Genomic DNA, 140,122 nt, shown 5'->3' on the forward strand with positions numbered 1-140,122 from the left:
CCCTTCCTCTCTCTAAAAATAAATAAATTAAATCTTTTAAAAAATCCTATGTCATCTGTCCCAACAAGTTGACCTTTATGAGTTTATGGTATAGATATACTCTTTCATGTTCACAAAGAAGAATGTTTATCACAGAGTTTTCTTTTTGTTTCTTCTGTAATAATAAAAGACTTGGAACACCTTATATTTATCAATAAAAGCTTTTGTTAAGTAAAAACTATGGGATATGCAACAATAGAAATACTATGCATCTGTTACAAAGAATGAGGCAATTCTACATATATCAATGTAGATCAAACTCCAAGATGTATTGTTAAATGAAAAAAGCACGGTATAAGAACAGCGAGTTGTAAGAGAAGGGGATATATACCCACACATTCCCACACATTACTTGCAGAGCAGCCCCCATGGGGGAGCTCTCCCTGGTGCTGGGCAATCAGAGTGAATAGGCATTATTGCACAGAGCTGATGTTCTATTGCCTGAGGAAAGACAGGCAATAGATTGAGAAACAGATATAAACCATCAAGCCAGGGGCTAGGCTGGCACAATGAAGGAAGACAGAGACTGGAAAAGCAGAGTATGGAACAAAGTGAGGGCAGTCCTAGAATACCTCTCAGAGGAGGTGATGTTTGAGCAGAGACCTGCAAGAAAGAAGAGTATGAGGTGTGAGACTGTTGCAGGCATCCAGGCAGCACAGCAAGTCTAAGATGAGTTACTGCATGTCAGAAGAGGTTGGGGAGGTCAGAGCGCCTACAAGGGGACCAAGTGAGAGTCATGGGAATGAGGTCAGGTCAGTCAGCAGGGCCCAGATCATGTGGGGCCTTATGGCTGTGTCAGGATGTAGAGTGACATCCGGAGTGTGATGGGCAGAGATGTGCTGCAATCTGCTTCACATCTCCAAAGGATCCATCTGGATGTTGGGGAAATGAATACCCAGGAAACTGTTAGCAGTGGTTTGTCTCCATATAGCCTTTTATACTGCTATTTTTTTCTGAGTATGTGCACATATAATCTTTCTAAAAGACATTAAAAGCAAGGAAAAATATTCATAGCTAACAGTTATTGAACATTTATTGTGAGCTATGATGCTCATCACATGAACACCTAGAATTAAGGTTAGATAGTTCATAGGACTGGCAAGCAGTGCAGTCCACACAGCTCAGCCACAACCTTTTCTTCTGTTGGGCAGCACCAGATGGGAGAGTGGATGAACGAAAATAGACAGAAAACAGAAAGAGAGCAGCCATTGGAACAATGAGCCACACTCCGACCCAGACTTAACATTGTCCAGCTGCCGGGTCTTTGCCAGCTGAATGGATATCAGACAATGTCTCTTTGCTGTTTTAATGCAGCAAAGACATTACTAATGGGTTGAGAATCTCTCATTAGAATGCAGGTTTTCTTAGCTCATAATCATCATGAGGGGTCTTAATTGCAGCAACAGAGGCCAACTCTGGCTAATTTAATGGTTGTATGATAAAAATGTTAGAAGACTCAGAGATTGGCCAGGAAGGCTGGTAAACTAGGCTTGGAGAATAAAGGAAACTGTGCAGTCAGGACCACATGAAATTCATACCACTGACCCATTCCAATGAGGACACGGGATCCCCTCCCTCCCAAACACACAAACACTGAACACTGGGCTCTAGAGACACATTTTATTTGCACTACTGTTGCCACCACCTGAATTAATTCTTCACTGCCCTGCCTTCTTGTACATTTTTGTAGCTTCAGATTCAGAATTTGGGCAGGTGCATCTGATTGCCTAAATACAGGAAGGATTCATGAAAAACAAAGTCCTAGTATTATCAGCTTCTCTAGTGGGAGTGGGGCTCTGCTTCCCACCAAAACTCAGAATTCACACTTAGGCAGTTCCCTAAACATGGGAAGGGGTTCGTATGCTAGGCAACCAAAGGATGACCAATGTCCTTAGAGCAGGGCCTCTCAGAGGTCAGGACAGGCTAGACCACTTCTATTTTTTGAGGTTCTCAGTGTTTGAAAAAAAAAGTGATGAAATGCCAAAATGGGATTATAATAGAAGAGCAGCATTCTCAAATAAAATAAGAAATGTAAATGGTCTGTTCCAAAACAGTTTTAGGATTTTATTTGCTTGTTCTTGAAAGAGTTCATTGAAGTATAAAGTCAGAAATGAGCCACAGGTTTAAAGTTGGGTCCTGTCAAGGTTTTTCTGTGACTGTATGTTTAACCCTATCTGGTGATCATGCCTAAAGAGTAATTGTGAGGCGTGGGCAATCCCCTCTGGACCAGCACTGTACCAGACCCTGTTGTGGGCAAATGGTCCAGTGCTGCCATGCTCTGACCCTCTTGGGCAGCAGTCCCTTCTATATCTGGTCATGCAAGAGCCCAAGACCTGCCCTGGATGTTATTGCAATGCTAAAAGCCAAAGAGCCAAATGACTGCCCCCTGAGGCCATCTAGAATAGAATAGAATAGAATAGAATAGAATAGAATAGAATAATGCTATTGAATGAGCTGAACTTGACAAGATTCAAGCAACCCCTAAGTTTATTTTTCTCCTACAGCCCTTCTTTCTGCAGCTTGCTTTGCTCTTTGGGTGTCGTGGCTTCTTCGGACACTCTTAGATGATTAAAAAGTCCAGTCCAGTTTAGTAATCACACAGCTCCTGGCCATTTTTATACCAAAATTCCCCATCCTATTCCAGTGGCACTTGTCCCTTCCAGCTCTGCAATGTCTCAGGCTTGCAGCCCAGAGAAGGCCAGCCACTGGGATTCCTCTTTCTTGGCTCTATCTCATCTCTTCTCCTTTCCCACTCCTTAGCCTTTACTTTGAACCCACCTAGGGCCCTGCCCTATGGGCAGAGAGTAGGCCTAAGGGCTGGTAAATGTCCAGCTGGCCTGGTACAGCATTGATTCTCTAGGCTGACCTTTGGGCAGTATCATTTATAAAATGCCTCTAGACTGGCTCCTCAGCAAAGGGCCCTTATTTGGTCCAAGGAAGCTACACACCTTTGCCCCATTATTGGTGGGCCAGCAGCTCACTCTGCCAGGCCGAGCGAGCCACATTTTGATTTCTCCCAGCAAGCATCTGGCATCAGCCCTGTGTCCTCTAAACTTCAGGGCCATGTCAAGCCCTCCCAGCTGCTATCTTAGAGTCTCACTACTGTGCATCTTTTTTAGAAATCCTCACCCAAGGTTATGTTTATTGATTTTAGAGAAAGAGAGGGAGGGGTTAAGAGAGGGGGGAGAGAGATCAGTTGCCCCCCGTATTCACTCTGACCAAGGTTTGAAGCATAACTTTGGTATGTGCCCTGACTAGGGATCAAACCTGCAATGCTTTGGTGTGTTGGATGATGCTCCAACCAACTGAGCCACCCAGCAGGGATATTGTGCATCTTACCTGTGAGTGGGGAGCTCTCCTCGCCTTCCCACTGGGGTCAGAACACAGGACTCACAAATCTCCAGAATAGTCCTCAATGTCTGCCTCCTCTGCTTCCCAGTTCCTTGTATGTGGCCTAGAGGGTGCCTTGAGTGAGTGCAGACAGAACTAGTTTTCAGAGAGTACATGGATGGTCTAACACCCCTCATTAGGTTGGGCTGTGGTGGTGCTTGGTATCCTTTGACTGTTCATAGCTGAAGCTAAAACAGCAAAGGTTCTCTTTTTATACCCTGTCTTCCTTTCACAGATGTTATCCTCAGTGATGTTATCTGTAAAGAGAGCAGAATGATGCCAACCCCTCACATTTATTTTACAAGTTAAAGAGATCATCTACGGGGGAAATCTTTGCCAAATTGCAAAGTACACCACCAGCTCTGCTACTTGCTTATCTCACAGGCCAGTGCCACAGTCTCCATCTGTGTTACCCACACTGTGCAAAGGAATGACACTCTCATGTGTGAGGCTGGCCTTCAGGGAGACCAGTTTTTAGCAATCCTTAGTGCACCAGTTATAACTTTACCTCTTCTCCCTCACTGAAGAAAACTTATGAGCCAGACTCTTGTTGCCACAGGGACAGTCTTGGCTCTGTACTGTATTTTTTCTAAGTTAACATTTTAAAATTTCTCTTTAGCGGTTATGATAGGAGGCTCCTCCTAAAAGGCTGTGGCACTGTACCTCAAAGGTTATTGTCTTGTGTCTCAGGGTCCACAGGAGCCTGCTACTTTGGGGAAAGTCCTATGTCTGCTCTTGGAGGTGTCTGGGACCAGTCTGGGGAGAGACTGATGGAGCAGTGCCAGAAGTCTGATTATGTTTTAACGTTTTGAACTCATTGCTGATGATTCCTTGTGACTGGCTCACAGGAGACTGATCAGACAGGGCTCTGTCTGGGTGTGATTATTCTGATAGTCACCCTTTAGGGTACGTTTTGATCTTAGTGAGAAAAATGGCATTGTCCAAAAGCATATGCTGGCCCTACACTAATGAGCCCCTCCTACACATCTCCTGGGCATCTGCCCTGTTGGTCATTGCCTGGTGGTGTGTCCTGCTCACATTCCCCCATCTCCCAATGAGGCCACCCTCATTTCTCTTAGAGAAGACACTCTTCCCGTTTCAGTGCCTGAGGTCTGAGGGGTGGGCACTTGGAGGCCTGACTGTGTTGAATGGATTACCCTCATTACCTCAGCTAACCTTACAGCATCCCTCTGATTTTTCAGACAACTTGAATTTCTGTGCCCTGTCTTCTAGCTGGTTGGAATCAAGGTGGTAAATGTTTTTCCAGTATTAGGGCTTTCATTTTTAAAAAAGTGTGTAATAATGTATGAACATATCTCTATTATAATACAACAACCCAGAAGTAAGCTGAGAAATACCACTTTACTTCTCCCTAACACTTCTCCCTTCCCAGGGGCAGTCTCTCTATTGTTTATACCCATATATGCACACTATAAATGCATAGTTTTCAAAAATAAATGGATAGGCTCATACTATATATATATATATATATATATATAGTTTTAAAATTTTATTTTTTACTTAGATGATCTTTCCATATCAGAGAGTACATATCTACTGTATTTTTTCTAATGGTATTTTATTTTAGGACCGTCTTACAATTTATGCAACCATGTAGGGTCCATTTTCATAGTTCCCAGTTCTTTTGCTATAATAAACACTGCTTCAGTGACTATCTCTCTCTGTGTTTGTCTATCTATCTATCTATCTATCTATCCATCCATCCATCTATCTACATATGAGTATTTTAGGTAAATGGATTTTTACATATGTAATTGATATTAATTGCTGGGTCAAAGAAGTGTACTTTAAAATGTTTGATAGATATTTCCATATTACCTTTCTGAAAATGTTCAGTAATTTGCATTTCTACCATGAAAATACCATTTCTGTGCACCTTCTCCAACACTGGATATTTTCAAGTTTTAACACTTTTTCTAATAAGATGGGTAAAATGATGATATCTGGTTTGTAGATTATATTTTGAGGATTCTTTCCTCAAATGATCCAATCAAATGATCCAAGTCCATAGTGTAGAGAAGGATGGACTCTTCAATAAATAATGTTGGGATAGTTGCCTCTTCATTTGAAAAGTTGCAATTGAATGATAAAAGTAAAATCCAGGTATATGAAAGATGAAATATGTTTTTAAAAACAATAGGGGTTGATAAATACCATATGGTTACTTTAAAGTCTCATAAATAAGGCTTTTTTCTAGCATGACATAAATGTAGATGTCATCAAAGAAATGATAATTTTGAGTATATAAAAATATAATGTTATGAAAAAATATTAACAAAGTAAAAGACTACTCTTTTTACATATATAACTGGTAAAGTGTTTATATAGTCAAAGAACTCTAGCAAATCAAATAAGAAAGAGGCAAAGATAGGAAGAAACATAAATGACTGTACATAATATGCAAATATTTTCCACCTCACTTTTTATCTAAAAAAATTAAAGTTAAAATAATACTGAATGCCTGGTTAATTTTATGTGTCAACTTGTTTGAGCCATAGTGTCCAAATATTTGGTCAAATATTACACTAGATGTTTCTGTGAGGATGTTTTTGGATGAGATTTACATTTGAATTAGTAGACTTTGAGTGCAGGTTTCCCTCCATAATGTGGGTGGGTCTCTTCCAATCAGTTAAAACCTGAATAGCAGCACAAAAGGCTGACATCCCTGAGCAAGAGGGAACTCCTCCCCAGCAGACTGTGTTCAGACTTTGTCTGCAACAGTAGCTCTTCTGCCTTCGTCAGTAGACTGCCTTTGAACTTGAACTGCAACACTTTCAAGTCTTGAGCCTGCCTGGCCTCCTTCATCAGATTTTGGACTCATCAAACCCCCACAGTCATGTGAGCCAATTCCCTACACAAGTCTTTCTTCTTCTTTTTTAATCCTCACCTGAGGACATGCTTATTGATTTGAGAGAGAGGGAAAGGGAGGGAGAAAGAGGAGAGAAACATCAACTGGCTGCCTTTTGTACATGGCCCGACCAGGGACAGAAAGTGCAACCCAGGTATGTGCCCTAACCAGGAATCAAATCTGTGACCTTTTGGTGGGATGATGCTCAACCCACTGAGCCACACTAGCCAGGGCATGAGTCTATTTCTATGTATGTATACATCTTTTTAGTTTTGTTTCTCTGGAGGACCCTGACTAATACACTGAGATGCTAAATTTTAAATATAAACATTTTTAAAAATTAAAATGTATTTTCCCCCATTGGCAGGGTTATAGGGTTTCTTACAGGCTGTTAGAGGACAGATGGTTGATTTAGTTGGGGAAAGTAATTTGTCAGTATCTATAAAAAAATCAACTGTATGTACCATTTAATATAGCAGTACCACTTTTAGGACATGTGCAAGTGCCAAGCATTTATATAAAAAGATGCTTCCATAGCATGTTTTGTAATAGTGGAAAATCAAGGATACCTTTTATTATTCAATCATTTGTTTATCAAATGTCAAATGCCTGCTCTGTTTTATGTACTGTTTGAGGCACCTGGGTAGACAGCAATGAATAAAACAGACATGGTAACTGCTGTCAAGAGCTTCCCCGTCTAGAGGGGGGAATCACATATTAAACAAATGAACAAATATGTAAATCAAACAGTCATAGCACAATGTAAGATAATACCTTTAGAGAAATTGTCTCTAAAGAGTGACATTTGAAGAGGTGATCACTCCCTAAGTTATGTAAATGTCTAAGCGCACTATGGCGCACTTCTGAAACTAAAATAGAAAATAAAAATATATGTATTTTAAAGTGACATTGGAGAGAAAAGCTGAAAGAAGTGGGTGAGCCAGCCAGCTAGCATGTAGAGGAAACAGTGCATGCAGAGCATGAGAGCCTGGCCTGCTTGAGGCCAGGCCAGCAGAGTGGTGTCCGTCAGTGAAGGTGGCGTGGCCCCAGAGGATCTCAGAGAGAGAGGCAGGGCCAGATGGCACAGGGCCTGATTGGCCATGAGGAGAGATAGGGATAGGATGCCATAAAAGGTTTTATTCAGGGCAATAACATTATCCAAGTTATGTTCTTCAAAGCTTCCTCTGGTAGTGGGGTGAACTAATGAGGGTGAGGACAAAAAGAAAAGCCAGGTTTTGAGATAGTTCAGGTGAGGGATAATGGTTGCCATGGAGTTGGAGATAAACAAATTTATATAAGATATGCTGGAGATGTAAGAAATAGCACTTGATGGTGAGTTGAATGTGGGCAGTAAGGAGAAGGCATCAGGCATGGCTTCCAGACCATTATACACTTTTCAGAATGGCTAACATAAAATACTAACAGCACCAAGTGCTGGTGACAGTGTGGAGCAATTGAACCTCTTGTACACTGCTGGAAGGAATGCAGAATGGTACATCCACTCCAGCAAACAGAGTGAAGTTATTTTAAAAAGTTAAACATACAATTACCATATGACTCAGCCACCCACCTTCTGGATACTTAACCTAGGGAAATTAAAAGTTATGTCCATACCAAACTTGTACATGAATGTTTAGAGCAGCTCTGTTCATAATTGCCCTAAACTGAAACAACCCAAATGTCCTTCACTGGGCATATAGATAAGCAAATTGTGGTCTAGTCATACAAAGGAACAAACTACTCAGCAATAAAAGGGAACTATGATACAATAACTAGGATGAATCTCAAAGACATTATGCTGAGTGAAAGGAGCCAGTCTCAAAAGGTTATCTGCTCAATCTGCTATCAAAAGGTTAGACTGTATGATTCCATTTACGTGACATTTTTGAAAAGTTTAAACTGTCTTGATAGCAGATCTGTGGTTGTCAGTGGTTAGGGGTGAGGGGCAAATGTAACTATAAAGGCTCTTTATCTTGATTGTGGTGGTGGTTACAGGAATCTTTGTGTGTTAAAATTCACAGAGCTATACACATGAAAAAGTTCCTTTTTATTGTGTGGTCATTTTAAAAATAAAAAATAATTAAATCTTTTTTAAAAAAATGATGCCCAGGTTTCTAGCCTGGACAAATAGGTAAATAGGGTTGCCATTTATAGAGGTGGACTAGGTGGAGAAGTTGGATCAGCTTTGTGGGGGAAAATGAAGAGCATGGTTTGAGTTTGTGAAGACTAGATGATGTCCTGTGTACAGTTGGGTGAACAAGAGTCTGCTGCTGGAGATAGATTCTTAGAAGTCATCGATGATCAAAGCTACTCTAATGGATTGGGACACCTGGGGAGAGGGTGTAGAACAAGAGCAAATGGGGAGAGCCTTCCAGAACAATGCCTCCAGAACATGAGGGCAGAAGGAAGGGCCACAGTACAGATAGAGGGAACAGGTCTTGCTTCAATCACTTATTGGCTATAGGATCTCAGGTAAGAGACTTCACCTCTTTGGACCCATTCCCTCACCTGTAAAATAGAAATATTACCTGCTACATGGTGATTGAGAAGGTTAGAGAAGATAACATGTCAGCTATTATTATTCCTCCAACCCAGATCTCCTCCCAGCATCCAGGTATCTTATTGTTTAGCTCTTTCCCTTCAGAGTCTAGGTGTTTTATCTTTCCATCCACTAATTGCACCTGACCTACATATACCATAAGAAAACAGAATAAGGAAAGACAATGCTTGCTATCAAATTTATTTAGGTAACTTTTGTTCTGTCATTTTTCATAAATGTCTCCAAAAATATGAATCTATTGAACAATGGAAACTTTCTGCAAGTCCACACGAGCGCAGGATGCTCCTTCGTACCTGAAGTCCTGTGTTATGCACTGCCGGCCTGCCATACCAGCAGTTCTGAAGGGTAGATTCTTCTTTCCCGTCCCAAGTCACTGGCAGGTCCCTCAGATTCTGGACACTGCTCTCACCTCCTCTTTAACACTCAGAAAAGTGCAAGAGCTAGCCTGCTGCCACAGGAAGCTCATTTTTCTCCAGGGCCCTCTCTCACCTTGACTAATTCTCAGGGCCTAATCCACAGCTTGTGGGGAAATGGGAAGGGAGGGCAGTGTGGTGAGATCAAGAGCTGGGCTTTGGTGAGCACACCCTTAGGAAGGCTGGGGGCCTGCTCTCCCTGGCTGTGCCAGTCCCCAGACTGCCACTCCCAGGTCCTACTAGACTTGAGCTGGGAACAGCCCTGTGGATGGGATGCCTTTTAGTCCAAGCCACTTGGCCACCCACTCCACGGCCCTCCCAGTTCCACTACCTGTTCTCTACTGTGGGCAGCTCCTGAAGTCGCCCCTCTCCATTCTTCTTCAGTTTCAAGCTGCTCTCCTGCCTAGAAAGGCCCCAGGCCCCAGTCAACCTCCCCAGCAGCCTCTGAAACTCAGCTTGAAACCCAGATGATGAGAAGTAGTAGACCAGGGGGTCAACACAGGAATTCAGGGTGCTGAGGAGCAGCACGTAACTTCTCCACGGTGGGCTTTCACCCTGGAGGTAGCCCACAACATGGGACACATTGTAGGGCCCAAAGCAGATGAGGAAGTTAAGCAGCGTGGCTGCCACGAGCCCCGCTACCCTCTTCTTCCGGTGACGGCTGGCTCCTCTATTGAGTATGCACAGCAGGCGGCTGTAGCAGTAGCTGGTGATGAGCAGGGGCATCCCAAAAAGGACCACAGCCATCTCCAGCCGGACAGGCAGGACGACGGCCAACTGATCCTTCTGGAATTGCAGGTAACAAGTGCCATTGACACCCTGGCTGTGGGAGGAGTTCCCCGATAATTCAGTGACATAGACCACGCTACAGTGCGCACCAGCCAGGAGCCAGCAGGCCCCGCTGACCAGGCCAGCCTGGAGAAGCCTGGGCCGAGTCTTGTACCACAGTGGGTAGGCCACACTCAAGAAGCGCTCGATGCTCACAGCTGCCAGGAAGAGGGAGGTGAGATAGATGGTGGTGAAAAAGAGGAATCTGGATAAAGGGCAGAAGATGAAGGGCAGGGGCCAGCGCATGCCACTGGCTGCCTCCACCATTCGGAAGGGCAGGAAGAGCAGCAGGAGCAGGTCCGACAGGGTCAGGTTCAGCAAGAGAACGTCCACGGCCACTGGGCGGCGCTGCAGCTTGCCTGCGAAGATCACCAGAGCCACCAGGTTGAGGGGGAGCCCCAAGAGGAAGGTGAAGAGGTACACGGAGAAGTACAGCCAGTGATTGCCAGGGAAGAAGGACTGGTCCAGGCTTGTGTCCATGGTGATGGCTACTAGAGAGAGAGAGAGACAGAGACAGAGAGAGATGGCAGTGTGGGTGGAGATCTGGCACCAGCAGCATCTCAACAATCCACAGGGAACATTGCCACCACCCCTACTTCCTCTTGCTCCCTGGTGCTTTCCCCAGTGGGGTCAACCCACCTGTCTCCTATTCCCGCCACCAGTAAAGTAAGTACCAAGCCTTTCTCCATATAATCACTCAGGGCCCAGCACTCACCTGCTTGTTTGAGAACCCAGGTATTCTGTTGCTCAGCACCTTGAGGGCTCCTCCAGAACAAGTGCAGTTAGTTATTAATATGACAGAACTGATAAAGACCTGGCAGTGCTCATGACGTCACCCACTGCTGAGCGAGGGCACAAAAGATGCTTTCAGCTCCGTTAGCAGAGCTGCACGGTATGCAAAATGAAGAGCAAATTCCACACATGTAGGCCTGGCTGCTAGGGCAGCCTCTCACGGAATGCCCTAACCAAGCCCAAGCAGACTTCATCTTTCCCTCACTGATTCTCCATTTGCGTTGTATCTGCTCCTCTAGAGGGCACTCATCCAGTTTGCCTTGTAAGGGCAGGAAGCACAATGCAGTGATGGAGTGATGGAGCCAGGGCCTGGGTTCAATGTCAGCTCTGTCACTTAATAACTCTGATGTGCAGCAAGTGACTTAAACTCTCTGAATCTCTGCTTTCTCCTCTAAAGGACAGATAATCATAGTACCAATCTCATATGTCATGGTGTGAATTAAAGGGTTAATACATGTCAAACGCTTAAAAGGGAGCCTGACACGCTACGATGAGAACTTGACAGATGTTCTCTGCCATCACCCCCTGGTGTGAGCTTGTCTCTGGGGTGATGGTAATAATAATATTAATGATAATGGTGATGGTGGTGATGATGACAGCAGCCACCTTTTAGGGGGCATGTAATCCATGGCAGATACTCTGCTTCTCAGGGTATCACCATTATGTCTCAAACTCCTTGTGCCTTACAGTGTGGAAGTGACTTGCTCTAGGTAACACTACTTGTGAAGTATCATCACCGGAATGCAAACCCAAGTTCTGTCCAGCTTCAGAGGTTATTTATTTATGCATTCAAATATTTATGGGACACAAGGAAATACCATTTCACTCACATGCCACTGAAATGGTTATAAGCAAAAACATCAGATAATACCAAGTATTGGTGAGGATGTGAAGAAACGGGAATCTTCACATATTGCTGGTGAGAATATGAAATGGTGGAGTTACTTTGGAAAGTAGTTTGACAGTTTCTTAAAAAGCTAAACATAAACGTATAATGTGACCCAATTCCCTTATAGGTAATCTACTTAGGAGAAAGGAAAACATGTCCACACAAAGTCTTGCTCATAAATGTTCAAAGAGCATCAGTCATAATAGCCAAAAAATGGAAACATCACTTGGTGGTCCATCAGCTAGCAAGTGGACGAACCAGGTGGCATATCCACACAGTGAAGCACTATCCAGCAATAAAGAGGAAGGAAATACCCAGGTGTACTATAATGTGGGTGAACCTCTAAAACATTATGCTAAGTGAAACAAGCCAGACATAAAAGACCATGTATTGTATATTTTCCTTTATATAAAATGTCCAATATAGACAAATTTATAGAGACAGTGAGTAGATTATTGCTTGCCTGAGGAATGGGGCTGGAAATGGAATGTTCTGTAAATGAGCAAGAGGGATCTTACTAGGGTGATGAAAATATTCTAAATTGGATTATAATGATAGTTGCACACCTTGGTAAATTTCTAAAAATCACTGAATTTTACACTCCAAATGGGTGAATTTTGTAATTTAAAATTTGTATCTCAAGTAAGCTATTAAAAGTACAGCAGTGAACAAATCAAAGTTTTTGCTGTCATGGTGCTTACAGTTGGTAATATGGATTTGGGATGGAGGTTGAGAGGGAGGATACTACAGACACCACTGGAGGGAACATTGCAGGCAGAAGGAATGCTGGGTGCATAGGCTCCACCTGCTGGGGCAACTGGTAGAAGGTTTAGGGCTCAAGAGGCGACAGTCAGGAGAGGATGCCAGGGCGGGTCATGCCAGGAGACCCCATTGGCCCCAAGGAGGAACTGAAATCTCCCCTAAGAGGAGGAGGCACAAGTAGCTGGAAGAAGTGGCCCAGCAGCACATGCTCTGGAGCAGTGGGAGGAGGAGTAGTCCCTGGCATTATTGGGAGGGTCAGTGGGGCCACCTGAGCTTTTATTGAAATTCTCTGGTGTCACCACTGTGGAGGGAACAAACTTGTTTCTGCCTCTCACAGAGCCTCTGGTAAGTTACTTAATGTCTCTGGCCTGTTTCCATATTTATAAAACAAATAATAAAACTTTCTTTGGAGGGCCAGTGTGAGCATTCATTCATTCAACAAACATTTGCTGACAGCCTATGACGTGCTAGGCTTTCTACTAGGTGCTGGAAATATATCAGGAAATAAAACAAAATTCCTTGCCCTTTGTGGACATTTACACATGAAAAGAGACAACTTTTATAAACCAGGTCACACGTGCTGGGCACGCAGCTCCCACTGTTGGTGCTCCCATGTGTTCTCGGCATTATTGTCACTAGAGGAACAATCTTGCTTCCTGCACCTGCCTCATCAGAGCGGATGCCCAGGTGTCTGCCTCCTTTATGGCCACTGTCTGCTTTCTCATGCCACAATTCACCTTTGCAAAATGGACCCCAAGGATAGACATTACCCCAATAGCCCAAGTTTTCTAAATGTCACCTGACCCTTGGGGGTTCTGCCTTGAAGGATCACATCCCACATCTACCCATTCCTTGCTGTAGGGCCTCGGGCAAATTTCTTCACCTTGCAAAATGAAGATGACAATGGCTTCAGATTTGTAGCTAACTCATGCAGCTCCTTTGTGCAAATTAGGAAAAGGTACCCCGCCCCCGAGGTGAGCACAGCCCTGCTCTTTACCAAGGTGTACTGTTTCAGGAGTGGGTAGTGTTTTTGTTCAGATTAGAATAAGATGCTGCTTCTTCTGGATGGAGGCCAGCATGAGCCAGGCACATGGCTTGGTGAGCAAAGTATAGTCTAGAATTTAGTCAGTGTTTGCTCCTCTGGCACCCTCATGCAGTGAATAATCTGCGCATCCATACAGCAACTGCACGGCTAAATCAAAGGATTGTGTGAGGATGACATGAAACTTGTAAAGCATTTGGCATGGTGACTGTCATGTGTTACTAACTCTATATTTGTAATTATTTCTGGTGTTGCTAATATTTTCCCTCATCTGCCTGAAGCATTCCTTCCAACTTCTTGTTCACAGTTCCAGTGCTGCCCCCTTGTGAGTTCCTAATGGTATCACAGTGTCATTACTTTGCCTCCTGCCTCCTCTCATTCAGAAATTTTATTCTTTCCTAGGAGAAGATTTTGGAGTAGCATCTCCCAAAGCGTATCATCAGAGTAGCAGTTCCTCTAGATTAGAAGCAAACTTCTTTCCTCCTTCCCCACTAGTAAAAGACCTCTGCCCACAGCACACTGGCAGACAGGAAAGTAAGGACTAAGGAGAGGAGAAACAGATGTGAGGAGTCACGCTGTTGAGCAAGGAGGTAAACTTACCTCTCTCCTGCGACCCAGCTCCTGGCCTCCATTCTCTCCCAGGGGATGCAGTCTTTCCAGGCTCAGTTCTTCCCATAAGTGGCTCCAGGGGTGCCCCCAGGGAAGGCCACCCTGCAGTTCCTTTGGAGCAGCCTCTACCAGGGGCCTAAAGAAGCAGCTGGGGTCTGCTGCATGTTCCTTCTCCCCGGCAGTGGCTACCGCTTCTGGGCTGTACTCCCTTTCATTCTTGCCACACATGATGTCCCGTGGCCAAACCTGCCTCCCAAGTAGCCTGTCACCAGTGGGTTGAGCACCACACTCCAAGCACCTGTGAGGAGCCCCAATTTCCGCCAGCGGCCTCCCATGTCGGGGTACAGGAAGCCAGCCACATTGGAGGCATTGTAGGGTCCCAAGCAGAGCAGCAGTGTGAGCAGAGCTCCGCCAGCCACCCAGGCTGCTCTTAGTTTTCGTCTGTGGCTCAGGCCTGAGCCAGCCAGTGCCCGAAGGCAGCCCACATAGCAGAAGGCTGTGATAGCCAGTGGCAGAAAGAAGAGCAGGAGAGAGAGGCTGAGGCGAGCAGGGCCCGCTGAGGCTGGGTCCCAGGCCTCCAGACAGACTGGAGAGCCATTGATTGGTGTGTTGATGCCCAGGGAGTTGGTGGTATTGTCCATCCAGCCTCCCGGAGCCTCCAACCCAAAGACCAGCCCCAAGTGACAGAGGACCAGGGCCCATATGGCCACACACACCCCCCAGGAATAGCAGGGCCTCCGGGCAGCTTGGTAGCCCAAGGGGAAGGCGGCTCCTAGGTAGCGGCCAACGCTCAGGGCAGCCAGGAAGCCGCCACCTGCATAGAGTGGAGCGAAGTGGGCCAGGGCAAAGGCTGGACAGAGTGGGGCCGGCAGAGTCCAGGCTCCTGCGGCCAGGGCCTCCACCGCCTTCAGGGGAAGGGAGGCTGCCAGCAGGAGGTCTGAGCAGCCCAGATGGAGGGCATAGACAAGGCTGGGGGTGAGGCGGAGCCGGGCATGGGCCACGGCACCCCTGATGGCCAGGGTGTTGAGCGGGAAGCCCAGCCCAAATGCGGCCACATAGAGGGCAAAGGAGAGCTGTGGGGGCAGGTCCATGGGTCACAGTGGCCTAATGGGCTCCTGTGCTCACTTGCTTCCTGCCCTCAGATCTCAGGCCTGAGGAGGGGTGCTCTTGGAATCACAAACTGGTTTCAGCACTGCTCAGGGTATTAGAAGCCATGTGGAGACGGAGGCCCACAGAGGGAGGTGGCAGCCAGTTAGCAGGGAATCCTGGATCAGAAGTGAGGCTGCTAACCTTCAGTCCGCTGCTTTCTTTCCACTGTATCACCTCTTAAAATGAAGAGTGTGATAGAGGATTAACAGAAGATAGAACAAAAGCGTACTGGTACCAGAAGAGCAAAGGCTGCTTGACTTCAGAGACTCTGGGGAGAGAAGGGGTAGAGAGAATTCAAAACAGAGTTGGGCTCCACAGTATGTGCTTTTCTTAGACATGGAAGTTAGAGTTCTGCTCTCACCCCCTCCCCGCAATTCTCTGGAAAGAGAAGGAGCTGCTCCCCCATAGTGGACTTTTGGTGGAGGGTTGGTGGCAACTCCTAGCCAAGGGAAGAACTAGGGGTTTGGGTAGAGTGGAGGTTGCTGCAAAGGGCAGGCAAAGGCAGTTCTCAGGAGAGAACCCAAGGGAATGACCTTAGCTAACTTCAGAGGCACCATAAGCAGAAGGATCTGGGAGTGTGAGAAATAATTATTGGTATAGAGAAGAGCTACAGAAAGAAAGACTCACCTCTTGGTGCTGCCGGATATCTCTGAGGCTCAGGAGTCCCCCTCTGGGCTGAGGGAGGGTGCCTGGGATGCTCAGTGAGCCAGAAGGGAAAGAAGGGTGGGATGAGAGGGCCATTAGCCCAAGGCACTAGCAGCCTGGGTAAGCAGCTAATGGGGCATTTCCTGCTGGAGCTGAGGCCAGATGGAAGAAGGTAAGGGTCCAGGATGATGTGAACATAGAAAGGGGAGATGGCAGAAATGGGGGCTTTTCCTGGGTAGAGTGCAGAGTGCAGAGCCAGCACCTTGGAGGAGCAGGATTGGTGACATACAACCAGAACACAGCTTTATCCCCCACCCACCTTCAAACCTTGCCTGGGGCAGAGTTTTCTCTAGTCCTGTATGAGTTCTTGGGCTGGCCTCTGGTCACTTCAGTCACCCACACTGTCTCCATTTGGTCATTCATATGTGGGATCATATGTGACCATTCATACTGGAAATAATTATTCTGAAGTACAGCCTGTGCCCTCATCCCCTGACATGCACAGGTGTGGGCATGTGTTTTCAGGAGCACACTCCTCCACTCTCCCTCTCCTTTCCCCTCTGTCTTGATGACACTGGTCCCTGATCCTTCCAGTATAAGCAGAAGGAGGAGGAGGAGAGACAAGGGACAAGCAACGTCTCATTTGGTGGCACTAGACGAACCCGGTTGGTGTCTTCACCCTGCCTCTCTGGGCTGCATGAATGTCCAGGGGGACTCCTCCTGGGTCCTTGTAGAGACATTGGCCGGCACAGTGGGTGCCCCAGCTGTCTTCCTAGCTTTCCTTTCTCAGCCTCTGGGAATTCAGCCACTTACTTCCTGTTGGGATCACCTTGTCCTTCCAGGAAGACCTCCTCAATGAGATTTAAAATGGCCAGAGGCTGCCTCTGTGGTTCTATATCTGTTTCTGACTGTGTGTTGTCTCCCCATCTACCTCTGTCTGCTGCCCTAGACTGACAACACATCCTCTTGACTTCAGTTTTCTTGGGTGTGCGTGAGGATCACTAAGCTACTGTGCCCCTCCCACATCCCAAGTCACCCTAAATAAGTAAATGAGCTTCTTTGAGTGGTTTTCTGAGAGTACTTCTTGCCAGGCTTCAGGTGGGGGCAGCATAGCAACAACTCCCTCCAAAGAAACAATCTAATTTTCTTTTTCTACTTTAGTCACTAAGTTGATTCCTGGTCACCTCCCTTCCAAGTCCCATGGATGTTATTCAGCCCCTCTCTTGAAATGTAGAACTTGCCAGCCGTTGTTTAGGGTTTTCTGTTTGGAAAACACTGAGAGACTGAGAGAACCAAGGGAAAAAATCAAGAGCAGTGCCATTTCACCTCCTGTAACAAGTGTTTGGGAGAGCAAAGCTGGGTGTAAAGTAAGACATCAAATCTTTGAGATCTCTGCTCCGGGCTTGCCCACCTGGTGGTTCAGGTCTCAGGCCAGTGCCACCTTCTCAGAGGGCCTTCCTTGATCCCTCCATCCAAACAGGCTCCTGCCTTGCTCCAGTCTCTCTGTATTCATCTTGTGTTCTGTTTATTCAGAGCACTCACTGCTAGAGACATCGGAGTTCCTAATTCCTCTGCTAGAATGTTGGTCAGTGAGAGCCAAGATTTCTGTCTGCTTTGTCCACTGCTTGTTGCACACCTAGTGGTGACTCGGGGAGCTTAATAGTCATTTGTCCTGGTCCTGGAAGGGTGGTGAGATCTGGGCTGGGGTGGAGGGGTGCCCATTGTCTGGAGTCTCTGAACCTCTGAGCTTCCTGGCCACCTGCTGTGCACACCTCAGCTGTGCCTATGGGTGGCTACATCTCTTGGTCAATTGATCATGAAGTAGATTTACGTCAGCAGCAAGGCTCAGAGACAGGATGGAAAGGTACTCACTGGTTGCCAGGAATCCTGAGCCAAGCCTCATCAGGCTCAGGCCCGACTCCAGCCTCTCCAAGGGGACCCTATCCTAAAACTCTTTGGGCATCCCAGAGATCCCCAAATTAGAGTTATGTCATATCTTTTTTGTTATGAGATTTATTTTTAGAGAGAGGGGAAGGGAGAAAGAGAGGGAGAGAAATATCAATGTGAGAAATATCAACTGGTTGCCTCTCTTAAGTGCCCCAACCAGGGACCAAACCTGCAACCCAGACATGTGTCTGGGATCAAACCAGCGACCTTTCATTTTGCAAAATCGCACCCAACCAACTGAGCCACACCACTCAGAGCTGTCACATCTTTTTTGTGCCCCAATAATTGGCTCTCTGCTGGAGGTGTCATGTGTTCAGGAACTGTCTGCTAAATGAATGGTTGAATGATACTGGACCTCATTTTCAATACGGAACCCCCACTCCCAACCCTATCCTTTTCATTTAAACAGTTCTTGGAGTCTCCTCTTGCTCCAGAAAAACTGGTGGTGCTCACAGGAAATCAAACTGGGACAAAGTGGACTGATAAGAAATCAGTGCCTTGCTTTGCATAAATCCAAGGATGACCAGAACCTCCTCTTCCATTTGAGAGCTTTCAGTATTTAGCAGACGGGGAAAGGGAGCAGGAAGGAAAGGTGGCACTTTCGAAGCACCTGCCATAGACAGGAATTTTACAGTCCTCTTCCTGCTGATTGATTAGCCACCTGTTCCGGACCCAAGGAGAATGGGCTTTGGCCCACTGGCAGAAGCAGGAGAATGGGTGGGGAGAGATCAGCCTGAGAAGTGAAGGGCAGCAGGAAGGACCTAACTGGGAAGTTGGAATTAGTGAACACAATAGGGAGCTGGGGGTGCGGAGTGGTGGCAGTGGGAGGTGGAAAAGCTATGAGGTTTCTCAAGGCAGCTGTGGATTGTAAAAGAACTTGTCAGGGATTCTTTTGAGAACAGCTGAGTAATGAATTGCCTTGCCCTTTTTATATTCTTCAAGAGATGCAAATAAGATGGGAATTTGGTTTGGGGGACTTTTGGTTGTCAGGTAAGGCTTCTTATAACGAGACTCCAGTAATGTAAGGTTATACATCATTTCCTTTCTTGAACTTGCACAACAGACGTCTCCATTTTACAGAGGAAGAAACTGAGGCTCAGATAAACTGGTGAACTTTGCCTACAATTTTGCTCAGCTAGTTAAGTAGAAGAGGCAGGCTCAGACCCAGATCAAGTGCATTCTTTGCAACAAGATAACAGACTCTTCAATCTGAGGACTTGATCATGAAATTACCTTGATTGCTATCCCTTCTCCCCGAGTCTCATTTGTGATGCCTTCCCCATGTCCCTGTCCTGCTCTAATTCTACAGACTGGAAATAGTTTACCGATTCTTTGAAGTAATATCTGAGCCATTTTTATTGTGCAGCTCTGTGCTTATTACATTTTTGTCCACATCGGTGTATGTCTCAGACCACGAGATCCCTGAGGGTAGAGCTGCAGCAGCTCTCCATGGAATGCCTCCCTAACAAACAGAGGAGAAACCAGCACCAGGCAGTGCCTCTTTCTACCTCATTTCCATCCCTTTCCCTAGACTTTGCCCCAGAGGCAGAAATCAGGCATAAGATTAGCAAGCAGGGCTATGAGAGTGGGGCAGGAGTGGAGTGTCAAGGGGATGGGGAGTGAAAGAAGAAAAACTAGGACTAGCTGATCCTAGCCAGAATATAGCCAGCTGAGGGTGGGATTTAGGAGGGGGTGGGTGGTGGCAGATGGCTAGGAATGGGCAGGGGGATTTGTACAGTGCAGGCTAGATGTTTAGATGAGTTCCTGGGAGGGAAGGAGAATGACAAAAATTAAAAGGGGGGCCTGCCCTTTTGAATGGCTGGGGTAACCAATGTGAAAAAAAAAAAAAAAAGACTGCCTCTGGGCCATGCCCAGAATTCTCTGTACTAACTGGGAGTGCACTAATCATGTGTCCGTGTAAGGGAAGGCTGTGTAACTTCTCAGCTGAGCAGTGGGGGCGGCATGGGCCATGACCACCTTGTCCTCTACAGCCTCTAGGCACCTCCACCTCAGCCAGTTTGACCCATTAGTGCTTGAGGGTCACGTATTCCACTCCTTCTTGACTCAGAGGCCGCTCACCAATCCCCAAATGAACCAGCTCCGAATAATGTATCCCTTCGTCTTCTGGAACATCTGGAGTCACATTCTCATAGTCGCCCTGAAAAAGCCACATCATCGTCAGCTTGGCTTCATGGTCCCCATCCTCCCACCTTCTTCTTTGTCTGACACTCTCTCCTTGACTCCACTAAGAGCTCAAGTGCCCAAGCATGGGCACTCTTGTTCAGAAACTGGCAGCCATTGGCATCTCAGATTGGGAGGGGCCTGCCCTGTACCTGAGCAACCTACCTCTTCATTGCCCAGCTTTTGGCACCACTGAGTCCACCCAAGTCTCCCCATCTTGGACTCACAGCTGAGGCCAGCTCCTCTACTCTCCTACTTCTCATAGCCCTGCCCTCTTACCACTTGACGCTTCTGCACCACAGAGTAAGTGACTGTGTTGTCTCTGTTTAAGGGAGTTCTCTGCACCTCTGAGGTTCCTGCTTCTCTGAAAGAGAAGGCAGATAGATGATCACAAATAAAGCATTTCTCATGAATCCTCCTTCTTTTAATTCCCCTAGACCCTAAGAGCACCCCAGCCTCTCAGCCCATTATGTATATGCCTAATGCCCACAGTAGGAGTTAATGTGTTAAATGAGTGGGTGGATGTATGTACCACAATCTTAATTTTGGTGATAGAGACTGATTCTGGACATAGTTTCTGCTGACTTGAAGGAACAGGTCCAATTCCTGAGATAATTACTTACTGAGGGAGCAGGTCATTATGAAATGAGAAAATGGGAATATAGTGGTGCCTGGCATGAGCTTGGCATGGAGATGGCAGGTGGGACATGCGCTTTTCCTCCCACAGCCCTCCCAGGGTGCAGCTGTCACCCTCCTGGGGCCTTCTATACCCAATCCTTGGTGTGTCAGTCTCGGCAAGAGGAAAGCGCAGAGTAGCATAGCTGATGGAATCTTCCATCACTGGGTTGTAGCAGCCTAGGGAGTGGGGGCCTTCAGAGAGCGGGGCTCTTCTAACCTGTGAGGGAGGCAAGTTTTCAGCTCTTACCCCTCCTTTCCCCACCATAGTTCCCTTCCCCTGGCCGCTGACAGCCCAGGCTTCTCCACAGTATTCTTTATTCCCTACCCACCCCCCGCCCGTGCTCCCAACCCCTCTTCACTTTGTTTCTTTGCTTGACTTCAAGGTCTGCCCTGTACTTTATCTTTCTTCCATCCTACCTTTCTATTTCTCACAAAGAAGCTCTGTGCACTGGAGTTTTCCTGAAGCCCTTGTTGGCTCTGAATCCTCTTCCAGCTAAGAAATAAAGACCTGCTCAGTGAGGATCAAGGAAATGGGGACAAGACCCTGTAGAATGGGTAAGCTGGTGTCTACAGGACTGGGTAACTGGAGTTACTCCCCAGAACTGGCTGAGGAAAAGAGGAGGGGAAGGGGGACACGGTAGAAAAGGAGGGGGAGGAGGGCATGTGAGGAGCTCACCTTCGCTGAAGCTTGACTCCCAAGAGTGGCAGGAGGAGGATGGCCAGGAAGAGCCCCATTCCCAGGGCCACTTGCTTGCTGATGGTCTCTGGGCTATCTGATGAAGAAAGGAAGACCATCTGTTGATGACACAGTCTCAGTCAGATACCAGATCACTCTGTCCTGATATTCTGGAGGGCATCCTCGACTTCTCTTTGTAGAGCTTTATCATTTTGTCTGCATGACTTCCACCAGTGGGGACAGGATGCAGACAAAGAGGGAGAAGCCAGTCCCTACCCTTTGGACCTGCCTTTAGGAGGATAGCTCTTTTTCATGAGGAGCTCCTGCTTTGTGACAGGCAGGGGTACACACAGAGCATGTAACCCCCATAAATGCATACGACATCTTCAGAGAGCACTTTGGCCATACTATTAGAACTTCAAACCACTGTCCTTTGACCCAGAAATTTAGTGTAGGAATTTATCTTCCAACTATTCCTGCAGGGGTGCCCCCAAGCAAGAGAGTATACACATCTTGAGGAGGGCACTGGGTAGTGAGCTAAGCAACATCCATACACCAGAATATAGCACAGTCCTTAGGGGGGAAAGGCAGGTTTCCAGGGTGTCTGCAAAGTGGGAGACCCAGGGAACATGTTTTTATACAATATAGTACATTTCAAAGTCACACACTCAAGCTATTTTCCTTTAGTGTCCAACTTTGCAGTCAATGACCCTCTAAATTTAAAACCATGGCACCAATCATTAATCTGAAAAAGTATAACAAATAAATTAATGTCTTCCCTATGCTTCCAGACTCTTTATACACTCTGTATATGCACTCTCCAGGCAGTGTTAATATATGGAAAAAAAAAAGGTGCAAGACAAAGTGTGAGCCCTGCCACCATTTGTGTAATGAAGGGTTATATAGATACAGACGTATAGATGCATGTTGCACACATAAAGAATTCTGTGAGGAGATGTAAACACCTTCCAACAGTGAAGGCTTAGAGGGAGGGGTAGAGTTCCCGGGAAGCAAGAAAGGAGAGGTGTCTGTATTTCCACTGTTTGCTCTTTCATGCTGTTTAAAACGTTTACTATGTACTCATACGGTCTTTTTAAAAAACACTTAAGCCCTGGCTGGGGTAGCTCAGTGGTGAGCATGGGCTGTGAACCAAAGGGTCACTGGTTCGATTCCCAATTAGGACATATGCTTGAGTTGTGGGCCAGGTCCCCAGTGGCGGCTATGTGAGAAGCAACCACACATTGATGTTTCTCTCCCTCTCTTTCTCCTTCCCTTCCCCTCTCTCTAAAAATAAATAAATAAAATATTTTTAAAAAATGAAAAAAAAACCCCACTTAAGTTTCAAAAGATAAAACAAGGGTGATACAGAGAGTGACAGAGGGAGGGACCCAGTTGGACCTCAGGGTGTCTAGAAGGTGGAAACAGTCTGAGAGGGAATCCTCCTGGAGAGAGTCAAGAAGGGCAGGAAGAAGGGAAGACTGGTGAGCTATGTGCAGCAGGGATTGCCTTTGAACACACAGGCTGGGCTGGCCTGGCAGGACAGGGAGGAGATGCGGAGGGAGGAAGGAGTAGGTGGCTGGGATGCACAGCCTTGGGGCAAAACAACAGGAGTGATCAAAGCCAGAGAAGAGGGAAGGAGCCTTACAGTAGACAGTGAGGATTCTGGGGGGTGACTGGCCCATGCCCAGTCGGTTGGCCCCCTGGCACCAATAGGCGCCTGAGTCCTGGACCTTCACAGGATCCAATCTCAGCGTCTGATCATCATGGTGAAGGTTTTGGTTATTCCAGTCAAACCAGGTATACCGGGAGATGGGAGGGTTGGCATCACTCTCACACATCAGGACGGCCTTCTTCCCCTCCATCACACTGTCTTTAGGGCTAATGGACACCCGTAGCCTCCTAGGTGCATCTGCAAGGAGAAGTGAAATCAGGATCCAGGTAGCCAGTTACCTGCCCTTCTCTGCTGTTAGCCTCTAGGCCCAGCCACTCACACAGCACTTGGAGCTTCCAGGCCTCAGATGTGCTCTGTCCTATGGAGTTGTTGACCAAGCAGTTGTAATTTCCAGCATCTTCTGGAGAGATGGAGTCAAAGCTCAGATCTCTTCCTTCCTTCAGAAATATTCCATTTTTCTTCCAGAAGAAGAGGACATCAGTGGGGTAGCTACTTGAGAAGTTACATCGGAGGAGGACTGGGTGCCCAGAGTAAATCTCAGAACCAGGACTAATCAGCAGGACCTTGACACCTTTGGGGGCATCTGGAGAGCAAGGGCCTCAGTTTAACCTCTTGGGTCCTGTTCCCTCTTCCTGTCCCCAGGACTTCCTCTCCCTTAGGTGCTGAGACCTGACTCTCATCCCTTAGTTCTCTGTGAGGATTCCGGTCAAGGCTCCAGTCTCCTCACCCTTAAAGCCCCAATCCCACCTTGCCACCTCCCAGATGCCCCTGCCTGGGTCACTCACACTGGACATGCAGGTTGACAGAGGAAGCCCATGAACACCAGCGATTACAGGCTGCACAGGAGAATGGACTGGCATTCCAGGGAACTTTTTGAATCACCAAGGCCCCAGGCATTATCTCTTTCCAGGAGCCTTGGGTTCGCCATTCATATCTGGTAACACTGGGGTTACTGGAAGTGTAGTTGCAAAACAGGGTCACATCATCTCCTTCTCGAATTGGTGTGGGGTTTTGAATCACCATGGTTACTTCTTTGGGGGAATCTGGGAGAAAATGAGAGAAATGGGTGAGGAAAAGTCAGCTGTTCATAATACCTGTTCCTTTCTGCTTCCTCTTTTCCTTCTGCCTATCCCCTGAACCCACACAATTCCGAAATTAAGCACAGGAAGGCTCACACTTCCCTCTTGTATTCATATGAGGACGGAAATCCTGCCCTTCCTATTTGGCCTGGTTATTAGAGGTAGGATGGTGCATCGGCTAGGAGCATGGCTCTGGCAGAGAACACGTGGCACTGTCTGTTGTCTTTGCAAGGGTCTGGGGCACATTGCCAGGTGGCTGCAACATGAGTGGTAGTAATAGTAATAATACTAATACTACTACTACTAATAATAAATTTAAAAAGGTACAGCTCTGGAACCAGACTGCCACGCCCTACCACTATGGGCTGCAAGTCTCAGTTTATTCATCTGTCAAATGAGGTCCTAAGAATATCAAAACTCATGGAATTGTTGCCAGAACAAAAGAAAATGATGTCCTTGGAGCAGCGTAGTAAACACTCAATAAACATCAATGCTGCTGCTGCTGCTATTGTATATCAGCCTACCTAGATGTTCCAGATTTGTGTGTTCCCATCAGCATATTTGGTCCAGACATTGATGTTCCAAGATTCAAGGATGAAAACTATGGATTCTCTTTGTCTTGGTCTTGACTCAATGACAAGACTCACTGTGTTAAAAAGGGTTTGATGATGGCGAGGTAATGACACATGTTGCCCCATTTCTCCTCAAAAACTTCAGGACCCCTTCTAGGACTCAGCCACTGCTTAGCGATGCCAAGCCTCTATTTCCCTCATGGGACCCTGGTATCGTGCAGCTTATTCATTCAACAAACATCTACTAAGCACCTACGACCAGCCAGGCCTTATTTTGGTGCAGAGAATACAACTGTGAACAGCAGCAGAACACCCGCCCCAAGATTACATGTCAGGAGTAACTTGGCTTTTGTTTGCTGTTCATCCTAGGTCTCAGGAATCCCCTGCACTCATCTGCCTTCCTCCTGTATCTTCTTCCACAGATTCTCCCTCTAGAACCCACATGCTCTGTGACTACTCACACTGGACATCCAACTCAGCTGCTTGGCCAGCTTTTCCTGTGCCCACACTGTTTTTTGCCAAGCAGGAATAATTTCCAGCGTGCTTGAGGAAGACGTTTGGGATCTGGAAGGTCTTGCCTGTTTCCGATATTTCAATCTTATTGTGATACCAGGTATAATTTATTGGAGAAGGATAGGCTTGTGATATACAAGTCAGGCTTATTTTACTTCCCTCCTTAGCTGGTGAGACTGTGATCTTAACTGTGGAAGGTTCTGGAGCATCTGCAAAAAGGGGCAGAGGCAAGTATGGGAGGTGAGCAGAGGCCGCTCCTGCTTACCTCTCAAGGGCCTTGGTTCCACCCCCTAACTCCCTGCCCTTCCACAGCTCCCAGGAGGCTCACAGTGCACTTGGAGGGTCACTTCTAACTTTGTTGAGCCTATTTCATTATGGGCCTCACAGTGGTATTTTCCAGCTGCCTCCTTGGTCACTGAGGGCAGAGTTAGTGTGGCTGTCTTCTGCTCCTGGTGCAGTGTCTCGTGCTCATTCAAAGGGTTTCCATCCTTGAACCATAACATACGAGGGAACTGTGGGTTGCTGCTGATGATCTGGCACTTCATGGTCACAGAATCCCTCTCTTTCACAATGGCATCTCCAAGACTCGTCATGTTCACAGAATTCCCCTCTTTCACATTGGCTTCTCCATGACTCAACGTGATCTGCAATTTGGGGGAGTCTGGTGGAGCAGAGGGACAGTGGGGGAAGGGACAGAGAATTCTCAGAGGGTGTAAAGTGGTGAGAAGTTGCCCAGCTTTTCTTCTGATAAAGCAGTGGCCTGCATGTAGCATTTGAGGTGTGCAGCCACTCACTGTTACCCCTGTCACGTGGGCTGGCAACTGTCACTGCCTCCCACTCGTTTCTGCTCTTCCCACCGCCAGTTCCTGAAGGTCTGGTCACCACCAGCAGCCAGCAGCATTCCTAACACCATCAATTAGACCTTGCCTCTCCCTTGCTTGAAACCTTTCAGTGGAGTCCTCACTTAGAATAAAATCCAAAACCCTAAGCGTTGCCCACAAGCTCAAATGCCCTGGTTCCTCCCAACCATCCTGTCCTACACTAGACCCCTCAGACACGGTACTGGGGGTCTGTGGCCCCTTGCTTGTCACAGACACACCAAGTTCCTACTTCAAATCTTTGTCCTCACTCTTTCTTCTTCTTGGAATGTTCTCGAAATTATCTGCCTGCCTCAATCCCTCCCTTCATTCAAGTCTCAGTTCAGGTTTACGTGCCTCACAGAAGTCTCCATCTCTTACTCCCTCTGTCCAACCTCTGCTTTATTTTTTTCTTAATACAGTTAGCACTACATACCGTTATGTTCTCTATTTTGTTATTGATCTCTTTATTGCTTGTCTTTCCCACTGCAATGCTATCTCCACATGGGCAAGAATTTTGCTCACCACTGTCTCCTCACCAACCATAAGACAACCTGACACCTAGTACATTTGCAAGAAATATCTATTGAATGAATAAATGCGGCAAAAATAATGATATGAAAAAATTCTTCTCTCCTGTCCCCAAATAAGAACAAGAAAACCTACCCAGATGATCCCAAAATCATGTGATTAATCCTCATAGCTTGAGGATAGATTAAAATATTTTACTCTATTAGACCAAAGAAGATGCTGAAATGAATCAGTTTCCTGACAACAGGGATGGTGGAGGAATGAACCCAGCTAGGCCTGGACCATCCCCAGGTTCAGGGGCCCACAGACTGCTTATGCTTCCTTCTGTGGAAGTTCCTGCTACTCTGGGTGCTCACTGAAGTGTTAGGAGAAGAGGACAAGTCTCTCATCCTTCCCATAAGAGCACTGGGGAGACTCACGCTTCACATCCAGCTGCACCGTTTCCTGAGAGAGTGGCCCATCTGCATTATCATTCCGGAGCTGACAGATCAGTTTCTTGCCGTGGTTGGTCCACTCTGGCTGGAATGTGAGCTGGCTCTGGGTAAAGACAGTCTTGGTGGTCAGGGAAGTTGAGGTGACAGAGGAAAGATTATGTTGTGTCCCCTCCAGGGACCACTGCAATTTGATCTGGTACCCAAGGCAGGCAAAATCCAGTTGGCAGGTTAGCGTGACTTCCTGGAGCTCCCGGATCTCTGAAGGGAGGTTAATGCGAGGTGGAGGAGCCATCTCTGCAAAAGAGTAAGACCCATGCTGGTGGCCTGGGAGACTGAGGACTGCTGCATACTATCTTCTTACACCTGGCTTTAGATGCTATGCCCCAAATAACTCCTCAGGAACCCCTTCCCAGTCTATCTACCTCTCTCCAGGCCTGCCCTCTGCTGTGAATCACTTTTGCTCAGCTGAAGCAGACACTCTGGAAGGTCAAGGGCTGAACCTCCTTAGGGATTACATTTCAGATTTTGTATTTATTTTATTCTCACTGCCAAATGTTTGCTTTCTAAATGTTTTCAAGATTGCTCTCCCCGCCACCCCTAAGTGAATTTCACCAGTTTAGTTCAACATGCATTTCTTGGCTTTGATGACAAGCCTGCATTGTTTAATGGCCTCACCCCAACAGCATTGCTTTAGGGGGTTCCTTTAGTAGAGCAGGACTGTGGGTAGCCAATCCCAGCTGTCCCAGGGCCAGGCCACCCTCAAACTGCCGGGTCTGAAGCTACATCTTTCACCCCAAACATAGGGCTGCCTAGAACAACCCACCTACAAGAGGCTATGAAACAGAGTCAGCACATGTCCTGGGGTGCAGGCTCCAGAGCTGTGTTTGATCCACCTCTTACATGTTTGTCATTTAGCCATGAAGAGCCACTTAGGATTAAACACCAACATTAACACATTGCAAGATTTTACTTCAAGATCTAGAGTTTTATCTCCTTTTGAAAAATCAGGTAACCTGGAATCTAGATTATAGAATGGGCAGAGGCTGAGTGACAGGTGGGATCCTTAAGAAGGAACAAGTGCTCATGCTCCCATTTGGCCACAACCCCATGTGTGTGCTGCCTGAGCCACCCACTGGCACCCCCTGCCTAGCCTCTGTAGGCAATCTCGTTTGGGGCCCCTGTCCCAGGAGTCAGTGTTTCCCACTTCCCTCCTTGACCGTGCAGAGGCAGAGGAACCCCCCTCCCACCCCATGGCCTTACTGGAGATGTTGAGGACTATCTTCTCCATCCATCTGTCATTTTTCGATGTCACCCTCAGTCCCAGCTGACCATTGTCTTGGGCATTTACAGGGTGGATGTGTAGGGTGCAGTTGGATTTGTCGTCTCCCAGGAATTGTACCCTTCCCTGATTGTGAGGTGTCTCAACCTTTTTCTTTTCATAGAGGACTGTCCCACTGAAATCCTTGGTCTTGTCATCCCACTTATAATTCTGATACACAGTCAGGTTATCCAGGACCTTTCCATTCCCTGGGATTGTGTAGCTGCAGGGAATCCAGATGCAGGTCCCCTCCCAGGCGTAGAGGGTTGTCGGGTGTTCAAACTTCCAATCTTGTGAGTCAGAGAAAGCCACGTATTCTGGAATCCACCACAGTTATCAAAAGCATTATTGAGGGGCATAGAGAGCTTTCAAAGGAGTAAAGAATCCCCTCTAAAGAGAGAAGGAGAGACACAAAGAGCAAGACACAAAGAGAAAAGCATATATATACATGCGTCCACTGCCTGTCCCACCCTACCCCACATTTACTCTTTTCTGCCCCAGATCTTTTCTCCTTCTGCAGCTCCACAGTTCTCCACAGAACCCAACTACCATCCCAGCCCACAGTCCTTACCGAGAAGCAGGAGCAAGGGGCTGAGGAGATGCATGGTGTTGTGTCTAGGAGGGGGCCTGAGGCAGAAAGAGTGTGTCTTTGAGGCATCTGGTCTCTTATTCCTCCAGGCAGCTTTTCTTATTCATGTACTGAGCTCCAACCCCTTGTCCTTGATCCCTGGAAGCCCATGTCCAATTGTGGTAGGATGTGGGCTTCTGGAAGCACACAGGGCCTTCTCTGGTTGTGCTGTGCTTCTCCCAGCAGCCCAAGAACCCTGTTCGGCTAGTCTCTCTCTCTTCCCAGTACTTGTTCCTTTCTTCCATTCACCCATCCATCCATGATTGTATAAACTTCCTGACCGGCTCTCAGGCTTTGAATAGCACCAGGTGACTCAGCACTGACAGTGTCAGACCCTGGGAAACTTGGGGATCACCTTGGGGCAACTAGTAAAGGGTTTTACATAGGTGAGAGATATGCCCAAAACTTGATTTTAAGGACCAGGAAAAAAACAACTTTAAAACAAATAATTATGATATCAGGAGAGCATTTAAAGGAGTCTGAAAGGACTTAGGAGAATGTGGTCCCTCTCAGATGTCCCCAGGGGCTGGGTAGGAAACATAAATCAACCAGGTGGGGACAAAATCATGGGTTATGCCTTGTATGATGACTATCACAGCCTAGGGGATGATTCTCAGTTCTAGCTAATTGTTGCCAAGTGGGAATGTAGGCTCATCACTGCCTGATCTTCCACTGTTTTAAGAGAAGTAAGAAGCCAGATTGCCACATGAAATGTCCTGCTTTAAAAAAACAAATAAACAAACAAGCACAGTGTTGGTCAAACAAAACTTGTCTGTGGACTAGAGAGAGACCAGGGCTGCCATATGCTACTGCTGCCTCTCTCTCTCTCTCTCTCTCTCTCTCCCCCCTCTCCACCCGCCCCCCCCCAGTGAACTGACCTGCCACCTTACTATACTTTTACGAAGTTACATTTACATAAAGTTAAATTTAAGTCCCAATTTGCATAGCTAAGCCCTCAGTGACAGTCCCCAGGGAGCCAGGCAGGATGTGTCCACAGAGTGTGTCTCCGTTCTCAGCACAGATCCTGCCCCTCCCACTCACCCAGCCAACATTTCCCACACATTGACTCCCCCACCCAGCCACTGGCTGTGTGGCTTCTGCCAAAGGCTGTTGAGTATCCAGTACCTGGTATGGGGAAAGCTAAGCTGCTTGCTGAAAGCAGGAAAGCAGGAAGGGGGTCTGTCCCCAGGCTTAGTGACTGTGCAGGCCTGGCCCAGGCAGGGGTAGGGGTAAGGGGCTGGAAGTGGGGCAGTCTCTCCAGGCAGAGCTGACACCAGCTCTGTACGTGCTAACAGTGTTACACACAAAAAAGTCAAGGTCAGATCCATTTAAGAGAAGCTGATTTTTAAAAAGTAAAATAAGACTCTTTACTGCAGGTCTTTTCAAAACCTTTAATCACAGTGTGTGTGTGTGGTACATCTCCCAGCATGGTTGTTCCAGCACACTTCTTTAGCCATGGGAACTACTTTGTTTTCCATGAAAATGTTAAGCTTGCAGGGTCAGTGTTTTGAGAGATGCACTTTGGATACCCTTTGAGTTTCTACAAGATTTGTGGCAAGGGCCAAATTCCATGCCCTGAGGCAAAGACTAGCCCCCCATAGCTGGGCCACTGTGCCCTCAGCTGCCAGCAGCCACCAGCCATACCCTCATTGAGAACTGGCTTTTTAGGATGAGTGGCAGAGGGGCTTTGTGCTTACCCAAAGGAGCTCCAGAAAGTCTCTGGGGCAAAAGAAGTGGGCTCCAGGCCTAGAACTGAAAGGCTGCTGAGGCTTGGTGGAACTTGGAAGCTAGGGACAGTAGGCATTAGGCAAAAGACTAATGCAGGACACCATTCAGGACTTCAGAGCTAGCCTCCCTGAGTTTATGCTTCTCTTTTGAGCATCTAGTGACCCACCTTATTCTCAGAAGACTCACCAAGCTCAACCAGGAGATATTCAAACACAGGGCTCTACAACCTGCTATAACACAGCAAGAGAGGGTGGGGGTCCTCACTATACTAGTAGCCCTAAGAATTGTGTCTGACACACAATAGTTGCTCTATAGTTGCTTGCTGAATGCAAAAGAGAACAAAATCATTTTTTACCTGTTTTCTGGTGTCTTCCCTCTTCAGAGATCCTAGCAGCATCTGAGAGTAAAAGGGGAAGCACAGCAAAGTCTCTTGTAACTGATTTTCACACTCTTTGGCCACACCTCCTACCTTTCTGTGGCTCTGAGGGTGACTAAGAGGCATGATGAACTGGGGAGTGGAGAAATGAGGCAATGAAGGGGATATGGGCAGGAGTTAGATCAGATGAAACACTCAAATATCTATGGTCAATTTTTTGTTTTAGTGTATGAAGTTTCTGTATCAGATGAGTTTCAGAGCAGGCTCCTCCACAACTTCCCCTTTATCTAGACCTTAGGAAGTGTTAATGACTCAATCCAAGCAAATGAAAACTGCCAGCCTGCTGAAAAAGGCACAGTCAACCTGAAAGTATTTGTCATTTAGTGTCACCATTGAATTATTCTCGTTCCTGTTACTTTCCCTCGATAGCCTTGAAAAGTAGGGAATCTGGGGACTTCCGGCAAGATGGAGGAATAGGTGGACGCACCGTACCTCCTCGCACAACCAAGAACAGAACCACAATAATTTACAACAATGATTTGCAGTCATAATATCAGAACTGTCAGAGGATTTATCTAAATGGAAGTCAGACAGCCAAGAAGTTGAAGTAGACCCGTACATCCAGACTGGTAGGGGATGACGAGCCGAGCGAGCGGGCGAGGGGCTGGCGCGGGTCGCAGGCGCGCATAGGTCGGGGGAAATTTGGTGCAAAATCGGCGCGACAGCAATCCGGGGCCCAAGAGCGCAGCGGTGTAGCAGTGATCCCTGAGTACGCAAGCAGCGGCTGGGGAAATCAGTGGGGCAGCGACTATGGACCAGGGCAGAGCTCACGGCCCAGAAGCCCAGGGAAGTGTCTGACTCCAGGAGAACGGAAGGGTCGCCATTGATCCCTCCTGTCCCCGCTCCCGCCCCTGCCCCCACATATAACATCACAAGCTAGTGACTGGGGTGCCCGGCCCCGGTGAACACCTAAGGCTCCGCCCCCCACTGTAACAAGAGCGACCAGACCGGAGAAAAAATAAATAAATAAGTAAAATAATAGGAGAGATAGGGAAAGACATAAGACATGTTTCCAGCAGAGCAGATCAGTCCCCCAGGACTCATCCTTTTGAGTGACTAAGAAATAGCCAGTCTATCAGATGCACAGTTCAAAACACTGGTGATCAGGAAGCTCACGGAACTGGTGGATTTTGGATCCAAATTACATGAAAAAATGCAGATTACCATAAAAGGGATGCAGGAAGACATACGGAGGAGAGCCAATTGTGAAAGGAAGGAATCTGAGTCTCAAAACAACACAGTGGACCAGAAGGAAGACAGAATCAACCAAGCAGGAGAGCATGATGAAATAAGAATTCAAAAAATCGAAGAAAAGCTTAAGAGCATCCAGGACACCTTTAAACGTTCCAACATCCGAATTATAGGGGTACCAGAAGGGGAGGACCAACAAGTGGAAAAGTTATTTGAACAAATAATAAAGGAGAACTTCCCCAAACTGGCAAAGGGAACAGTCTTCCAAGAAATCCAAGGAGCGCAGAGAGCCCCAAAGAAGTTGGACCCAAGAAGAAACACACCAAGGCACATCATAATTACATTAGCCAAGGTAAAAACGAAGGAGAGAATCCTAGAAGCAGCAAGAGATAAGGGGACAGTAACCTACAAAGGAGTTCCCATCAGACTGTCAGCTGATTTCTCAAAAGAGACCTTACAGGCAAGAAGGGACTGGAAAGAAATATTCCAAGTCATGAAAGTCAAGGACCTACATCCCAGATTGCTCTATCCAGCAAAGCTCTCATTTAGAATGGAAGAGAAGATAAAGTGTTTTGCAGATAAGGTCAAATTAAAGGAGTTCATCATCACCAAGCCCTTACTTTATGAAATGCTAAAGGGACTTATCTAAGAAAAGAAGATAAAGAAAAGACATGTATAGTAAAAGGATAGCAAACTCACAATTATTAACAACCACACCTAAAGCAAAACCAAAAGAAACCAAGTAAACAACTAGAATAGGAACAGAACCACAGAAATGGAGGGCACATGGGGGGCTAGCAGTAGGGGTGGGAGGAGGAGAGAGGGGGAAAAGCTATAGAGAATAAGTAGCATAGAATGTAGGTTGAAAATAGATAGGGGGAGGGCAAGAATAGTACGGGAAATGTAGAAGTTAAAGAACTCATAAGTATGACACATGGACATGGACTAAAGAGGGGGAACGTGGGTGGGAGAGGGGGTACAGGGTGGAGGGGAGTGAAGGGGGAAATGGGACAACTGTAATAGCTTAATCAATAAAATATATTAAAAAGAAAAAGAAAAGAAAAGTAGGGAATCTGACCACTGACACTGATGTTTCAGCAGCCCCCGAGGGTTGAGAAAGCACACAGGTATCAGAAAGGAAGAAGATAAATTATGGGAAGTGTTATTGAATGCACAAGTCTTGAAACCAAAACCTCACCACTTTTCTCAGGTATCTAGTCTGTGTTTGAGACCAGAACTAGGTCAACAAAACAAGCAACAAGTGTTGGAGAGGTTGTGAAGAAAAGGGGACCCTAGAGCACTGTTGGTGGGATTGCAGACTGGTACAACCAATATGAAAAACAGTAAGGAATTTTCTCTGAAAACTAAAAGTGGATCTGCCTTTTGACCCAGCAATTCCACTGCTGGGACTATATCCTAAGAACCCTGAAAAATGCCCTGGCTGGCATAGCTCAGTGGATTGAGCGCGGGCTGGGAACCAAAGTGTCCCAGGTTCGATTCCCAGCCAGGGTACATTCCTGGGTTGCAGGCCATAACCCCCAGCAACCGCATATTGATGTCTCTCTCTCTCTCTCTCTCTCTCTCTCTCTCTCTCTCTCTCTCTCTCTCTCTCTCTCTCCCTCTCTCTCTCTCTCCCTCCCTTCTCTCTCTAAAAATAAATAAATAAAATATTTAAAAAAAAGAACCCTGAAACACCGATCCAAAAGAACCTATGCACCCCAATGTTCATAGCAGCACAATTTACAATAGCCAAGTGTTAGAAGCAACCTAGGTGCCCATCAGTAAATGAATGGATCAGAAAACTATGGTACATTTACACAATGGAATTCTATGCATAGAAAGAAAGTAGGAACTCCTACCCTTTGCGACAGCATGGATAGAGCTGGAAAGCATTATGCTAAGTGAAATAAGCCAGGCAGTGAAAGACAAATACCATATGATCTCACCTTTAACAGGAACCTAAACAACAAAACAAAGAAACAAGCAAAATATAACCAAAGACACTGAAATAGAGAACAGGTTGACAGTGTTCAGAGGGGAGAGGGGAGGGAATTTCAGGGGAAAAGGGGAAGGGTTTACAGGAACAAGTATAAAGGACACATGGACAAAAACTAGGGGTGGGTGGAAATAGGAGGCAGGTGGGGAGGGCTGGGTGGTTGGGCTGGGATGGGAGTGAAAGATAGAAAATTGTACTTGAACAATAATTAAAATAAAATTTAAAAAAGAAAAGAAACAAGCAAGCAAGAAAATATAACCAGAGACATTGAAATTAAGAACAAACTGACAGTAATCAGAGGGTGGTGGGAGAGGATGAGGGTAAAGGGGGAATGGTTTTCAGGAACATGTATAATGGTTGCATGGACAAAACCAAAGGTGGGTAGGATCAAGGGTGGGAAGTGGGGATGGCTGGGGTGGGGGGAAAATGTAAACACCTGTACTTGAACAACAATAAAAAATGTGAAAAAACGGAATTAGACAATAGGCAAAACCATGCAAATCCTACAGATGATATGGGAAGCTTCTGAGGAATCTTCACTCTGACACCACTACACTCTCTTGACTGCCAGGCATTAAGAAGGAAATAGAAAGAGTGAAGGACAAGTTCTTCAAAAAGCAGTGATGTTCTGGGAGGTTCTAGGTACTTTTGCTGTAGAATCCTTGCTGCAAGGATTTTTGCCACAAATGTTTTTGTCACATAAGTAATTTGCCATAAAGCAATTTTGTCATAAAAGATAAAATTATGAGAAATAAAATATTAATGTTAAAAATAAAATTAAATATAAAATTTGAAAGATTCTATAAGGAAATATAAAATATTTGAATACATTTAAAATGTGTGTAAATTCCTAGCAACACTTTGCAAATAACTGATTTTATTTTGTACCTAAGCACTTGTCTTTGTTCTGTGGGAAATGTGGGTTCAGCTCTGCACCCACAAAGAGGGCCCTTGGCCTCTTATTTTCCCCCAAATGTAGTATGGCTTCAAAAAAGGAAACCAACTCTTGGGGAAAATCATCACCTGAAAGAAATGCTAACTATTTTAAGGCCGGCACCATGTCTACTTATCACTGTATAGAGCACTGTGAGGATGGCAAAGATTTATTTATAATACAAAAATGTCAGTAACTGTGAACACTTTGTCAATGGAGAAATGAAACCAAACAAACAAAAACACCAAACATTTTTTACAGTGGTTGAATGATTAGTAAATGAAGAAATGAAACCAAAAATACTAACAAAAAAACCAAACTGTCAATCAGTTACTTTATTTTTTTATGGCAAAATTGCCTTATGGTCAATTAGTTATGCAGCAAAATGTTTGCAGCAAAGATGGTATAGCAAAAGTACTGGACATAGTTCTGAGAAGATGGAGTAGGTGTACTTTCCCCCATTTATTCTTCTAAATACTACAAAAACCCTGGAAATTATAAAACAAGCATAAGGAGACTCTGAAATGTGGAAAGAAAACACACTGGTTAGAGACCTCAGGACCTGAGGAATGATATAGCAATAAATTCCGTGGGTTTCCTCTTTGCTTCTTATATCCCAGACTAAATTCTAGAGAAGCCAGCAACTGGAAATACCAATAGGCCCAGACAAAAAAGAATTCCAGCAAAATTCTGCTCTTCTAGCCAAAGAACCAGGAAAGAGGCAGTCTAGGTAGAAATCCTTCAGGTAATAATTGCCCTACTCCAGAAAAATGTGAAGCCTCACCCCTATGCACTGACAGCAAAGGCTGAGTGGGGAGCCTAGACTTCTTTAACAAAGCTTCTCAGGCCACTCCCTGATACTCCATCTAAATGATGCCAGAGGAAGCTGAGTCTGGAGCTGGGCCCTCCATTCCCACTGGGCTCTTTCTCCCCACAGTGCCAGTGGAGAACACATGGGTAGCCTGAACATTTACCCCCACCCAGTGGTGATGACACATTTCTCTCTTCCTCCCTGAGGTGGTGTAAGAGAGAACTAATGGATAGTCGGGACATCTACCATCACTCAGTGGTAACAAGACCACCTCCTGTAGTGTAATCTGTGCGAAAGACGTGAACAGCCGTAATAAGTATCCTTCCCTTTTCCCAACTAGAGTGGTAATAGTGGGTGCCTAATGGGGAACAAACCCCCATCCCTTCAATCTTTGTCATACTATTGAATGTTCCAACAATAACAAGGAACCTTCACTTCCCAGGTGTCAAGGGAGGCTGAATGCAGAATCTGAACTCCTGCCCCCACTTAGCAGTAGTAAGGTAGTGCCCACTTCATTCCAGCGGAGCAGTGTCAGGGTGGCTTGTTCTAACACAGATTTAAGGAAGATCCAGTCCTATCACATGAGACCCCAAATTCTAGGTTTCCATTGAAAAATCCCTTGTCATCCTAAGAACTGGAAAGTTCTCAAACTGAATAAAAAAAGATAACAAACAGACACAAATGCTAAAATGACACAGATATCAAAATTATCTGCCAAAGATTTTTAAGCAGCCATCATAAAGTGATTTCATGAGCAATTACAAACATATTTGAAACGAATGAAAAAATAGGAAGTTTCGGCAAAGAAATAGAAAATATAAAGAGAACCAAAACCATTTTAGAACTAAAAAAAAAATGCTAAATAAAAGCCTTAATGACTGAACTCAACAGCAGAATGGAGACTACAGAAGAATCAGTGAAGTGGAATATAGAACAATAAAAATTGTTCTATTACAATTTGTTCAAGTATAAAATGTTCAAGTACAATTTTCTCCCTTTTACTCCCAATCCAGGCCCCCCAACCCTCTCCACTTCCCTCCCATTACCACCCTCCCCCTAGTTTTTGTCCATGTGTCCTTTAAATTTGTTCCCGTGAACCCTTCCCATTGTGCCCTGAAATTCCCTCCCCTCTCCCCTGTGGTCGCTGTCAGCCTGTCCTCTATTTCAGTGTCTTTGGTTATATTTTGCTTGTTTCTTTGTTTTGTTGTTTAGGTTCCTGTTAAAGGTGAGATCATATGGTATTTGTCTTTCACTGCCTGGCTTGTTTGGCTTAGCATAATGCTTTCCAGCTCCATCCAAGCTGTTGCAAAGGGTAGGAGCTCCTTCTTTCTTTCTGCTGCATAGAATTCCATTGTGTAAATGTACCATAGTTTTTTGATCCATTCATTTACTGATGGACATCTTGGTTGCTTCCAGCATCTAGCTCATGTAAATTGTGTTGCTGTGAACATTGGGGTGCATAGGTTCTTTTGGATTGGTGTTTTAGTATTTTTAGGATATAGTCCCAGCAGTGGAATTGCTGGGTCAAAAGGCAGATCCATTTTTAGTTTTCTGTGGAGGTTCCATATTGCTTTCCATAGTGGTTGTACCAGTCTGCAGTCCCAGCAACAGTGCACTAGGGTCCCCTTTTCTCCACAACCTCTCCAACACTTGTTGTTTGTTACTTTGCTTATGATGGCCATTCTAACTGGTGTGAAGTGGTATCTCATTGTGGTTTTAATTTGTATCTCTCTGATAGCTAGCAATATTGAACATCGTTTCATGTGTCTTTGGACCTTCTGTATGTCCTCCCTGGAAAAGTGTCTGTTCAAGTCCTTTGCCCATTTTTTAACTGGGTTCCTTGTCTTCTTAGAGTGGAGTCGTGTAAGTTCTTTATATATTTTGGAGATTAAACCCTTGTCTGAGGTATCATTGGCAAATATGTTTTCCCATACAGTTGGTTCTCTTTTTATTTTGATACTGTTTTCTTTAGCTGTGCAGAAGCTTTTAATTTTGATGAGGTCCCATTTGTTTATTCTTTCCTTTATGTCCCTTGCTCTAGGGGACATGTCAGTAAAAAAGTTTCTGCATGAAATATCTGAGATTTTCCTACCTATGTTCTCCTCTAGGACTTTAATGGTGTTACATTTTATATTTAAGTCTTTTATCTACCTTGAATTTATTTTTGTATAAGGTGTAAGTTGGTGCTCGAGTTTCATTTTTTTGCACATAGCTGTCCAGTTCTCCCAACACCATTTGTTGAAGAGGCTATTTTTACTCCATTTTATGTTGCTGCCTCCTTTGTCAAATATTAATTGACCATAGAGACTTGGGTTTATTTCTGGGCTCTCTGTTCTGTTCCATTGGTCCACGTGCCTGTTTTTATGCCAGTACCAGGCTGTTTTGATTACAGTGGCCTTGTAGTATAGTTTAGTGTCAGGTATTGTAATCCCTCCTACTTTACTCTTCTTTCTCAAAATTGCAGCAGCTATTTGGGGTCGTTTATGGTTCCATATAAATTGTTGAAGTGTTTGTTATATGTCTGTGAAATAAGCCATTGGTACTTTAATAGGTATTGCATTGAATGTGTAAATTGCTTTGGGTAGTATGGACATTTTGATTACATTAATTCTTCCAATCCATGAACACGGTATATGTTTCCATTTGTTTGTGTCTTCCATGATTTCTTTCCTCAGTGTTATGTAGTTTTCTGAATACAGGTCTTTTACCTCTTTGGTTAGGTTTATTCTTAGATATTTTATTTTTCTTTTTGCTATTTCAAATGGGATTTTTTCCTTGATCTCTGCTTCTGCTGTTTCATTGTTGGTGTACAGAAATGCCTTTGATTTCTGGATATTGACTTTGTATCCCGCTGTTTTGCCAAATTCATTTATTAGGTCAAGCACTTTTTGGTGGAGTCTATAGGATTTTCTATGTACATTATCATGTCACCTGCAAACAGTGACAGTTTTGTTTCCTCCTTTTCAATTTGGATGCCTTTTATTTCTTTTTCCTGTCTGATCACTGTGGCTAAAACTTCGAGTACTATATTGAATAGAAATGGTGAAAGTGGACAGCCTTGTCTTGTTCCTGATCTTAGTGGAAAAGATTTTAATTTTTGCCTATTGAGTACGATGTTGGCTGAAGTACGAAGGCTCATATATGGCCTTTATTATGTTGAGGAATGCTCCCTCTATTCCCACTTTGCTGTGTGTTTTTATCATAAATGGGTGCTGTACCTTATCAAATGCTTTTTCTGCATCTATTGATATGATCATGTGGTTTTTGTCTTTGATTTTGTTTATGGGATGTATTACATTTACTGATTTGTGAATATTGTACCATCCTTGCATCCCTGGAACGAATCCCACTTGGTCATGATGTATGATCTTTTTAATGTATTGTTGGATGTGGTTTTCCAGTATTTTGTTGAGGATTTTAGCGTCAATGTTCATCAGTGATATTGGCCTGAAGTTTTCTTTCTTTGTTGTGTCTTTATCTGGTTTTGGAATTAGGATGATGTTGGCCTCATAAAAACAGTTTGGGAGTCTCCCATCTTTTTGGATTTTTTGAATAGTCTGTGAAGGATAGGGGTTAGCTCTTCCTTAAGTGCTTTGTAGAATTCTCCTGTGAAACCATCTGGCCCAGGGCTTTTGTGTGTTGGGAGTTTTTTGATTACTGCTTCAATTTCTTTTGTTGTTATTGGTCTGTTCAGGCTTTCTGCTTCTTTTTCATTGAATTTTGGAAGATTGTATTTTTCCAGAAAGTTGTCCATTTCACCTAGGTTTTCAAATTTCTTGGCATACAGTTCTTTGTAGTAATTTCTTACAATCCTTTGTATTTCTGTGGTATCTGTTGTAATCTCTCCTCTTTCATTTCTGATTGTGTTTATTTGGGTCTTCTCTCTTTTTTTCTTGATGAGTCTGCTTAAAGGCTTGTCGATTTTGTTTATCTTTTCAAAGAACCAGCTCTTGGATTCATTGATCCTTAGAATTGTGCCTTTAGTCTCTATGTCATTTAATTCTGCTCTGATCTTGGTTATTTCTTTCCTTCTGCTTGCTCTGGGCTGTCTCTGTTGTTGTTCCTCGAGTTCTTGTAGGCGTAGGGTTAGGTTGTTTACTTGAAATGTTTCTAACTTTTTTAGGTGGGCCTGTATCGCTATGAACTTCCCTCTCAGGACTGCCTTGGTTGTGTCCCATAAGTTTTGGGTTGTCGTGCGTTCATTTTCATTTGTTTCCAGAAACCTTTTGATTTCTTCCCTAATATCATTCTTGACCCATTCATTGTTTAATAGCATGCTATTTAATCTCCATGATTTTGAGTGTTTTGCGTTTTTTTCCCTTCAGGTTGGTTTCTAGCTTCAGTCCTTTGTGGTCTGAGAAAATGTTTGGTATGATTTCAATTTTCTTGGAATTGTTGAGGCTTGTTTTGTGTCCTATCATGTGGTCTATCTTTGAAAATGTTCCATGTACATTTGAAAAGAATGTGTATTTAGCTTCTTTTGGATGGAGGGTTCTGTATATATCAGTAAAGTCCATTTCATCAAGGGTATTGTTCAATGCCACAATATCTTTGTTGATATTGTTTGGAAGATCTGTCCATTTTTTATAGTAGGGTGTTAAAATCCCCCACTATAATTGTATTGCTGTCCATATCTTTCTTGAAGTCCTCTAAGATTTTCTTTATGTATTTCGGTGCTCCTATGTTGGGTGCATATATATTTACAATATTTATGTCTTCTTGGTGGATTCTTCCCTTGAGTATTATGAAGTGACCTTCTGGGTCTCTCTTTATGGCCCTTTTTTGGAAGCCTATTTTGTCTGATATGAGTATTGCTACCCCGGCTTTTTTTGCTTGTCCATTTGCTTGGAAGATTTGTTTCCAGCCCTTCACTTTCAGCCTGTGCAGGTCTTTTATCCTGAGGTGGGTCTCTTGTAAGCAGCATATGTGTGGGTCATTTTTTCTTATCCATTCAGCTATTCTATGTCTTTTGATTGGAGCCTTTAATTCATTTACGTTTAAGGTTATTATTGGTAGGTACTTATTCATTGTCTTGTATGTACGAGTGTTCCTCTCTCTCTCTCTCTCTCTCTCTCTCTCTCTCTCTCTCTCTCTCTCTCTCTCTCTCTCTCTCTCTCTCTCTTCTCCTTTCCTTCCTTAAAGCAGTCCCTTTAGAATCTCTTGCAGAGCTGGGTTGGTGGAGGTGTATTCTTTTAGATTTCTTTTTTCTGGGAAGCTTCTTATTTGGCCTTCTATCTTGATTGAGAGCCTTGCTGGATATAGTAGCCTTGGTTGCAGACCTCTGGTTCTCATTACCTGGAGTATTTCTTGACATTCTCTTCTGGCTTGAAGTGTTTCCATGGAGAAGTCAGCTGTTAGCCTTATTGGGGCTCCCTTGTATGTTACTTCCTGTTCCTCCCTTTAAGATTCTCTCTTTGCCTTGAAATTTTGCCATTTTAATGATGATGTGTCTTGAGGTGGGCCTCTCTGGGTTCCTCTTGATTGGGACTCTGTGTTTCCTAGATTTGTGTGACTTTTTGTCTCATCAAATTAGGGAAGTTTTCCATCATCACTTTTTCAAATAGTTTTTCTATCCCTTGCTCTTCTTCTTCTCCTTCTGGTATCCCTATTATACGGATATTATTACGTTTCATATTGATTGTCTTGCATTTCTCTTAATTCCTCTTCATCCTTTCTGAGCCTCTTTTCCTTTTCTTGCTCTTTCTAGGTGTTGTTTTCTTCTTTGTCCTCTAGCTCGCTAATCCAATCTTCTGCTCCAACGATCCTGCTTTTCACTCCTTCTACTGTGTTCTTCAGTTCATAAATGGCACCCTTCACTTTCTCTTGGCCTTTGTTGAGAGTTTCAATTTCCTTTTTCATGTTTATATAGTTTGCAGTGAGATTGTTGTAGCTTCCCTCTAGTTTCTGATAGCTCATTGTGAGTTCATTGAACTTCATGATAATCATTGTTTTGAACTCACTATCTGATAGTTGAGTTGCCTCTATTTCATTTAGCATTTTTGCCTGAGGCTTCCTCCTTTCCCTTCAATTGGGGATTGTTTCTTTGTTTTTTCATTGTTCGTGGGTTTCTTCTTGTTAGCCTGTGTTTCTTAAATTGATCTGTTCTGGTTCCCTGTAATTATGGTGTGAACTTCTGTGGTAGAATACTTGTGGGATTCAGTGGTGCAGTCTCCTTCGTGTATCCTGGTGTTCACAACTTCCCCCTACTCTTTTTTGTGATCAGTTGGAGGAGTAAGGCAAAATGGTTTAAGACATTAAGACAGTATATGATGATCATACGATACGTAAATACGATGATATTTACATTAGCAGCCAGTAGAGAAGAGATGAGTTATCCTTTGGCTCCTTATAGTGTTAACCGTGATCCTCCACCCCACTATCCACGTTTTAGAAAGGATGGAAAGAAGGTAAGACTCTTATTGGGAATGGAAGGATTGTTAGTTGGAACTAGCAAGCTGTGAGGCTGTGGGAGGTCAGATTCTAAGGTAGGGTTGGAATAAAGATTATTAAACAGGAGTAGTATGATAAAGAATAGAGACATCCCCCACAATAGTATAGTTCAGGAAATTGCAAAGTGGGCTGAGATCAGGTAGGGGTGTTGAGTAGTATTTATAATTGTATAACTAGGTCTTATTAACAGTAATAGTAAAGCAACAATCTTCTGGCGGAATCAATGAGATCTAGATAACAAGAATAAGGAGTAGAGAACCTTGAGAGGTGTATTAATGGAGCACAGATGAAGGATAGTAAATTATCAACACACTGTGACTGAGGTACCAGGGGGAACCTATCAAATTACAGTATAACCAGCCAAGCAAAGAAGATTATACAGAAAGAAAAAGAATACCAAAATACTATTAAGATAAAAATGTCAGAAAAGTGAGAAAAAGATAATACAAATTTACAGTAGTAACTTGCAAGATCAAAAAAAAAAAAGGAAAAAAAGCAGAAGATGGAGTGCAGGAGAGATAAATTTGGAGTGGAAGGAATAATACTAGGATGAATGAAAGAGAAACATAAGGGACTGAGAGATATAAAAATAATAATTGAACAATAAAAAGTCACTTAAAACACAAGATAAAATCAATCAACCAACAACAGCCACAAAAACAAAACAAAACAAAACACAACAAAAAAACCTCTTGTTGGCTTTTAACTGGCCAGACCAGTTTTTCTGATCTTTCTGGCTTCAGCTGGCTGAGGGACATTTGAGATGCTTACCACTCTTCCCAGCCAAATCTCAGTAAGTGTCTCAGGTACTGTCTCCAGAGCCAATCTGACTTTCCCCTACAGGACCCTGGGTGCTCCCGAGCAGGCTCGCTCTCCGGAGCTCACTGCTGCAGTCTCCCGGGCTCCGGGGCCCTGCAGGGCTCCTGGGACTTTTTGGTTTCAGGATGCTCGCTCCCAGGATTGCAAGGAGACTTGCCTGTCCCCCAAATTACACCTCGGTGAGCTCTATAATCTCAGGAAGCACCTGCGACGTTTTGGGATTCATGGTGCCATCTCTGGGGACCATAAAAGGGCACACCCATCCACCAAATTTTTGAGTTTCGGGCTCTAGGAATGCACTAAGCGCTGCGTCCCTTCCGGGTTGACAGTGCAAGAGTCAGGATTTCCCATGGGGTGTGCACACTTCCACAGTTCAGCACCACAGGCTCCAGAAACCTGAGAACACCCACACCCTTTCCTGGATCGGGGCTGTGAGGTCTGGGTTTTCCACCTATCCACACTCCCACTGGGCTAGGGGTGCAGGCGCACTTCCAGGCCGCCCCTGGTTGTGCTGGCTGGAGGCACTCCCTTCTCCCTGGGATCTGGGTGGGTGTTCACAGACCCTGGGTGATTTTTTCCTCAGTCCAACTGGCCTCTCTGTGCCTTCAGGCAACAAGGTCTCCCCTAGTGTTGCTCAACCCCCGTATTCCAGGGAGGGAGCAGTGACTCTGCTCTCCCGGGTGCCCTGAGGCAGACCCGGGAGCACCAGGCCTGGGGACTGCAACCCCCTTGGTCCCCGCGCAGATCCCTGGGTCCCTTTTGTCCTGAAGCAGTCTCCTTACCGTCTGGTTTTTCAATGATGGCAATAATTTTTGATGCCCTGCTTTCAAAAATGTTTCGGTAACCCAGGCCACTTGCTCTGTTTCTCCACTGATCCGCAAATTTCCCTCCTCTTCACAGAAGCCGAGAAACACGCTGCCTAGAGTAAAGCCACCATCTTTCCCCCCGAGTTTTCTAAATGATCTTTGACAGTCAAAGCAAAACCTATGTAAACTGTGTAATGCTGTTCTCAGTGTATGTAGAGCAAATATTTGAGACAATTATATTAGAAATAATAAAGGATAAAAGGGTGCAAAAGGAGGAAAGATTTCTAACACTTCATTTGAAATAGTAAATGTTGAAATTAGTAGACTGATAAGTTATATATAATGTAATAGAGCAACCTCTAAAAAACTAAACCATGTGACATACTAAAAACACCAAAGATGAATAAAAAACTGGAAGTTTAAAAATTGTTCAAGGAACCCACAGGAAAGTAGGAAAAAGGAAAACAGAGAAATTAAAAACAGAGAGAACAAAGAGAAAATAAAAAGCAAAATGGCAGATTTAAGCCTTAGCATTAAGTAATCACATTAAATGTAAATGATCCAAATACATAAATGAAAAGATAGACGTTGACAGAATGGATTAAAAACATGACCCAACTATATGCTGTCTATAGGAAAATAACTATAAATAAAATTATATAGGTAAGTGTGTGTGGGGGGGTGCTCTGCCTGCAGGCCCCCCAACCCTCACCCCACCCCTGGCTGCCATGGATGAGAATAAGTCTACCAAGACATGATCTGCTTGGGGAGGAAAGGTGGCTGATCTTTCAAAGGAGAAGGGCCAGGAACCTGTTCCTCAATGGGCTTTTATTGGGTTTATTTTGCACAGGAATACACATAAAGCTCATTAATCATGATCAGGCAGTAAGGATCAAACAACAGATAGCATACAAAGAACTCTGAGGGCCTATTTTGAGTCAGGGTCTGTTAGCTAAAGGGCTACAAAACTTTGGGAGACAAACTTATTTCCTGTTTGGATCTTTATCATTTAATTGAGAGCATTCTTAGGAAAGCAGGTTTCACAGGAGTTTATGTATTCTTTCTTAGGTCTGATCACTCAGGGGACCCACCCTTTCCAGCACAAGTCTGCACCACCCTCTGTCATTGTTTCAGGATTAAGTCAGTCAGGGGAAGTAAGACAGCCACGAGATTAGGAGACCTCTAGCAGACAGAATGACCACTCAGGCTTTGTCAAAGCCGAGGGGGGAGGATCCATCACCCCCTTTCTCCATAGCCTCCCAAGTCCCTCCCTGAGGGCCTCCATGTGATTATGCCTGTCTTAGGTCATTCCCCCCATGGGGAATCTTACCATCATTGGCTGATCAATTAAGCATTGGGGGCCAGGCAGGTTAAAGGAAAAGGAGCAGAAGTGGTGCCCCTGCCAGGGAGATAAACTTTGTCTCCTTAGAGGCTTATGCTCTGAAGGGTGCTCACTCAGCCTTAGCCATGGGGGGTTTACAGCTTCTGAAACCAGGCAGGGTGATTCCCAACAGGTAAGATGAAAATGGGATAATGTACAAGGGTATACAATGCAAATATTAACCAAAAGAAAGTAGGAGTGGTTGCATTAATAACAGATAAAGCAAACTGCAGAACAAGAAAAATTACCAAAGCCAGAGAAGGATATTATATAATAAGGAAAGAGTCAATCCACCAAGAAGGCATAGCAATTCTAAATGTGTATGCACCAAACAACAGGATTGTAAAATATGTGAATAAATACCAATAAGAATGAATGGAGAAATAAACAAGTTCACAATTATAGTTGGAAATTTTAACACTCCTCCCTCAACAATTATTAGACCACTAGACAGAAAATCAACTCAACAACACCATGAACCAACAGGATCAATTGACATTTGATACATAACTATGGAACATATACCAAGATAAACCAAATTTAGGTCTATAAAACCAGCCCCAAAAAGTTTGAAATAACTTAAATCATACTGAGTATATTTTCTGACCACAATCAAATTAAATGAAAAATCAAAAACAGGAAATCTCCAAATACTTGGAAACTAAACAATACACTTCTTAGTAATTTATGGGTCAAAGAGGGATTCTCAAGGGAAATAAAAACACATTGAACTAAAAGAAACTGAAAATGGAACTTTGTGGGACAGGCCAAAGCACTTGAGGGAAATATACAGTGGTAAATGCTTACAGTCAAAGAAGAAAAGTCTCTAATCTATAATATAAGATTCCATCTCCAGAAACTAGAAAAATAAGAGGAAAAACCAAAGCAGGCATAAGAAAGGAAATCATAAATATAAAAGCAGAAATCAATGAAATTGAAAACAAAAATAGAGAAAATAAAATATCTGGTTCACTGAAAAGATCAATAAAATTGACCTACCTCTAGTAAGACTGACAAATAAAAAAGAGAGAAGACAAATTGCTAATTTCAAGAATGAAATGGAATATCACTATAGACACTGTAAACATCAAAAAGATAATAAGGAAATACTATGAACAATTCTACCCACATAAATTTGACAATTTAGATTACGTAAATCAATTTCTCAAAAAGTACAAACTACCACAATTCACCTAAAATGAATTAGATAACTTGAATAACCCTATAATTACTAAGGTAATTTAAAACTTGAAAAAGAAAACTCCAAGCCCATATGCTTTTCCTGGAGAATTCTATTCAACATTTAAAAAAGAATTAGCACCAATTCTATATAATCTCTTCCAGAAAATAGTAGACAGAATGTTTTCCAGCTCATTTATGAAGCCAGTATTACCATGAAGCCAAATTTAAAACAAACAACAAAAAATGAAAACAAAGATAGTACAAAAAAGAACATGACAGTTATATACTCCTCATAAATGTAGATGCAAAATTCTTTTTCTAAGATTTTATTTATTTATTTTAGAGAGAGGGAGAGGTAGGGAGAAAGAGAGGGAGAGAAACATCAATGTGTGAGAGAAACATTAATCAGTTGCCTCTTGCATGCACCCCAAGCAGGGACCAGGCCCGCAACCCAGGCATGTGCCCTGACTGGGAACTCAACAAGCATCCTTTTACTTTGTGGGATGACACTCAATCAACTAAGCCATGCCAGTCAGGGCTACATGTAAAAATTCTTAACAAAATATTAGCAAATACCCCTAGATGGGTGGCTCAGTGATTGGAGTATCGTCCTGTACACCAAGATTGCAGGTTTGATCCCTGGTCAGAGCACATACCTAGGTTGTAGGTTTGATTTCCAGTGGGGGCACATGCAGGAAGCAACCAATGAATGTTTCTCTCTCACATCAGTGTCTCTCTCTCTCTCTCCCCACTCCCCACCTCCTCTCCCTCCTCAGAAGAGGAGAGATAGAGACAGAGACAGAGATAGAGATAGAGATAGAAATACAGATAGATAGATAGATAGATAGATAGATAGATGATAGATAGATATGGATATAGATAGATATAGATATGGAGATAGATAGATAGATAGATAGATAGATAGATAGATAGATAGATAGATCTAGCTATACATATTATACATGATGACCAAGTGTATTATTCCAGGGATGCAGGGCTGGCTCAATATTTAAATATCACTAATGTAATGTCATATTAATAAGATAAAGAAGAAAATTCACATGATTAGATACATTTTGTTACAGAAAATTAATTTGACAATATTCAACACCCATTCATTAAAAAAACTCAATGAAAACTAGAAATAGAAAGGAAATTCCTCATCCTAATAGCCTATGACTAACCTACAAAAACTGTAGCACTAAAAGACTGAATACTTTCTCCCCTAAGATTGAGAACAAGGCAAGGATGTTCACTCTTACCGCTCCTATTCAAGATAGTACTGAAACTTCTAGACAACACTATTAGGTAAAGAAAGGCAATAAAAAGCATAAAGATGTGAAAGGAAGAAATAAAACCATCCCTATCTGCAGATAACACAATGGTCTATGTAGAAAATCCCAAGGAATTTACAACAAAATTCTCAAACCAATGTGTGTTCAGCAAGGTTGCAGAATGCAAAGTCAACACAAAAGTTAGTCACATCGTACTAACAATGGATATATGGAAACTGAAATTTAAAATACAAGTCCATTTATAATGACTTAACAAAAGAAATACTTAGGTATAGTAAATCTAATAAAACATATATAAGATTCATATACTGAAACCTACAGAGCACTGCTGAAAAAATCAAAGAACTAAATAAATACCATGTTAATGAATTAGAAGACTAACCATAGTAAAGATATAATTGTCCCCCAAATTTATATACATATTTAATCCAATTACTATCAGAATCCCAACAAGATTTTTTGAGTTGTGGACAATGTTATTCTAAAGTTATACAGAAAGATGAAAGAACTAGAATAGAAAATATTTCTGAAAAAGAAAACTAAGGGGGAAGAAATCACTTTGGTTTCTTGGGTTATTATAAACCAATATACAGTAATCAAAACTGTGTGGTATTGGTGAGGGTATAAACATAGATCAGTTGAACATACTAGAGAATACAGAAATAACCTCCCACAAGTATGATCAACAGATTTTTGATAAAGAATCAAAAGCAACTCAATGGATGAAAGATAGTCTTTTCAACAAATGGTGGCAGAGTAATTAGATATCCATAGGTAAAAGATGAACCTAAACCTAAACCTCACACTTTATATCAATATTAACCCAAAGTAGATCATAGATTTACATATGAAACATTAAATTATAAACTTTAGAGGGTAACATGGGGGAAAATTTGGGGGATGTTTCTTAGACATGAGACCAAAGCATGACCTCTAAAAATCAATAAATTGGACTTCATCAAAGTTGATCTTTTTTTTAATCTGTGAAAAATCTTGTCTAAAGAATGAAAAGAAAAACCATAGACTGGGAGAAAAATTTGTGTACCATATATCTGCTAAAGGACTCAGGATGACTATACTATATAAAGACCTCTCAAAACTCAACACTAAAGTAAAAAAAAAAATCAAACAATCCAATTAGAAGATTGGCAAAGAGATGAAGAAACATTTCATGGGAGAGGGTATACAGATGGCAAATAAGCACACATAAAGGTATTTAACATCACTAGTTATTAGTGAAATACAAATCAAGACCATGATAATATATCACTACATACCTATTAGAACAGCTGAAATAAAAAATGACAATATCATCCAGTCAAGAAGGCAGTGTAGGCAGACATGGCTCATCCCATCACACAACCACATCAACATTACAACTAACACGTAGAACAACCATCAATCAGAACCATTAGAAATCAAGTTGAATGAAAATCTGCCAACTACAAAACTGAGTTGAAAGGAAGTCTGACAGCTATGGAATGAAAGAAACCACATCCATCCAGACCGGTAGGAGGGGCACAGATACAGAACAGGCTGGTCCCATACTCACATGTGGTAGATGAAAATTCAGGAGGGATATCTTGGGAGTGAGAAGTCCCAACACAACACCATGCCCCCCCAGCCCAGGGTTCCAGTGCTAGGAAGATAAGTCCCCACAATTTCTAGCTGCAAAAATCAGCAGGGACTGAGCTGGTGGAAGAAACTTCCGGATCCCAAGCAGTTCCTCTTAAAGAACTTACACACAGACTCACCTATTTAGACTCATGCCCTCAGAGCTCCATCACTGGGGTGCCAACTCTAAAAGCACCCCTAGTATACAAGGAAAAATGGAAGTGTCTGGCATTAAGGTGAGCAGAGGTCATTGTCTCTTTGCTGAACTCTCCCCCCACAGAGCCATTCATATGAAAAAGCAGCTTAGGTGGGCCCATAAGTTGGGTGGGGCAGAGTCTCTGGGGATCTCCAAGGTAGGTCAGATAGTGTTAGCCAGGTTGATGGAGTCTCAGATATGGGGCTCCATATCTGAGTCCCTTTGCTAAACATCTGCTAAACATAAGCACTGTCCCTTTGCTAAATCCTCTGCCCACAGAGCCAGCAAGCTAGTGCTGTATCCGAGACTCCATCAACCTGGCTAACACTGTTTGACCTACCTTGGAGATCCCCAGAGACTCTGCATCACCCAACTTATGGGCCCACACAAGCTACTTTTCCATATGAATGGCTGGTCTTGGCACATGCTGCACAATTTTCTAAATCCTATCAAATAAGCAACAGCTGGCTTCAGTGAGCCCCAGGCCTGGCAGTAGCAGTAGCCAGCTTGGACACACAGCTTTGGTTCACCTAGGAATCTCCACACCCAGCACAAGTAGCAGCCATCTCAGATTGCTTTATAGCTCAGGCAGGGTACCCTGGGCAAAATACAGGTGGGGGCTGACCTTGGTCTGCACCATCCAGGAAACCCCAGGGTCAGTGCACCCAGTGTTGCTGCAAAGTTTCATATTTAAAATGTCAATAGTTAAAGATAAAGAATCTTAAAAGCATTAAGAAAAAAGCAGTTAGTAACCTATAGGGGAGTTCCCATAAGACTGTCAGCTGATTTCTCAAAAGAAACTTTGCAATCTAAAAGGCATTGGCAAGAAATCTTCAAAATATCTGACAGACCATGTTGGAGCACCACCACCCTGCCCCTGCATAGCTGATCCTTCACAGAGGGAGGAGCTTGGTAATCAGTGGTCAAAGCCAGTCCTTGCAGCTACTGGGCTGGGTAAATCCCTCCAATTGATCTGCCAACAGCAAGCAAGCCTCAAATATAAGAGGAGAGTGTACTTAGCCCACATGAATGGCACACCTCAAATACCCAGCTTGGGTGATAGGGATGCTGTGCCAGTAGATGCTATAGGACACCTACTACATTAGGCCATACTACCCAGATATGGAGTCAAAGCAGCTCTTACCTACCTAATACATAGAAACAAACACAGGGAGGTTGCCAAAATGGGACAAAGAAACATGGCCCAAATGAAAGAACAGATCAAAACTTCAGAAAAAGAGCTAAAAGAAATAGAAATAAGCAATCTATCAGATGTAGAGTTCAAAACACTGGTTATAAGGATGCTCAAGGAACTTAAGATCTCAATAGCATAAAAAAGACCCAGTTTGAAACAAAGGACATAGTAACTGAAAAAACAACAATTTGCAGGGAAACAACAGTAGAGTGGATGGAGCCAAGAATCAAAACAATGATTTGGAACATAAGGAAGCAAAAAACAACCAATAGGAACAATAAGAAGGAAAACAGAAACGAAAAAAAAAATGAGGATAGTATAAGCAGTCTCTGGAACAACTTCAAGAGGTCCAACATTTGCCTCATAGGGGTCCTAGTAGGAGAAGAGAAAGAGTAAGAAATTGGAAATCTACTTGAAATAATAATGAAAGAAAACTTCCCTAATTTGCTGAAAGAAATAGACATGCAAGTCCAGGAGGCACGGAGAGTCCCAAACAAGATGGATGCAAAGAGGCCTACTCCAAGATACTCCAATAATTAAAAAAAATGCCAAAGGTTAACGTTAAAGACAGAATATTAAAAGCAGCAGGAGAAAAGCAGTTAGTTACCTACAGGGGAGTTACCATAAGACTGTCAGCTGATTTCTCAAAAGAAACTTTGAAGGCTAGATGGGATTGGCAAGGAATATTCAAAGTCATGAAAAGCAGAGGCCTACAGCCAAGACTGCTCTATTCAGCAAAGATATAACTTAGAATTGAAGGGCAGATAAAGAGCTTCCCAAACAAGAAAAACTAAAGAAGTTTATCATCACCAAACCATTGTTATACAAAATGTTAAACAGACTTATTTAAGAAAAAGAAGATCAGAACTATGAACAATAAAATGGCAAAAAATACATATGTATCAACAACTGAATCTAAAAAAACGAACTAAGCAAACAAGAAGAACAGATACAGAATCATGGATACGAGAACATTTTGATGGTTGCAAGATAGGAGGAGGGTGAGGGAGAATAGGTGAAGAGGTGAGGGGATTGAAGTACAAATAGGTAGTTACAGAATAGCCATGGAGATGTAAAAAATACAGTATAGGAAATGGAGTAGCCAAATAACTGATACACATAACCCATGGACACGAACAATGATGTGGGGACTGCCTGAGGGAGTGGGAGGTTCTGGGCAAAGGGAGTAAAGGGGGGAAAAGCAGGACAACTGTAATAGCATAATCAATAAAATATAATTTTAAAAATAATGACAATATGAAGTGCTGGTAAGGAGGCAGTAAAACTGAATCATTTATACATTACTGGTAGAAATGTAAATACAGTATAGCCACTCTGGGAAACAGTTTGTGAGTTTCTTAAAAAACTAACAAAATACACCTACCATATGATATAACTATTGCACTCCTAGGCATTTATCCCCTCCCAAATGAAAACTTATGTCCACCCAAAACCTGTACTTGATTGTTCATAGCAGCTTTATGTGTTATTACCCCAAACTGGAAACAACCAACATGTCCCTCACTAGGCTAAACCAATAGTGATACATCTATATATGGAGTGCTACAGAGCCACAACAAGGAACAGAGTGCTGATACATGCAACAACATGGACAATTCTGAAGGGCGTTATACTGAGTTAAAAAAAAAAAAAGCCAGTCTCAAAGGGTCACATTCTGAATGATTCATTTTATGTAACATTCCTGAAATGAAAAAATGATAGAGATGGAGGACAGATTACTAGTTGCCAGGGGTTAGGGATAGTGGGAAAGGGAAATGGGATGGGACTACAGGGAGATCTTTTGTAGTAACAAAAGAGTTCTGTATCTTGATTGTGGCAGTGGTTAAAAGGACCTCGAACTATACACACACATTTGAACCAACCTCAAATTCTTGGTTTTGATTTTTCACTACAATTATGTGAGAAGTAACCATGGGGGAACTGAGTAAAGGGCACACGAGATCTGTTTTCTTTCCGATTTCTTGTGACTCTATAAGTATTTCAAAATAGAAGTTAAAAAATAAGATAGTGATCTGACTGGTGGCTTCCAGTCAGGGGACAGGGTCCCAGAGTCTTCAGCAGAGGACCCACTGAGGAATTAAATTCCTACTCATGACCTAGAAGGAGTGTCTGGAGACCTCAGCTGGCACAGCTCCAGGCACTGCTCCTGGTCCTGTAACAGGAGAAAATTGGGCCATAGGCTCATGTATGTGCCTTGATTTCTGGAGGCCAAGGGCTGCGAGAAGAAGGTAAGGGTTGGGGAGCAGAACTCCTGAGAACAGTAGCTTTGATGCCTTCACTCTTCCTTCCAAAGAGGGAGATGGTCTCCATTTTGGGTGACCTGTCACCACTCCACTCCTACCAGAGAAGAAATGGAGCCAGGCAACCTGGTGCCCCTGAAAGGCCTGGACTGTCACTCCTCTCCTGGCTGTGTGGCCCCCTGAATCCCCTGTCCAAGACTGTAGGATGGAGATAATGGTAATGCTTTCCTCACAGGGTTAGTGAGGTCGCACACGTGACACACACAGTTGCATGCACAGCCTATGACAAGCATGTGGTAAACAGACCTGGGTTCAAATTCCAGTTGTGCCATTTATCAACTGTGAGCTCCCTCAGATTCCTTCCTCAGAGTGATGCTGATATTGGCAGTACTGATTTTTTGGTGCACTGCAAGAAATTACAAGCACCCACAGCACTTTCATGGGGGCTGTCACAGCATGAGCATTCTGTAAAAGTGAGCTGTCACTTATTGTCAATTATGCACATTGTCACTTACTCTGCTTGACCAACACTCCATGGTGACTTTGAGTCACACACCTGTGGCTACTCAGCCCTAGCCTGAGCTTGACAGGAACCAAAATGTTGTTCCCTTCCCACTCCCCAGGGAAGTTGGAATTTCAGGCAGACCAAGCTCTGGGGGTGGGAGGGGGTGTTCTGCTTGGCTGTTGCCCAGCCTGTGAGCTGGCTAGAGTTGAGAGTAAGGTGTGTAGGGAAGAAGGAGCCTTGGAATTTTGCTACAGTAGGGCTGTGAGAACCTTACCCTGGCCCAGGGGAGGAGACAGGAGCAGCCAGTGCAGACCTGGAGCCCTTTCATCACTGAGATTGAATCATGGAGATGCTGCCTCAGGCTAGATGCTGCCTCAGGCACAGGACAGGGTTACCTCCACCAGCTTCAACCTGGGAGGCTGGTGTGAGGGAAGGGACAAAGAGGCCTGTGTTGTCCTGATCCTGGCCTGGTGCCTAAATGTCCTCCCTCCTGCACCCAGTGGCTTATCCCTCTCAACAGATGGAACATGAGACCTGCTCACCTCTACTCAGCCCAGCTAGACCTCATCTGTGCATCTGTTACAGAATTAACCCATTTGGGGGCCAAGATACTGTTACCAAAATAAGCCTCCTCCCCTGGGGTCTTTCTGTTTTAGGTTCATCTTGCCTGCTGCCAAGTAGGAGCTGTGGCTCTCAATGCCAGAGTTGGTAAAAAGGAAAGGAACTATTTATTCAAAAGTTATACAGGTTTAGAGTAATGACAGAATGTGACCATTGAACTTTAAAGTCCCTGTAAAACACCCAAAAACACACACAGTCCTTCCTCCCCTTGCCAAACCAGGCCAGTCAGGAGTACTATATCTCAGGAAAAGCAAACAGAAGTCTATAGCTTGGCTATAGACTTAATCCAAAACCACATCCTCATGGCGGGCCTATAGGAGTCCTCCTGCAATCTTTCAAACCACTAAGAGAGAGCTCCACTTCACTGCTATATCTTGTTTTCCTGCTTCTTAAGCTGCGTGGTCAAAGGAACACTGTCTCTGCTCCCAAAACTGCATGCTTAAGTTGCAGAATGGCTGCTGCACCTGGGTTTAAATCCTGGCTCAGATCTTCCTCTGTAACCCCATTTCCAATTCCTCCCACAATCAACTACATCTGCTAGCACTCCGTATTCTCTGCCTTTCTTGGCTGGCCTGGTTAGTGGGCAAGTGTGATCCTGTGGCGTGGAGTGAACCATCTCCAAGCTCCTTCACAGATGCTGTAACCAGGGGAGCTGCCTCCCAGTTATATCATGGGTCAAAGTCATGTCCATCTCCCTAGCTAGCCTGCTGTTGCTATGCAAAATAACTTCCAATGGCCCTGCTCCCTGTCTCCTGTCCCCCAGCTAGGCTTGTTGGGGGTGGGCTCTCATCCTACACCCTGTTACACATCTGTCCTCATCACTCTGAGTTACTGTGTCATGGGTTCTGACTCTTCTTCAGCTAGACATTCCCAAGATAGGGGTGCCATCAGCATTTTCTGATCTTGAATTTGGCCAGAATAGAACACACCTATGTTCACTGAACATGTTTCTTCTGCTTTTTTTGACATCAAGGAGGTGGCCAGTCATCTTGGACTCCTCTCTTTCCCTCCCTTCCAGCATTAGCAAGCCCCATCAGTTCCTCTTCCAAAATAGGTCCTGGCCCCATTGCCTCTCACCATCCCTACTTCCTTTCTCTTAGACAATTGCCATGATCTCCTAAGGCCTCTCTCTGCCCATTGTCCACACAGCTCTCCTCCATAACACTCCTCTGTGTATAATTCTCCAGCAGCTCCCCGGTTCTCATGGAGTAAAAGCCTGGTTGCAGATGATGGCCTATAATGCCCTCTGTGATCAGGTTCCCTTGGGTAACCACCCTGGCTCCATCACTGCACTCCAGGCATGGTTCTTTCCTTCTTCATTCTTGAACATTATAAGTACATTCCCACCACAGGCCTTTCCACCTGATCTCGCCTTTCCCTGGACTCATTCCCCATAAATGGGTGGAACTCCCTCCCTCACTTCCTTGCCGTCTCTGCTCAAATGACCTCTTTCTAAAATGGCAGCCTTGCACAGAACACTCTGTCCTATCTGACCAACATTTGTTTATCTGATCATCCCTTCCACAGAATGTCCCTTCCTGAGGTTAGAGAGTGTTCCTTCTTGGGCACTTCAGTGTCTCTAGAGACCAGTATAGGCCTGGCACACAGTAGGTGCCCAGTAAACAGGTTGATAGAAACAAGTGGAGAAACTCTGGGGAAGGGGGGCAGTGGACGGTCCAGGAGCTTGGTGCTGTGTGACGCCTGAGTTTTGGTCCTGCTTGTGTGTCACCAGTGACTATTAGTCTTTGTGTCAGAGCACTTCATTGTTTCCCAAAGTTTTGATTCTTTTTTTTTTAAAGTTAGCCTCTTCCTAAGCTTTTATAGAAAAAAAAATCACCAGTCTGGTATGCTAGGTTTTTTTTTTTTTTTTTGGTTCTGACACACACTAAATAAATATGAATATTAATGGAAAAATTATTGCCAACCTCTTCTCAGATCTAGGTGCGGAGGTGGGACTTTGGGCAGCCGGGGTTACCTAGAGTCCCTCATTATTGACACTGCTCTGCTCCTCAGGGCGAAGTCCTTAGGGACATTCCTATCGGGCCAGACCTGCTGGAGCCAGGGTCTGTTGTCAGGGGACAGGTGTGTCAGGGTAGGGCCCCTGCCTGTGCAAGAGATCTGGTCAAAATTTCCACTGTTGCTGCCATGAAACCCTTACTATTCTTTATCTCATTTCACACCACTTGGCCTGGTTCAGCTCCTGGAGGTTTATTTTTATTTTTTAAAGATTTTATTTTATTTTATTTTATTTATTTTATTTTATTTATTGTTGTTCAAGTACAGTTTTCTGCTCCTGGAGTTTTTCGAAATGTTTCCACTTGAGACCTTCACTCAGGGTATTTCCAAGTAACTTTGCTTCCACAGGGACCCCTGACAGCTGAGGCCCTAAGGCACACTTCCATTTTGTGCTCTAAAAGTCCATCTTGCAGCCCTGGCTGGCGTAGCTCAGTAGATTAAGCGCGGGCTGCAAACCAAAGTGTCGCATGTTCGATTCCCAGCAAGGGCACATGCCTGGGTTGCAGGCCACGGCCCCCAGCAACCGCACATTGATGTTTCTCTCTCTCTCTCCCTCCCTCCCTCCCTTCCCTCTCTAAAAATAAGTAAATAAAATTTAAAAAAAAAACAAAACTCCATTTTGCACTGGCCTTGGGAGCAGATGTCACAATAGGAAGTTGGGCATTATGGGTGAGGTTACCTCTCTGTGTCCTCCTGCCTGCAAGACTGCCAGTTCTGTGAGGAGAGGACCTGGGCAGGACTCAGGGCAGGGACTCCACCCCTCTGCTCACAGCCTGCTACCATAGGGACACAGCAGCCTCTGTCTATCACCTTCCCTCCCAACTTGCTTTGGTTATTCTTACTACTAGAACCTGACTTTGGCTTCTGTTGTATCCTCTGCCTTCTTGCAAAACCAGGGAGAGCTGCCTTCCTCAGGAACCACACTAATTGCCTGCAGCCCTGCAGATCTGTTTTTACCTCTCCCTTAGCACTTTTGGCCCCTGGGACTCCTGTGGCTTCTCACCAAAATGGCAGTAGAGCAAAGTGCTAAGAGCATGGACTGGAGAGCCAGGGCTCTGGGTCCAAATCAGAACTGCACAGTTACCAGCTGGGAGGTCCCAAAGAAGTTAAATACCTTCTCTGTGCCTCAGCTCCTCCAGGTTCTCAAACAGTGCATTGGAAGCACCTGGAAGCCTCATAAAAACAGAGCACTGAGCCCTACCCCAGAGTTTTTCATTCCTGCAGAATTTGCCTTCCTAACAAGTGCCCAGGCGATGCTATTGCTGCTGCTGCAGGGACCCCATTTTGAGATCCATTGTGATAGTTGTTAGGAAAGGTAAATGGAGACGAATTAATATGTACTAGGTAGAATCATGAGGCATGAAGCAAGTGCTCAACAACTGTTAGCTGTTAATACCACTTATACCAGAGGGTCTATCTTTGTTTACTCTTTTTGTTTATTTTTTTAAAAGAACTTTATATTTTTCTATCAAAATTTACATTCAATGTTATTTTGTATTAGTTTCAGGTGTACAACACAGTGATTAAACAACCATGTAAGTTACAAAGTGTTCCCATAGTTATTACAATATTTTTTACCATATTCCCTGTGCTGTACTTTATATCCCATGGCTATTTTATAACTATCAATTTATATTTCTTAATTCCTTCGCCATTTTCACCCAGCTCCCCCTGACTCCTCCCCTCTGGCAACCATCAGTTTTTTTTCTATATTTGTGAGTCTGTTTCTGTTTTGTTTGTTCATTTATATTGTTATTTAGATTCCACATATAAGTGAAATCATATGGTATTTGTGTTTCTCTGACTGATTTATTTCATTTAGCATAATACCACCTAGGTCTCTCTATGCTCTTGTTGCAAATGATAAGATTTTGTTCTTTCCATGATGTAAGATAAACAGAGGTAGTCTAGCTTCCTCACCTAGATGTCTGGGCTATGAAGGGAAGCAGTTTCCCACAACCTTGAGAGTGGCCCTGATAAGAAGTTCTCATAGCCTTGAGACTGGGTCCAATAAACTGTTCCCAAAACCTTGAGTGGGCTGGCACGCACAGTATGAAGCTCTGTTGCATAATACCTGTTGGCACCCTACCAGCATTGTTTGTATCCAGTATTTAAGGGGGCAGGAGCTCCCTGCTAGGTGCCACACTGGGGGATGGGTGAGATTCAGTGACATACATAGGGACATACAGCTTGCAGCATGTGTGGATAGCCCATCCCTGAAGAAAGGCATGTCAAATATCCCAATGGCTCTGTGAATATTCTTCCATCTGCCTGAATCCCATGAACTTGTTTGGCCTTGAACGGCCTTGTTTGTGTTGAGTGGTATACAACACACATGGTATGTATGTACCACGACTTTTTTTATCCACTGCTCTATTGATGAGCACTTGGCTTGCTTCCAAAAAAAATGCTACAGTGAACTTAGGGGTACATATATCCTTTTATATTAGTGTTTTGGGTTTCTTTGAATATATACCCAGAAGTAGAATCACTGGGTTATACATAAGGCAGTTCCATTTATAATTTTTTGAGGATACTCCATACTGTTTTCCACAGTGGCTGCACTAATTTGCATTCCCACCAACAGTGTATGAGGGATCCCTTTTCTCTGCATCCTCACCAGCACTTGTTTGTGGATTTGCTGATGACAGCCATTCTGACAGATGTAAGGTGATTGTCTCACTGTGGTTTTAATTTGTATTTTTTTGACAATTGGTGACATTGAGCATCTTTTCATATATTTATTGGCTGCTTGTATGTCCTGTTTGGACAAGTGCCTTTTTGGTCCTCTGCCCCTTTTTAAAATGGATTGTTTGTTTTTTTGTGTGTTGAGTTGTGTGAGTTCTTTATAACTTTTGGGTATTTACCCCTTATCCAATGTATCACTGCTGAATAAGTTCTCACATTCAATAGGTTGTCTATTCATTTTATTGATGGTTTCTTTGCTATGCAAAAACTTTTTAGTTTGATGTAGTTCCATTTGTTTATTTTTCTATTTTCTTTTCCTTGCCAAAGGAGATACGTTAGAAAAAATACTGCTAAGAAAAATGTCAGAGATTTTACTGCCTATATTTCGTTCTAGGAATTTTATGGTTTCAAGTCTTACATTTAGGTCTTTAATACATTTGAGTTTACTCTTGTATATGGTGTAAGAAGGTGACCCAGTTTGATTTTTTTGCATGTATGTGTCCAATTTTCCCAACATTTATTGAATAGACTGTCTTTACTCGATTTTATGTTCTTGCCTCCTTTGTCAAATATTAATTGACCATATAGGTATAGGTGTTGGGGACTGTCCTGCCTGGTCTCAGGAAGCTGTAACCCCCTGTGACTTAGGCTGAGCAAGAGACCTCCGGACCGGGAGGCACTGAGGAGACAAAACTTATTTCCCTGTCATTAACGCTGCCTATTCTGTGCCTGACCTCCTAAGCTTGATCAGTTAGCCAACGACAGGTAAGATTTCCCATGGAGGGAATAGCTTAAGATAGGCATGATCATGAGGAGTCCTCTGGGAAGAGACTTGGGGCTGTGGAAATGAAGGGGTGATGGACATCAACCCCTGCCCCCTTGGCTTTGTCAAAGCCTGAGTCCTTGTTCTTAGAAGTGAGAAATCCAAGTCTCCTGGCTGCCTTTTCTCCTCTGTTGACTCAGGCCTGCAGAAATAGTAGCAGCAGTGCAGCCCAGACCAGAAATGGTGGAACCCCGGGGTAATCAGGCCTGGGACATAGAATATGCAAGATCCTGTGAGATCTGTTTGCTGGAGGATGTTATTAAATTAGAATATGAAGGCACAAGCAGGAAACGAAACTAGCCCTTTGAGCCATATGTTAAAACTCCAAGCTCTGCCCAGAATCACAGCGGGGATTCTGTCTACACCTTTGTAAGTTACCCACTTCTTCTGATCTTTTCTGCCAGACTGTGAATCCACAAACTAAGTCTGTATTCTCAATAAAAATCTGCTTGGGAATGGAAATGGGGTGCTCCCCACTAGAGAGAGTGGCCATTCCATTCCTACTTCCCCACAGGACCTGGTTGTCTCTGTGTATGTTTTTTTTTCGTGTGTCAATGAGCATCCACAGCGTTCTGTGCTTACTGCAGGCCGGTCAGCTCTCGTCATGTAGGTTTATTTCTGAGTCTCTATTTTGTTCCAATGATCTATACATCTGTTTTTATGCAAATACCATGTTGTTTTTATTACTATACCCTTTTACTATAGTTTGATATCAGGTGGTGTGATACCTCCAACTTTGTTTTCCTGTCTCAAGATTGTTATTGCTATTTGGGATCTTTTGTGGCTTCATATAAATTTTTGGATTGTTTGTCCCAGTTCTGTGAAATATACCATTGGTATTTTGATAAAAATTACATTGAATCTATATATAGATTGCTTTCAGTAGTACCATGAACAGGGTACTACTTCTAGGAGCACATAACTACTATAGGGAAGCATATAACTATATGCTTCCATTTAGTTATATCTTCTTAAATTTTTTCTTCAGTGTCTTATACTTTTCTGAGTACAGGTCTTACCTTCATGGCTAAATGTATTTCTAAGTATTCTCTGATACAGTTGTATATAGGATTATTTTCTTAGTTTTCCTTTCTGATAATTCATTATTGATATATAAAAATGCAATTGATTTCTGGGTATTTATTTTGTATCCTGCTACTTTACTGAATTCCTTTATCAGTTCTAGTAGTTTTGGGTAGAATCTTTAGGGTTCTCTATGTACATTATCATGCCATCTGCAAATATAATGACAGTTTTACTTCCTTTCCAATTTGGATGCCTTTTATTTCTACTTCTTGTCTGGTTGCTGTGGTTAGGACTTCCAATACTATGTTGACATAGTACTATGTGGACATCCCTGTATTGTTCCTGATCTTAAGAGAAACGCTTTTAGTTTTTCCCCATTGATTATGATGTTAGCTGTGGGTTTGTCATATATGGCCTTTATTATGTTGATGTATGACTCCTCTGTTTCCACTATTGCTGAGAGTTTTTATCATAAATGCGTGCTGGATTTTGTCAAATGCTTTTTCTGTGTCTATTGATATGATCTTGTGGTTTTTATCCTTCATTGTGTTTATGTGGTATGTCACATAATTGATTTGTGAATATTACACCAACCTTGCATCTCAGCAATAAATCCCACTTGATCATGGTCTATGATCTTTTTAATGTATTGCTGAATTCATTTTTCTAATGTTTTGTTCAGGATTTTTGCATCTGTGTTTACTAGAAATGCCTATAATTTACTTTCTTCATAGTGTCTTTATATGATTTTGGAATTAGGATAAGATTGACCTTGTAAAATGAGCTTGGAAGCCTTTCCTCCTCTTGATTTTTTGGAATAGTTTAAGAAGGGTAGGTGTTATCCTTCTTTGAATGTTTAGTAAAATTTAGCTGTGAAGCCATCCACTCCAGGATTTTTGCTTGTTGGGAGTTTTTTGATTACTGCTTTGATATCATTAGTTGTGTTTGGTTTGTTCAGATTTTCTGTTTCTTCTTGATTCAGTTTTGGAAAATTGTGTTTCCAAGAATTTACCCATTTCCTCCATATTCTTCAATTTGTTGTCATATAGTTGTTCATAATATTTTTACACTACTTTTAATATTTTAATATTCATAATATTTTCTTAAAATACTTTGTGGCATTAGTTGTTATTTCTCCTTTTTATCTGATTTTATTTATTTGGCTCCTTTCTCTTTTTTTCTTGATGAGTCTGCTTAAAGGTTTATCAATCTTATTTATGTTTTCAAAGGACCAGCTCTTGGTTTCATTGATCTTTTGTATTGTTTTTGCTAGACAATTTTATTTATTTCCACTCTAGTTTTTATTATTATTTTATTATTATTTTACTTATTTCCACTCTAATCTTTATTATTTTCTTCCTTCTGTTCACTTTGAGCTTTGCTTGTTATTTTTTTCTAGTTCCTTTAGGTATAAATTTAGATTTTATTTTAGTTTTGCTTATTTCTTGAGTTAAGCCTATGATGTTATGAATTTAGACTGCTCTTAAGACTGCTTTTGCTCTATCCCATAGATTTGGGTTTATTGTGTTTTCATATTCATTTGTCTCAAGGTATCTTTTGACTGATTCCTTGATCTTATTGTTAGTCCATTCATTGTTTAGTAACATGTTATTTAGCCTTCATGTGTTCATGTTTTTAGTCTCTTTTTCTTGTAATTGATTTCTAGTTTCATACCTTTGTGGTTGAAGAAGATGCTTGATATGATTTTAATCTTCAATTTACTGAGACTTGTTTTGTGCCTGCACATGTGGCCTACCCTAGAAAATATTTTCATGCACACTTAAAAATAATGTATATTCTGTTGCTTTAGGAAGAAATGCTCTGAAAATATCAATTAAATTTATCTAGTCTGATGTGTCACTTAAGGCTGTTGTTTCCTAGTTGATTTTTCTGTCCAGATTTATCCATTGATGTCAATGAAGTGTTAAAATCCCTTACTATGATTGCATCATTGTCAGTCTCTCCCTTTATATCCATCAAGATTGATCCATCTTGAGTTTATTTTTATGTATGGTATAAGCTGGTGCTCAAGTTTCATTTTTTCACATGTAGCTGTCCAAATCTCTCAACACCATTTGTTGAAGAGGCTAGTTTCACTCCATTTTATGCTTCTTCACCCTTTGTCAAATATTAATTGACCATAGAGACTTGAGTTTATTTCTGGGTTCTCTATTCTGTTCCATTGGTCTACATGTCTATTCTTATGCCAGCACAAGAATGTTCTGATTACAGTGGTCTTGTAATACAGTTTGATATCAAGTATTGTGATCTCTCCTACTTTGTTCTTCTTTCTCAAAATTGCTGCAGCCATGGAATGGATCAAAAACTATAGTGTGTTTACATGATGGAATACTATGCAGCAGAAAGAAAGAAGGAGCTTCTACCCTTTGCAACAGCTTGGATGGATATGGACAGCATTATGCTAAGTGAAATAAGCCAGGTGGTGAAAGACAAATACCATATGATCTCACCTACAAGTGGAACCTAATCAACAAAACAAACAAGCAAGCAAAATATAACGAAAGGCACTAAAATTAAAAACAAACTGATAGTAACCAGAGGGGAGGTGGGATGGGATAATGGGGGGTAGCGGGGAGAGTTGTCAGGAACACATACAACGGACACATGGACAAAGCCAAAACAGGGTAGGATCAAGAATGGAAAGTGGGGATGGCTAGGGTGGGAGTGGTGGGGAGGAAATGGAGACAAACGTACTTGAACAACAATTAAAAAAGTGAAAAAAATAAATAAAATAAAAATCTATTTTATTGGCAAAAAGATTTACTTTATATATTTAAGTGTTCTCATGTTGGGTGCATAAATGTTTGTAAGGGTTCTGTCCTCTTGCTGGATTGATTCCTTAATTGTTATGTAATGTCCTTCTTTACCTCTTACTTTAGCCTTTGTTTTAAAGTCTATTTTGTCTGATAAAAGTATAAATGCGCTGGCTTATTTTCTGCTCTCATTTGCATGAGATATCTTTTTCCATCCCTTTACTTTCAGTCTGTGTGTATTTTTTGTTTTGAAGTGGGTTTCTTGTAGACAGCATATGTTAAAGGTCTTAGTTCCTTATCCATTCAGTTACCCTATGTCTTTTGGTTGGAGCATGTAATACATTTACACTTAAGGTGATTATTGATAGTTATGTATTTATTGACATTTTATTCTTTATTACTGTGTCCCTTTTTTTTTCTTCTTCTTCGTAAAGAAGTGACTTTAACATTTCTTGTAATACTGGTTTGGTGGTAATGAACTCTTTTATGTTCTTTTTGTTTTGGGAGCTGTTTATTTCATCTTTAATTTTAAATGATATCCTTGCTTGGTAGAGTAGTCTTGGCTATAGGATCTTGCTTTTAATCATTCTGAATATTTTTGTGCCAATCCTTTCTTGCCTGGAATGGTTCTGTTGAGAAATCAGCTGATAGTCTTATGGGAGCTCCCTTGTAGGTAACTGTCTTTCTCATGCAGCTTTTAAGATTCTCCCTTTGTCTTTAACCTTTGCCATTTTAATTATGATATGTCTTGGTGTGGACCTCTTTAAGTTCATCTTTTTTCGGACTCTGCATTTCCTAGACTTGTGTGATTCTTCCCTTTACCAGGTTAAGAAAGTATTTAGTCATTATTTCTTCAAATAGGTTTTCGGTCCTTTGCTGTCTCTCTTCTTCTCCTTCTGGACACCTATGATGTGAATGTTGTTACACTTGATATTCTCCCATAGGACCCCTAAAATATTCTCATTTAAAGTTTTTCTGCTTTGAGTGGGTGTTTTCTGTTATCTTGTCTTCTAAATCACTGATTTGATTTTCTGGTTCATCTTATTTGCCATTGATTCCTTCTAGTGTATTCTTCATTTCAGATATTATGTTCTTCATTTCTGACTGGTTCTTTTTTATGGTTTCTATGTCCTCTTTTATGCTTACTATCTCTTTAAGTTCTCACTGAGTTTATCCATTCTTCCCTTAAGTTACTTGAGCACTCTTATAACTATTGTTTTGAAACATGTACCTGGTATATTGTTTGCTTCCATTTCATTTAGTTCTTTCCTGGGGAATCCCCTGTTCTTTCATTTGGGGCATATTTCTTTGTCTCTCCATTTTGTCTGCCTTTCTTTAATTGTTTCTGTGTATCAGGTAGATCTGCTATAGATTCTAGTCTTGGCATGGTGGTTTTATGTAGTAGGTGTCTTCTGGGCTTGGTGGTGGAGTCTCCCTGATCACCTGCTCTAGGTGCTCTAGGAATGTTCTCCTGTTGTGGTCGAGCCTTGATTTCTGTTGACTCATCATGGGTGAAGTTGACCCTCAGCCTGGCTATGAGGATTGACCCCAACCATACTGTATAAGCTACTGTGGAGGGACTGACCCCATGCAGCATAAAGGTGCCTGTATGTGCACAGGCACCTTCACCCCCGAAGGGTGTGGTGCCTGTCAAGATCTATCTCCCTTTGGATGTGCTGATTGTGAAGCTAATTGGGTTATGTTCTGATGTGATCTGAAGCCCACTAGGTGTGTTGTTTCTGGGGCTCCTTGGGGGGGATTCTGGTGCAGGTGAATGTCAGTTGCTTCCTGTGACTGACCCTGGGCTACCTGTTTAGAGGTACAAACAATCCACAGTTTGTGGCTGCTCCTGCTTGATCTGGGTGCACATGGAGGGTGTGTGCAAGCTGCATACTAAGACCAGCTCCCATTAGCATCAAGCTTGTCAGCAAAGGACCCAAGATATCAGAGGTCCAAGATCTGCCTCTGCCTGCTAGCTGCTTGTTAAGCTCAGTCACTGAAAGAGCCTCTGGCAACACATGAGTTGCATGAAGTAGGTTCTCAGTGAGTCACCAGGTAGGGTCTAGTGGTGTTCACAAGGGAGCTCACCAGGTTCATACAGATTCAAACTCAGCACTAAATCAGGGTCTGAGGCCACTCAGCAAAAGTCTCAGGATACACCAAGGCCAACCACCACCTGCCAGGGGCCTGTGGACCTTTGTGGTTAGGTAGGGTCTAGGGAGTCATCAGAATGAGATCAGCAGAGTTCATCAAGCCCCAAAAACCCAAGATTTAGCCATGTGAAAGAAAGTCTCTGCACAGGGAAGTGGTACCATTTAGGTGTATGTGGGGAAAATGGACCCCATCCTAGAGCCACACAATTCAGTCTTCTCCATGAATCTATTCATTCCTTCTTGAGAGCCTTCCAAGACTGTCTTAACCATGGGCCCAGGCTGGCCAGAATCAGCTGACAATTTTGCAAAGTTCAAATTGGACAAGGAAGGGCCACCATTAAGTTGGGAGAGAAGGCATCTTTATAACCATGAGGCTAATAAAACTCCTGTGAGGGCATGGCACTATTCTGGTGCACAGGGTCTGGCCCTCCCTAAATTCCTGACAGGTATTACAGAAAAAGAAGAACTGGGTCCAGAGCCTGGCCACACCATTTCCTAACTCTGAGACCCTGCAAAAATCACCTAGCTTCTCTTAGCCCCAGTGTTATCATCTTCAAAGGGTTGCCCTGGTGGGTCTCTTCCCAGGATAGCCTGAGTCTCCTGAAGGGGTTCAACATACAGCTAGTACCTAAGTAATGTTGTTTGAACCAAAATGGAGTAAAGTTTGAAGACAAAAGTTGCAAAATACAGCATGAATGTGAGGGATAGTAGGCAAACCAACACAGGTTCATGAAACATTGAGACCTGGGATCTCACTGACCTACAGGGCATAGGAAGACATGTCAGTGCATGAGTGAAGCCAGCCAGATGTGGGACAACACAGGGAATGGTGGGGACTGTGGCACTTAGGGGCAAATAGGGAGCCTGTGCCACTTCAGAAGCGGCAGCTATCTTCTCTTTCAGTGAGTCACAGCTGTGGCCAAGTGTGAGCTGAATATTGTCAGTCACTCTGTGATGAAAGGAGGAATGACTGTTGTTATGTGAAATCAACCACAAGTCAAATAAGACATTCTGTGGGCCAGATCCTGCCCACAGCTCAGAGTAGGAACAACTTATTGGCAGTTGGCCTGGGCTCAGGGCTGGAATCCCTGGGCCTTGCCTCTGAACAGGTCCCAACAGAAGGCAAGGAGGGAGATGAAAGGCTTCCCCAAGGACAGGTCAGAAATCATCAGGATCTACACAGGTATTTGGCTTTGGGGCATTTATTTCATGTCCCTTCAGTACAGACCCTGGGGCCAGGTGTGGGGGAGAAGACCAGGTAGGAGATAGCAATAAATAACACAAACAGACGAAACTCCCCTCCAGACAGATGAGGTTAAAGGAGGTTAGAGGGGAGCCACACTGTGAAGGTGAGGTGCTGGCAGGGTGTGGGGTAGCTGGGAAGGAGGGGGAGGCCAGGCCCCCAGCACCTCACTGTCACCTGCCCCATCCTTTTCCTGCCCCAGCGCTCACTACTTTTGGAAGGAAGGGAGCCTGCAACCAGTGGGGGCCAGTGAGGGTCCTGAAGGGGTGGTTGCCAACAGGCTGCCCCCAGCTCCCTCACTTGACACGGATTTCAGCATACTCGGCCAACTCCTCTGTCAGGGTATAGCTGTCCTTCGTTGGTCGTTTTCCCAGGTCTGAGTGAGGAAAGCTCAGGTCCAGCTCTGGGCGCTCCCCACGAAGGCCCAGAAGCCTCCTCTCCAATCCCAGGCGCCTCTCACTCTTCTAATGAAGAGAAACAATCCATTAGAAGAGTCCTGTTCTGCCTTTTCCATATAGAAGGCTGGAGTTGCTTTCACCATCACAACCCTGGAGTTATGTCTCAAAGCCCTGTGTGAACATTTTTTCTCAAGTACCCCCAGCTCAGCCAGCCCCATAGTCCCCACCCAGGTCCCACTCTGGGGCCTTTGCCCACACTGACCCTCCTTCGCAACAGCCTCCTCATTGCTGACCCTGATAACAGCCTACGAATTCAGCAAGTTCAGGAAGGCTTCTTCAAAATGGGAATTTGGGGGGCACACAATTCAATCCATTAACACCTTCCCAGAGCAAAACCACCTGGTTGGATCCCACCTTTCCAAATGTTTGTACACGCTTGGCTCCATAAGTCCTTACCCTACGTTTGGGTCTGGTGTGGTCCCCCCTTAATCTTGACAATCCTGAAAGTGTGACTTTGGTTTCCCTTTCATGCTTTCCACCCCCCATAAACAAACACATGTGAGCCTTTGGACAGACACATAGAACAGTGGCCACAGACAGACAGAAGGGAGCAGCAATGGGACAGGAGTACTGGGCAGGGCAGACTTAACAGGAGACCATCCTGGACTCCTGGCAGTGACATACACACATGGATGACAGCCCCAAGGCCCAGAGGCAGGCACACTGAGGTCCCCCAAACCTACCTCCTGGGCTGCTCATTCCAGGGTAGAGACCTCTCTGGACTATTGGAGAAGGAAATGCGGTCATAGACCCAGATGAGGGCTTCTCTTGGGCCTGAGCCCCATAGCCCCCTTCACAGTCTCAGCCTAAGCATTCCTCCTAGCCCCTGTCCAAGCCAGCCCTCCGCCCTTCCTCTTTTTCCTTCCTAAGGAGCCTGGCCTCCTCTCTGGCACTTGGCCTCCCAGGCCCCCAGTGTCCTCTGACATCCAGGTTCTCCAACTAGCCTGGAGCCACAGGCCTCTAGCCCTTACCTCATACTTCTCCGGTGCCCCAGAGATGCGGGAGTCACTGCTGAACAGGACTGGGGGGTTGTTCCCTGCTGAGAAGCTGGGGCTCTCTGTCACGTTCTTTCTGCAGGGCAGGACATGGCAGCCCAAGTGGGACTCCAAAGCTTCCCATTCCCCTCTATTTCTGTACCCCCATCTACCTTAGGAGTTTGGTCCAAGGGACCCCAGAGTTGTTCCCACCCATCTCTCTAGGACAAGGCAGATGGCTCTTCAAATGACCTCCTCCTGTCCACCACTGCCCATCCCTCCCCTGCTTTGTGGCTGAGGATGAGCCACCTAGCTCCTGGTCTCTGATGCTTTTCAAGACCCCAGCCTAGCTTCTCTGGGTTCTCTTCATATGCTCTGGGTCTGTCTGTCCCTCTTGCTGCCAAGATGTGGAGCAGGGAGATTAATTCATTTTTCAGAGAGCCACAAGGAAGAATAATAATAGCACAGTTGTGGCAGGTGGGTGTGATTTGGGGCCAGGGATGGTTTTTGTTGCCACACATGTGTGTAGTCATTGGCACTTGCTGTAGCTGCAAGCCAGGGGAAGCTGGCTTTTCCCATCATACCTCTTGGAGGGCAGGAGATCATAGCAGAGAAGGTGGGGAAACAGGAAATGGTTGGTGGAAAGTGCTTGGCTCAGACACTGGCACATGCATAGGGCCCCTTTCTCCTCCATCCAGCTGAACATTCATTCTCAGCAGAATACACCCTCCCCCACCGACACAGGGCTGCCCTCCCTTGCCCATCCCTTGGCCCCTCTCCCCACTCCCAGGTCAGCCCTGATGGGGCACTCACTTTCTGCGTGTCTGGGTAATGTAGCAGACGATGGCAATTAGGATGGCAAAGGCAACAACAGCTCCCACAGGCCCAATCTTGGCCCACATCAGACGGTCTGAGAATACAGAAAACCCAGGTGCCCTCAGGGTTGCTGATGGGAGTGAAGACACCTGGGTTCCTAGGAGATGGGTGGGGACATTAGTGATAGTGAAAAATAGCTGGCACATCCTTGCACTGACTGACTAGTCTGGAGGGTCTGGGGAGGGTCTAGTGTAGGTAAACTTGTGGCAGCCTCTCCTTACCGACCAGAAGGGCCTCTTTACCACTTGATCAACCTGCATAACCTGACCCATGCTCAGTGGCCGATGATCAGCCTTTGGGGAGAGGAGTCTGGATCCAAAAGGAGCCCCTCTGTTCCTGTGGCTCCCAGCCCCAGGCCACACCACTCACGGGCTCCCTGGAAGGGCAGCTCCAGGCTCTTGGTTCCATAGAGGTTTCGGGAGGTACAGATGACCCGTGGTGGGGCCTGGGCCTGTCCCCGAAGCGTGAGAATGCTGGTGAGCAGAAGGCCACTGCGCTCAGAGTACACGAATTCCCGCTCTGTCTCGTTCACCGTCACGTTGCGTGAGGGCAGCTCAAAGGCCACAGAAGGTTCCGGGTTGGATTTCACCACACACAGGCATTGCACTGTGTCTCGGGCTGCTGCACAGTGAGACTCCAGAAGGATCACAGGGGCAACTGTGGGACAAAATCAAGATTTGAGTGGGCTGTGGACAACTAGAAGCCAGGACTCATTGGCTGAGGGCCAAGAGCAGGGTGGTAAGCTGTCAGAGAAATGATCTGCATTTTCTCTTTTGCACTATCCCTGTGTACCCTTTCTAACCTAGTTCACCTTGTAAAATGTAAATCACATCATGACACTCTCTGCTCAAACCTGTCCTCTAATTGCTCTGTATCACAGAATAAAATCCAGTTTCAATTTTTTAAAGATTTTATTTATTTATTTTTAGAGAGAAGGGAAGGGAGGGGGAAAGAGAGAGAAACATCTATGTACAAGAGATACATCAATTGGTTGCCCCTTGCACGCCCCCAACTGGGGAACTGGTCTGCAAGCCAGGCATGTGCCCTGACTGGAAATCGAACAAGCAGACTTTGGGTTTGTAGGCTGGCACTCAGTCCACTGAACCACACCAGCAAAGGCTAAAATCCAACTTCATTATCTTTATCCACAAGGCCCTGTGGGAACGAGCCACTCTCTGATCTCCTTTTCTTGCCCTGAAAGGGTATTCCTTTCCAATCACACTGGCCTCCCTGCTGTTTCTCACGTTTATGGAGTTTTTTCCCACCCAGTTATTTGTATTTCTCTCTCAGCCTGGAGGACTCCCTGAAGGTACCTTCCCTTCTCACTCCCTCACTCCATGAAGGTTCTACCCAGATACTCCAACACTCTCTTGCTTCACTAACTTGACTCCCTGTTCCACTAGGTTTTCTCTCCAGCACTCATTTCTACCTGTGTTATATATTGGTATGGCTTGTCTCTCTTTTACATGAAGACAGGCTCTCTTTCTGTCTCCACTCTGTTGCCCACACTTAAAATATGCCTTTCAAGTAGCAGAGCTCTACAAAGACTTGTGGGGTGGGCTATTGAATTCTGCTGGCGCCCCCTTCAGGTCATCCTGCAGATGGCCCTGCTGACTCCCTAGAGATGGTCATGCATTCTGACCCTCACGCCCTCACAGTATTCCCCAGTGCCACTAGCACTAAGCACCACCCTCCACCCAAGACCATTCGGTTCAGCTTTCCTTTGCTGCCATTTATATTTTTTAAATGGTACAGGTATGATCATTTTCTTTACTTTTCCAAAATATGAAATTACAATAGAACTTTGAATGTTGTTTTCAAAACTATATTCTTGCCCTGGCCAGTGTGACTCAGTGAATTGAGTACCAGCCTGTGAAACAAAAAGTCACTGGTTTGATTCCCAGTCAGCGCACATGCTCGGGTTGTGGGCCAGGTCCCCAGTAGGGGGCATGTAAGAGGTAGCCAATCAATGTTTCTCTCCCTCTTTCTCTGTCCCTTCCCCTCTCTCTAAAACTAAATAAATAAAATCTTAAAAAAAAAAACCTATATTTTCTTTCTTTCCTGGAGAGGCCAGCACTCCCCTCTGCTCACTCTAGCCTGAATCCTGGTTCTCAGTTCTAACGAAAACCCACTTACACACAGGCAAAAGACCCTTGGCTCACCAACCCCACTTATTCTCAATTTCAAACAAAAACGAATATGCAAGTGAGAGTGATGGGCCAAGAGTCACATGATCAGATGTATTCGCAAGAGAGATGATTCTAATTGGAACCTCAATGCATACATGTATCTAAGTCTAATAAATTAAAAGATATATACCCCAATTCTGTTTAGGCATTGCACCATGCTTGCACCAAGCATGCACCATGCTTGCTGTAGTGTTACTGAATTAACACAATGCAGAGCAAATCAATAACAACAAACCTGAACTCACAGCAATGAAAATTTTAAAAAACCCTTTTATTCAAGATTGCACTGCTGATGATCCTGTGACAGTGTCTGCCCTAGATACTGCTGGAACACTGGCATTCTGCCTGCACATGCTTAGCCTCTTCGAAGCTTCGAAAGCAACCTGTGAGACCTATGAAGCCCTAACTGACACTAGATGTGTCACCCCAAGTGACCTTCATTTCTCCTTAGTTAAGGATTAATGATAATACACACCTGCTTCACAGGGCCATCAGAACGGCTTAGCAAAATAACATCTGTAGAGGATGTAATCATGACCCAGAGGAGGTCCTTAATGCCCATTTGCTGCCACCACTTTTATTATGCGGGGGAGAGGGGGTCGGGTCTGTGGTGACAATGTACATGAGATGGTTTATGTGTATGTTCAGTGGCTGCCATCAGGTTCTCAGAGGGTTCTGAGTCTTAAACTTAAGGACCACTGGCTTGAGGTATGACAGGGAAAAGGGTAGAGCAGAAGAGGGAAGCAGGGCCCAGAAGGGTGCATATGGAGAAGACAGAGTATGGCACAACCCACATGCAGTGATCACACTGGATGCTGTGAGTGACCAAAGACCGGAAGGAATGTGGCCAAAGATTGAAAGGTTACCGAAGGAGTAGACAACCATGGCATTGCCCTGGAAGATAGCACTCCAGGAATAATCTATAGCTACTATGTACTGGTTATCACCATACATGCAAATATTGAATATGGACTGTGCTCAGTATCTTCTGGCAAACTTGTGTGGTAGGGACCATTGTAAGTGGAGTAATTGAGACTGGGAGTAGTGAAGTTTGGAGACTAGTGCCAGAGGTCAGGTCAGAGCTGAGGAGGAAATAGGAGCAATGGAAATATGGAGGTGACATTCCAGAGGGAGTTGCTGGAGGAGGGGGACTCAAACCTGTGACTTGGGAGCTACAACCCAGAATGGTGGCCAGGGGCGGGGGTGGGGTGGTGTTATCCATAGAGAAGAGGTCAGGAGAGGCACCAGCTGGCAATGGAATAATGAGTTTTATTTCCATAATAGTTAGCTTTTCATATTGCATCATCTCATCTCTCTGGCTATACTCTTAATCAGCTTGGCATCCCTTTGGTCCTGTCCTCCACCTCTCACTGAGCACACAGCCCTTTGTGCATATAACTGCTTGACCTCTGACTATATTTTGATGTAATAATGCAGGAAGAAGTCAATTTGGGGCAGTACAGAAGAGTGGGACCAGACTGCCTGGATGTTAATCTTAACTTCTGCTGTTTTCTAGCTGTGTGACCTTAGTCAAGTAGCATAACCTCTCAGGACCTCAACTTCCTTCTCTGGAAACTAAGGACAACGATAGAACCTCCCACGTATGGATGGTCATGAGGATGAAATAAGTGGGTCCTTATACAGAGTTTCCAACAGTGCCTGGTACAAGCAATGTTCCACAGGGGTTAGATGTCATGGTTATTATTTTAGTTAATGTAAAGGGACAGTGGCCATATCACACCAGCTCAAGATGGCTCAGGTAACCCCAGGCCTGGCTGTCCTGTTTACAAGGATCCAGAATCTCCCTGGTTAAAAGCACACTCTGGGATGTGGAGACACTGTTCTCAGATAGAACTTGTATTTTCTTGCTGTGGATTCTGCTTTCCTGCCTTCCCCATCCTTGTCTGCTGGTGCAAAGCTAACCCTCGTTTGGGATATGTGGGTACATCCAGTTACCCAAATGTCCCCCATTGAAACATCTACCTCAGGCTGGAGGGGAGACACAAGTGCTGCCAACTCTCGGCAGGAGAAGGGGAAAGAAAGGGAAGTACTTACACTCTACAGATAGGTTGAAGGCAGTGGCTCTCTGGCCATACTGGTTCTCAGCTACACACCAGTACTCTCCATCATCCTCAGGTGTGACAGCAGGCAGCTCCAACTGCAGCTCACTCTCGTAGATGACTGTGGCCAGGATCTGCTTCTCTTTGAAGATGGTGAGAATAGGATCTGGGTTGCTTTGTGTGGAGCACAAGATGGAGACTGTCTCTCCCTCCACAGCCACCACTGTCCCATTCACTGTTGGCTTCCAGGGTGCATCTGGGGGCAGAACAAGGGACGGATAATCAGAAGCCAGAAAGTACCTCTTCTGCCAGCCAACTCCCATCCCCTAAATGTGGCCCCAGACACCCCAACCCAAGCACACCAGCTCAGGATGACTCAGGTAACCCCAGTCCTGGCTGTCCTGTTTACAAGAGCAGGGACTCTGCAGCCAGAATGCTTGTGTTTGAAACTGGGCCCTGCCCTTTCCAGCTGTGTGTGGGCCCAGGTCTTAACTTCTCTGGGCCTCATTTTTTATGTAGGAAATGGGCTTAATAATGGTCCCAACTTGCTCTGGCCAGGTGGCTCAGTGGGTTGGAGCATCATCCCATACAACAGAAGGTTGCAACTTTGATCCCTCGTTGGGGCACATATGGGAGGCAACCAATCGATGTTTCTCTCACACTGAAGTTTCCCTTTTTCTCTCCCCCCCTTCCTCTCTCTCTAAAATCAATAAATGTTTCCTTGGGTGAGGATTTAAAAATGATAATAATAGTCCCAACTTCATAGGGGTCACTGTCACTAAGTGACAGGCACTGTTGCAGCCTGAATGAGGTAGACAAAGATCCCTGCCAATGTGAGTGGATGTTGTGTAAGTAAATAAAATATATCATTGGCAAACTGGGCATAAGTGCTTTGGAGAAAAATGAAGGGAGGGATGGGAAATCAGGGTAGTTACAGTTTTAGCTAGGATAGTGAAGAAAGGTTTCAGTGAGAGTAGCAAGAGGTAGAAGGAGCCAACCTCTGGGATGCCTAGGGGAAGAACATTTGTGTAAAGCAGTCAGAAAGTGCTGAGCAAATGTGGGCTGTAGCTGTCATTATTATTATCCCCAGCCCTGGCATTTTGCCCCAATAAGCATTTGTGAATGAATAAATGAATGAATGACCTCTTCTGGGCTCCCAACTAAGAATCCTGTCTGACTAGCCCTCTCCTCCAGGCCCCCATAACATACTGGTGTGCACAAGGGACTGGGTGAGGCCTGGGGTTCCTCCAACCCTCCCATTAAAACTGCATTGGGGCTCATTTTAAAATGCAGATTCCAGGGCCAGGCCCAGATCTACTACTAGGTCAGGCAGGGCTGCCCCAGGAAACTGAACATAACCATTTTTCTCAGGTGACAGACTTCATCTGTCTTCTACTCCTGTTCTGGGGATGAAAGTGGTGCAGAGTAGGTGTTCATTAGATATTTGTGCAAAGAATGAAGAAATGCCTTGACCCACAGCCCTTTTCTCCATCTTCACCTCCACCACCATTCTGTTCCTGACCCCGCCCTGGGCCAGCCCCGCCCCACCCCGACCTGCCTGGCCCTGAGTGAGGCCCCTTCCCCCCTTAATCTGTGCTCAGCAGCACCAGTGCCAGGCGAGTGTGCGCACAGGGCGGCCACTCACACATGACGCTGAGCCCCACGGTGCGGTTGTCCTGGCCGTAGGCGTTCTCTGCTAGGCAGGCGTAGATGCCATCCTCCCCAGGGGTCACCTCTTCTAGCTCCAGGAACAGGCTCTCGGCCACTGCCTCCTGGAGCACCGTGCCATCCCGCATCCAGGTCAGCAGCGGCAGCGGATTGCTGTCAGCCCCACAGAGCAGGCTGACGTGGGAGCCCTCGATGGCCTCCACCGAGGAGTTCATCTCCACAATCACGGGCGGGTCTGAGGCCCGCGACACAGCGGGGTCAGCCAGCATGTGCCACATGCCCTCCCGAGCCCCGCACCTCCCCGTCCCCCCCCCCCCCCCCCCCCCCCCCCCCCGCCACCAGGCCCGCACCCAAGCTCACACTTGACGTCCAGACTGGCGTAGCCCTCGAACTGCAAGGTGGTGTTGGGGAAGGAGGCCTGGCAGCCCAGCCGGTGGCCGTTGGCCTCTCTAGTGGGCACGAAGTGCAGCAGGGACACCTGCACCCAGGTGCCCTCATCCTCGCGCAGCCGACCCAGAACTGTGGGCTCCCCCAGCCCATCGTGGCCCAGCCAGCTCAGCTCTGGGCGCAGCTCCGGGCAGTTGTCAGGCACCATGCAGCTGACCTCCACTTCCGTGCCTGCCACCACCTCTGGGGGGACCACGATGTTGGGGGTGTCTACGTGAGGTGGGGAGAAGGAGGATTGAGGAAGCAGACACCCCCACTTTGCCCAAGTCCAATCCTGGTACCTGGTCCCCTCCCCTTGGAAACAGAAATCCCTAAAACCTTCACCCAGAAGCCCTGCACAGATCCAACCACAGATAATGGACAGTAATGAACATGTATGGGTCTGAGCACTTTACAAGTGCTGAGCTTGCCAGGCCTTCCAGCCATGCTGGCAGGACACTAAGGCCACAGCTGGTAAAGCTGAGCTTCAGACCCTGTCGTCACTGTGTCTTCATTGTCTGTGTGTCTCACACTACAGCATAGTCCTTGTGAGCCCTGCCTCCTCCCCATGTTTGTTTTGGTTTACTTCCAACAGTGTCAGGGGCAGGCACGTGTGCACATGTGTGTGTGGGGAGGAGTCTCTTTCTGCATCAGGATCAGGGTTGCAATCTGGCTCCTCGTAGACTGGATGCTGATGGGCAGCCTAAATCTAAGACCTCCAGGTAGTAAGCTTCTCAGAAACTAGGCAGTAGAAATGCCCGAAATCGAGCACTTAGCCCTACTCTGATTGTCAAATTTGGCCCAGACCTGCATTTTATTTGGCCTAAATTTAGGAATTAAAAAAAATATATATATCTGAATCAGCAGCTAATGTTTAGGAATTAGGAGATCACAGGGAAAGTCCAGTTTCTTTTGAAAATTCGGAAGAAATTGCCTAGTAGCAGTGGCTCTGCATTCTCGCTGAGCACCAGTTAGCGGAGCTGGATCCCATGTGCCAGGCTTGCTATGTGCCTGAGCACTTGATAACCATTCATTCACTGAGCTTTAAATGTTGCTCTTATCCCCATTTTACAGAAGAGGGAACCAAGGCTCAGAAAATTTAAGTAACTTGTGCACAGCTGCCCAGCAAACACAGGGATCAAGAAGTTTTACCCATAACCCCCTGAGCCCCATTGCCTTTTCCCCAGGTGTTTCTAGAAGAGTAAGAGCACTCCTTTCTCTCTGAGGGCAGCAAGACTGTTCGGGGCCCCACTTTGTTAGTTTTTGCCATCTGCCTAGTTCCTGTGGGCACTGGGCTTTGCACCTGTCAGCCTAACAAACAAGTCCCTGGATCTTGGCTGGAGAGACCTCCCTGGAGCGGTGCTTGGGAGGACTTCCTGCTGCACTCCTGCCTGCCCCAGGGATACCCCTGCCCCGCTGCTTGTGCAGCCTCTGGGGGACTCACTGATGATGTCCAGGACGCTGTGCTCAGAGAAGGTGTACTGGTTGTAGCCCCCTAAGTCCCCGCGGAAGTAGTACTTGCCGCCGAGCTCAGGGCTGAGGTTGCTGAGCAGGAGGGTGCAGTTGCGCAGGCCCAGGTCCCCCAGGAGGCGGCTGCGGCCCTGGAAGCTTTCATGGACAACTTGGGTGCGGGACTTGAAGACCACTGGGGGGTAGTTTTTTGGGTAGGGGCTATTGAAGTACCAGACACCGTGCACAATGGCAGGCCGCAGTTCATCAGGGAAGTCGAAGCGGCAGGGGATGGAGACGCATGTGCCCTCGAAGGCCGAGATGGACGATGGCATCCAGGCACCCCAGTGACCACCTCGAGAGGCTGCGGGTGAACAGGACCGCTCAGGCCAAGGGCCAGGTCCTGACTGAATCACCCCTTCCCCGCTCCCATCACCTTGTCACAGTCTGAGGGGTCTGGGGACCTACAGAAACAACCCCAGCCTGCTTAGGGCCAAGACCCCGATCTCCAGCCACCCCCACCCCCAGCCATTACCTGCAATCATAATCCAAAACAGGGGCAGTGTTGTGAGGAATATCATTTTGTACAGCAGGTGAGTGACAGCTGGAGAAGGAAGAGGAGGGGGTTAAGGGCTAGGAGAAGGGAAAAGGGGTGCTTCTAATTAAGGCTTCAGGAGGAGGCTTGTTCAGATGGTAGGTGTTGCTGCTATTAATACTTATAATTACAAACATTTATGTGGCATTCACCATGCACCATTTCTCAGTGCTTTGCTCTGCTGTGTTAATTCATTTCATCTCCTTGAGGTAGGTACAATTATTATCCTCATTTTATGGCTGAGGCCCAGAGAGGTTAAGTAACTTGTTCATGGTCACACAGCTGGTAAATGACAACTAGGATTCAAGCTCTATCTACCTGGCTCCAGGTTTGCAGACTTAACCACCCAACTGTCCTGACTCTGTGTGGTTGTAATATGCTGACAATGATCTTCATTACCATTGTGCCCCTAGGGGTCCCCAGAAGTAAGGACAGAGCCAAAGCTGAACCAGCAGCAGGAAGAAGAGGGAGCCAGGAGGAAGAAACACTGCCCCTTACCCCAGTCTCCCTGAGTTGGGAACGTCTTCTGGTCCCACTTGAAGATGTTGGCCAGTGACCCTGGAACAAGAGTCAGGCAAGTACAAGAGGTTGGAGGCCTGAGCACCTACTGTCCCTCTCTTTCAGCATCTGCTATGAGTTATGGCCTGTTGTAAGGCCACATGGATGTTTGGGACCCTCCCACAGCCTGGGAGCTACTCTACATGGGATCAACGCCCCCCATACCTCCCCCTAAAACTGCCATGGACAACTGTGGGAAAGGAAAGGGGAGTGACAGAGCACTTGGTGGGGGGTGAGGATGTGGTGAGCGGGGTGAGGCCTGGGGGTGGCAGGCAGGGACCCAGTGCCATCAATGACTGGGTTTCACAGCATCAACATTCCCAACATGCCGTGTGAATTCCTGCCGCCTGCTCCCACCCCACAGACAGCCCCTGCTGTCTCCACCCTCAGCAGAGACCAGTGCCCAGCACAAAAGAGCCCTGTTCCCTCAGGGGGAGGGTGCTGCCTCTTGGAGGACTCCTGGGGTAGTAGGTGGGGTGGGAGAAAAGTCGTCACTACTAGCTGGGCTCTATATGGGGCCAGGAAGGATCAGCAGTTGGGAGGTAGGGAGACCCTGGCTTCTGGCTGCTCTGTGGGCCCCCTCAGAATGGGACCCAGGGTTTCCAAGTAGCCTTCACCACCCTCTTCCCACAGACACAAATGCATACACAGTCAGTCACATGCAAATGCTGCTATGAAGTATGATAGATCTATACACAGCTGGAGGAGCAGACTTGTGCGATAGAGACTCATGCAGGTACCTGATCAGGACCCTGCACACACAAACAGGCACTGTAACCCCGGTGCCCACAGTCATAGAAGCACACACTCACTGCCTTCCTCCCGCCCACCTCACACCTGCACTGACGTGGGCACAGCATTCAGGCATGCACGTGGCCCTGCCTCCATGCCATGCTCACAAAGACACTCCGACTTGTACACCCACACCAAAGAGTAGCTGAGGACAGACCCGCCCAGATACATGCTGATGGACACAGGGCTCACACCACCCTTGCACCTGTGATGGGAAGGTGCAGGAGACAGATGCAGGGCCTGAGCAGACATGTGAAACAATCACGTAGACCAAACATTCTTAATGGGGATGAACACTGGTTTTTGGGGTGGGGGCAAGAAAAGTCAATTTTGCAAGTGATTTGTGACTCTCTCCAGGGTCTCAGTACACAAACATACATACACACAGCCTATCTATAGTAGTGAGATTCATAGGGGAAGTGGGATTTAGGAAAAACAGGTCTAAATATTTCCTTAGTGGGGTGTAATGAAAAAAAGGTCGACAAACACTGATATAAATTAAGACCCACCCAGGAGAGGTGCGCACACACACACACACACACACACCTTGTTGTGATCCCAGTTGCTGCAACTTGCTCACTCACAACCCACTGCCCCACCCCTTCTCAGAGGGCAAGATGCTGGTATCTAATCACCTGAGCATCAGTCCATCTTCACCCCACCCCAGGCTGCTTTCACCACATCTGCCCCAAACTTGGAAACCCTAGAGCAGCTGTTTCCAAATAACCTCCACCACAAGGGGTGCTGAGGAGGGCCCTTGGTTCTCTCTCTGAAGTTTCTTCCCAAAAGACTGTCACTGTCCTGCCATGGTCTCAGCTCATTCCAAAGTCCTAAAGAACACCTCCCCGCACTGCAACATCCTAAATTAGTGGCAGTTCACAGCAACCATCCTCAGTCTGCACATGCTTCGAGTGCCCCTGCTCCACCCTCTCAGTCCTGTCCCTCGGTTCCCACCGTCGCTGGCCCCTCTTGGCTGTTGTGTACTCACCAGGATGCTCCTGTGTCTGCACCCTCTGCTCCTCAGCCCTGCTCACAGTCCCCTTGCCTCCCAGGGTCTAGGCCCCTTCTTGCTGGCCCCTCCCCTCCCCCCGGGTGCCAGGGGCCGCCTGCCTCCAGGGCCCAGCTCCTCCCTGTCCTCCAGGGGGAGGGGGGCACAAAGGGGCCCTTGTCATCACCGCTCAACTAAGCAGCCTGATGCCTGGGTTCTACTAGCTCCTTCCTGGAGTGGGGGGGGGGGCGCTGCCTCACTTGTTCCCCTCCATCCTCCATCGCTGTACACCCTGGTTCTGAGTCCTTGGGAGGGCATTCTAATATCTCTGAACATCTCAGACTGAGAAACAGAAGGCATTGTCCTCAGCATTCAGGGAATCTCAGTGACAGTGATAGGTATATAACCCTGGTCACGAGAGGCAACAGAGGCTGGTGTGGGTGGGAGGAGGAGGCTTCAGTGTCACCTCCACCCTCGCTTACAGTCATTTCCCTAGGTCACGTTTGGTGCTTGCATCTGGTCTATTTTCTTCTAGGCTCTTCTTGTCATTAGAAATGACCTTAGGTATTGACTGTCCATTTTCATAACAGCATGACCTTCAGAAGGGTAAGGGTTTTGCCTGCTTATTGCCAATCTATCCTGTTGTAGAACAGCTCCTGGCACAGTTAAGCTTCAAAAATGCAGAGCGGATGCACAAACGTGCCCATCTAATCCCCTGTGGCACCTTCTGACTGGAGGCCTTTGCACATGTTCCTTCCTCTTGGGAAGCTCCCCTACCTCACCCCACCTGCACTCTGCCCAAAACAAAACTCCCTGAGTGGATGCCATTTCCTCCTGAAGCCTGCCTGCCTTCTCACCAAGCCAAAGCTGTTTTATGTATGTATGTATGTGTTTATTTATTTATTATTTTTAATCCTCACCTGAGGATATGTAGAAAGAAAGGAAGGAAAGGAGAGAGAGAAAGAGAGAGAAATATTGATATGAGAGAGAAACATCAATTGGTTGCCCCTTGTACACTTCGTGACCAGGGATCGAAACTGAAATCTAGATATGTGCCCTGTCCAGGGATCAAACTCTCAAACTTTTGGTGCATGGGATGATGCTCAGCCAACTGAGCCACCTAGCCAGGGCAAAGCCCTCCCGTTTAAATGTGACCCTGTCTGCCCACAGCCCTCAACATGTCTGCCCACCTGCACTGTCAATGAGCTCCTTCTCTACTAGCCAAGAGCACCCAGAGGCGTTTCTGTCTGTCTGTCTTATTCATTGTGTCCCTTAGAGCAGAGCCTGTGCCCAGAGCTCAGTGAGGGCTGTGCTGACTCTGAGCTGGGTGGGGACCCTCTGTGGGCAGATTCCACAGTGATCCTCCTGCCACCACAGCCCCTCCTATTGGTCATGATCTTTGCAAAGTGGTGGCCAGGAGCTGGCAGTGGTTTGGTAAGTGTAGTGGTGGCTTGACCATGAGCTGCTCAGCCATACTGGGGCATTTTCTGACTCCCTTTAGGCCAGAGCAGTGGGGAGGGAGGGAGGGAGTGTTCTTTCTCCCAAGAAAAAACCTGGGTGGATGGGGTGGTGGTGAGGGGTGGGAAATCCCTCGACAGGGAATTGAGGAGTCAGAGAAGGCTGGGTGGAGGGGGGAGAGAGTCCCATCCCCACCTCAGGCTTCATGATGTCAGACTCTGCCCGTGCCTTTCCCAGTCAGGAACAAAGGCCCATTGAGAGTGGGGTGGGGCTTGAATGCCTGGGTCCTGGAGAAGAGAGGGGCCTGGTGCCTGGGTATAGGGGAGGACACCATGATCCTGGGGTACTCATATTGTTACAGCCTTCAGTGTCAGTACCAACCCCCTTGGGCTCATGTGTCTGTGCAGTTTTGGGGGTACAGCTCCTTTCTGGGTGTGAACTGAAGGCTGTCCCTGGGAGAAGCATGCACAGGAGAGTGAGTCGCACAGACAGCACTGGCTACTATCTCCGAAGTCTGAAAACTACAATCTAGAGCACAGGCGGCCTCAGGGGCTGGAGAGCACGTTCCTGCCTACCTCGAGAGGGTCCACTCTCATCCAGCTTCCGGCACTGCCAGCTCAGCTGATCCTTCCAGACAGGGCAGGGCTGTTAGTCTGCTAGGGTTACTATGACAAGGTACCACAAACCGAATGGCTCAAAAAACAGTTTATTATCTCAAGGGGCTGGAGAATAGACGTCTGAGGTCACAACATGTTGGCATTTGGTTCCTCCGAGGGCTGTGAGAAATGGGCCTATTCCTTTCCTGGGGGCCTCTCCCCTTGGCTCGTAGATGGCTGTCTTCACGTTGGTATGGTGTTCTCCCTGTGTGAGGGTCTCTGTGTCCAAATTTCCCCTTTTTAAAAGGACACCAGTCCTATTAGATTAGAACCCACCCTAAGGGCCTCATTTTAAATTGATTGTCTCTCTAAAGACCCTTTCTCCAAATAAGGTCACAATCTGAGGTACTGGGATTTAAAACTCCAACTTATAAATTTGGAGGAGGGGGACACAGTTCAACCCATAAAATCAGAAGTTCAGATTTTTATGTGAGATACCTTGCTTTTTAGGTAGTAGCCCAATTTTATCTAAAATATTGTGCAGACCAAGCAAAACTCATTTTAGGGCAGAATCAAGCCCTCAGGCCCACTTGTTTAATGCTCTCGAGTGGGAGCTGGTGCTTGGTCCAACTCAGGGGCACTTGCTGCCCTCAGCCAGACTTGGCAGCTTTGTACCAGGAGTCCTCCAAGTACAGCCCCCAGGCCAGCCTGGGAGCAGGTTAGAAATGCAAGTTCTAGGGCCCCACCTCTACCCTCTGGAACTCCAGCAATCTGCACTTCACCAGGCCCTGCAGGAGGTTTGGGTGCACACTGGAGATTGAGTACCTCTGGCTCTCATCTCTAGGACCACCTGGAGAACTTGGTAAAATGAGCCAGGAGTACTCAGTGTCATTCAATGTACTTAGTAATTTCAGGTTTCCCACCTCCCAGGTGCTTATTGAGGGGATCTGAGAGTCCCCTACCTTCCCATCAATACTGGTCCTTTACATCGATGAAGGATTTGACAAGTTTCCAAAACCCCTTTCACACTCATTCTTGGCAGAGCAGTTCAACAGCACCATCACCTGAGAACTATAGAGGCACTTTGTCCTTCTCTACACATGGAGGTGGTGTTTCAGAGCCAGGAGAGGATGCCTGTGGGGTTCCACAGCCAATGGAAGGCCAGGATCTCCAGCTTGCCTTCCTCTCCCTGCCCCTCAGTCGCAGTCTCAGTTCAGGCAACCCTCTCTCAGAGGATGAGCCTCTCATGGCTTCCAAGGCAGAAGGCAGAAGTTTGTGGGTTACCAGACTTAACCAGCTCCCAGTTGGGTTAAGTTTGGCTCACAGAGTGTTGACTTGAAAAAGTCAAATTCCTTTTATCAGTTGCCAAAATTTTAAAAAATCAGGAAATTTCACATGAAATAAGGATTGCCACCTCTCTTGAAAAGAAGCTGTAGCTGTGTTCCGCCTGCCTTTGAGCATGGCGACCATTACTGGGAGCCCTCTTAGATGGGATCCAGGCCTCCCACTGCCCTTCCACAGACAACAGTGAGGCCAGATGGCCAAGGCCCTTTCTTATCACACTACTGCTGATGTTTTCTCATGAGCTAAGAAAACAGTGAATTGCATCTTTGTTTCTATCAAAATCGGAAGTCAGATAAATAGAGGAATGCAGTTTTTAAGAATGGGAGGGACTCCATTCCTTATGGAGGTGAACAATATTCTCTTATGTGTTTCACTTGCAAAGTGTGTTCTTATTGGGAGATTACAACCTAAGATGCTCTGAATCAAATCCACACTTCACTCATTCATGCATCTGTGTGGAAGGCCAATGTTCTCAAACTTTTTGGTTTCAAGGACCACTTCTGCAAAATTATTGAGGACTCAAAAAGAATTTCATTTAAGTGGGTTATACATATAGTTGCTTAACATATTAGAAATTTAAGTTGGGAAATTTTTAAAGCACAAGCCAGTCCATTAGCCATCAGAGTAATAATGTCCTCATGTGTCACAGGGCTTCAGGAAAACCCCATTGTACACTCGAGTGAGAGTGACAGTTAAAGAGATAAGTAATATCTTAGTCGCATTCGCCTGTGGAGCCCTAGTGGGAGCCCCAGACCTAACTTTGAGAACCCCTGCTAGGCGTTTGAGTGTGTCACCCATTTCAAGACTTTAAGAAAAAGAAAGTTTGTCTAGTTTTTATTCCCTGCTATGGCAACAAAAATGCTAGGTCTTATGAAGTGTGGCTTAAAGAAGGGGAAGAGCAGATAACAAATTTCCTTCACCAAACTTCCTTGCAACCCCACACATCCCACCAAGTACTGGCCCTTACCAAACAGTGGCCAGAACAAGCCTCTGGCACAGGCCTTTGGCAGGGAGAAAGGGCAACAGACACTCTGGTTTGGAAAACAAAAGCTAGAACCAGCCATTTTATTCCGAGACCATTCACCAAGTGTTGGAGGGTGACAGGAATAAATAAGGGAGGGAGAGGAGGGCCAGGAGGCTCTACGTCTTGCAGCAGATCCCACACTTTGATTTATGGCAGCAACCACAACAGAAGATGCAGATGGGGAAGTGGGTGTCTCGCCTCCTCAGCCTCTGGAGCCCAGTCTGTGGGAAGAAAGGGAGAGTGAGTGGGTGTGGGTCCAGGGGAGGCTGTGGAGGCTCCAAAGGGAGGTCCAGGTGTTCTCACCGTCAAGCCAGCAGAGGCTCTAGCTGTGTCCTGAGTCTGGAGGTCTGCAAGCTCTTTTGTCTGTGAAAGCAGAAGTGGTATTGCAGATGGCAGGGAGCCCAGCAGAGCGCTCAGCTTTGGCCCCGCCAACCAATTCCTTCCCTAGGGGCTGTGTCTGGTGCTCAGATAGAAGTCTTGCTTTCTGGCCTTTTCTCACCTTCCCACAGACGATCTCCTTCCTATAAACCACCCAAGTCTCCTGCTCTTTCCACAGCCACTGCTCTTCTTCGGGACATCACCCTCCCTGGCCTGGATGCCAGCCCTCACCTGTAACAAGTCTCCCTGCATCTTGCACCTCCAATCTGGGCCCCTTGCAGCATCAGTCAGATTGTGGCTTTACCCATTAGAAAAGCCTACAGGGCTCTAAGATCCTGCACTTGGAGGAAAATAGTTTGCCTGATTGCCCATAAGACTTGGTGTATCCATCCCTCAATCTCATCTCCAAGCACCATCACCTCCACTTCCTAAAGCCTCTGACCATCAAGCACACCATACTTGCCCCCGTCTCGGGTCTTTGCTTGTCCTCCCTTCTTTTAACATCCAAGTCATAGGTCAAGTAACATTTTCTCACAAAACACTCCTGCTTCACTGCCAGCTCCTGATTCCACCTGAAGTCCCCCCACCAGGGACACTCTGTTACAATCTCTTACGTTGTTTGTGAATAGCATTTACTAAACACCATGACCTTATGTTTTGTTTTTTGACTGATTCTGACCAGATTTTAAGCACCATGATAAGAAATTATCTCCCATCTACCTTGTTCACTGCTTGACCCCCACTGTCTAGCACAGGACTTTACACAGAGTAGGTGCTCAATGAGTAACTGTGGAATTAGTTCAGGGCCCCAGTCCCTGCTACTGGTCCCTATTTCTGTACTTTAAGCAGCTGTCCATCCCCTCTTTGCCTCCCTTGCACCCTGCCCAGTCCTGTGGGTCTCCAGCTGCCCTCAGCAGTCCCCTCCCAGGGCCTGACTCTCCAGTCCTAGCTGCCTGCTGGGCCCAAGCCCTGTGGGCTCTCCTCACCTGGTGCAGAACTGAGGCACTGGTAAGGCTGGCCAGGAGAAGGAGCAGGAGACAGGCAGCCTGGATCCGTGTGCTCAGTGCCATTGTGCTGTGTCTAGCCGTCCTGCTTGTAGGTCTAGGACCGCTCCGGTGTCTGGGCTGTCACAGTTGCTTTTATGGGGCCCGCTGGGGGAGGCAGGGGTGCTAAGCCCCCTCCCCTTTGTCCTAACTCATTTCCCAGAAGGTAGTGGCGCCAAAAAGGCGGGAGATAAGCGGGAACAGAGTGACAGGGCACAGGGTTGTGTCACCCTCAGCCAGCAGGTGTGTCCAGGGGGTGGGGTGGATGGGGCCACAGACAACACCTCTAGCCAGCCCCCTGGGAAAATACTTTCCCTAACACGACATCACCTTGTTGACCTCAGAAAAAATTCCCCCTTTTGCCTCACCTTGTTGACCTCAGAAAAAATTCCCCCTTTTGCCCCAGAGGTTGAACAGGTCGATAAGCAGGAGCAAGGTGTCCTTGCTCCCCACCCTTCCCTGACGTCCGCATTCACATGGGGAGTGGCTGTCTCTTACCAGGCCCCTCAGGGGTGCCTGGCACAACTGCCACAGCTTCAGTTCTGGTCTGTAGGGAACACTGCAATAGTCAGATGAAGGAGTTTGAGTCGGTACAGCATGTGTGTGATCTTTTGTAAGTGTTAGAACCTTAAGATGTGGCCCTGATATCTGGAAAATGTTCCTGTGCACTTTTGACCATGAAAGATACCAGTAGTAGTAGTGGTTGCACCTCATACGCCATAGCAGATGTACCGAGTCACTCATGTGTTAACACAGCCAGTACTACCTGTCCTCAAAGCAGCACCTCCCTACCCCATTCCAGACTTTGCACTGCACTGAGTCCCTAGCTGCCTCCTCAGCCCATCCCCAAGAACCTGGCTTCTCAGACACCGCTGCCTCTTAGGAGCCCACCATACCCACCCTTGTTTTCCTCACTTGACGGGAGAGGAACTGAAGAAGACTGGGGCACTGCCAGAGCCAGAGGCACAGCTGGCATTCCGGACTAGGCAGACTGACTCTGATCATCAGGCTTTCCCGCCTCCCCAAAACAGGGGGGCACAGTGGGGTGTACTAGACCTAGCTCATGCTGGCTCAATGGAGCTACTGTACACATCTCATCCCACCTCCACATTGTGTTGGTACCCTGACCCCAGCAGTGGGGTATGCACACCAGACATCAGCCAACACAACAAACCAGGGTGCTTTTTGGGTGGTCCCCTAGAACACCACTGGATGGGGAGATGAACCAAGGCTGCTTGACTGTCCTAGCCACTCCTGGCACCATGTGTAGTAGGTGCACATAGCCCAGAGGACCCACAAACTTGATTCCAGAGATGGGGCTTTGGCCATTTTGCAGGACTCATGACAGGATCATCCAGTGTCAACTCTATCGTTAGAGCCTGGAGATGCTGTTGCCAAGGAAAGCTTCTCCCTGCCATGAACAGTAAGCCAAGCACACTCACAAGCACAAGAATGGGGCACCCCTGGGAAGGAAAAGTAGCTCCCTGCCACCTGCTTCCTTATTCACTCAATGTTAGGTTCTTCCTGCTGCATACACCCTCGCTCTCAAAGATGGCCTCATACAGAGGAATGGCCAGGAAAAGAAGACAGGGCTCTCAGAGGGAAGAAACCAGTTGGTGACACTTTGGGTACACACAGGGTGAACTCAGCGAGGTTATGACTGGCAGGCCTAGACCCTGGCAGTGGATGGAGCTGCACGCTCAACTGCAGGGAGACACAGAAGCAGCCCTCAGCACTGCCTGGTGTCACTGCATCTCCACGCAGGCCAGGTTTCATCATCAGCCAGGGGCAGGGGTCACAGCACAGGCGCCAGAGCCACAGTGCACGGAGACAGGCTGACGGGCCAAGCCTGGCTTCTTGGCCGTCTGCCTTCCTTGGGGGTGGGGGGCTCAAGGCCAGGCCCCACCATTGGCTGGTGCAGAGGGAAGGGCTTCAGCACAGAAGCGCAGGGCCAGGAGTCAGTCCTGTTTTCAGAAACTGGTGACACAGGAGACCCCAGCCTCGCCTCCAAAAACATGGGTCCTTGACCTAACCTCTCCCCACCCCCACACCACATATACACACCTGGGGCCTCAGAGAATTCTTTGCTCAATTTCTCCATCCATCCATCCATCCAACAAACTGAGGACCATGCAATACAGGGTGGCAGGGGCTGACACACAGCCACCAACACAACGGCGGAAGCCCTGCCCTCACAGAGCTCTGCAGAGACCCCATGCCCCTCCCCACACCTGAGATGAACAGATACACAGACAGACAAGGCGGGGCCGCATGGGGCCAGTTTATTGCAGTTAAATACCTCTCTCTCTATTTTTTGTCCATTTCTCCATAAAGAAAATTAAAACACACACACACACACACACCCAAAGGGAAGCAGGAATCCAGAAAGAAGAGGTGGGGTGGGACATGGCCTCCCTGCTTAGGTCCAGGTCCCAGGGATGGCCCCCCAAGGGCTCCCGCTCCTTCCCATAAGCACCGTATCAGTACCTCTAGAGACCAAAGAGGCAGTGGGGTATGGCAAGGCCTCTGTCCTCCTCCCTTCTGCCTCCAGGCAAGACCACTAGAAGTGCTGGGGCTCAGTGGGGCCCAGGAGAAGGGACACAGATGGGGGAGGGAGGATATCACTTCCACATTGAGGAGAGTGGTGGGTGCTTATCCACAGAAATGCATTACTTCTCCCCATTTTTTTTTTGTTAAAAATCTACTATAAAAAAACGCAGCTGGGGGAGGGGCATCTGTCCCTCTCTGTGCTAAGGGCTGGGGAAGGGGGCAGCAGAGGCCCAGAGGAGGCCCTGCTACATGACGGGGTGGGTGTCACTGCCGGTTGCTCTCGCCCACCATCTCCAAGTTGTGCTGCTGCAGCTGGGCACGAAGCACAGCGTTCTCATTCTTCAGCTCCTCAATCTGGCAGACATGACAGGGGACAAGGAGCCAGGGATAGCTCCCTGTACCTTGAGGTCTGGGGTTCTCCACCCAGCTCCCAGCCCCGGCACTCACCTGTTGCCTCAAGAGCTCATTGTCCATTTGCAGCCGCTCAGCCTCCTTGAAGGTTTCCTGCATGCGCTGGTTGGTCTGGCGTAGCTCCCGGATGTAGTCGCAGGCCTTCGACAGGATCCCTCCTTTACTCTGGGGGTAGGATGAGGTGGGCAAGAGCATTAGAGCAAAGCCTGCCTGCTGGCCTCTGCCCACTGGCTCACCCAAGGACAATGCCCGTGTCCAGTGGTCAGGCAGACTTTCTGGGAGGGGTGTAGGGCACTCACCGCTCCCGTCTTGCTATTGTCTGCATTACAATCTGGAATGATTTTTGAAAGTTGGACGATCCAGTTGTTGATCTTGTCCCTCCGCCTCCTCTCCACTGCAGGAAGAACAGCAGTAACGACAGCTCGGTTTACAGTGCTTCCTGTGCCCCTAGGTGCTTTGCCTTCTGAGGCAGGTGTCAGCAGAACCCAGGTTGCCAAGGCAGAGGGTGGGCCCTGGGCAAGGTCACACTGCTAGCAAATACAGGGTCAAGATCTGAACACAGGTGGCAGGCTTCCTCTCCTGCGTCGCACTGCTTCTCAAGAGGAACAAAGGAAGTCTCTTAAGCACCGTATTTTGCTGTATATATTGAGATCCTGTATATGATGCGCACCCATGCTTTTGGCCCAAATGCTCAGGGAAAATTTTTTTAAATCATTTATTTGTATATAGAAACAAAACCAATTGTATTCCAGGATATCATTTTGCATATGGATATCGTTTTGCTTTCTAGAGTTGTACTTTTAACACATGAGCACAAATAACAGGATTAAAAACATTTATTAGATATGCAGTTAGTACTACCCATGTATAATGCATACCCTTATTTTTCCCTCAAAAATTTGGGCAAAGAAGTGCACATTATACATAGCAAATACTGTACTTTTAAAGGAGAATCAACAATGGGAGACTGTGGGTTCATTTTGTTTGCTTATTGTTAAAAATTTGAGCTAACATTTAAAAATTAGGGAATTCCACATAATAACATCTTTTGAGAAAAGGAGTTGTGGCTAGAATGGTCATGTATTCTTGAGAGGCAACAGGCAGAGTCTGTTCACATGGAACCAAGTGCCCTCTCTGGTCCCCATAACCCCTGCGTTTGATTCGCCAGGTCTCTCCAAAGCTCTGGGCCCCATGATTCTCTCTTCATCTTTACAATCAGTCTCACCATGCCTCATCCTTGTTTAAAACCCTTCTCCAGAGAGCTGGCAGCAAGTCCCAGATACCCAGAATGGCACTTATGGCTCACAGGGGCCTGGCCCATCAGGGCCCTGGGTCACCTAGGAACTACACGAACACTATCTTGAAGCCAGGGATGGCAAACCAATAAAAGATTTCACTTGAAAAAAATCCAGATTTGTGATTTCCATAAAACGACATAACCTCTTTCTGCCAGGAGAGTTCAGTGGCAGCCATCCCCTTCAGATAGGGCATGTCTTCCCTCTGGCTTTTCACCTGGCCAGCACATCCTGAGCTTATGATGACCGCCTGGGGTCTGCCTTCATCGAAGCCCGAGACCCCTGGTTTGGGGCCTACTGAAGCAAACCTGCCCCAGCCCTTCCTCACCTTCCAGCCCCAGCCCTAGCACTGGTGGGGACACCAAAGAAAGCCTAGTTATTCCCCCAACTCTCCTTCACAACGCTCAGTCCCCTGCCAGGATGGCCCATGGATAAATGCAGGCATGTCTGTGGAGAGGAGACTGGGCCTATAGGTAGGATTTAGAAAGAAGGGCAAGAAGATATTTTCTCAGGGTTGGTTAATGCTGATGAAAGACTTCGGAGGGGCTGAGGGTGAGAAAGGAGGGGTGGGCCAGGAGAATGCCCCTCAATCCTCACCTCCTGAGGCCAGTGCCGCCCCTGGCCCTGGTGTTCCTTCAAAGAACACACCTGGCCATTAACAGACAAATCCCACTGTCTTCTCTCGCCACTGGCTTTTTTCTACTCATTGCTGACCCGTCCTTCCCACCTCCAAGTGATGCCCCACTCTTGCCTGGGTGACAACACCCGTTTATGTGGAGGACCCTCCCCCTCCCTGGCCCTTCTTCCTCCCTCACTCTCCTCTTTCCTCAGAAACCTCCCCAATATCATGACAAGAACAGTGCCCAGTAGAGAGCTTCGTCTGACCCCAGCCCTGGGCCACACTGCTGTTATGGTGAGAACTTTCTCTTCAAGGGCAGCCATGTCTATCTTTGTCTCTGGCAACTCTGTGGCCAAAAGCTACAGCACAGCCAAGAGTACAGCCAGGCCTGGTAGCACAGCCCAGCACTTCCCTCAGCAGCATGCACACTCCGTTCTGGAGGTTTCGGCTGAGGAACTCAGTAGCAGGTAGCTTCTTGGTTTCTTTTCCCACCCTCATGCAGTCCAGCATTCATGAGCCTGGGCACCCAAGCTGCAGCTATATCTCCCATGTACTCCTTATTTCAAGACACCAGGGGGCAAGCACAGGGGTGTGGCACATCTCCATTTGGCATGTACTTCTTTAAAATGTATTGCCTGCCCTGTTGTGGGCACAGCACTCTGAGAGGCTGGAGTCCAGGGTAAACTCAATCTCTGTCCTGCTGGCACTCACTGTGAAGTACAGGTGAACAGGTGACAGTGACACTAACACAAAAGAAATGTGTCATAACTGAAGGTTGTGCCTAGGGAACTCCAGGGTAGAGGAATGATTTCCACATGGGATGAGGTGGGGTGTAGCTTCAAAGACTTAGAGAGAACACATCTGGGCTAGTTTCTGAAGGAAACGGCATCAGGCAGACAGGTGTCAAGATCCCAGAAGCAGTAACATGGAAATATTGTGGGGTAGGGGGTGGGCATGGAACAGGATGGTAGGAAAACATAAAACCAGGCTGTGAAGGCTTTGAATGCACTGCTAATTGGTCTGGACCCCATCTCTTACTCTAGGGGTCCAGGCCCTTGAGTCTGGGACCTTTCATTATGCAGGTGGTGATGTGGTCAGACCTATGGCTTTGGAAGACCATTCTGACACATTTAAAATGGAGGAAAACCATTAAGAAGACCAACGTCATGTGTATTCCACAGAAGTGCTTCAGTTATACCCATACAATATTTAAAACTCAGTTTACAAGTGAAATCTGCCAGGACTGAAGGGAGAAATGAACAAATTCACATATATACTTGGAGACAGCAACACTCTTCTCAGAAAGTTATGGAACAAGTAGACCAAAAAATCCAGGATAGGAAACCTAAACACTGTCAACCAACTTGATGCAGCTGACACCAAGGGAACACTGTAGCCACACTGGATACCTCTTCTTCCAAGTGCACATGGACACTTTCACTCAGACCGTATCTGTGGCCATACAATAAGCCTTAATAAACTTCAGAGAACTAAAATTATATAGAGTATAATAAAATTAAATTAAAAACCAAGCCATGGCTGGTGTGGCTCAGTGGACTGGGTGCTGGCCTAAGAACCAAAAAGTCACCAGTTCAATTCCCAGTCAGGGCACGTGCCTGGGTTTCAGGCCAGGTTCCCAGTAGGGGGCGCATAACAGGCAACCACACATTGATGTTTTTCTTCCTCTCTTTCTCCTTTCCCTTCCCCTGTCTAAAAATAAGTAAAGAAAATCTTCTAAAAAATCAATAACAAAAAAACACCTAAAAACCCCCAAATATCTGGACATTAAGCAACACACTTCTAAGTAACCCAGGAGTCAAAGAAGAAATCACAAGGAAAACTGGAAAGTATTTTGAATTGAATGATAATGAAAACACAACATATCCAAATGGGGTGTAGCTAAAGTGAGTATTAGAATGAAATTTGCAGCTAGGAAGGTTTGCATTAGGAAAAAAGAAAAGTTTAATTCTTTAAAAAGTAGGGGACCCCCGACCCCGCCAGCAAATTAAGCCCAAAGTAAGTAGAAGGAATGAATTAGTAACATTAAGAGTAGAAACTAAGGAAAAAGAAAAAGAAAAAGCAACCCCATCCCGAATTTAAAAATCAGATTTCTCATAAAGATCTGGATTTCTGGCTTCTCAAGAGGTTCTTCCCAACAGTGGACCCAAATGCTGTGATGGCAGCAATGGGCTGGGGCTGCAAAGGTCTCCCTTCAGGCAGGAAGGACACACACGCCCCAGTTCACTGAGGGGCCCAGAGATGGGTTCCCAAAGTACTAAGAAGTGGTGGGAAAGATGCAAAAAGAAAGAGAAGCTGATTTAGAGTCCACTTCAGCACAGAACCTCAGGTTTTGGAGATGTGAGGGAAGAAGGGGGCCGAGCTGAAGGTGGCCAGGCTTTAGGTTATGGCTTGGATAGTTGTGCCAGGGGTGTCTTTTGCCCCACCGGAACAAGAAACGTTGCATGGGAGCCTTTGGGGAGGGGAGATAGCAGGTTCTGTTTTGGATACATTGAGTTTGACATGTCTCAAGGACATCCAGAAACAGAAGCTCTAAATGAGTAACTCAAAATGAGTCTGGAGTTCAAGAAAGCCCCGGAGGGACACCAAGGAACGGGTCTCACCTTTCTGAAGTCACATAGGAGTAATCCAGCAGAACCTCCTCCTAGAGAAAGAATGAACCCCTAACAATTGGGGATGGAGCTTTGGGGATAATGACAATCCCTGAGCCTAACATTTCGCTCTCCTGAGGCTGATGTGAGAGGGGACCAGACCTTAAGAAACACCAAGATCCAAAGCAGTTTCTGAGACTTGGCTAATGGAAATCACTTGGGAAACTTGACAAAATACAGACTCCAGGGCCTCCCTCTTATCTACTCATTGAGAACCTGTGAGGACAGCCCTGGAGACCTTGATTATTAATGAGCTTCCTGGAGCGTTTTGGAAGCCCTGGGAGAGGGAAAGAAAGGTAAAGAGTGTAGGAGATTCAGAGTAGGTGGGGAAAAAGGGATCATTACCAAAAGGAGGGGAAAAGGCAAGGTCAGATGCTTGGAGCGCCTATAGCAAAGGAAGCCAGTGGATTTGGCAATGAGGTCGTCATGAATGACCTTAAATGGACCCATTTCAGTAGAGGAAAGAGCCAGTCTGCCAAGCATACAGGATGGGTAGAACTTGGCATAAATACTCTGTGGGTTGGGAGAGGCCAGATGAAGTTGGACAGTAAGGGCAAGATTATGAAAAGACTGCTTGTTGTAGGAAAAAGATTCCAGACTGTTTTCAGTTGGATTAATCCAGTGAGAGGCAGAGAGTGAGAGAGTGAGGTAGAGGGTGACTGGATGGCATCCCAAACCTAGTTTGCTGCAGTCTCACTGCGGGGCACACCACACTGCCAGGGAGACCAACATGTCTCAGCTCGCTGTATCTTCACTATGAGCCTCTGCAGGAATGGGGTTAACATCGCCTTCCAGATAACTAAATAGGCACAGAGATTAAAAACCAGTCTGAAAGCTGGGATCAAAAAACTGTAGCACATTTACACGATGGAATACTATGCAGCAGAAAGAAAGAAGGATCTCCTACCCTTTGCAACAGCTTGGATGGATCTGGAGAACATTATGCTAAGTGAAGTAAGCCAGGTAGGTGGTGAAAAACAAATACCATATGATCTCACCTAGAAGTGGAACCTAACCAATAAAACAAGCAAGCAAGCAAAATATGACCAGAGACATTGAAATTAAGAACAAACTGACAGAGACCAGAGGGGAGGTGGGAGGGGATAATGGGGGGAAAGGAGGAAGGGTTTTCAGGAGCAACCATAAAGGACACATGGACAAAACCAAAGGGGAGGATCGAGGGTGGGGAATGGGGATGGTTGGGGTGGGGTGAAAATGGAGACCACTGTACTTGAACAATAAAAAAATAAATGCATATATAAAATGAACCAGTCCGAGATCACATGATGTAAACGGCAGAGACGAAACTGCTGGGTAGCGTACAGGAGGCCCCTCAAACTTGCCACACCCAAAAGCCAAGCTCAGACTCATCCCCTCCCTTTTCCAACTAACCTGACCCCATCATGAAAACCTGATTCTTCAACCTTGGAATCTTCTCCCCATGGCCCCCCTCCCTCCATACCCTGTCCTGTCTCTGACAAGATGTCTGTAGTCACCTCCTATTTTCCTAGCCTCTGGTAACCCTTACTATCTTGTGCCATACGCAAACCTCTCTGTTGGTTTCCCCTCAAACTACAAGAAAAATCCAAGAGCAGGAACACTGGAGGGCCTCATTAAAGGCCCCACATGACCTGGCTTTGACCAATCCTCCCACAACCCTGCCAACTTCCTCTTTCCTTTCCTGAATTCTGCTGTTCTTTAAACATGATGAGTCTATTCTGGCTCAGGCCTGGGTGTTTACATTTGCTCATCCCTCTGCCTGGAACTCTTCCCCAGTACCTGGCGGGCCCATTCCTTAAGATCCATTCAGGCCTTCACTCAAATGTCACCTCTCAGAGGCCTACACTGCCACCATTACCCTCCATCTCCTTGCCCAGCTTTATCTTCCTTCACACGCTCTGATATCTTATTGTAGCTTTGTGTAATTTCTGTTTTTCCCACCCCAATAAACACTATAAGAGCCAAGACCTCATCTGTCTGATTATCCACTGTATCTAAGAACTTGAAACGGGGGCTGGCACATAGTATATAAGTGCTTCTGAATGAATGCTTCAATTTAGTGAGCTGCTTAGCTCATAGGTGCACAAGCCCATCCCCAGTCAAGTACCTTTAGGATTCTGGGGCCTCACCCTGGTATGCAGGGCCTTCCTCGACTCTCCTGGCTTCCCTCCCAAGGACTCCACATGGAACCTCTGTAATAACCAAACCAGCATCCTCCAAAGAAACTTGACTCCTCTCTGCCTTCCCTCTTCCAGCTTGTACTCCCATCTGACTGACAGGCCCTCCCAAAGACCATTTCCCTGGGGAAATATCACCTGATCCCCAGTGTTCAGTCAGACAACAGCCTGAACTCCTAAGCCTCCCTGACACTCCACACCAAGCCCCACCCTTGGCCCAGAGCACATGCTGCTCAGCTTGGAATCCACCTTCAGGAAATATTTTCTGAAGGATGGTTGTTTGGGTATAAGTATTCCCCTTGACCTGAATGCTGCTATGTCCACCACAATGGCTACTGATTGGGGGTAGCGGTTGCAGTGGGAAACTAGGGGAAAGCAAGGAGGGGGAAAATGACCTCAGACTGGATTTTGTGTTTATGGGAAGGGCAGGATGCTCCGATGTTGGCAAGCCAGAGATATAGCTTCTGATGTACTCCCTATCAGACCAGAGTTACTTCCTGAAGCCAGGTGGGCAGGAAAATGGCACACAACAGCCAGCAATGGAAAGGTAGGTCCAAGAAAGCCAGAATCAATCCAAAAGGAGCAGAAAATCCTTATGCAAATGTGCAATCTGCCATTTTAGATGCTGGCCATCAATTCAAAATCAGTAGCCAGGATGATAAAACACATTCTAGTCCATGACTCCTGCCTGTACATTCCAGACACTGAACTTCCTCCACCTGTTTCTATTTTTCTGGCATTCAACAAACGCCTCTCTCGCACTCGAAGTGTGTCCGGTGACCTCTGATTGCACACACCAGGCTTGGCTGTGCCTGTGAAGCCGAGGCCTGAGCTGGCCCCAGGCTCCACCTTGACCTTACCTTCATTGTGCTGAGCTCGCCTTCTCTCATCCCGTGGTGTTCTGGTTCCATCAATTTTTCTACAAGGAGAAAAAATGGGCACATGTTATCTCAGGCCGCATTTGTCTGAGAATTTATTAAGGAGTTAAACCTGAAAATGACCTTGTAAGACATGTCCACATATAGAAAGAGGAAATGATACTTTCCTTATACTAAAAAAACCAGAAACAGACCAAAAAATAAACTAAGCGCCTGCTGTGTATTCAACTGCCCGGCTTGTATTCCACAAAACCTTCCCTTTCTTCAGCTCTACACCAGGCCCTCCCAGCGTCCCCTGCTCCTGGGCCCAGGTCTCCTGCACATACGGGGAGTAAGGGTGTGTCCGGGGTGCAATTGTCCTTTGTGTTCCTGTCTGAAGCACGTCCTGGGGCGTCATCATGACATAGAACTGGCCTGTAGGGAAATCAGGGGTTAGTGCTAGAGTCAAGGGCAGAGTCAGAAATAGCTGGGGGCTCCCTCCCTGCTAAGCCTGTTGCCTCCCCTGCCTTCCACCTCGGCCCCCTTCCTCCTTTTACCTCCAGCCTGCAAGCTCTGGTCTGTGGTCTGTACTGACACAGCCGTGGTATCTCCCACACTGGACGCTGGGAAATAGGCAAATCGTGCCTCCCCACTAACAGCCTCAGCTGCTGGGCTGCCGCCATTGCTGAAGGGATTTTGGATTACAGCCTGGGGAGTAGGAGGACACAGAGGCCACCCTTAGCCATCTTGTTCCCCAACTCATCCCCTAGTTGTCCTGTTTGATAGAAACTGCATCCACTGTAGAGGATGAGCAGCCCCTCTATATGTGCCACTCTGCCTACATCTCAGATAACACTGGATCTCACAGACACTCAGCAATCATTTAGTAAACACAATTAACTTTTACTTAATTTTTACACAATTAATTTTTAAGAGGCTTTTCTATTACCATCATTTCTAACTTAGAAATGACAAGACCAAAAAAACAAAAACAAAAAACAAAATGATGTTCCAAAAATCTTGCCCAAGGTTTCACTACACAGAACAGGAATTTAACCCACACAGCTAGACAGCCTGAAGGCAGTATCTGTCTCGGACATGCCCCACCCACTGGGGCTTCCCAAGATCATAGTGTTGCTGACCACCTACCAGTGGGAAGGGTGCTGCGGGACCTGGGGGCACAGAGGCAGCAGCGGGACCGGGGCGTTGGGCTGCCCCATCCACACCCACCTGGGTCACAGCTTGCTGCCCCCCCGCAAAGGCAGCCGTAGACACGACGCTGACGGCACCTGCTGTGTCGCCCTGGCCATCCAGCTGACCATCAGTCACCTGGACTACGCGGTATGTCACCTGCAGGGGGCGGCAGAGCAGCGAGATCAGCGCTAGAACCCAGGAAGGGCTCAGGTTGGAGTCCTCCCCAACCCTCCAGTTCGACGCTACGCTCGCCCCTCCACTTGCCACCCCACCCCCGCACCGGGGCTCACGGCCCTGTCTCACCTGTCCTCCATTATTCTCTGTGCGGAACTGGTACTGAATGTTGTGGTCGCCGAACGCCGCCTGCTGGACGCTGGCGATGGCTACCGCCGTCTGCTCCTCCGCCCCAGGACCGTCCCCGCCTACGGTCGAAGGAGAGTAGGGGGATGGTCAGCGGTCAAGTGGGCCCGGGCTCCCCCAGTGCCCTCCCCGGGCGCGGGCATCAGCCCGCTGGGCCCCGCGAGCACTCACCCTCCTGCAGCTCGACGCCCTCCTCGGCCTCGGGTCCCTTGTCGTGACTGCGGGGAAGGCGGGAAGAGGTCAGGGCCGCCCGCACCCCCGCCCCTTTGCTCAAGTGCAAGCCCCCGACCCTGCCCGGCCTTTCTAGGGCTGAGGCACCGCTAGGACCCAGGGCCGGGGGCATTAGCACGTTCCCCCCTCGCTCGCGGCCTCCATTTTGAGCTGGGCCCGGCGGTCGCTCAGGATCATGGCGGCCTGGCGGCCCAGTCGAAGGGCCCGGAGTCAGGGCGCGCGGGGGCACGGACCAGCCAGGTGCCCTTACCTGGCGGCGGCAGCAGCAGTGGCCGAGGCAGCAGGATCCAGACCCGGGTCCAGCATGTCCATGGGGGGGGGTGGGGGCGGGGGGGGGCGCGGGGCCCGGGGGGAGGGGAGGGATGGGATGGGGTGGGGTGGGGTGGGGTGGGGAGGGGAGGGAGGGGAGGGGGCGGGCGGCCGGGGGGGCCCCCCGAGCCCGGCGCTCACGCCGCGCGGCAGGAGGGGACGGAGGAGACACGGGAGCCGCTCGCGCTGATCACGGGGACAAACAGTGGGGTCATGTGAGGAGGAGATGCCGCCGCCGCCGCTGCCGCTTTTCCTGCAGCCGCTGCCGCCTCCGCCCGCCCTCCTGCCGGCTCGCAGCGGCTTTAGGCTCCGGGACCCAGCGCGGTCGCCCCCCGTCCGCTGCACGCGGCACTCGGGCCTTCTTGCCCGAGCCGCCGCCGCGACTTTTTTTTTTTTTAACCCGGCCCGCCCTGGACGGCCGCCGCCTCTCCCTCGGATCTGCGGCTCTACCGTCAGCCGCCCGGCCTGGCCCAGTCCGGTGGCGAATCGCTGCTGCAGCGGCCGCCGCTTTCTATTTTTTCCTCCTTTTTTTTCTTCCTTTACTTGTGCTGCGCGCGCGCGCGCGGCGGCGGCGGCGCGAGCCCCGGGCCGATGCGCGCGCGGGGGGGGGGGGGAAGCAAGCCCCGGGGGACGCGCACGCTGTTTGTCTCGAATGCCGGGCAGGCGCGCGCCGGCCTGGGTGTCTGCGGGGCACGGGGTCGCTGCCACTCCCCGGGGCCGCCCGGGTGGAATGCGGCCCCGGATGGAACGCCGGGGACGGAGGCTGACTGTGGGGTTTGGAGACTATACAGTCAGGAGCTGGGTAAAGTGAATGAAGTGGAACGGGAGAGGAGCGCGCATGCGCGTTCCCGGCATTCATGTTAAAGTACGGGAAAGTAGAAGCTCGGGGGCGCATGCGCACGTCGGGGCGAGGCTGGAGCGCGCACGCAGAGCCGGGCGGAGCAAGTGTGGGGCACGTACTCCCTTCCTAGGGGAAAGCGAGAAGGCCGAGTTGGTCCTTTCCTGCTGGCCCAGGACAGAAAGTCCGGGGAAAGAAGGGCATACGCGGTCTTGTGCAAACACAAACGGTAGCTCTCGGGGCTCCGCACTTTAGGCAGCAAAACAAATGCTTCCCTCCGGATTTAGGCCTTGTGATTACATACTTTATTATACTTTTGAGTATCATCAACAGTTCCTCAAATTGAAAAAAAAAGTACAAAAACTACATACAAAACGAGATCAGACGACTAAACTTTCCCGACTCAGGGCCAAGTTCTGCAAAAGAGAAAGAGAAGAATGTGAGCTCAGTAAGCCTGGATGAGAGCGGCCAAAACAGGTCTTAATGCCAGAGAAGGCTGTCCACTCACCTTCCTAAGCCTCCGCTCCCGTGAGGCCTGGGAATCAGTCTCAGAGTAAGGGGGAGGGGCAGGTGGATAGTAGGCCTCCTCTTTCTCTTCCTCCCTGTAAGGTCTCCTTTCTCCTGGCCCCTTTTTCCTCAAGGCCTCTTCCAAAAGCCTTCCATCATATTGGGGGTCCCCGGAACTAGAGCTATCACTCCGAGGGTCCCGGGAGCGGTGGTAGCGAGACTTAGGGTCAGCATAAGGGCGGTCACTGGGCCTGAAGTCATTGAAGTGGGGTTCCTGGGAGCGTGGAAAGCCCCTCGGGTCTTCCTGGTCGTAGAGGTCATCACGGCTGCGGCTTCGTGGGGGTGCGTAAGCTCGGCCTCTCCTCCCACTACTTGGGGGAGACCTCCTCCCCGATTCTGCAGAGCCTGGCCGTGTGAGGTCATCCAAAGCATCCACAGAGCGGGCCCGGGGCCGACCAGCCCCCCAACCACTCTTGGGCCGCTCTGTGAGGGGCTCTTGCTCCCACCTCCTGGGGCTCCGAGGGGACTGTCGACCCCATTCCTCATCCCGGATCGGGGTGAGGGCAGGGCCCCTGGAAGGCCGAGATCTCCAGTCGTCTTCATGGAGGGATGTGACTTCACTCATGGCTGTAGGAAAGGGAAGTATCACTGACTGCTAGGTCAAGACTCAGTGCCAGGCACTCTGGGTCCAGGAGTGTCACCATTTGGCTAATACATTCTACAGAGCCCTAGGCTTCTCATCTGCTAAGGGTGATATGCAGCATTCCATACATCCATACACTTCTCACTATGGCCTCAGTAGGGAAGGAGGCACTATGTCCAGGGTTTGCAGCAAGCATCCCTGGGACAGGTAATCAGGGAGACATGCTTCCCACCTCCCCTCTGGAACCCCTCAAACTCTTAAGGCTTCTCACCCCTCTCTACACGGCCGTTTAAGGGGCCAGGTCGAGAAGGGTCAAAGTTGGCCAGTTCTTTCTCCATGTAGTACAGGACCCGCATGGAATCATCCTGCTGGCTGGCCTGAATTCTGTAGCCACTACGGACTTCTAGAGACAAGAGATGGAGGTGATCAGTTTAGGAGTTGACCCAGCCTCCCACCCCTACAGGTATGTCCAACTTTATAATGCTTGGATCTTACCAGAAGTCACACTGCTATCTGTATCACGAAGCAGGGGTACCTGGGAGCTACCGCCACCTACTGGAGTAGACTGGCTATCAGTAGCTGCCCCTCCTGGAGCAAAGCCCTGCATTCTCAGCACCCTCCCCCATCGCGGATTCCCTCTTTCTTCCCACCCAACACCCCTTAGTGCCCAAACACCTAGCCCACCTCTGCCCCAGCTGCTCACCAGAGCTCACCTGAGCTATTCTTGTCGAAGTCTCCAGAGTATCCATTGTAGACAGGGCCCATGGGAATCATGGTTGCTGGGGGTGGGGTCTTGGCAGGGGAGAGGTAAGCATAGGTGCTGGGGGCGTAGATACTCGGGATGCCTGAGGTGGCTGCTTTGCCAGCTGCATACACTGGTAGGACACACACAGCATGAGACAGTGGCCAGGAGCCATACTGCCCTTCCGTTATAAAAGGTCTGGAGGGGCATGTGCCTGTACCTTCCCCCCACCTCCCAGTTGTGGAGCTACCCTAGCTAGAGACTTTGTTTCTGCAGGTTCATTATCTTCCATGAGGCCAAACCTCTTATGTGAGTACTCACAGAGCTTTGAGGACAGTGTGATGGTTTGCCAACATTTGTCGAGGTTTTACATAAAATCCCAACTCTGTAGCCACCTTATCAGAAGATGTGGCCACAATAAGGCCTGCATTCTTTCAGAACAACAGGGGCAAAGATGCCTCTTTAGATAAAGCCTATGTGCTAGACCCATAGGCCAGCATATTCATGTTAGCAGCTAAACCCCAGCTTTAGAAAAGGAATCATCTTAGGGAAGGTCCCATACCTGCTCCCATCTCAAGCCTGCTGGGTGTTCCCCATAGGGTCTCCAGATCTAGCTGCCATAGGGAGTATCTCTAGTGTTTCCAGCTCCTGGGCTGCACCCACTCTCGTTCTGTCTTTGTCCTCTCCTGGTCCTTGGCTTAACAGCTCAAGGGAAAATCCTTGCTGCCTTCCTCCCCAGACAACAAAAAGCTGGGTTTTGGTAGCTGCTCTTGCAGCAGTCACTACGCCTAAGCAAACTGCTTCTTCCCTGGGCCTCCAACAGGAAAAGGTGGGGTGGGGTGGGAGGAGATAGGCTCAGGAAGATAGGCTTCACTTCTGATTCAGTGGGGAAGCAGAAAGCTCAGTGGTCTTGCCAGAAGCCTCCAGCACCTCAGGTAATTGGCTGTTTCACAATTTGTGGTGGGAGCTGCTGCTCTCAGATGGCCCAGGAGGGCTGTGGAGTAATACAGCCTCTAACAGGGAGTTAATGGGGCCTCGGTTTAGGGTAACAGGGACTCGGAAGGAGGGGATTTGCAGTCCTGGCCCTAGCCCTAACTTAATTTGTGGGGTAATTGCAAATTTATAGCCCCTGGGGGTCCTTCCCAAGTACTGGACTAACATCCACCACCTGAGCCAAAAGCTCTCAACTAAAAATGACAAGAAAGGTAATGGCTAGCATAAGCCCCCAGAGAGCAGTGGATTTTTTTTTTCAGGGGAGCGCTACTTTGGGAAAACACTCTGCCCACCAGTGAGCTCAGTGACCATAAAATTAAACAGCATGGATTGAACAGAAACTCTGCTGAGTATTCAGTCTTCCCTTAATGCTCATGATACCCCATGAGGGAGGGACCTTGGACAGAAGGAAATAGGCTCAGAGAGGGAACACTGCTTGTCCGGGGTTCAAGTGGCAAGGCTCTGGTTTGCTCTCTGGCCCTTGGTCATTACTGATGCTGACAGCAGTGATGTCCAATGGCTAATAGGTGTGGAACAATTTACATAGGCTGAGCCCTGCACTAAATGCTGGACACCAGTTTCTCATATTCACCCTGTAAAGAGGGCTCTGCCATAGCCCCATTTTATAGAAGAGGAGACTGAGGGGAATTCACTGGGCTTCCAAGCAGATAAGGAGGTAGGTTAGGCCTCAAACGTCCACCTGCCCAAGCATGCAGACAATCATTTGTGATTTAACTGTTTACACTGCTTGGGCTGTGTTACACTGGAATTATGGCATGTAAACTTTAAACATTAGTACACAAACATTCATCTGTCTGGAGTACATGGGTCATCTTTCCATTGCCCGTTCACTACTGGTCTAGAAATGAGCAGGTGCCATGAGAGGAGCTGGTCTCTCTCTCTTTGGCCTCATATTCAAGGTGCTCCTCAGGTATAAAGTTACTTGTTTCTAGCTGTCAAGGTCAAACAAAGATATGATGAACTTGACCATGATAAAGAAAAGGTGAAAGTGTTGAACTTACTAAGGACTAGTACAAAAGTATGATTTCATGGCCCATTTTCACTGCAAGAGACTAGATATCATATACATATGAAAGTGGCCAACATAAACGTCCATGTCAAAGTTGATGAAAACAGTCACAAAAATTTCAAGAGAGCTAAGTGCAGAGGTGCTGGATTACCCCAACTGTGCCTGCAAATGGGCACTGGGGCCACGGGGAGGAGGGGAACTCCCTTTCCCCTCTCCAATTTCGTTTGCTTCTTACCCCTTCACCTCTGGTCCCACTTCCATTCCCACCCCTCCAAGTGCCACTCTGATGTGCTAGGTATGTTTTTAAACATAGTATCTGTGTAAAATCCAAGTGCTTGTGTGGATGGGTTTTTTAAAATTTGTTTAAATTATGTGGTGCTATAATCCCAGTTTGGTTTCTTACCTTTCACTTAAGATTTTATTTTTTAAAAGGAGATTTACTTTCTAGTATCTGTTTTGTACTATTTGAAATTTTTTACCATGCATATACATTATACTTTCAAAAAAACCCTCAAAGATTCAAAATAAATGGAAAGTTGATGTGAATAAAAATCTAAATCAGCTGGTCCTCCTTGGCCCACTTCCTCCAAAATCGCTCAATTCATAACCTCCAGACCAGTGTAACTCCTCACCTTGGACCCAGGCACGTTATCAAGTGGGTGTGGTCACTCAAGGGGTACTTACAAGCCTCTGGGCAGCAGCACCTTTCCGGGCAGCAGGGGCACCTGACGTAACAGCAGCAGGTGTGTGGGCAGCACTGACACCAGCAGATGCCCAGGAGGAGGAAGACAAGGAACACAGCCAGGCAGACCACAACCACGAACAGCCAATCTGCAAAGAGATGGGAACAAGCCCTGAGCCAGGAGGCCTGGGCAGGAATAGGGACACAGGCACAGCAGGGCAGTGCAGAGATGGGGTGAGTCGAAGCTATTTTCATAGTTCTCCAGGGAAGCTGTACCCTGCTGGCGTCCCCACTGTCAGACTGCGGGGCACAGCAGAAGTGTGCCCACTCCTCTACAACCCAGGGCAATCCCAAAGTCAGGGAACTCGCTCTGGGCTCATGAGGGCAAGGCAGAAAAGGAGAGGTGATCTGGCAAGAGCAAGACAGGCTGTAACCTCAGAAAAGGGATAGAGCACCAGCTGCCCAGATCCCAAACCCCAGAAAAGCACTACAGGCACCAGTCACAGGAGCCTCCTGCCTACCCCAGGCCCATCCTCAGCCATCCCTGCCCACCCTAAAGCTCAGAGCCAGGTCACTGGATGCCAGAGTTGAAGTCAGGCAAAGTTAGTGGGGGTCCCACACAGCGAGCGGTGTTTGGGGTGGGGGAGACTACTTAGAAGCAATGAGTGGTGTGTAGGGGAACTCTATGCCCATACCTTCCATGGGCCCCGCCTGAAAACCAGGTAAGAGCTCAGCCACCCCTGAGGTCCTGCCTGGAGGGACAAAAGAGAGACAGATTACGCTGGCAAGGGCCAGCCCAGGCCATCCCTCCCCAGAAGCCCAGCTCCGGGCTTATCAGGGTGAAGGTGTGCCCTGAAGCAGAGGACAGGTTAGTGGCCTAGCAGGGTCACAGCACATGGTTCCTGCCCTCCACCCCCACCCCTACCCACGTGGGTCTCATGCCACAGGGGATTCTGTTGTCCAAACACGTCCAAGTACATTCCCCATGGGTTCTGAATGCGCAACCTCAGTTTGGGCACTTCCATCTTTTCCACATACACAGGTCCTACTGCCCCAAAGGGTTGCATGCCATGTGGTAAGGACAGTCCTGTTCCATCAGGCATGGTAGGCAGTGTCCTAAGGCCCTTGAAAATGTTTTAATTTCATTTTAAGATCTGAAGAAAAAAATGTAGTAACAATAAATACATAACAACAAATTGTCTTTATAGCAAGGTAATCATAAAATATGTATTTTTTTAATGCAGAGAAAGAAGCCCATGAAGTCAAAAGTACCTACAGCCTCTAAAAGTCAGTGTGGTCCTGGTTTTTGACCCACGAGGGTCCTACCTGGCTCCATGCATTCTGTCCCATCCACCTGTTTCATGGGCCAGCTAGTGCCTTCCCTCAGGTGCCATGGCTGCTCTGCACCCAGCAGCATATCACTGGGGCATGCACACACCCAGCTCTCTGCCAACAAAACTTCTATGCAGAGCTCACGCACTCCATGCCCCATGCCCCACTGAGGGGTTTTCCACCATCCAAACCAGCAGTTCTCAAAGTGCGGTCCTATCACCAAAGCCAAAATAATTTTCCTAATAACACTAAGCTCTTATTTGCCTTTTTCACTCTCATTTTGTCAGGGTGTACAGTGGAGTTTTCCAGAGGCTCTGTAACATGGGATGACATACATTATTGCTTTGATGGTAAGGGACTGTGGCCTTGTGTATCTTGCTTTAAACATTTTCTGGTTTCAATGTCTAAGCCATTGAACAACTAAAGATATAACCCACAAAAACTCTTTTGAGATCCTCACAAATTTTTTAGAGTGTAAGTGGGACCTGAGATTGCATTTTGAGAACTGCTAATGCAGATTGTGTATCTTACTAAAGGATGCGCAGAGGTTCCCCGGGTCACTGGTGTGTGCATTCTGTGGGCTGGTCCGAGTGCCCTGCAGCATGCTCCTCCCACCCTGTATGCTCATTCACACGTGCACTTCCTTGCAGCATGTGTATGATGATGGCAGTGTATGGCCTGGCAGCATCTCACATATAGCATGTCACTCAAGGCTATGTGTTGGCTGAGAATAGAGCATCTGGCTAATGGCAAATCCTTTCCACAAGTGGCAAGGGGGCTTTGTGGCCAGACAGGGGCTGCTATTGGCTACCCTGCCCTGCCCCTGGGCATCTGGAGGGGCCATGCCTGAGGGAAGCACTCACTGTATCAGCCTCGAACGCCATCCCAGCAGGGTAGAGGACAAGGTTCCTGTGATTTGGCAAAGGCCTGTGGGATCAGATGTGGCCGTGGAGATGTGACAGGTCCAGCTTCTTTTCAGTTATACACATCATCAACCCTCCTTGCTCACTGCCAATCAACTCTGACCATTTCTGTATTTTTTAAAAAATGATCCCCAATTCCCTCCACTCTTAGTTTGGCTCTGGCTTACTTGAGATGTCTGCCTAGGGTGTGGGGCACAGATAAGCCCAAGTGACTGGTGGTGCTGTGAGGGGAGAGCAAAGCAGGCAACAGAGCCCAAAGAGCGAGCTGGAGGGCAGAGGGAGACATACAGAAGTGGGAGAAAAGGCCCCCTTTCCCCTTCCCTTCCCAGGCTCTCAGGGACCAGCCCACTCACCCAGGACGATGAGCTCTGCGTAGGCCTCGTTGTTCCCCTGGAGGTCCTGTGCTGAGACCACAGAGCAGTAATACACACCACTGTCCCCCCAAGCCGTCTGGTCAAAGGTTAGGTCAGCATCTGTATCAGGAGGAGAGTGTGAGGCCACTGTAGGGGAGGCTGGATCCTTCCCCCACGGGGCTAGTGGGGAAGGGGTCAAGGGAATGGAGCTGCAGATGCACCAAATAACAAAGAAATAATTCACACTAGGCACTGCTCCCTCTCAAGCTCTGTATTAAATACCTGACATGGGGTAGTTCAAGAAATCTGAGGTGGACAGTGTAACCCTTCCTGGTTTGTAGATGAGATAGATGACTTGACCCACCCAAAGTTGTCCAGATCATCAGTTGTCTTGACTCCAGGGCCAGTGCTTCAGACTTACAACCACCCTCTTCCGTACCCTCTCAAAGCAAAAGTTTCCTCCCCCAACATGAACTACCAGGAGCCTGGTATAGGCCGGGAGGTGAGTATAGGGTAAGGAGGCAGCTTTAAGGTCAGATTCCAGGGATCAGGATACATGCAGGCATGAGAAAGAGTAGAGGGCGGGGTGTGAGTGAGGGAGAAAGACTTGGAATTTCTCAGTTCCTTAATCCATCCACCCACCAACAGCCCCCACAGTCCAGGGTCAGACCCATGGCTTGGGGACGCTCAGGTCTGAAGCAGCCCAGGGCAGGGAGCCTGTTAATTACACCAGTAATGGAAGTCTTTCAGCATTTCCTGTTGCCTCTCTACTTCTCAGGCCCTAATTATTAAGTCTCTTCAGCTATCTACCAGTGTGAGACCAACGGGGCAACTTCTCCTGAGGCCCATAGAGCACAGCAAACAGGAATACCCCCACAGCCATCAGGCCAGTTTCTTCCCAGATGCTCTGGCACTCCCAGATGCTCAGGCACTCTGACCTGCTTACCACCTTGCCCCACATACCCACTGCCCTTCTCCATGACGGCTGAGGGTAGTAACTGTTATGTCCAAGTCAGCAGCACCTGGCACCCACTAGTGCCAGGAATGAAAGGACCACAGCTTTCTTCCTTTGGAAGACCTTACATCCATAGAAAATCCCTCCTTTCAATGTCTACCCCTACCACTCACAGGGCCCTTGGCATAATCTGGCTATTGGTTACACCAGCCTCATCCTACCATTCTCCACTCACTAGACTCTGGACACCCTAGCCTCCTCACTGTGCACCCAACATGCTGGGCCCACACCTGCCTTGGCTTGTGCTCGTGCTAGTACTTCTGCCTGGCACTGTGTTCTCAGATCTTCACAGGCCTGGTTCCATCCTGCTCACATGGCTCCCCCACCCCACTGCTGAATTACATCAGCTGGGTTAGGGGCTGAGCACCCCTGAGCCTACCCAGGAGAACATGGGCTCCATGCAAGCAGAACCTGGTCTGTTAGTCACTGCTGAGTCCCCAAGTGCCCAGGACACGGGGCCTGGCCAGGAACCCAGAAACGAACCCCTTCCCTCCTCAAGCTGACCTCCCTTAGCTTCTGTTGTCTATTCCAGCATTCTAGGCACATGGTGATATTCAAATAAGCCCTCGATATATCCAGTATTCAGCACATACTTATCGAAACAATACTATGTTCTGGGGAGTATCTGAAGCACATGGTAAACTTGAGAGCAACAGTTCTGAGTGACTGGTGGGTCCTAAGGTTCCCCAACATCTTTTCAGAGGATCCCAGAGATCAAAGTTACTTGCATAATACATTTTCCACTTAATCTCTGAATGTACTGTGGAGTCTTCCAGAGGCTACATGACATGTGCTATCACACCATATATTGAATGCAAAAGCAGTTTTGAGAATCCAGTTTCTACTCAGCCAGACTTCAAGGAGATGTGCAAGGAGATTACAGTGGTGATATAGTGTTCACTGAAGTTTTTTGTTTTCTTTTGGGAAATACAGTAGTATTTTCATTAAAAGTATGCTATGTATATTAACCTATAAGGAACTTATCATTATCTAAAATATTTTTTAAACTTCTCTTAGTTTGCTAGCTATAAAAATGAATTTATTTGAGGGCCTCAGTAATTGAGAATGAGAGGCCAGCCTTGGCTGGGTGGCTTGGTTGGTTGCATTGGTTACAGGAGCATTGTCCTGTACACCAAAATGGTCACAAGTTCGATTCCTGGTCAGGACACATACCTAGGTTGTGGGTTTGATTCCCGGCTGGGGTGTGTTTGAGAGGCAACCTATCGATGTTTTTCTCACATTGATGTCTCTCTCCCCCACTCCCTCTCTCTCTAAAATCAATAAACATAACCTTAGGCGAGGATTGGAAAAAAGAGTATAGAGGCCCTAAGACTAACACGTTGAGAACCCTTGCTACAGAGAGCAGATGTAAACCTGCCCTTACAGAGCTCAGATCTTAACTGGGAAAGAGACAAGTAAAAAATTTAAATCTATAGCATATCAAATGGTGACAGGCAATACAGATAAAACTAATAGAGAAGGCAGACAAAAAGTGCCAGTGTGTAAGTGGGGGTGTGCAAGGTGAAGCAGGTGACCTCTGGAGCAGATGTGAAGGAGTAGAAGACGTGGCTCCCCTCCATGGTCACATGTAGCACCAGTTACTGAGTTCTTACTATGTGCTGGTCCCTCTGCATGTACTTTCACTGAATCCTCATGAAACTCTTCACTATTGTGCATTCTCCCAAACTCTTTAGACTATCCAGGAAGCCATCATTTCCCCACCCTATCTTTAAACCAGACTCTGACCACACCTCCCCCAAACCAGAGCTCCAGAGCAGGTCCCCGCCCAATGCTGAAGAAGTGGACAGGAACCCCCCCTCCTCGCTACAGTGAAAGTTTATAGGCTCCTGTGGCCTGGACCCGGGCCTCCATGTGTTTTGTTTGTCCTGCATGATATTTCCAAAGCCCATAAAAAACACGGATTTCCAACTTCTTTTGATCAATTCTAAGGACTGGGCCCACCTTCTTCCTGCAAGGCACACCCTGTTGCCAGTGTGTACTTCGTCTGGTCCCGACACCCTGGGCTGGGCATTGCTGTTTTAGATGCAGGGAGAAGACACCAGGTCCCCAGTTTGGAACAGAAGCTGGTCCTCTGGTTCCTTATCTGCACACAGCAGGGGCAGCTCTCACGATCTTGGGGGTCCATGGGCAATCTGGTCCAGTGTAACTGAGTGGGGGGAGGGGTGGTGAGGCACAAGGACCCCAAGCTGCCTGAAGAGGTGGAAAAAGGACTCCTTTGCAGGCAATCCACATCACCCAAAGCAGGGAGGGACTCTGAGGCTGAACCACCATTATGGTTTGCTCAGAACTACTTTCACTAAAAATCTGATGGCTGGTGACCCTTGGAACACCACAAGAGAGTCCACTTTTCTCCATTCTCAAAGCTGAAATGGAGGAAACTCCCATGGCTACTGGGTTTCCTGAGAGGATGTACATACAATGGACACTCACTGCCTGTATCAAACAGGGGCCCACATCAAAGCAGCTTGAAAGACCTGGGTCTGTGAGGCCTCTGGAGCATGAAAAATCTGCCCCAGCTACAGCCTGAGGGTAACTCTGGAATTTTGGACTCAGCAGAGGTGCGATTGCAGCCAGCCTTCCAGGGCACCCTCAGTACTTGGGCTGTCCTGACAGGGCTGCCAGACGGTCAGTCACACCTGGTCCTGGCTGGTGGGAGAGGTCGTTGGGATATGGGGGAGGGAGCTAGGACAGGTTAAACCCCCAAGAAGCACTCTGTCCTCAAGAAGAGCAGGATGCTTTAGACTGAGCTGCCTATGGAATTCAGTGTAAGGAGGTTGAGTCCCTGGACCCTCGCCTTGTGTTCACAATCTAGACAGAAAGAGGGGAGGGCTCTGCCCATGCCCTGGTCTCTTGGGGTCTACAGAGGGACGCTCCCTTTGCCCCTGTGCTTCCATACCCAAGATTAAAACTCTAATCTTGTTTAAGACAGTGAAAGATAAATCCATTAAGTGGGTGAGCTTTCACTCCTCACTCCCTCCTGCTCATCACCTTCCTTCCTGCCCTCTAGATTTATTAGGACCCAGTCCCAGCCCCTCTTCAAATCACATTCACAGAGGTCTTAAGGTATGCACCCGAGTCACTGCATAAAGGTCTGCTTTATCGTAGCCCTTAGTACTCTCTAATATTCTCTTATTCTTTCTTTATCTGCTATTTACTGCCAACTTCACCCCACTACACTAGCACATCACCTCCTTGAGGGCAGGGATATCAGATGTCCTCATCACCACTGTATCCCCAGTGCCTATGACAGCACCTGGCACTTAGTAAATGCTCAGTGAATACCAATTGAATGGACAAATGAATGAACAACTTCCCCACCACCCCTTAGTCCCAATAAGCACTTCCTATCATTAGGCAGCATTAAGGTATAGACAAGGACTCTCTGGGCTGCCTAGGTTCAAATCCCAGCTCAAGCTCTTTGCTAGCTGTGCACCTATATGAACTTCTTCACCTCTCGGTACCTCAAGTTTTCAAGTGTAAAATGTGGCCGTGAGGACTCAGTGATGTGCAAAGCAAGTCATGGACTTTCTCCATTAAAATCTCTGACCCTTTGACTTCACTATGACCTCCTCTGTGAGCCCTTTGCAAAGGAGTTACCAGCTTAGACACCAGACCTAAAGTGACTGACTTAGAATCCTAGCTGTTACCAGCTGTGTGATCCTGTGCAAGTCATTGTGCCTCTCCTCTCTGAGCCTCTGTAAAATGACACTCACAGAATCTACTCACACAATTATAATGTGGTCTAAATGAGTTAATCCACATAAAACTGTATTAGAGCCTAGTGCATAGGGGGTACTTTATAAATTGTTATTATGTAAATTTTACTTACTATTGCCAGTAGTATTAGTATTATAGAAGCCCTGCCTCTCTCTCCATTACCCACTGTTCTTAATTTTCAAGCATTGGACAATATGTGTTGTATTTATCTTGTCTCTCTCACTGCATTTCGAGCTCCACGAGGGAAATGATTTGATAATTTTCTTTACTCCAGTATTTCCAGAGCCTTGAACAACACCTGTATATGTTAGGTGCTCAATATTTCTTTGCTGTTAAGGGGATGGATGGATGGATAGAAGAATCCTCCCTTTATCAGTCATTTCAGACACTGGCACTAATGAGCCTCACTTGGGTGCACACAAGGGAGCCTGGCAAGCCTGTCCCCAACCCCATCCCCTGCCTTCTCCCTGGCCCTACCCAACATACTTCCTGTTATAGTGATCCTCCGGCCCTGGTAGTAGTCTCCCAGAGTCACAGCATTTCCCTGCTTGGTGGCCACAACCCTGACGGTGCGCACGCTGTCCTGGCACTCCACATAGGGGTTGTAGCCCGGGTTACCAGCTGCCAGCTGGGCATTGAGCTGGTTGTCAACACTGGCTGGAGAAAAGGCGTCAGCAATGCGGTCCCGGCAAAAAGACTTGTACTTCCAGATCACAATGGGTGCTGTGGGAGTCGTGGTCAACTGGTAGGTACAGGGCAGGGTCACAGGCTGGAAGAGGATCACCACATGGTAGGGGTCTGACACAGTCACCTGGATGGCACTGACAGGGGCTGAGGGCAAGAGGAGAGTCAGTAGGGGTCACTATGAGCTCTGGAAAATGCTTCAGCAGAAACAAGTAACAACACTTGTCACCAACTTCACACTTACAAGTGTATGGTTTTACGGAGACTGGCACACATTATTCCTTAATCCCCAGGACCCGTGAGGAAGCTCCGATAATCGTGCCCATTTTACAGACCCATGGGACTGGTGTGGCACATGCAAAGTCAGAAAGACAGGTTTCCTGGAACCCTGTCCATCTCTCTTCCAAGAGTATGTCCTTTGAACCACCCCAGCCCCCTCTTCCCCTAACCATTCTCTCACAGAAAGGGCTCCTCTCTGTGGCCCATACAGGCAAGCCCAAATGACCACCACAAAGTGTTGGAGGCCTCACTTTAAAAACCACAATCGAGGTTCCCAGTTACCCCCACTTTGGTGGGTTGGGGGTTAAATTTTGGAGTTGTATCAAGAAACTGCTTTGCCATTGTAGTAGCTAAAGCTCCACAATGTGTCCATTAGCTTCCCACCTTACCTTACACAAAGCCATCTCAAATAAACATGCCAAAAGTGCTTGGAAAAGATAAAATTCCCCCCCCCCCTCCGCCGATGCCTCCTCCCAAACATCTGATCCAGTGAAAGTTTGCCAGCATAAGATTATTTCAAACCAAGTCCAGAAGTTCATCTCACCAGACCCTTATGCACAAATACTGTGGAGCCCGGGGGACATGGGTGGGGAATTCCTAATCCCTCACTCAACCGAGGCTTGGGCACCGTTTCTTGATCTCTCCCTCAAGGACGTATCTGATTCAGCTCTCAAGTGCCCGCTCCGCGCTACCCCAAGACTTAGAAATCTCCGCGCGCGCTCAAGTCTCCATCCTGGCCTTTCCCAGTGGTCCCATCACCGCTTCCCTACAAAGAGTTCCATTCTCCTTGACACTCCAGGGTTGGCGGTCTCGTAGTTTCACTTCCTGCTATCTCTTAATAAGGACGGGGGAGAGCTTCCAACGCCAATGGCAGAATTCCCTGCACACTGGCACACAGGATCTCCCGAGAACCCGGGGATGGAAAAGTCCTGGTCCTTCCGATCCCCCTCCCCCAGCTCTCCTGCCTCCTCCGCGGTGTGGAACTTTATTCATCCTCCTTCTATTATGCGTTCCCGCCCTTCCGTGGCACTAGGGGCCCCGCTCTCCGTACCTGTGCACAAAGTGCCTAGAAAGAGCCACACGAAGGCGACCGCGCCCCAATCCGAGGTGCCCAGGTAGGAGCCCAGCACCCCAGTCAGCCCGCAGGCCACTGGCGCCATCGCGGCAGTCCGGGCAAGTCCTGTTGGCGCGTCCCCTGCGGAGTACCAAGAGGGTAGGGGGCGCGGCGCACACCAAGGCTGGGAGGGGTGCGAGCTCCTCCCGTTCCCAGTTCCGTTTTTTGTCCCTATTCCAAGTCCACACTTCCCAGTTCTAGGGCTTCAGTGAACGGAAACAACGTGGATAAAGAACTCTTTCAGCTTTCGGGGAGAAAATTGCTTGACTCACTGGTTCTCCAAGTCACTCTCCCCCCTGCGCACTCTGGAGAATGGATTGGCCCAGGTACAGAGGGCGAGAACAGAGGGCTGGGCAAGGGGCTGGGCAGCTTGCAACGGAAGGGGCTCCTCCACTCCTTGCCCGGAAGTGGGCTGACCCAGGTGCGCTCCGGCCCCTAGGGTTGGAACCAAGTAACAAGCCTGCCGGGGGGCGCGGGGAGGGAACCGACAGACCGTCCGGGCCCCCCCACCCCCTTGGCCCGGCCCCGTCCTGTTTGGGCCAAGCCCAGCAGAGTCTGACTCAGGAGAACCGAGATTCGACTGGGGTGATTCACCTGTTTAGGGGGCGGGGTCCCGGTGAGCACCTGTTCCCTCTCGCCCCTCTCGCGGCCGGCTATGGACCCGCCTAGATACACCGTGCAGGGCGGGGAGAGGCACAGCGAGCTTGGGCCCGGGAGAGGCTTCTTGGTAGCGCCTGACTAGTGATTGTCTGACTAGTGATCGAACCCACAACTTGGTGTTTGGAGACGAGTCTCTAACCAACTGATCTACCCCGCCAGGGGCAGGGCTTTCTCTTAGACTACTTGAAGAACCAAGTGAAGTTCCCGGAAGGGAAGCGTTTCTCCCTTTGGGGAGCCCAAGGGGAATCAGGCCCAGGAAAACTTGGAATTGTACTTCGCACGTTTTCTCTGCCTACGCCGCTTCTCTTCTCGTGTTTTGGCCTCTGGGCATCTCTAGCCCTAGGTCAGGCCTCCGGAAACCCTTGCTCTTGAAGGGGCCGAGCGGAAGCGCAGGACTAAAGACAGGTTTTCGGGTTTTCAGCTAAGATTCCCAAGGTCTGGACTACCTGCGTGCTGAGGCGGAGCGGGTCGGAGCCACCGAACGCCGCACGCTGGGCGAGGCTCTGCTGCCCCACGTTGACGGGTAGGGGAAGTGCGTCCTGGGGAACCGTGAGCGTTGGACTAGACTCTGGAGGTCGCCAACTGGCCACTCTGTCTGGCCTGTACCGTAACCAGGGATGTTTTATTTTGATCATGTTAAAATTCAAGTAGGATCACGTACCCCTGCTCAAAACCTTCCAGTGGCTCTCCCTTCCAGCAGAAACCAAAATACCTGTGTGGCCTGCGCCCTCCCTGATCTCACCCCCTCCCATTCAGTCACTCTGGCCTCCCCTATTCCGGAATGTGGCTCTCACTGCCACTTTCAGGCCCATGGCCCTTAATAATCCCTCTGCTGGGACACCCTTACCGAAGGTGGCCACATGATTCTCCGCCTCCTTTAGGGTTTTACTTAAAGGTGCACCTTTGCAGTAACATTTCCCCTGGTCACTTTCTACAAAATTTCAACATCCCTCCCTAACTTTCACATCCATTTCTTTTTAACAAGATATCTTTATCGTGATAAAATGTACATACCAAAATGTGTATCGTTTTAACCATTTGAGATTTTATTTATTTATTTTTAGAGAGAAGGGAGGGAGAAAGGGAGAGAAACATGATGTGAGAAACAAGGATGGGTGGCCTCTCCTGCGCCTCTACCGGGGAGCAACCGCATCCAGGCTTGTGACCTGACTGATAATGGAACTGGTGACCTTTCAGTTTGCAGGATGGCACCCAATCAACTGAGCTACCCAAGTCAGGACCATTTTAACCATTTGTGTGTAAGGTTCAGCATTAATTACATTTACCATTCTAACCTTTTTATCATCCCCAATATAATTTCTGTACCAATTAAACAATAATTCCCCATTCTTACCTGTCCCCATCCCCTAGTTACCTCTACTTTCTTTCCCTGTCAAATTGCCTATTCTAGATACCTCATATAAGCAGAATCATATAACATTTGTCCTTCTTTGTCTTGCTTATTCACTAAGCATAAAGTTTTCAAGTCCACCCATGTTGTCGTATAGATGACAATCAAAGCTTCATTTTTTATGGCTGGATAGTATTTCACTATGTTTATACCACATTTGTGGTATGTCCATTTAGGTTGTTTCCACCTTTTGGTTATTTATTGTAAGTAACACTGCTGTCAATGTTGTACAGGTACCTGTTTTAAATTTTTTTGAATATATACCTAGGAATGGAATTCCTAGATTATATTGTAGTTCTATTTTTAATCCTGTGGAACTGCTGAGCTGCTTTCCCCATTGCTGCATCTTTTACATTATATTACAGCAATGCAGGGGAGTTCTACACTCTCCATATCCTCACCAGCACTTGCCATTTCCTGTTTCCTTGAGGGTAGCTATCCCAGTGGGTGTGAAGTACATCTCATCATGGTTCGTTTTCACTTCCCTAAAAACTAATGATGTTGATCATCTTTTTATGTACTTATTGGTCATTTGTATATATTTTTTGGAAAAATGTCTTTTGAAATCTTTGCCCATTTTTTAATTGGATGTTTGGGTTTTTTTGTTGTTGTTGAGTTGTAGTTCTTTTTATATTCTGAATATTAGTCCCTTATCTGATATATAATCTGCAAATATTTTTTGCAGTCTGCAGCTTATTGTTTCACTTTCTTGATAGTATACTTTCATGTACAAAGGTTCTTAATTTGATGAAGTTCAGTTTATCTATTTGTTGCCTGTGCTTGTGGCATTATATCTATGAAATCATTGTTAAATCTGAGGTTATGAAGATTTTCCCCAACATTTTCTTCTAAGGGTTTTATAGTTTTAACTCTTAGACCTATATTTTAACTCAAAGACCTATTTTAGGTCTCTTTGATCAATTTTGAGTTAATTTTTGTATATGGTATAAGGTAAGGGTTCAACTTCATTCTTTTGCATGTGGTTATCCAGTTCTCCCATCACCATTTGTTGAAAAGTCTGTACTTTACCCAGTAAATGATTTTGGCATCCTTCTCAAAAATCAATTGACCATATATGTGAGGGTTTATTTCTGGGTTCTCTATTCAATTCCATTGGTCTGTGGAACACCAATTGGTTCTGCAACACCATACTCTTGTAATTAATAAAGCTTTTAGTAAGCTTTGAAGTTTGAAAATGCATGTCCTCTAACTTTATTCTTCCTTTTTCAAGGTGGTTTTGGCTATTCAGGATTCATTGCAATTTCATATGAATATGAAGATTTTCTTACATTTCTTTGAAAAAGGATGTTGGAATTTTGATTCCAACATCCTTTTTAGGCATTGTATTAACTCTGTATGTCAGTTTGGGTGGTGTTGACATCTTAACAATGTTAAGTCCTTCTATCCATGAAGATGGAATGTCTTTCCATTTATTTAGATATCCTTTAATTTCTTTCAGCAATCTTTTGTGGTTTCAGCATACAAGCCCTTTACCTTCTTTATTAGATTTATTCTAAGTGTTTAATTCTTTCAGATGCTATTATAAATGGAATTTGAAACATTTTTCTCTTCAGATTGTTCAGTACTATTGTATAGAAACACAACTAACTTTTGTGTGTTGATCTTATATGCTGCAAGTTTGCTGTATTCGTTAATTAGCTCTGGTGGCTTTCTTGTGGATTCTTTTGGACTTTTTTCTCTATATAGGATCCTGTTGTCTGCAAATAGGGATAGTTTTACCTCTTTCTCTCCAATTTGGATGCCTTTTACTTTTTTTCTTGCCTGTGGGTAGGACTTCCAGTACAACGGTGAATAGCAGCAATGAAAACAGGCACCCTTGTGTTGTTCCTGACCTTCTGGGAGAGCCTTCACATTCAGGCTTTCACCATTACAATGTTAGTGATGTCTTTTCTATAATACCCTTTAACAGGCTGAGGAGTTTTCCCTCTATTCTTAGTATTCTGGGCATTTTTATCATAAAAGATTGAATTTTCTCAAATGCCATTTGTCATCAATTGAGATAATCATGTAGGTTTATTCCTTTCATTCTATTAATGTAATGTATTACTTTGATTTTTTTAATGTTGAACCACCCTTATATTCTTGGATAAATTCCACTTGGTTATTGTGAATAGTCTTTTACATGCTATTAAATTTGCATTGCTAATATTTTGTTGTGGATTTTTGTATCTGTATTCATAAAGGACATTGATTTGTAATTTTCTTTCCTTTTGATGTCTTTATCTGTCTTTGATATCAGGTTAATTCTGGCTGCATAGCATGAGTTAGGAAGTGTTTCTCCCTCTTCAGTTTTTTGGAAGAGTTTGAGAAAGGTTGGTGTTAATTCTTCTTTAAATGTTTGCTTTAACTAATCTGTGAACATCTGTTCCAGGACTTTCCTGGGAGGTTTTAAATTACTGATACAGTCTCTTTATTTATTACATTCTCTTTATTTATTACAGCCTGTTGAGAGTTTCTATTTCTTCTTGAGTCAGTTTAGGTAGATCTATGCATTTCAAGGAATATATCTGTTTCTCCTAGGTTATCTAGTTTGTTGTCATGCAGTTTTTCCTAGTATCCTCTTATGATCATATTTCTGTAAGGTTAATAGTGATGTCCCTACCTTCATTTTTGCTTTAGGTTTGTAGGGTTTTTTTTGTTTGTTTGTTTGTTTGGTCAGGTCTAGCTAAAGGTTTGTCATTTTTGTTATTTTCAAGAAAACAACTTGTGGTTTCATTGATTTTCTCCATTTTCTGTTCTCTGTTTTATTTATCTCTTTGCTACTCTTCATTACTTTTTACCTTCTGCTAGTTTTAAGTTTGATTTCCCTTTTCTCCTAGTTTCTTAAGGTATAAAGTTAGTTATTAATTTGAGATATCTCTTCCTTTTTAATGTAGATATTAAAAGCTGTACATTTCTATCTGCATCCCACAATTTCAAAATACTGTATTTCCATTTTCATTTGTCATTAAGTATTTTAGATTTCCCATGTGATTTCTTCATTGACCTATTGATTGTTTAAGAGAGTGTTGTTTAGTTTCCACATAGATGTAAAATTTGCAGTTATTCTTCTGTTGCTATTTTCTAATTTTACCCCACTGTGGTTGGAGAAGATAGTTGGTATGATATCTGTTTTTTAAAATCTACTGAGACTTTATTGGTGACCTAAGATACAGTATATACTGGAAAATGTTCAGTGTACACTTTCATTTTGTTGTTGAGTGTTCTGTATATGTCTGCTAGGTGTATTGATTTATCATGTTGTTCAAGTCCCCTGTTTCCTTACTTATCATCTGTTAATTTGTTCTGTCCCTTATTGATAGTGGGATATTGAAGTCTCTATTATTGTAGAACTGTCTATTTCTCCCTACAATTCTGTCCACATTTGCTTTATATGTTGAGGGTCTGTTATTAGGTGTGTAAATGTTTATATTGGTTGTAACTTCTTGTATCAGACCTTTTATTAATATACAAGGTCTATCCAGAAGGTATCCAGCCATGTACTAGGAAAAATAGAGACACTTACTAAAGAAGATATAACATACAAGAAACATTGTACATAGGACAGTGATGGCTCAGTCCCCTTCCAAGTAGGCGCCATGGGACCTCACACATTTCTCCCAGTCACCATCAGCTGCCCCTTCATATTTTCCTGCAGCTCATTGATGGTCTGAAATCTCTTCCCTTTCAAAGGTGATTTTAGTTTTGGGAAATGCCACAAGTTGCAGGGTGCCAAATCTGGTCTGTAGGGGGCTGAGTCACCTGGGTCATTTGATGTTTTACCAAAAAACTCTGCATGAAATATGATGTGTGAGCAGGTGCATTGTTGTGATGAAGTTGCCAATCACCAGTTACCCATAGTTGTGGTCTTCTGAATCATCCAAATAGTTTCCGTGGAGGAATGTTCAGGCTTAACGCAAAATTTGATGCAGAGTCATTGCTTTGTTCACTCAGTCATTTTGAATGCAATGGCTACACAGTACACATGCTGACTCAATGGTGTCTACTGTCCCCACTGACTAGTATGGTGAAGTTGTCACTGTTCACACACATGCATTCCAGTCCACTCTTCTTGGCTGCCAGGTTACAAGGATATCATGCAAACCGATCTTGTTACATTAACAATGGTTTGACTTTTTCTGGACAGACCTCGTATAATATTCTTCTTTGTCTCTTAAAGCCTTTTTCAATATAGCGCCAATTTTATCTGATATGATTATAGCCACTCATATCTTCAAGTTACTGTTTGTATGAGATATCCTTTTTTACCCTTTTACGTTCAAACTATTGTGTTTTTGTACTTAAGGTAAGTCTCTTGTAGACAGCATATACTTGGATTTGGTATATTTTTTTAAGATTTTATTTATTTATTTATATATTTTTTAGAGAGGGAAGGGAGGGAGATAGAGATAGAGAGAGAGAGAGAAACATCAATGTGCAGTTGCTGGGGGTTATGGCCTGCAACCCAGGAATGTACCCTGGCTGAGAATCGAACCTGGGACACTTTGGTTCCCAGCCCGTGCTCAATCCACTGAGCTATGCCAGCCAGGGCTGGATTGAGTATTTTTTTAAAGTCCATTCTGCCAACCTCTGTCTTTTTATTTAAAGAAATCACTGAGAAAGACATTCTGACTTATGCCATTTTGCTGTTTGTTTTCCATATGCCTATAGTTTTTTGCCCCTTATTTACTCCATACTGCTTTCTGTTGTGTTTAATGTTTTTGTAGTGAAATGTTTTGCCTTCTGATTCCCATTCTGATTTCCCATTCTGATTTCCCATTGTGTATATTCTATGGCTGTTTTCTTTGTGATTACCATGGGGATTACATTACATATAATTCCCTAAAGTTATAACACTTCATTTTGAATTTATACAAGCTTAACTTTAATGGCATGTAAAAAGTCTGCTCCTGTACATCTTCATCACCTCCTTTCTAACATTGACATTATAAAGTACATTTTCATACATTGTTTCCCCAATAATAAAGATTAATGCACTTTTAACTCATCTAGACAATTAAAAGTGGATTGTAGTACAATGAAAGTAGTTTTTATAATTGCCCGTGTATTTATCTTTACTAGAGATCTTTATTTCTTCATCTGGCTTTGAGTTACTGTCTAGCATCCTTTCATTTCATTTCAACTTAAAGGACTCCCTTTAGCATTTCTTGCAGGACAGATATAGTGGCAACAAACTCTCAGCTTTTGCTTATTTGCATATATTTTAATTTCTCCCTCATTATTGAAGGACAGCTTTGCCAGTTATGGAATTCTTGGTTGAATGTTTTTTCTTTCAGCACTTTGAATATTCCTACCCATTGCCTTCTGACCTCCAGGGTTTCTTGTGTCAAATCAGCTAGAACACTTATTGAGGATGCCTTTATGGGACACATTGCCTCTCTCTTTTTGTTTTCAAGATTGTCTCTTTGTTTTTCAACAGTTTCATTGTAACATGTCTTGTGCATCTTGTAGGGGTTTTCCTGTTGGAATTTGGCGAGCTTCTTGACTTCTAGATTCATGTCTTTTATCAAATTTGGGAGGTTTATAGGCATTATTTTTTTCAAATGTAGTTATATCTGTGACTTTCTCTCTCCTCCTGAGATTCAAATGTTACTTCTTTAGAAAGGACTTCTCTCTTTACTCCCTTTAAAGTGGTCTTTATATTAGCTTGACAGGGTTCCTGTGACAAATACCACAGAATGGGTGGTTTAAACAACAGATATTTATTTATTCACAGTTTAGAGGCTAGGAGTACAAGATCAAGGTGTTGGCAGGGTTGGTTTCTTTCTGAAACCTGTCTGCTGGGCCTGCAAATAGCTGCCTTCTCTCTGTGTCCTCACATGTATGTATACTCTTCCACTTGGTAGTGTTACAGAGGTGCCTTAGACTCTCTTCACTATTTTTCAATACTTTTTCTTCTCTTCATCAGACTCTTTAATTTCACTTGTCTTATCTTCACATTCGTTGATTGTGTCTTCTGCTTGCTTACCTCTGCTTTTGAGCTTCTCTAGTGATTTTTTTTTTAATTTCAGTAATTATGTTTTTCACCTCCAGAATTTCTTTTTGATTCTTTTAAATATTTTCTACCTCTTTATTGATATTCTTATTTTGTTCAATCATTTTTCTGTCTTTGTTAGCTCTTTGAGCATTCTGAGACAGTTTAAATCTCTATCTAGTATATCTGCTACCTGGGCTTCCTCACTGATGGTTTATTTTTTTTTCTTTCTTTTAATAGGACATACATCACATATGGCCTTTCTGTGACTGTGATGAACCAAGACAAAAACAGAATTACTCTATAATCATGTCTGAACACAGATGAAAACAGGAACATTGTCTAAGCCACAAAATACCAAATGACTCCTCCCCCAGATAATATGAGTGACAGCTGCTCTAACTTTACTGCATTCTTCTCATCTTCTAGATAATATAGAATTACTCCCACTTCGTGAAAGCTCTCAATCCAAACGAAATCCCCCTTATTGGCACCTTCCCCTATATCACATAACATAAGCCCCAATTCTCTAAGTGTTTTCTAACACCTTTTTACTGAAACATTGCCCTATTCCCCATGTTGTCCATCTTCCCGAACTGCATTTGGTAATTAAAATCAGCTTTGTTCAACCACAGGTACATTCCTCATGGTCTTTGGCTGAAGTGCATTGGCACATGCCAAACATGTTCCCACCTTAAGGCCTTTGGTATGCCGTCTGCTTTGTCCACACCTTGCTTCCCCTAGAATCTGCGTGGCTCATATTATGTGGGTCTGCTCAAATGTTACTTCTTTAGAAAGGACTTCTCTCTTTACTCCCTTTAAAGTGGTCTTTATATTAGCTTGACAGGGTTCCTGTGACAAATACCACAGAATGGGTGGTTTAAACAACAGATATTTATTTATTCACAGTTTAGAGGCTAGGAGTACAAGATCAAGGTGTTGGCAGGGTTGGTTTCTTTCTGAAACCTGTCTGCTGGGCTTGCAAATAGCTGCCTTCTCTCTGTGTCCTCACATGGTTGTCCTCCTGTGTGTGTTGTCTGTGCCCTAATCTCTTCTTTTAATAAGGACACCATTTATATTGGATTGGGGCCCACCATAACTACTTCATTTTAACTTATTTACCTTTTTAAAGGCTCTATCTCCAAATAAGTTTCATTCTAAGGTACTGGGATTAGGGCCTCAATGTATGAATTTGGGGGCACACAATTTAGCCCATAAAAGTTGTTATCCCCATCTCTCTCTTACCTATCACATTTTTCCTTTTCAAAGCACTTACTGTGACCTGATGTTTTATTAGTCACTTATTTGTTTACCATCTTTTTTTCCTCAAGGCAAAGACAGAATTGCTCAGCAAATATTCCATGTGCTGCCTTCCATTTCCAGTTAGGTGGGGATATGTGATTAATTTTAGTGAATGTCCTGCAATGAGAAGTAATGTAGATCTCTCTCAGGCCAAATCATTTCCTTGCCAGTGCATGACTCACTATCCTCCTTTCTCTTGCCATAGCAGCTAATGGTGTCACAGATGGCGCAGGCTTCATAATTCATCGCGTTTGATGGCACTGTGTAGAATGGAGCTTTCCATCAACCCACTTTGGACATTTGCATGAACAAACAGAAATCATGTTAAGCCACTGAACTATGAGAATTCTTTTGTTACACCATATAACCTAATGTATTCTGATTAATACATCTTCACTATAATATAAACTCCAAGAAGGCGGGGACTTAGCCTGGATCCTTAGTGTCTCATGGAAGTAAGTAAGCAATAATTATTTATGGAATAAGTCAATGGGCCAGGCACAAGAAGGTGAAGTTGCTGTGCCCAAATTAATACAAGGTAGATCAAGAGATGAAACTGATCCCAGAGCCTGGGACTGAAACCTTGATCCCAGAGCCTGGGACTGAAACCTCGGCCACATTCCCTTTATCCTGACCACTGTCTTATTCCAAATCCAGACTATGCCAAGAATTTGACATGAATACTCTCTTGAAAACTTTGTAACAATCATAGTTTGTGATGAGAGTGGAACTGAGGCTTAGCAAGTTTCAGCAACTTGCTTGAGGCCATGTAACTCATACAGTGCCTACCAAAATCCCATCAGTGTATGCTGTGGCAGACATGGATGGTTACAGCAACTAAGCATCCCCTACTACATCTCATGCATACAAAGTTCTGATTTTGTTTGGGTCTTCAATGACTTCTGTGGTAACAGAAGAGTGTCCTTCCTCAATCTTAGAGAACAAATTCTGATTGGCTTAAGCCAAGCATGGACATTTTATTTCCTTTTAGGGATTGCTTTGGATCTGCACATGTGACCTAATCCGGGCAATGGAACTTGAGGAGAGATCTGATGGGAGGGTTTGGAAATGGTTTTAACTTTATGATAATGAAAGAATGTTCCTTTTATTAGACATTAGTTGTGGTAATCATTACTGATTGCCATTTGCCAAATGTTCCAAGGACATGTAGAATTGCCGATGTTGGTCTGTTAAATTGGTGATCCAGTGTAACTATTTCTGGCCAATGGTTTGTGAGCAAGAGACATATGTCATGTAAGGCCAGACCATTTAACTGTAGATATAATATACCATAGAGCTCTCTTTCTTTCTTCTCTAGCACGAAGTTGGAAATGTTAGAGATGGCAGTCTTTCCATCATCCTGGATCCCTGATGATTATAATGCCAACTCACAGTGGACATGGAGTATGAGTGAGAAATAATCTTGGATTTTGTTAGTCATTGAGATTTGGAGGAAATTTATTACTGTATAGTAGTAAATAACCTATCTGGAGTAATACAGAAATTAGTTATGAGTGATGCTGTTGTAATTAAAAATAAAAACACATGGCATTGGCTTAGACACAGAGCAAAGGGATCAGGAAACCTTATTTGAAACCAGAAGGATGGAAACTGTTGCCTAAGATATCTTGGAAGATAGATAATGTATTTAATGAATGTGCAGCTTTAGGGTAAGCAATTGGAATATAAGACATTAGGGGTGAAAGTTGGCCAAAGTTGGCTAAAAACTGGGAATGCCTTTGAGAAACAGACCCATTAGAACTCAGCTTTTGACAAGGATAAAATCAAGGACATATCACTAACTAAATCATAACCATTGTTAAAATCTCTGAATGAATTAAGATACTCCCAGAAAATCCTTAAGATATTCCCAGGTAGACAAAATGGCTCAGTGAATGAGAGAGGAAGACTATGGCTCTCTGTAGATGCCCGATAGACTTTAAGCTGCATGCATTGACAGAGAGAAGGAGAAAGATAGTGATAGATAGTGACAGATAGTGAGGGAGAAAGAGAGCAGGAATGGGGAGGGAGGAGGGTGGGAGCATCTTGAACAGAATGTGGATGTGGTTTTTTTGGCACATGAAACTGACTAAGAATATTTGAGTCTCAAATTTTGAGAGACAACAAGCAGGCTGAGAAAAATGTCCATTTGCCAAGGAGGGCACATCCTCCAGTGCCACCTCAGATGTAATCAATGAGGATAATGGAAAAGGAGGTGTCTCCCTGGACATTGAAGACATGACCACAGAGAAGAAAGGTTTGGGGAACTCCTTCTCCCAGTAGCTGATTTGTTGCTAATGAAAGAATTCTCCCCATCTACAAGATAGGAGGCCTTGCAGGTTCTTCTCACTGGATTTGAGAAATGGTACAGACCAGTGATTTTTGTGTGTCTCCCTTTCTTACCCTTCTTGATGAGCATGAAGCCATTTTGTCCCATTTCACGTGGGTATGTGGAGGATAAGTAATTTGTTTTTTTAGTTCACTTGTCCTGACTTAGGTTCACTCACTTTTGTTTCCTGCCTAGTTCTTGTGGACCTTTGACTTTTTGACCCTACAACCTACAATAAGCTATTTGATGACATAAACTGAATTGTGCTCCTGGAAGTACAGTGGACCAGGGTCCATTTCACTGCCCAGGGCTAATGCCTGAGTTCCAAAGGTGACTTCACAGCGTCCTTCTATAGCCTTGGCTACCATGCTGACTACCCTGTTGCTGCTTAGTCTTTCTGTCCCCACTTTGTGAACCCAAACATTAATCAGCTGCACCTACAAGACTCTATACTGGCAGGTTCTACTCTCAGGCATTGGTGTTGTCCTGCAGTGTGACCATCCCAAGGCACTCTGGTGCTTTTCTTCCACTCTAGGGGAGGATGCTGGTCTCAATGCCTACCATAAAGAAACCGCCTGGGGCCAGCCTCCACCTGACCAATCCTCAGCCCTCCCAGCCAGACCTCTATCACTGCCAAGACAATACAGGTGCCCTTGTGGTAGACTACGAGCTGCATTTCTAGGATGTCATCACCCTGCATATTACACACAAAAGTCTGGGCCAAATGCTCCTGCAGAATAAGACCCTGAAGCTGGATCTTTACCCACTGGGAGCCCTGTAACCATTGTGGGGAGCCAGGTGAGCACAAATACCTGGGACACTGCTACACTGAGGAACCCCTGGAAAAACCCATGCCCTGTTGGCTCTATCTGAGGACAAAAAAGGAGCAATACAGCTGTGTGTATCCTGAGCTGCAGATGGAAACCTGCCTTATACCCTATCGCCACTTAAAGGAAACTAACCAGTCCTACATCCTCTTTGACATTTATCAGTTGGGCAAGTTGACTAATAACATGTGGCTCACCTACCCCTTGGCCTCCATCTATAGGAGACTGGACTAGGACATTAGCCCGGGCTTTGACCCTCACCCAGGCTGTTCCCTGTGCCCACTGGGACTGGGGTTTACCTTCCAATGGAAAAGCAGTTTCTGAATCCCAGAATAGCCTTCATGGTCAGTAGGTACAGGATGGGGTCTCTTCCCTGGTTTGTTCAGATGTTCATTCAGCAAGAATTCTCTGGTTTCCCTTCTGAGCCAGGTGTTGGGTGGGTCATGTTGTTACCACAGCGGTCACCAGCAAAGACCTAATCCCTGCCCTCACAGGCTGCTGTGATTCAGGGGGAGACCAAATGTAAAACCTAGAGACTAAGACATTCTGACCCACGCACATGCCAACACAGACACTACTATGTTTTCTGTCTCCTAACTGATACTATTTGTCTACCCACCATTGCACCAATGCCACAATACGAGTGCCCTTGTGGTGTATTATAAAGGTATAATTATTATACCTTCATAATAAGTCATGATATCTGGTAGTATAGATTTTCCAACTCTGGTTTTCAAGATTGTATTGGTTACTCTTTACCCTTTGTATGCAAATTTTGACATCAGCTTCCATTACTAAGGCTTTCTTTAATTTCTAATAATGTGCAGTTATTAATGGAGAGATTTTTACCTATATTTAATTATATTTATCCCTAGGTATTTGATTTTTATTCTGTCATAAACTGTGTCTTTTAAATTTCATCTTCTAGCCCTGGCTGTTGTAGTTCACTGGATTGAGCTCGAGCTGCGAACCAAAGGGTCACGTTTGACTCCAGTCAGGGCACATGCCTGGGTTGCAGGCCAGGTCCCTGGGAAGTGGCCCATGAGAAGACCACCACACATTGATATTTCTCTTCCTTTCTTTGTCCCTCCCTTTCCCTCTCTCTGAAAGCAAATAAATAAAATCTTTTAAAAAATTGTCTTCTAATTGTTTGTTGTTGGTATACAGAAATATATTTGGTATTTGTACATATTTTTTAAAAATATATTTTATTGATTATGCTATTACAGCTGTCCCATATTTTTCTCCCCTTTATTCCCCTCTGCTCTGCACTGCCCTCCCACCAGCATTCCCCTACTCTCCTGCCACTTGGGTTGTACATATAAGTTCTTTGGCTTCTCCATTTCCCATACTATTCTTAACCTCCCCCTGTCTATTTTGTACCTGCTATTTATGCTGCTTATTCCCGGTACCTCTTCCCCATTATCCCCCCTCCCTCCCCACTGATAACCCTCCATAAGACCTCCATTTCTGTGATTCTGTTCCTATTCTAGTTGTTTGCTTAGTTTTTTTCTCTAGGTTCAGTTGTTGATTGTTGTGAGTTGGTTGTCATTTTACAGTTCATTATTTTAATCTTCTTTTTCTTAGATAAGTCCCTTTAACATTTCATATAATAAGGGCTTGGTGATAATGAACTCCTTTAACTTGACCTTATTTGGGAAGCACTGTATCTGCCCTTCCATTCTAAATGATAGCTTTTCTGGATAGAGCAATCTTGGATGGAGGTTCTTGCCTTTCATGACTTGGAATACTTCTTTCCAGCCTCTTCTTGCCTGTAAGGTTTCTTTTGAGAAATCAGCTGATAATCTGTGGGAACTCCGATGTAGGTAACTGTCTCTTTTTCTCTTGCTGCTTTTAAGATTCTCTCCTTATCTTTAATCTTGGATAATGTAATTATGATGTGCCTTAATGTGTGCTTCCTTGGGTCCAACTTCTGTGGGACTCTTTGAGCTTCCTGGACTTCCTGGAAGTCTATTTCCTGTGTCAGATTGGGGGAGTTCTCCTTCATTATTTTTTCAAATTAGTTTTTGATTTTTTGCTCTTCCCCTTCTTCTGGCACTCTTATGATTCAGTTGTTGGAACATTTAAAGTTGTCCCAGAGGTCCCTAAGCCTCTCCTCATTTTTCTGAATTCTTGTTTCTTAATTCTGTTCTGGTTGAATGTTTATTTCTTCCTTCTGTTCCAAATCGTTGATTTGAGTCCCAGTTTCCTTCCTGTCACTGTTGGTTCCCTGTACATTTTTCTTTATTTCACTTTGCATCATAGCCTTCACTTTTTCCTCTATTTCATGATGGTAGTCAACCATTTCTGTGAGCACTCTGATTACCAGTGTTTTGAACTCTGCACTGATATGTTATCTATCTCCTTGTTGCTTAGTTCTTTTCCTGGAGATTTGGTCTGTTCTTTCATTTGGGCTACATTTCTTTGTCTTGATGCACCTGTTATGTTGTAAAGGCAGAGCCTTAAGTATTTGCCAGGGAAGGGCAACCCATGTCACTGCATTGTGGCACTGTAAATGGGGTGGGTCAAATGGGGAACAATGCCATTTGCTTGGCTCTTGGCTTTCAGTCACTTCTCCCACTACCACAAGCAAAATGGGCCCTTCTGGTGTTGGTTCCCAGGTGGGTGGGTTCGTGTACATTCTAGGACCTTGTGGGTTTCTCCAATGAACTCTCCTGTGAGGCTGGGCGTTTCTGCCACTGCTGCCTCAACCATCACAGGTGTTTTCAGTAAGAGGTTTTGAGGCTTTATTTCCCCACACTGTAACCCCAAGTTGTATGGTCTGTCTTGCTCCCCAGTGGTTGCTCTTGGTTTTATCCACACACTAATAAACCACCACCTTGCCACGCGTCCTCTCCACTGCAGATGCCCCTCTCTGCCTCTCTTACCAGTCTGGATGAATATTTCTTCTCTAACTCCTTGGTTGTTGGACTTCCATAGCTCGGCAGTTCTGGCAGTTCTGGTGGTTTTTCATTTTTAAATTTGTTGTTGTCCTTATTTTGATTGTGTGAGGAGGCAAAGTGTATCTACCTATGCCTCTGTCTTGGCCAGAAGTCTCAGGTGCACAATTCTAAAATACATCATCTGTACACTGTATTGTGCGTTCACCACTCCAAGCCAAGTCTCTGTCCATCACCATTTATCCTTCCTATATCTTCCTGTACCTCCTTCCATGCCCCATTGCCCCAGCAGTCACCATACTGTTGTCCATGTCCATAATTGTTTTCTCTTTTGTTTTGCTCAATCCCTCCACCCGCCCAGCACCCATGCCCCTCACCCCTGCCGACAGCTGTCAGCCTGCTCCTTATCTATGAGTCTGTTGTTATTTTGCTTGTTATTTCATTTTGTTCATTAGATTCCATATATGGATAAAATTATATGGTATTTGTCTTTCTCTGACTAGCTTATTTTACTTAGCATAATGCTTTCCAGGTCCATCCATGCTGTTGCAAATATAAGATTTTCTTATGTACAGCTGAGTAGTATTCTGTTGTGTAAATTCACCACAGCTTTTTTTGTCTATTGATCTACTGATGGATACTTGGGCTGCTTTCAAATCTTGCCTACTGTGAGTAACACTGCAGTGAACATAGGGTTGCATACATTCTTTGGAATTAGTATTTCAGGTTTCTCTGGATAAATTCACAGAAGTGGAGTCACTGGTCATAAGGCAGTTTCATTTTTAATTTTTTGATGTATCTGTATACTGCTTTCTACCATGGCTGTACCAATCTGCATTCCCAACCACAGTGCAAAAGCATTCCCTTTTCTGCACATCCTCAACAACACTTGTTTGTTGATTTATTAATGATAGCCATTCCTGCAGGTGTGAGTTGATGTAATGGTTATAATTTGCATTTCTCTGATGATTAGTGACACTGAGCATTGTTTCATATGCCTATTGGTCATCTGTATGTCCTCTTTGGAGAAGTGTCTATTCAGGTCCTTGCCCATTTTAAAATTGGATTGTTTGGGTGTTTTTTGGCATTGAGTGTTATACATTCTTTATATAATTTGAATATTAACACCTTATCAGATGTATCAGTGAAATATGTTCTCTCATTCAGTGACTTGTCTTTTCATTTTGTTGATGGTTTCCTTTGCTGTGCAAAAACTTTTGAGTTTGATTTAGCCCAGTGTTTATTTTTCTTTTATTTCCCTTGTCCAAGGAGATAAATCAGAAAAAATATTGCTACAAGAAATGTCAGAGACTTTACTGCCTATATTTTCTTCTATGATTTTTATGGTTTTGAGTCTAACACTCAAGTCTTTAATCCATTTTGTGTTTATTCTTGTGTATGACATAAGAAGGTGGTCTAGTTTCATTTTTTTACACATATCTGTCCAATATTCCTAACACTGTTTGTTTAATAGACTATCTTTACCCCATCGTGTGTTTTTGTCTCCTTTGCCAAATTTTGATTGACCTTAAAGCCTTGAGTTTATTTCTCAGCTGTCTATTCTCTTCCATTGATCCCTGTGTCTGTTCTTATGTCAGTGCCATGCTGTTTTGATTACTATGGCTTTGTAGTATAGTTTGATATCAGGTATCATTATTCCTCCAACTTTATTTTTTTTTTCCTGAAGATCACTGTTGCTATTTGGGGTCTTTTATGGTTCTGTATGAATTTTTGGAATATTTGTTTTAGTTCTGTGAAATAAGCCATTGTGATCTTGGTAGGAATTGCATTGTATCTATGGATTGCTTTAGGTAGTGTGAAAATTTTAATGATGTTAATTCTTCCTATCCATGAACACTGTATATGCTTCCACTTATTTGTGTCTTCTTCCATTTCTTTAGTGTCTTACCATTTTCTGAGCACAGGTCTTTTACATTTTTAGTTAAATTTCTTCCTAGGTATTTTATTCTTTTTGAAGCAGTTGTTAATGAGATTGTTTTCTTAGTTTCCCTTTCTGATAGTTAATTATTAATGTATAAAAATGCAACTGATTTCTGGAAACTAATTTTGTATCCTGGTACTTTACTGAATTCATTTATTCTAGTAGTTTTTGGTGGACTCTTCAAGGTTCTCTAGAGTATCATGTCATCTGCAAATAATGACAGTTTTACTTTTTCCCTTCAAATTTAGGTAGAACTGTATTTCTTCCTGTTGTCTGATTCCTGTGGCTAGATCTTTCATTATTATGTTGAATAAGAGAGGTGAAAGTGGACAACACTGTCTTGTTCCCAATCTTAAGGGAAATGCTTGTAGTTTTTGCCCATTGAATATGATGTTTGCTGCAGGTTTTGTCATATATGGCCTTTATTATGTTGAGGTATGCTCCCTCTACACTCACTTTGTTGAGAGTTTTTATCATAAACAGATGCTGGATTTTACCAAATGCTTTTTCTGCATCTATTGATATGATCATGTGGTTTTTATCCTTCATTTTGTTTATGGGGTATATCACATTTACTGAACTGTGGATATTGTACCAACCTTATATTCTTGGAATAAATCCTACTTGATCATGGTGTGTGAACTTTTAAATATATTGCTGGATTCAGTTTGCTAATATCTTGTTGAGGATTTTAGCATCTATGTTCATCAGGGATATTGGCCTATAATTTTTTTTGTAGTGTGTTTATCTGGTTTTGGAATTAGGTTAATGCTGGCCTCATAAAATGAGCTTAGTACTCTTCCCTCTTACATTTTTTGAATAGTTTGAGGAGTATGGGTGTTGGTGTTTCTTTGAATGTTTGGTAAAATTCACCAGTGAAGTCATTCAGTCCAAGACTTTTGTTTGCTGGGAGGTTCTTTTTTTTGTTGTTGTTGTTTTTATTACTCCTTCAATGTTATTAGTTGTAATATGCCTGTTCAGATTCTCTGATTTTTCCTGATTCAGTTTTGGAAGGTTGTATTTTTTTCTAGAAGTTTATTCATTTCATTCATATTGTCCAGTTTGTTGGCATGTAGTTGTTCATAAAATTTTCTTACAATCCTTACTCATATTTCTTTAGTGCCAGTTATTACTTCTCCTTTTTCATTTATGATTTTATTTATTTGGGTCCTCTCTTATTTACCTTGATGGGTCCTATTAAAGGGTTGTCAGTCTTGTTTATCTCTTCAAAGAACCAGCTCTTGGTTCTCTAGCTCTTTTGTATTATTTTTTAATTTTATTTTTTAGATTTTTATCTTTATTGTATTTTTGCCATTACCATTTAGTTCTCTTATGATCCCCTCCCCACAGGAATCCCCACACTGTTGTCCATTTTCCTGAGTCTTTTTTCGTTTTTGCTCAGTCCCTCCACTCCTTAACCTTCCTCTCACCCAACAACTGTCATTATGTTCTGCATCTATGAGTCTGTCCCCATTTTCCTTGTTACGTAAGTTTGTTCATTAGATTCCACAAATGAGTGAAATCATATGGTATTTGTGTTTCTATGACTGGCTTATTTCACTTAGCATAATGTTCTTCAGGTCCACACATATTGTCACAAAGGGTAAAGTTTTCTTTTTTATGGCCAAGTAGTATTCCATTGTATAAATGCCCCATTGTTTTATTCACTCATCTACTGATGGACACTTGGGCTCCTTCTACATCTTGGTGATTGTAAATAATGCTACAATGAACATAGGGGCACTTATGTTCTTTCAAATTAGAGTTTTGGGCTCTTTTGAATATATTCCCAGAAGTGGGATTGTGGCAGGAAAAGAAAACTCCAAAAGTTTCTTATGCTCTGTAACTGTAACACTTGCAAAATTTCACACAGGACTGTAAAAGCAGACAAGTCGTAACCAAAGCAACCACCAGTTACTCAAGGTCGTACACAGACTCCCATGATAAGCTCCTGTGCTCTGTAGCTTCTGCAAATTCCTCCTGCATTTTCCCTTTGTCTCCCATATAAGGTAGCTGGACCTAACTTCCGCATTCAGCTTCTGTAACCTTGCTTCGCCACGTAGGTAGGGAGCCCGGGACTATTTAAACCCCGGGAGAGTAAGGATCGGTGCTCAGAGGATTTGGATGTTAACCACCCCCTCTGGGTCCCCAGGTAATAAAGTTTGTGCTTCGTTATCTCCCCGCGTGTGGGTGGATTTTCCACAACATTTTGGTGCATTGGCCGGGAAAGTCCTCACGCGAGCAGCAGGTATTTTGCCTCCGGTGAAGGCGACCGAGGGAGTCGGCGGGGGAGCCCTGCTGCAGGGGAGGAGCACGTGCCCTGGTGATTCCAGGCTTCCCGGGGCAGAGACTCCTGCGCTGTGTCCCTGACCGCTCTAACACCCGGGCAGAGAGGAGAGATGAACTATGAACTGTCGGAGGCGCCAATCAGGTATCCGTATGTGCCCTAGGGACCTGACCCGAGAATCTGAGAGGGACTGATCACCCCTCGACTGGAAAATTCAGGGGCTGGGCTTAGACCCAGACCATCGGGCTCCTTCTCGGGGGAGGGACAGCTAACTTCTGTGTGGCTGTCTGTGCGGCTGTGTGTGTGAATGTGTTTGTGACTCCACGAGCCAGCCAGGCTTACGGAGTCTGATTGGGCCCCCCACCTGCGGCGGGTGTGTGAAAGATCCCCTTTTCCCTTTGTTTGTCTGTGTCAGTCGGGAGAATTCATCATGGGTTGGGGGGGGGTTTCTGCCACAGTACTATATTGCATGTATGTGGGTGCGCCGCCATTTTGGGTAAAATGGAGGAAGAGCCACATGAGTGCCCCCCCCCCCAGGGTGGGAGTGCATGGTTGTCGTCATCTTGGAAGATGGGTCACGTGAGAGCCCCTCCATCTTGGAACTGGGCAAGGTGCCAGGCTAAGGGCTCTCTGCAGACTGCATCCGTCTGGTTCTTTGTGTAACTGGTTCTGATAAGAATGGCTCTGAAGGACATGTACTGAGGTTTAAGGAAAACATCTGGTCTGTAGGGTGTTTGCAGGGTCTGAGCTTCAGAAAACTGCAGCGTGCAGTGCCAGGGACTTTCGGCTGTCCTTCCCAGAGTGAGAAAGAAACCAGGATTAAAAGAATAATGATTAAATCTGAATAAGTAAAATTATGTATAAAGAATGTAAAGTTTTAAACCTGGAGTAAAGGAAACCTCAACTATTTGTTTTCTGGTTTTGTGGGAAAAGAGCAGTGTTGTTTCTGATCAAAACCCCTCTGTACTTAAATCTGTTTAACGTTGCCTGTAACCAGTTTGGGAAGATGCCTTTGCCACTCGGGACCCAGGAAGGGTCATTTGGGGCTGATAAGTGCTTCAGCCAAAGGCAAAGCAGCATGTCTCTGCCAAAAGACTGGGCCTGAAGGAGCATGTCTCTGTGTGAGAGAATGCCCCTACCTGTGTACTGTTCTGGAAACTCTGTGTTTTGGGTTTTGCTCTGCATCTGCTCTGAAAAGGAAGTGAAGGATTCCAGGGAAGGTTAAAACTTCACACTCTGTAGAAAAGTAAATAATTTAGATATTTATATATATATAAATGAAGAAGGTCTGTGGGAAACTGTAAAGATAAATGGAAAAGTAAGAGTTTTGGAATTATGTGATGTTAGTTAATAATAAAAGGTATAAGGCATGGAAATACACTCTTAATGGATATCAGAAAATATATGAAAAATAAAAGGGTTGTAAATGTTAGATAAGTCTGTAGCAGTAAAGGTTTTGAGAAGCCTGGTAAATATCAGAAGGGAAAAGATTTTCCTTCATGCTTTGTATTTTTCTCCCTACCTGATCCCTCCAGAATTTGGCATTCTGAAGGAGTAAGTGATAATATAAGGTTTCTTTGCATAAGACCAATAAGACCAGTAGTTAATAGTGGTTTTGTTAACCAAGACTTTGACTGGAACGTCACGTCTGAAGGAGGCATGTATGGGTTCTGGTCGTCACCAGAAAGCCCTGAGGAACTGGGATTGACTTGTGCAGGTAGTGTAAGCCCACAAGGAAAGCCTGGTACTTTGGTTGGTTGTGCAGTTCATGGCAGTCTTTCCAGGGAAGGAACGAAGGTTGCTTTCATGAAAGATGGCCAAACAGGAACCTGTAAGCACAATGAAAAACTCAAGGATCTGAGTGAAACAACTGGTACAGGCGAAGCCAGATGGTGGATGTGTGGCTCTGCTTCTGTGCCCTTAGGGGGCGGACTGAAAAGTCAATCTGAAGGTTCCCTGTGTGAGTTCCAGCAAGGCAGAATCAGAAATCATAAGTAATTCAGGCTGCTCTTGGTGTGTTTATGCAAACGAACAGTCAAAATAAAAAACAGAACTCAAAGTAGTCCCTTTAATAACAGTGAGGGTGATCTTAAGGAGAAAAATTATGGTTCAAGGAAAATCACTGTGCTCAGTATTAAACATCAGAATAGCGCAGCTGTCTTAAAAGTTTGTTTTCATTTGAAGGTTAAAGCTGGTTTTATAATATCATCAAAATGTACAATTTACAGGTATAAAGGACCTGTCAAATTGCCATTGCTGAATGTCATTGCAAAAAGGAACTTGCAACTGAATGCCTTCCCAAAGACAGTCTCACAGGCATGGAGACTGGTTTGGGGACTATTGTGTGAATTAACCTGTGTGTTCTTCTGTTTTCATAGGACGTATGCCTATGACTTCATTGCCTGATTGATTGGTTGCAATATAGGCCTCACTTAAGGAACCCATTTTCATCGTCACCCCCTGGAGCTCAATAGTTTGGCTAAACTAAGTGGTTGGGTTAGTAAGCAGTTTGGGCGATCTGTGGACTTCACTTTAAAACTGATTTTCCCTTTTCTGTCTTAGTGGCTTGAACAGGAAAGGTTTAGATATCTGAAAAGAGGGAAATATCATAATATATTCCCTTCAGCTTGAGTAAAGTATAATGGACCACAAAAGCTTTGGATAGGTGTAGCATGTCTTGTACACCTTCCTCCAGATAAGTCATACCTAAGCCCCTGCCTTTGTCATTTAATGATTATGATTTAATTGTGCCTTCCAACTCTTTCCAAATCTGTCACCCCAGAATATAACCAGGATGCCAACGGTCCAGTAATGCCAGCCTTTGGACACCAAGCCTGCAACTTCCTGGTAATAGCCAACCGGCCAGGATTCTGTAAGGTCCTTCCCTTTACAGGCAGGACTCCCTCCATGCTGCACCCACTTTCAGGGCACCCCAGACCCACGGGTAGGTAAAACAACATCCATTTCTAGCCAGAAGCAGTTACAAGAAGATGAGTCCGTTGTCCTTTAAAAAAATTTAAAGTGGGTATATACCTAAAATGAAAAATTGTTACAAGTTGCAGCCAAGGGGGGGGACCCCAAATGGGCATTTGGGACAGAGTCCAGAATTCAAGGTGTCCAGGAAATTTTAGGATGTCTTCACCCCTTCCCCACAGGTATAAGTTGGAGAAGGGACACACAGAGCAAAATATGCTGGGCTGTTTTGTACAGCACCAGTTTTGCAGTTGACCCATGGCATGGTCATTTAACATGCCTATAGCCTTCAGCTGGTCACTTGGATATGCTAAATGGCTGTGGCCATGCTCTGGGCCAGGGAGATAAAAGACTCCCCTGCCCAGGATGTGACAGGGAGGCAGGTCCCCCGAGTGGGAGCTTGGAGAAAAATTGGCTCCATAACATGGGGCCACACCTGCCCAGGCCCATGATGACAGCCAGACGGGAGTGGGTACTGGCCTGTCTAGGATCTTTAGGCTGTCTACGAAGCAGCCAACAGCTGCCACCCAGTGGTCCCGAACCTGTGCACCCTCTGGAGCCAGCTTCCCCCAACAGCAACGTGGTTTACCTGCCTTAATCTGAAGGATGCCTTCTCCTGCATTCCTGTGGCACCTTCCAGCCAACCCATTTTCTGCACACAGCAGTCAAGACTCAGTTAACCTGAACTAGACTGCCCCAGGGGTTTAGGAACTCCCCAGACCTGTTTGAGAAGCCCTAGCAGGAGACCCCTCGCTAAGGGGGGATGGACCTGACGATTCTGCAGTACACGGACAACCTCCTCCTGGCAGCCCATCCCTAAAACGGTGCCAGGAGGGAACGCACACGCTGCTGAAGTGCCCCCCTACAGCCGTCTGCGCAGTCCTCTGTCATGGCCCTTCACGGTGCTCTATCGGGTTCGCCTTCTCCAGTGGCCTGCAAGCTTCCTTGGGGCTCCGGCAACGTCGCCAGGTGCAGAGCTCAGCAACCAGGCTTGCCGGAAGTACTCACGGTGTGATCAGGGGCGAGGACAGAAAATGGCAAAGTTGCCAACGCCCTCCAGAACCTTGTCTGATTTCTAAGAAAAATGCTTGTTCTCCTGAGGGAAAGCCAGCCTGCACCCTGCGGCTGTGGAACTCGGCCCTACTACCAGGCTTTGAAGGGTCCGGACATTAAGAAAAAGCCTTCCAAATATTAAGAGGTGCCTCAGTAATGTTCCTGCCCTTGGACTGTCAAAGCCGGGGCAGCCTTTTAATCTGTACACCCACAAGAAAGACAAGGTAGCCCTTGGGTCCTGACCCAGCCTGTCGGACCATGGCAACACCCAGTGGCTCACCTATCTAAGCAGTTGGACATCTGCTAGCGCCACCGGCTGGCCACCTCATCTGAGGGCAGTCGCTGCTGCCATACCCCTCTTGCAAGGGGCACAAGTGGCTGTCGAACCCCAGACTAACTCAATACCAGGGCATCCTCCAAGGAAACCCAAGGGTGCATATTAAGACCATGAAACAAGTCAATCCAGCCACCTACTTACCGGCAGAACTTAAAGAGCTGGACCATGACTGTCTTAGAGTAACTAAAGAGGTCCATGCCAGCCAGCCAGACCTCCAGGACCAGCCCCTGGCCCAACCTGATGTTGATGTCACCCACTACATGGATGGAAGCAGCTATATGGTTAAGGGCAGAAAAGTCACCAAGTGTGCAGACCAGAAAACTGGACTGCCCTGGACAAACTTACTGCTGCAGGAGTCACCCCTTGGATCTACTACAGATGGGCTAGGACAACAGCAGATCCCAAAGACCCTAGGACTAGGCCTGTGCCAAAACCCACGCTAAGACAGTGGAAGACGCCAACCAGTAAAAAAGACGCCAAGGAATAGACGGTTGTTCCACAGGACCTGACTTTAATTGGCGCCTTCGCAGGAGCATTAACAATTGGACTAGTGACTGTGGCCCCTGAGGAATGGAATCCCTGCAAAGCGGGTCACCCTAGAAATAGTTTGTCTCTGTTTGATCTCTGTATTTGGATTTATTGTATGCTTTGCTTAACAAATGAGGCCCCTGTCTCAGCCCCAGCCTGCAAATGTAGTACCCCCAGGCATAGGATTATTCTCAGCAGTAAAGTGGTCTCTTATTATCTCCCAGGGTCAGCTTTCAGCTCCTCCGCTGACATGCCATCGGGTTGCATTCAGTCACAGCAATCCCTCTGAACTTGGGGAGGGAAGGTATACTAGACTAGAGTAACATCCAGGACCATGAAGTACCAGACCCAGAGGTGTCAGGCATATAGGACCCTGCATCCTCCGGACCTTAGTCCTACACCTAGGGCTACAGTAACTCATAGGGCAGCTGCCACAGTGCTAGCCCTCCGGTGGTACCAACACCAGTATCAGCAGATGTAACCCTCCCAGGACCTCAGCCTTACAGCCAGGTATTAGTGATGCTAAAAGGGATAAAAACACCTTATAGCATCAAAGGGGGGAATGTGGCAGGAAAAGAAAACTCCAAAAGTTTCTTATGCTCTGTAACTGTAACACTTGCAAAATTTCACACAGGACTGTAAAAGCAGACAAGTCGTAACCAAAGCAACCACCAGTTACTCAAGGTGTACACAGACTCCCATGATAAGCTCCTGTGCTCTGTAGCTTCTGCAAATTCCTCCTGCATTTTCCCTTTGTCTCCCATATAAGGTAGCTGGACCTAACTTCCGCATTCAGCTTCTGTAACCTTGCTTCGCCACGTAGGTAGGGAGCCCGGGACTATTTAAGCCCCAGGAGAGTAAGGATCGGTGCTCAGAGGATTTGGATGTTAACCACCCCCTCTGGGTCCCCAGGTAATAAAGTTTGTGCTTCGTTATCTCCCTGTGTGTGGGTGGATTTTCCACAACAGGATTGCTGGATCAAAAGGCAGATCCATTTTTAATTTTTTGAGGTATCTCCATTCTGCTTTCCACAGTGACTGCACCAATCTGCATTCCCACCCATAGTACAAAAGGGTTCCTCTTTCTCTGACATCCCTGCCAGCACTTGTTGTTTATTGATTTATTGATGATAGACACTCTGATAGGTGTGAAATTATATCTTATTGTGGTTTTAATTTTCATTTCTCTGATGATTAGTGACATTGAGCATCTGTTCATATGTCTATTGACCATCCGTGTGTCCTCTTTGGAGAAATATCTATTCAGGTCCTGTCTCCATTTTAAAATTGGATTTTTTGCTTATTTGGTATTGAGTTTTGTAAGTACTTTATAAATTTTGAATATTAATCCCTTATCAGATGTATAAACAAATATGTTCTCCCATTCTGTGGGCTGTCTTTTAATTCTGTTGATGGTTTCTTTTGCTGTGCAAAAACTTTTGGTTTGATGTAGTCCCATTTGTTTATTTTTTCTGTTGTTTCCCTTGCCTGGGGAGGTATATCAGATTAAAAAATTGCTATGAGAAATATCTGAGATTTTGCTGCCTATGTTCTCTTCTAGGATTTTTATGGTTTTGGGTCTAACATTTAAGTCTTTGATCCATTTGAATTTATTCTTGTGTGTGCTGTAAGAAGGTGGTCTAGTTCCATTTTCTATACACATTTGTCCAATTTTCCCAACACCATTTATTGAATAAACTATCTTTAGTCCATTGTATGTGTTTGCTTCCTCTGTTGAGTGTGAATTGACTATAAAGGTGTGGGTTTATTTCTGGGATCTCTATTCTGTACCATTGGCCTATCTGCCTGTTTTTATGCCACTGCCATGCTGTTTTGATGCCACTGCCATGCTGTTTTGATTACTATGGCCTTATAGTATAGTTTCACATTAGGTATAATGATTCCTCCAACTTTGTTCTTTTTTCTCAGTATTGTTATTGC

At 45.8% G+C, this 140,122-nt stretch overlaps 8 protein-coding genes across 25 annotated transcripts; 1 reads left to right on the forward strand and 7 right to left on the reverse strand.

Annotated features, from left to right (window-relative positions):
- Positions 1-9,021: 9,021 nt before the first annotated feature.
- On the reverse strand, positions 9,022-10,621 carry FFAR3 (free fatty acid receptor 3). Its single transcript, XM_028530499.2, has one exon. It carries the CDS (start codon positions 10,577-10,579, stop codon positions 9,599-9,601), a length of 981 nt encoding a protein of 326 aa, XP_028386300.1. The 5' UTR covers positions 10,580-10,621; the 3' UTR covers positions 9,022-9,598.
- A 2,337-nt stretch (positions 10,622-12,958) lies between these two features.
- FFAR1 (free fatty acid receptor 1) lies at positions 12,959-15,562 on the reverse strand. Of its 2 annotated transcripts, XM_036012436.1 has the most exons (3): positions 14,492-15,562; positions 14,185-14,329; positions 12,959-13,279 (listed from the first exon to the last, which is right to left on the reverse strand). In XM_036012436.1, exons 1-2 carry the CDS (start codon positions 15,282-15,284, stop codon positions 14,319-14,321), a joined length of 804 nt encoding a protein of 267 aa, XP_035868329.1. In that variant the 5' UTR covers positions 15,285-15,562; the 3' UTR covers positions 12,959-13,279; positions 14,185-14,318. The 2 variants fall into 2 exon arrangements, with proteins under 2 accessions (XP_035868329.1, XP_028385754.1); XM_028529953.2 differs by having other exon boundaries at positions 12,963-13,279; positions 14,185-15,562.
- A 3,279-nt stretch (positions 15,563-18,841) lies between these two features.
- Positions 18,842-31,338, reverse strand: CD22 (CD22 molecule). 7 transcript variants are annotated; one of them, XM_036011963.1, is made up of 14 exons: positions 31,157-31,338; positions 29,017-29,072; positions 28,388-28,762; positions 27,113-27,421; positions 25,634-25,966; positions 25,254-25,514; positions 23,927-24,184; positions 23,461-23,724; positions 23,115-23,378; positions 21,470-21,566; positions 21,211-21,286; positions 20,886-21,010; positions 20,395-20,479; positions 18,842-20,092 (listed from the first exon to the last, which is right to left on the reverse strand). In XM_036011963.1, the coding sequence occupies exons 2-14, from the start codon at positions 29,048-29,050 to the stop codon at positions 19,961-19,963; spliced, it is 2,613 nt and encodes an 870-aa protein (XP_035867856.1). In that variant the 5' UTR covers positions 29,051-29,072; positions 31,157-31,338; the 3' UTR covers positions 18,842-19,960. The 7 variants fall into 7 exon arrangements, 6 of the variants coding, with proteins under 6 accessions (XP_035867856.1, XP_035867857.1, XP_035867855.1 ...); XM_036011964.1 differs by having other exon boundaries at positions 29,017-29,210; XM_036011962.1 differs by lacking the exon at positions 31,157-31,338 and having other exon boundaries at positions 29,017-31,149.
- A 35,822-nt stretch (positions 31,339-67,160) lies between these two features.
- On the reverse strand, positions 67,161-80,327 carry MAG (myelin associated glycoprotein). Of its 4 annotated transcripts, XM_036012118.1 has the most exons (12): positions 80,251-80,327; positions 78,411-78,470; positions 77,853-77,921; positions 77,313-77,681; positions 75,803-76,099; positions 75,420-75,677; positions 73,770-74,030; positions 69,895-70,182; positions 69,463-69,559; positions 68,647-68,746; positions 68,359-68,397; positions 67,608-67,678 (listed from the first exon to the last, which is right to left on the reverse strand). In XM_036012118.1, the coding sequence occupies exons 3-11, from the start codon at positions 77,896-77,898 to the stop codon at positions 68,371-68,373; spliced, it is 1,743 nt and encodes a 580-aa protein (XP_035868011.1). In that variant the 5' UTR covers positions 77,899-77,921; positions 78,411-78,470; positions 80,251-80,327; the 3' UTR covers positions 67,608-67,678; positions 68,359-68,370. The 4 variants fall into 4 exon arrangements, with proteins under 4 accessions (XP_028385502.1, XP_028385497.1, XP_035868012.1 ...); XM_028529701.2 differs by lacking the exon at positions 68,359-68,397 and having other exon boundaries at positions 67,161-67,678; positions 80,251-80,326; XM_028529696.2 differs by lacking the exon at positions 68,359-68,397 and having other exon boundaries at positions 67,161-67,681; positions 80,251-80,326.
- Positions 80,328-84,683: 4,356 nt separating this feature from the next.
- On the reverse strand, positions 84,684-86,346 carry LOC114511295 (hepcidin antimicrobial peptide). The gene is made up of 3 exons (XM_028529977.2): positions 86,037-86,346; positions 84,976-85,035; positions 84,684-84,893 (listed from the first exon to the last, which is right to left on the reverse strand). Exons 1-3 carry the CDS (start codon positions 86,118-86,120, stop codon positions 84,789-84,791), a joined length of 249 nt encoding a protein of 82 aa, XP_028385778.1. The 5' UTR covers positions 86,121-86,346; the 3' UTR covers positions 84,684-84,788.
- Positions 86,347-88,348: 2,002 nt separating this feature from the next.
- On the reverse strand, positions 88,349-99,321 carry USF2 (upstream transcription factor 2, c-fos interacting). Of its 2 annotated transcripts, none has more exons than XM_036012623.1 (10): positions 98,707-99,321; positions 98,397-98,443; positions 98,169-98,287; positions 97,902-98,021; positions 97,229-97,379; positions 97,019-97,106; positions 96,675-96,733; positions 89,354-89,448; positions 89,091-89,219; positions 88,349-88,997 (listed from the first exon to the last, which is right to left on the reverse strand). In XM_036012623.1, exons 1-10 carry the CDS (start codon positions 98,766-98,768, stop codon positions 88,908-88,910), a joined length of 960 nt encoding a protein of 319 aa, XP_035868516.1. In that variant the 5' UTR covers positions 98,769-99,321; the 3' UTR covers positions 88,349-88,907. The 2 variants fall into 2 exon arrangements, with proteins under 2 accessions (XP_035868516.1, XP_028385362.1); XM_028529561.2 differs by having other exon boundaries at positions 97,821-98,021; positions 98,707-99,320.
- Positions 99,322-99,885: 564 nt separating this feature from the next.
- LSR (lipolysis stimulated lipoprotein receptor) lies at positions 99,886-113,977 on the reverse strand. Of its 7 annotated transcripts, XM_036012619.1 has the most exons (11): positions 113,576-113,975; positions 112,048-112,392; positions 106,809-106,928; positions 104,896-104,952; positions 104,203-104,349; positions 101,467-101,628; positions 101,249-101,308; positions 101,025-101,156; positions 100,312-100,737; positions 100,112-100,281; positions 99,886-100,019 (listed from the first exon to the last, which is right to left on the reverse strand). In XM_036012619.1, exons 1-11 carry the CDS (start codon positions 113,682-113,684, stop codon positions 99,984-99,986), a joined length of 1,764 nt encoding a protein of 587 aa, XP_035868512.1. In that variant the 5' UTR covers positions 113,685-113,975; the 3' UTR covers positions 99,886-99,983. The 7 variants fall into 7 exon arrangements, with proteins under 7 accessions (XP_035868512.1, XP_035868511.1, XP_028385517.1 ...); XM_036012618.1 differs by having other exon boundaries at positions 100,112-100,737; positions 101,249-101,305; positions 113,576-113,976; XM_028529716.2 differs by having other exon boundaries at positions 100,112-100,737.
- An 11,101-nt stretch (positions 113,978-125,078) lies between these two features.
- Positions 125,079-126,793, forward strand: LOC114511264 (protein FAM187B). The gene is given in 3 exon segments (XM_028529955.2): positions 125,079-125,877; positions 125,879-126,088; positions 126,090-126,793. Coding segments are annotated over 3 exon segments (693 nt in total). The 5' UTR covers positions 125,079-125,701; the 3' UTR covers positions 126,397-126,793.
- The last annotated feature ends 13,329 nt before the right edge of the window (positions 126,794-140,122 follow it).

This window comes from Phyllostomus discolor, chromosome 12 (assembly GCF_004126475.2).
Source record: "Phyllostomus discolor isolate MPI-MPIP mPhyDis1 chromosome 12, mPhyDis1.pri.v3, whole genome shotgun sequence".
Taxonomy (NCBI): domain Eukaryota; kingdom Metazoa; phylum Chordata; class Mammalia; order Chiroptera; family Phyllostomidae; genus Phyllostomus; species Phyllostomus discolor.

Coding starts and splice junctions, on each gene's coding strand:
- MAG (XM_028529696.2), bottom strand. CDS start 77,898: ATGATATTCCTCACAACACTGCCCCTGTTTTGGATTATGATTGCAG. Junction 77,682..77,852: donor GTTTTGGATTATGATTGCAG/GTAATGGCTGGG, acceptor GTTCACCCGCAG/CCTCTCGAGGTGGTCACTGG. Junction 76,100..77,312: donor CAGCGTCCTGGACATCATCA/GTGAGTCCCCCA, acceptor CACCTCACGTAG/ACACCCCCAACATCGTGGTC.
- FFAR1 (XM_028529953.2), bottom strand. CDS start 15,284: ATGGACCTGCCCCCACAGCTCTCCTTTGCCCTCTATGTGGCCGCATTT.
- CD22 (XM_036011963.1), bottom strand. CDS start 29,050: ATGCATCTCCTCAGCCCCTTGCTCCTGCTTCTCG. Junction 25,515..25,633: donor AGTGACCCTCCAAGTGCACT/GTGAGCCTCCTG, acceptor CCCTTTTTGCAG/ATGCTCCAGAACCTTCCACA. Junction 23,379..23,460: donor CTGGAAGCTCCAAGTGCTGT/GTGAGTGGCTGG, acceptor TTCTCCTTGCAG/ATGCACCTAGGAGGCTACGG.
- FFAR3 (XM_028530499.2), bottom strand. CDS start 10,579: ATGGACACAAGCCTGGACCAGTCCTTCTTCCCTGGCAATCACTGGCTG.
- USF2 (XM_028529561.2), bottom strand. CDS start 98,768: ATGGACATGCTGGACCCGGGTCTGGATCCTGCTGCCTCGGCCACTGCT. Junction 98,022..98,168: donor CAGAGAATAATGGAGGACAG/GTGAGACAGGGC, acceptor CGCCCCCTGCAG/GTGACATACCGCGTAGTCCA. Junction 89,449..96,674: donor GCGAGCTCAGCACAATGAAG/GTAAGGTCAAGG, acceptor TTCTTCCTGCAG/TGGAGAGGAGGCGGAGGGAC.
- LSR (XM_028529716.2), bottom strand. CDS start 113,684: ATGGCGCCAGTGGCCTGCGGGCTGACTGGGGTGCTGGGCTCCTACCTG. Junction 104,953..106,808: donor CGCAGAGCTCATCGTCCTGG/GTGAGTGGGCTG, acceptor TTGTCCCTCCAG/GCAGGACCTCAGGGGTGGCT. Junction 101,309..101,466: donor CTTCGACAAGAATAGCTCAG/GTGAGCTCTGGT, acceptor AGTCTACTCCAG/TAGGTGGCGGTAGCTCCCAG.
- LOC114511295 (XM_028529977.2), bottom strand. CDS start 86,120: ATGGCACTGAGCACACGGATCCAGGCTGCCTGTCTCCTGCTCCTTCTC. Junction 85,036..86,036: donor GTGCCTCAGTTCTGCACCAG/GTGAGGAGAGCC, acceptor CTGCTTTCACAG/ACAAAAGAGCTTGCAGACCT. Junction 84,894..84,975: donor GAGCCTCTGCTGGCTTGACG/GTGAGAACACCT, acceptor TTCTTCCCACAG/ACTGGGCTCCAGAGGCTGAG.